This window comes from Osmerus eperlanus, chromosome 5, assembly GCF_963692335.1.
Source record: "Osmerus eperlanus chromosome 5, fOsmEpe2.1, whole genome shotgun sequence".
Classification (NCBI taxonomy): Eukaryota; Metazoa; Chordata; class Actinopteri; order Osmeriformes; family Osmeridae; genus Osmerus; species Osmerus eperlanus.
Window position 1 is genome coordinate 14,736,641 of NC_085022.1, and position 139,860 is coordinate 14,876,500.

The following is a 139,860-nucleotide window of genomic DNA, read 5'->3' on the forward strand; positions in this document are numbered from 1 at the left end:
TACATTGGCAAATCATTAAAAAGATAAAAAAAATAAACATTATTTATCCCAATGTGATCATAGCTATTATTATTACCACTTAGTGCCTCGTCCTACGAGGGTGGAGTAGGGCCATATGGCACAAATGCATAAATGAATACAAATCCGCATAAGTATTAATGTATGAGGGTATTTACATAAGTATATGATGCCTCATTTAGCAGCATGTGGGGGAACAGATGAAGCGATGCAGTAGATTAATCTTTGAAGTCTCCTCCCCACAGTCAACCGGTGGAGGAAAAGATCGAGTGGATTGTGCAGCGGTCTCCACCGTTTATCAAGGATCTTGTTACTAATGAACAGAACAAGGGTATTGAACAAATGCTTGAAAAGTAATTTAGAAAGTTAATTTCAGTTCCAATTTAGCTGTAGACACAAAGCCATTAGTTTGCTGTTAAGAGAGAATCAAGAATTCATTGCATTCCTCGCTCCTTTTCCATCCAAATGAAAGATAAAGTGAAATGTAGTTTGACGTGGCTGCGCTCTTGTCATTGAACGAACACTTCTGTTAACTAGCAGGAGAGTTTTTGTGGTTGCTTCTCACTGCTTCCGTGACTTAGGATAATAATTCCAGAAATAACAAAGGCTACATTTGTTTATCTGTGCCCCAATCCTTTGAATGAGGAGCTGCTTGTGTTTGTGTGCGTGTGCGTCTGCATGCCTCCCTTGTTCCTAGAGTAGCCTAAATGTGAGCATTTAGCCTATAATCTAACATCTTGTCTTTACATGTGCACATTTACAACTTTAACCCTTGTGTTATCTTCGGGTAATTCTGACCCATCAGTCATTGTGACCCACCGTCGTATTGCGACAACTTTACCGCATACAAAAACAAAGTGAAGCATTTTCTTTTAACCGTTGAGCTGTCTCAGACCCCCCACATTGCAAAGGTTAAAAGAAAATGATTTTTATTTGTTTTTGTATTGGGTAAAATTGGGTAAACACAACGATGGTTCGTTATGAACCTTTGGGTCATGTGACCCGAAGGCCGCACAAGGGTTAAAGCAGAGCAAACATTCAGCAAGGCAAGTAATGCAACTGGACTTTTAAATATAAACCAATGTTATATGATTGTTAATTCACACACATTAACATCCACTTCTGGATACTTGACTGACTTCATAAGAGCCCTCTATAGTCACCAAGTAGGAGCCATGACGTACTTATTGTGATTGTTAGGCACAGAACCTTAAATGTCTGTATGAGTTACCAGAGAGGGATCTTTTCTGCTATTAAACCTAGAACTAAGCTTTGAAAGTACATACTACGCCTACTTCAATGATGAACGTGTGATGATCTCTGATTAGAAATAGGTTTGCAAGTAACACCCACAGACCCTCGTCAGAAAGAAGCAAGGACCGTTCTATAGTGAAGCAGAGTGGGAGTTGTGCCAAATGTAGTCTCTCTGTTTGCTAACATGACCTTAGCAAAGAACATACTTCAGTATGTTTACCTTTGATTGAAAACATCCGCCGGCAATTGAATACTCAACGTTTCTGAACAATAATGTGTGTCTCCAAAAAACTGTACTCTAAAATGTAAAAAAAAAAATTATAGCATGACTTGACAAGATATAAGCATGGTTTACTTAAACCATCAACACACATAACAAAAGTACGAAACCATTTACTTTATACAGCCGACTGGCTCTTACCAAGTGAGTCGGGGAGAAAGCTTTTCAGGACTCCTAAAAACCTGTAATCACATAAAACACTAGTCTCACCTGCCAGTTACCGACTGTCATTACAGAGTTGTCATTGTGTTGTCAGAATACTTGTCAGAAGTATGGCTTGCCCTACACCGGGGCCTCCAAAAGCTCAAAATTATTGTCCCTACAGCTCTCTAAAAGGTTCTAGAAACACTGCACACCTAACATGGTGAGCTGGGAACCAATCCAAACAGCCTGGCAACAAAAATGGAGGGAAAAAAAGATTACAAAAGAAACAAATCAATCATCATTACAGATAAGGGAACCGATCAGGACAAAGACAGGGTTAAAATAGAAACCATTTCATGGTATAAGGGATGGATGTGATTGAATAGAATTGGATTTGAGGTGATTAAAATCAGTTTCTGGTGTTATTCCATACCTAATGTGTTTAGGAGGAGGTTGTACCTGCCTGAAGGAAAGCTTCTTAAGCAGATCATTCTGTACTTTGGGATGCTTTGCTTGCTTTGTGATTAGCTCAATAAGGAAGGTTCTAAAGCACCATGACTGGAATGGTTGTGTCTGAAGTTGTTAAAGGTGTTAGGACCATTCTGCTGTCATGACTGGTATGCATGTGAGCATTTGCACTTTTAATGAGTGGAAGAGCTGACAGCAGTGATGTAGTCTTGCCAAATGGAATAGGACCAAATCTATTGTAGAAAGGGAAAATCAAAGATAACATCCATCCAGGTACTCATTACTGAATCAGGCTGATACTATATCATAGACGCGTAACTGTCATCAGAACACAATATAGTCAAGTTACAGTAGGAACACATATGAATGAATTATGAGACACAGTACATGGACAGATAATAAAGCAGTAGCTGATTTACTGACTGTGACTAACATAAGAAAATACAAAATCCCAGATTTCTCCCACACTCGCAATATACAAGTTCATGCAGTTAGTTTCACGACATGGAGGACACACGCAGGTGAGAAATCATGTCTCTGAAATGAAGCACATCTCATTAATTCGGTAACACTTTATAATAAGTCAACGCTTTTTGGCATTTACAAAGTGTTAACTAATAGGTAGTTAACCCTTTATAAAACATTTTGAAACATTAACAATACATTATTATATAGTTAATAAGCTTATTATTAAATGCTATGTTAATCATTAATAAACACTGTTAAACATTATGGATTTGATTCATAATACAATTCATAAGGTGTTTGATAACTGCATTACCATACTTTATAGACAGCTTGTTAATATAGTTGCAAACCAGTAGTTTATAATCTGTTAATGGTACATGAGCTGGTATAGAAAGCATTAGCAAATGGTGAACAAACCATTTACATTACCTTTACAAAGCATGAGTAAATAACTAACAACATATTAACTTATGTCTTTAATTAATGTACGCCAAGTCGAATACATGATGTACACTACTACTTAGCAGATGTCTTAACTACTATTTTATAAACACTTACTAATGATGCAACTTGTGATTAGTAATGCAAGTTATAAAGCATTTACTAACTGTTAGTTAAGGCTTTTGTGTTATTTATTAAGGTATTCTTGTCCATTCTCAAACCTCACATTCACAAAGGTATCTTAACACCTATTTTATAAACACTTACTAATGATGCAACTTGTGATTAGTAATGCAAGTTATAAAGCATTTACTAACTGTTAGTTAAGGCTTTTGCGTGACCTAATCTAAAGTGTGAACTATCTCTGCCTTATTAAACATTTATAAGTTATTTATTAAGGTATTCTTGTCCATTCTCGAACCTCACATTCACAAAGGCTGAACATACGTTTCTCAAAAGGAAACAGACACAACACAATGTGAAACACAAAATTACTATTTTATTGAAGTAATGACAGGCATGTGTCTTACTAACTACTTAGCTCTACTAGCCGAGAGTGACAGCGGTCGATACGTTAAAACCTCAGTTTGATATTTCCCGGCATGACTGAATGGTCGAGGTTAGTAAATTGTTTATTATATGGCATTTTTAGCTCTTTTCATTTAAAACATGTAGTTTTGTTCAGCTCTACTCGTCTTCTCACGGTGTGTTTCAGGTGTTAGCACCTAGCAACCAATCTGAAATCTGAGCAACCAAACCTAGCAATCTGCCTAGCGCTTGTCGTTTATCTCTCTGTGTTCACACTTTTCTGCTCTTTTAGAAAGTTAAGAATTTCCTCGTCGCTGTTGATGTCTTCATTGTCATCTGGATAGTAAAACTCCTCGATCTCGCTCATTTTGAAGATGACATCAGCGGAGGGCAATAAGAATACGTATCAGACCGCAGATGAGGTCAATACGCGCATAGATATAAGCGGCTGGCATGACTACCCATTAGCCAATCAGAACGCTCGTACTGTTGTTGCAATTGAACCAATATGCTGTTCTTATTGGTTCAGAAGACGTTCTCAAAAGAGTTGTTGAAATGTTGCCTTGGAGATGTAGTGACGTCACCAGTACAAGTGCAGCTGATTGCTCTGACAAGATGGCGTCTGCTCCAGATTCGCCGTGTTTGATTTGGGATCTTCCCACGTATTGTTGTAGTATATAAGAAACCAAATGTTTACTCTTCGACAGGTCAGCAAACGCTTTGTCGCCTAAATTTGTTAAAACGATTTGTTTGTAAACCTCGACCTACGATCTCGGTTAACAAACGTTTTAACAAATCTCTGCTTTCAAAGGCGTTTGCAGACCTGTCGAGGAGTAGCTAAACATTTGAAGTTTATTACAGCCATTTTTGGAAAATAAAATACAGCTTCGGGTAACCAACTTTTATACCAATTCTACTGTATTGCTTCTTAATGGAAATAAAATACTATTTTATTACCCAGGTAAATAAATTAACAGCTATTTCTTCTAAAAAACAAAAACACAAAATCTATAGGCCTATAGTCTTTCTATAAATGCTTAATAAGGCATTAAATAGTTCACACTTTAGATTAGGTCACGCAAAAGCCTTAACTAACAGTTAGTAAATGCTTTATAACTTGCATTACTAATCAGAAGTTGCATTATTAGTAAGTCTTTATAAAATAGTTGTTAAGATATCGGCATACATTACATTTACATTTTACATTTAGTCATTTAGCAGACGCTCTTATCCAGAGCGACTTAAAGTAAGTACAGGGACATTCCCCTGAGGCAAGTAGGGTGAAGTGCCTTGCCCAAGGACACAACGTCAGTTGGCATGACCGGGAATCGAACTGGCAACCTTCGGATTACTAGCCCGATTCCCTCACCGCTCAGCCAACAGACTCCCACATTAATTAAAGACATAAGTAAATATGTTATTAGTTATTTACTCATGCTTTATAAAGGTAATGTAAATGGTTTGTTCACCATTTGCTAATGCTTTCTATACCAGCTCATGTACCATTAACACCTTTTAAACTACTGGTTTGCAACTATATTAACAAGCTGTGTATAAAGTATGATAATGCAGTTATCAAACACCTTATGAATTGTATTATGAATAAAATGCATAATTTTTAACAGTGTTTATTAATGATCAACATAGTGTTTAATAATAAGCTTATTAACTATTTAATAATGTATTGTTCATGTTTCAAAATGTTTTATAAAGGATTAACTAACTATTAGTTAACACTTTGTAAATGCCAAAAAGCGTTGACTTATTATAAAGTGTTACCATTAATTCATAAAAAAACATACTTAATATAATGAACCAACTTAAATTACCACACTTTTTTTCAAGAAACCAATATTGGTTTTATAATCTCAAAGAAAATGAAAGAAACCTAGTTATGGGATGTACTCTATCACAGGGGTGAATGCCAGAGTGAACCTCAAACCATATCGCAATCACCTTGACGCCCCAAAGCTCATCGTGATTGGCTAATTGTGGACGTATTTTTCAACATATATTTGATTTCTTATTGCTTACAAGTTAAACAAGAGTTAAAATTACTTTCAATAACCTTTGTATACTGATGCTATGCCATTGTATAGTATGTATTCATATAATAGGCCTAATTAAGTCAAATGTAGAGAAAGAACATTTAATTAAAATTGTATTATTGAATGCACACCCATGTACACAAACATATAGACATTACATTTCAGGTTTTCCAACGTGACCAAAGACACATAGGCTACAGAGCAAAATAATAAAACCATGCAAAAAAATTGAATATGGCTTGGTGTGTGTGTCTGTTTTGGAGGTATGGGGCGTTGGGGAAGAGAACTGATTTTGATTCTGGGTGTTGAAGGCTTGTCAGAAGCAGCAGGCTTTGAATTTTGGTATCAAGCGTGGAGTACCTGTGAGTTGATGATGCTTCGGGTCAGTACATTCCAGTGGAGTAGCAGAAAGTGCGGCTGAAACCATAGTTACCCATGGAGCGAGTCGGCTGTCAGGTGTGGGTAAAGCGGGCCTGATGATGAGGCTGTCAGCGGAGTGTAGTGTGTAACTGAGGGAGTAGGTGTACTCGTGCAGCACGTCGGAGACGTTGACGAGGTTAACGAGCTGTGGAGGGATTGGTAACAGAGCTGGAGTATCTCGAATGTAATCAGAGATTTGACTGGAAGCCAGTGGAGAGCTGAAGCGATGTGCTCCCGGGTTTGGTGAGATAAGACAAGTAGGCTAGAGAGCAATACCATCACAACGCAGATCCCTTCACCGAAATTTTTTTTTTTCTGGGAATATGAGGGCTATTCTGTGATGTAGTCTACATAAAATCGCCGATATAGCCTACCTTACCTGGGTTGTAGCCTGAGACAACTTTACTGGGCCTATATGGAACTATGCAGTCCATAACTACTTTTTTGTTCTCACAGCCAATCATAATAGCCTCAGGGTGAAGGTTGAGTATTCTGCAAATAAGATGGGGTAGGGCTGCGATGTGTGCTTGCGTGCCTACAGTAGGCCTATGTGTTCATCATGGCTCTGTTACATTTACTTATACAGTTTAAAGTCAGGGGGTCAGATGGCTGAGTGGTTAGGGGATCGGGCTATTAATCAGAAGGTTGCCGGTTTGATTCCCGGCAGTTACAAGTTATGTTGTGTCCTTGGGCAAGGCATTTCACCCTACTTGCCTCGGGTGGAATGTCCCTGTACTTACTTTAAGTCGCTCTGGATAAGAGCATCTGCTAATGGCTAAATGTAAAGTATACTAAAAGATACTATAAGTCTCCATTTCCGAGTTTACTTCTATCGTGCATTGTAAAGCTTGACAATAATAAGCCTAAAACTTTAAATCAGCAATGTCCTGGATATCCTATTGCACCACATTTACATTTAAAATGTATTCATTTAACGACACTTTTATCTAAAGCCATGAACAAATAGTGCATGTGTTGTTTGTCAATGCTGTAAACCATTGTTCGCCAGTGTAGTACAGGGACCTTCAGTATTTAATTGCCTGGCATACCATCCAAATAGAGCATTGGGACATAAACACATTAATAATTACAACTCCTCGGCTAAAGAGTTTGGTGGGATGATTTAAGATTTTACGATGTGATATCGCCAGTAGCAGTCCCTGCAGTAGTGATCAAGTGGGCCCAGTTAATAAATGCAAAAAGTCGGCGGGTGTGGGGGTGGGTTAATAGCCATCAAACTAGCGTGATCTCATTCACCATTATAGGTATTGTGAGCAGACCTTCAACATTTCCTTTGTGACTGTGAGATTAATTACGAATAGCAAGTAGCCTGGACCCGTGTGCTGGTGTGTGTGTGTTTGTTTGTATGGGAGGGAGGGGGGTGAATGTGGAGCATCTGACTTCTTGTATGCCGCAAATTGTCTTGCCAAAATGTTGCAGTCCATTTCTCACCTGGCGAAGAGCTGCTGTTGTCTCCCGTAGCAATGTCTGAGGGGCTGTCAGAGTCCACTCCTCCAGATGTGCACTCCTCCTCAACGTCGCTGTCTGTGCTCGTATCACTGACCTTCCATCGCTCGTTCTTCCCTCGTCCTACGTCACCCCCCAGCCCTCCTCAACCTCTGATGGCTAACAGTGGTTCTCATTCCATGTCTGTTGGCCTCGATGCAATTGTTGGTCAAATCTATACCTCGGTTTATGTCTTCTACCTCTAAGTCAAAACTACCAACACTTCCTCACTTTCTTCACCAGTAACGCCCCAAAAATTAAAGATTTCTCTACGTACAACATTATTATTCATTGACCAAGCTCTTTTTACTTCTTAGTTGTTGTGATACCTTTGTGATTTCTCTGAAAGGCAAGAAAACAAAATTGTTCTTCAATTATCAGACTTGCATCCTGCTGTCCTTCTCATTGCTTTTCTCCTCCTGAACCTTATTAAGTCTCTCCTCTCCTTCTCCCATTGACAGTGTCGAGAACGGATTGGCGAGAAATGAGAGAATGAAGAAAACTGATGGAAAGCACAGCTGGCAGCCTGTTGCCATGCACACCTGGTGTAATTGCCCTGCACTGCTGTCACCGTCTTCCAACCCAGCATGCTCCTTTCTCCACTACTAATTAAATTACCATCCCTTTGGAGGTAATTAGGGACTTAGTAATTGCAATCAAAGGAATAATAGTGGAGGTGTAATTTTGCTGACCACAGGTACTGCCCTGAGCGGTTTTACATTGGGTGGGAAGTGTCACCAGCTTTGGTGTGTGCACACAATGATACATTCCAGACTGACAGACTGAATGTTTCCTCAGGATCCTTAGCCCTCCACTTTTGTGGGATTCTAACTATATCGATATTTATCTTGGGTCAGAATGTGTTCATTTCCTCAAGCTTTTTCAATGCACATTTGTATATGTAAGTATGTCATCTTTAAAAGGACAGTTTCTCAAATGTGATGTCACATTCCCTGGTCTACCTACGAGGTTAACTCCTTAACTCAAGATGGCTTTCAGTTTTAAACAGTGCTTTCTAAATGTGACCCTTTGTTCTTGTGACCTGCTGCACTAAAAGCATACATTCTTCGAAGGTTAAAATCTTCTGTCCCATTACTTTCCTGTTCCTGCCTATCCTTTGGTCCAAATGACAGATCTCTTTAACAGTTCACAGCTCAGTTCACCAATTATTCTGCATTAGTGTGTCGTTTTGACTCCTACCCACAGAGATGATGGTGTCAGCCTCTCTCGGTTGAAGGGTACTGAAACGCTTCTACGCCTGCGTCAACCAAGCTTGACGGACATATTAATAACCACCATCTTATCAGACTTAGCTCTCTAATCTGTCCCCTTTGACACCTCTTCCTCTCCTTCTCCTGACTCTTGCCATCTCCTCATTCCCATTTCTCCATTTAAGGCACGTCTTCTCTCTCTTCCTTCCTTCCTTCCCCCCTCCCTCTCTTCCTTTCCTTCTCCTGACTCTTCTCTTTCCCATCTTGATGATTTGTCTTTATAAGGCATGTCTTCTCTCTCTTCCTCCCCCCCTCTTTTTCTCTCTCTCCCTCTCCCTCCCTCTCTCCTCCTCCTTCTCTTTCCCTCCTTCAAATTAGCATTAGGTCCCGGGGGCTTGGTGGGGGCCTTGACTGTCTCAGCACACCCTCACTTACACACCTGACGGACAGCTTAATTAATTCTCCTGTTTCTGCGTTTACTTCTCTACCCCCTGTGCCTCCCAGTAAGAGTTAGACACCATGATCCTGGGCACTGCCGTTTGGCCAGAACGGAGGCGTGTACCAAGGTCAGGACTGCAGAGGTCTTTCTGACAGCAGGGCTCTGCTGACCAGGGTTAACTCCTGTGGCTCTCTTTCCGCCAAGGGCTGGTCTGAGATCAGTTCCCTCATCCCTTCTGGATGAGTCGGTAATGGTACTGTCATACCGGACTTCTGTAGTGCACAACGTGAGCGAATGAGGAGAAGCAAACTGGGAGAAAGGGAATTAGTCATTGGAGTTAATCCCTTTGCTTGTGGCTAAATTGATATTCCACAGTGCTAGTAGGACATCTACAAGGCCAGAGGCTCTCTCAAGCCAGGCCCGCTTTCTGGTGTGGGCACATTTAAAAATGCTGACAGTGATAATGGCATTGCTGATGGTTAGATATTAATGTCTGGGCAAACATACATTAGTAAGACTATTAGGGAGCTTAGTCAGACTTTGCTTGTGGGCCTCTCTAATTAGATGGGGAACGATTGTCTGTGCCTGCTTAAGAAAGAGAGAGAGAGACTGAGGTGAGGATGAGCTTGTGGGTTGTGTAAAACAGAATTACTGTGTGTGTGTGTGTGTGTGTTGGGGACGAGTGTTGTTGGTTTCACTCAGTTCTCTTTCCTTAAAATATGAGCGATATGAGCTGCCTCAGTGATGTGATTGAGGCAGCAATTTTGCAGCATGGTCGTTGAAAATGCAGGGTCTGTGAGTGTCTTTGTTTCTGCTGCCTGCGTCCTACCTGTCATGAGATTATGACTGATATCAATAATTACATGAGGCAGTATTTTCCTCTCAAGCGTGATGTATTCCCAAACAGGATACTTTAATCCTTCTGTTTTCCATATTAGTTAAACAGCCATCCATTCTCTAACGATTACAAATGAATACTTTGTATCATAATTGTCTGCGTTTCTCTTGACTGAATGGCGATTGGTACAGTATAGGTGCTAAACAGCCAACACTTTGCAGGCTAAGGGTTTGGGTTAGGAATACGGTTAGTGTTTGATTTGGGGTGAATTACTTAAAAGGTCAAACGCAAACAACTGCTTTGTGTACCTCAATACAACAAAATGTTGGTTAAGAATGTGTGGTCACCTTGTAGATGCCAACATTTTGTCCAAAACCGTCCATCCATCTATGTGGAAAAAATATATTATTGGCTGATGAATGTAGTCTCTGATATGTGTACATAAGGTAATTCATTTCATACCTTTGTTTATTCCAATACATTGTAATGCATTTCCACGTGCAACACCAGTATTCAGTCCATCCATCCATCCATCCATCATCTTCCGCTTGTCCGGGGGTCGGGTCGCAGGGGCAGCAACCTAGGCAGGGAGGCCCAGACTTTCCTCTCCCCGGCCACTTCCACCAGCTCTTCCTGGGGGACCCCGAGGCGTTCCCAGGCCAGCCGAGAGACATAGTCCCTCCAGCGTGTCCTGGGTCTTCCCCGGGGCCTCTTCCCAGTGGGACGTGCCCAGAACACCTCACCAGGGAGGCGTCCAGTATTCAGTTATAGTTGTTTTTCCTCCATACTTTAGTGGACATTGATCTTTGACAAAATAGCCATTTCATTCACTTCATATTCAAGTCAAATGAGTGGGGCGAAGATCATTCAATTACTCTGTGAAACATGCTCTAATTGAAAGCTTTCCCATTAGACTACATTAGTTAAGTATAAATAGCATGCTATTAGCACTAATGTATTCGAAATATTTTCCTAATTAAATATCGTGTGGTCCCATCATCAGGGTAGAGCTTTCTCTAACACCTCATTTTAGTTGGAATAACTGACTTACCATGATGTCACTTACACACTTACGCAGACTTCCTGCAATGACTATTAAATATTAAGTCAATAATTGCAATTTAAAAGCATCAAAGTTTTGGGTCAACTTCAAAACAAATCTGCCAGATTTCTGTACATTACTTAAAAGAAAAATTTAATTGTCAGTCTCTGTCGCTGACAGATTTATGTCCTCTGACTAACATGCAGTAACTGCAGGACTATGCTGTGAGAGGATGAGGGGTATGGCATTTAAGCTGAGAACAATGATGCTGTAATTTTACCAGGACAATTTAGAACAATTATCGGTATGCGGTATCATATGCCTTGCACTGTGATAATCTAGCGGCTTTATGCCTTCAAATAGCAGAGAGGTTTTACTTCATAAAAGCAAAGGTTTAACAACTACACATCATAAATGCACTAACGAGTGTGCACGTGGTTCAGTGTCCATCCATTTTCTGATGGTTACTCTGGCAACTCGTTGGGGTTAGTTTTGGAAGAATAAAAAGAAGTAGCATCAAAAAACATTTGCACTTAGCTGGTTAAAAATGCACAAACAGGCTAAGCAGGTGCCATGACTTTCATGATGCTCTAGTTGTTGTTCTCCTTGTTCTTGTTGATATTCTGAGGATGTTTTGATATTCTGAGGATTTTGAAAATACTAAATTCTGTTTCTGTCAGTCTGTGGGCATACTTTCTTTTTGTAATATTTTTTCCCCATTCTTTCTTGTACACAGTACAAATCATGTTTTCAAGTTTTGAAATCCCAGTGATTGTGCATCCTACATGGATGTTTCACATATTAAGACTTTGTAAAAGGCTGTCATGGCCATGGCATCTGTCTTAAACAGACAGACACTGTACTGTAGGCAGAGAGAGATGGAGAGGAAGAGAGAGATGCAGGCAGGGAGAGAGGGAGGGAGAAAAAGATAGGAAACAAAGATGGCAAGAGAGAGATGTCGGCAGAAAAAGAGGTAGATAGAGGGGTTGGGGTATCATCCTAAGAGCTTTCATCTCTGCAAGTTTCTCACCCTTCTTCCTGTTGTACTAGTAGTTAACATGTCTGAAGTTACCGCACCTTAGAAAAGCTTGTTCAACTGAAAAACATATCTATTGTCATTTTATACATATATTTATATAGTTATCATGCCCATGGTGATTTATAGATATCATTATTGAATTAAAATCATATCGATGGTGTGTAGAACATAGCCTGATGAATCCGTTCGCACCCGCCAGCACATGATGAGGTTGTCTGGACTGAATGATTATTAAAAGGAGACAGAACGGACTTGACTGGGTCGGCTAAATCCTCCATTCCACCTTTCCACTCCTGGGCAGCAGTCCAGAGATCCCCGTGACGCTTCATCCTCACATTTCCTCCTAGTCTCAAGCCTGCTCATTAGCCCAGGCTGCATTCTATAGGTTCAATGGACTTGCCATCCACAGGGTCTCCTTTACACTGACAGCCTTCTCTTCGCCGTGCTGGCCGGCATTGCTGTTGCCCTTTAGGTTTGTATAATTTGACAAAGGGAGAGAACATCAAAGGGGTCTTTCGTACCATGCCAAAGATGGAGGTCGCACCACGGTGTAAATGGACACCGCTGTTCTGTGCACCTTCTTTCTTTTCTTCTTCACACTTCCCCCTTTCTGCGGAGAGAGAGAGAGAATAAGAGAGACAGCGTGTGGATAATTATGAGACAGGGTGTTTGAGGCAGGATGAGGATTGGAGTCGAATATGCTAACCACAGGTCCTGATAGAAAACAAGCAATTTGACTTAAGAAAGCAATCTACGTTGGCTGCGGAGCATATTTAACAGTAGGTATTCAACAGCAGATTCATTTGATTTACAGCTTCATTTAAATGTGCATTGCAGAACAACCTAAACTTATCCTTTGCCATTTCTGCAGGGTTGTATTTCATCTCAGAGCGAGGCCTCCATCCGTCATCACAATGACCCATTGCAGCTGTGTCCTCTGTGGACCAATAATATCCATGGCACCTTTGATGGACAGGCTTGCTTGGTCCATGTGTCCTTGCAGCAATAGCCATGTTCAGGAGCCAGAATGGATGACAACACCGTTTCATGTGAATGATTGAAGATGGCCCAGAAGAGGGAGGACGTTGACTGTTTGTTAGAAATACATTTAGGTTGGCATTTTGAGACGGCAATCTAGCTTGGCATCTTCAGATCACCTGTCGTCTTCTTGCGTTGCCTGAAAACACTTCACGTTCTTTAAGAACAGAGAACTTAAAGGCCTTTTTTAGTTTTGAGAACAGAGGGTTTGTGAGAGGAAAGTAATTGTTCATGGTTGTCTTCCATGACTGTGGATTGCAAGAACACTGAGGAAAAAGCCTATTATTTAAATAGCTTTTCCTTCTATTCAAGATCCCTCCACTTACTTGCACAAATGCCGATAACAAAGTGCATGGAGCGTGTCTGTTAGACCAGAGTAGACATGTAACGGATTTCCGCACGCACAGCGGCACATGAAAGCACATTGAATGACTGCCTTTGACCCCTGCAGTAATTTGTTGATCTCCCTTGTCATCTTGAAAGATTGCGAGGCAGCCCTTGTCATGGCAGCACAAAGCCTATGTTTAAAAGTCAAGATGAATCATGTTTGGTTTGTATTTGTGGGAATTACTGTATTTAGTTCTGTTAAAACAATAGGTCACTCACGCTGATGACAAGCCTTTGGCTTGGGGCAGCATTGTCCGGCTGTGTCCTTATGACAAGCGTTCAAGTTGTCAACTGAATAAATATGGCATCTGCCATTTTCGGTTTTAAATGCTCTCAGGTTCAGCCCTAAGTCGCGGGCTCTTAAGTCCATTTATTATGCATCTTGCCTCGTTAATGAAGGTAATTAATAATCATCTCCTCTCCTTGCAGAAAACGGGGGCAACTGAATGTTAACTTGAGAACGCTTCTGAGAACGTTTGAAAACAAGCTCCTCCCAGATCTGGCTGCTCTCGACACTCCTAGACTGGTGATGGATGCTTCTAGAGGTATGATTGTACGGGACAGAATGAGGAGACATAACTATTATTTTTGAGTTACGTTACATCTGCTCCGCGCCAAGACTGACTTCCAGCACCAACAAAAGTGTAATAACAATGTAATGCCATGTCATACCAATATATCACATGTTTCTCTGTTCATGGAAACCACAACACACAACCATTAATGATAAACGTGTAGGAAGTAGATAACAAGCTACAACTAATTTAAATGATTTACATATTTCCTGACTTGCATTCAAGAAACTGAACATAACATAATTCACTGTACATTACATATACTTCTTAGGGGGATTTTTCCACTCCTGAATTGGTCAATAATGCCAATTATTATTAGTGGTTGACTACTCACCCTTGTGTGAGATCAAGTCCACTTCTACCTCACTAGTGTACAGCAGGACAAGATGTCCTCATGGGGAGGGGGTCAAACTCTGCATCTCTTGGCAATCAGGACTTAATGATAATAGGGTCTAATTTCACTAATGGTGTGGGATTGGGCCGACAGGAGTGCTTTCTTAAGTAATTACAAACTGTGCTTAATTACCATGGACATTGACAGAAGTAATGGATTGTTCAGCCTACGTGTTTAAAACATACTCCAAGGCACCGTTGTCGAATTAACTGGATGATTTGATTTTGTTCATAAGAGTGTCAAAAGGATGTACTTAAAATAGTATCACTTGTATCATATGTTTAAAGTTGTGTTCGCTGCTTGTTAGGAATGGTGACGTAGATTTAACTTCTTCTCTACACATTCGTCGGCAACTGGATTAATCAAATTAACTTCTGTGTTGATGCAATGTGACATTAACAGGTGCATGTATTTTACAATTTATTTATCATTTTCTTTCAATAATGCTAAAACAAAATTTGTTGTCGCACTTTGAGGAAAGATACTCTTTCTTTTTGCGGAATACTAATGCATACAGTCTCCATAATTAATTCTGAAATCTTTCAGGATCACCAATAGTATATGGAATGATGGGGTCTACGTCTAATGTTCCTGGTTAATGGAGAACCCTTTTAGCAATATTAATGAAAGAACATTACACATTCATTAGCCTTATATGCCTTTACAGACAGTCACTTACAAGTTCTAGATGCATCTATTTACCTGGGGTGGTTGATATTATTAAGTTAAAGTAAACTTTACTTGCACGTGTGTGTCAGTGATTCATAGGCTATTAAGCTAACCCCAGAATCATAATCAGAATCAGAATGGGATTTATTCGCCATGAAAGTTTGCACAGACAAGGAATTTGCTTTGGCAGGAAGGTGCATACAATAAACATATACCTAAAATTTAAATATGTGGACTATCTATACTAAGGGTACATAAACTAGCAGTACTAAGTGGGATTATAATATAATTAAATATACAATAAAATAAAATATAAGTTGCCGTAAATTACAATATAAAAATACAAATATTACAAAAAATACAAATGTACAAGATACCATTTTGTAATGCAGTGCAAAAAGCAGTGTGTTTTAAGCAAGAAGTCATTAGAGTCAGTGTGGTCCCTTGGCCTTGTTGAAGAGGCCAACAGCGGAAGGGAAGAAACTGTTTTTGTGGCGTGAGGTATTGGTCCTGATGGACCGCAGCCTTCTGCCGGAGGGGAGTGACTGAAACAGGGAGTGTCCAGGGTGGGAGGAGTCGGCCACAATCTTCCTCGCTCGCCTCAGGGTCCTCGAGGTGTGCAGGTCCTCGAGGGTAGGCAGATTGCACCTTCTCAGCAGTGCGGATGATACGCTGCAGTCTGCTCTTGTCCTTGGCAGTGGCAGCAGCGTACCAGACGGTGATGGAGGAGGTGAGGATGGACTCAATGATGGCTGTGTAGAAGTGCACCATCATTGTCTTTGGCAGGTTGAACTTCTTCAGCTGCCAAAGGAAGTACATCCTCTGTTGTGCTTTCTTGATGAGGGAGCTGATGTTCAGTTCCCACTTGAGGTCCTGGGAGAGGATAGTGCCCAGGAAGCGGAAGGACTCCCCAGTGTTGACTGGGGAGTCACACAGGGTGTGACACCCTTTATGTATACAATCTGTATATGCACACATACATGCACACACACACACTGCATATACTATTCATATGCGTGTATATATATATGTTGGGTTGGTTGGATTCATTTATATAAAAGGTTGGTTGAGGGAACCCCCAGGGTCAAATGTACAAAGGTGCGTACGCAAAAATGCGCGAAAACATGCGCATGGCTGGGTCTACACTGAGTTTAAGATTTCAAAGGGAAAAAAATTGTTGGCTTGAGATTCTGCATAGTTCTGCACAGTTTAGAAACCATGCATAGGCTACTCTATTTGGTGAGTCAGTGTGACATGGCGACACTGTGGCCGAAACGGACAGAGAGATAGCATGCACACACAACAGTTTAGTACAATTGTGAGTTGTTAATGTAGTGAGCTATGAATGCAAAAATATATTATTACCCAAGTTTACGCCTATTTATTTTTCGAGTGTGAATGAAGGCAACTATGGGATTTGCCTAATATATATATAATATATGACCAATTCATTGAAATTGTACTCATTATCGAAATATCGAATTATACTCATCCAGAAAGTACTCCTTCTTGGTTCTCCTCACAATAATCAGTCATTGGTCAGAACAGGTTTATCCAGAAATTTGTTCGGAAACCAGACTAATGATGGGCGTTTCAACAATCATGGAAGGTCAAATATAGGAGGTGACGGGGTGTGGACAAGGAGCACGGTCACGTGCGCTCAATCACAAGTAGGTTACACTGGGATCCATAAAGACAAACTTGCATACCATTCGCAAACGCAATGTTCATAAGTCTCCAAAAATGTGTATGTAGCTATGGATTTTACACAGAGTTTGAATGCAATTAACACCTTTCAAATTGTTGTGATAGATTTTCCAGTTAGTATCAGTTGTAGTGAGAGACTGACACATCTACTTTCAGACATTTCTTGATTGAAGGGACACATTTCTGAGGGCTCGTGATGTTTAATCTAAGGTCATTACCTACCTCCCCCCCACCCCTACCCCCCTGTTTCTAATTAACCATCAAGCGACGTGCCTGACGTTGTCATGGTTGTTAGTCAAACAACTGTATTGACTGTTGAGAAACCCGTGAGGTTAATGAAAGCCGTTCCCTCCGAGTTGCCAAGATATTGATCAGTCTGTGTTCTCCAGGCACCGGCTCACCCTTCATATTCACTTCCATTTTTCATTAGCTGCTATTTCATTTACTTGAATTTGTTCAATGTGACAAATCAAATCTGATATTCTGGGATGTCAAACTGGCAATTAAACAGTATTATCCATTCAATAGATGGCCGGATTCATGCACACACGAAATGAACATGAACATGAAAATAAAAGGGTATTAGGTAGGTTATAAAACAAGTTCTGTGTATGTGCTTTCTGTTGAGAACCTGCTGGTGTTATTCAACTGTTACAATTGCTGGGTGTCCATGGGTGAAACTGAAGAGGACACAGAGAGAGAACAAAACAACAATGTAAGTATGTGGAGAGATTCCTATCACATGCCTAAAGACATGTTATGCTGTCTGTCGTCTATGTTCTGTCATGAGTGGAGCCACCAGAGAGTTGGCCCCCACTGATTCCCATACTACAGACGAGTTTCCACTTCACTAAATGATCAGCGGTTGGTTCGGCGGGGGGTGGCGTGGGTGGAGTAAGGAGCGACTTGATAGCAGTGCTGATACCAGACAAATCGCTCTCATTTCTCTTCTCTCTCCCCTCTCTTTTTTCCCCCCCTCCTTTGCTTTTTTTCCCCGTTTGATGCAGCACCCACTGCCACTAGCTACACCCTGAGATGGTTGGCGAGCAGATTGAACGTGACATGTTGCGCTAGTTCACGAGTGTGCATGCTAGACTATTCCAAACAGCATCCCTGTCTCCACGTTGTTCTCAATGTCCTAAGCAGTGAGGCGGTAAACGAAACAATTAGATGACAGATTAACAAACCAGCACGGCATGTACTACTGCAGCCGAACATGGCTTTTAGGCAATAACGTGACCCAGTCTATAGGTCTTAATAGCTACCAGTGTAACATTAATGCCCACTGATAGAGATATCAGAGGTCCCTGTAGAACCCTACTCTCGGATCACTTCCGATTGCTATTCATGCATGCACGACAAGATTAAGTAATGAATCGTCCTTGGAGTTAGCATCTTCCTGTTTTCACTTGCATTCCTAATGTGATTTCCTGGCATGATAACATTATCGCTAATACAATCTGTCCTCTAAAGTCTTTGATGACGAGGACTTCACAGATTTGAGGTCTTCCCCCTACAACTCATGATATCTGTTGTCCTTTAAGGGCGAGATTCTTAAGTCCAGATAAGATCTCCCTTAAAGCTTTTGCCATAAAGTCCTAAGGTCCTCACCTGCCCATGAACGTCAAGCTAGAGGATTTTAGAATGCAAAGCAATGCTTTGCTCTTTATGCCTCAGTTGGCTGCAGATTTGGAGATACTGCAGAGGGAGAAGGCGAGAAAGAGACAGAGGCTTTTGGAAATCGATTTCATACTCAGCCTCTTTTAAGTCTCTGTGACCCATCAATGAGGTCTTCCATAGCGCTATGACGTATTGATCAACTGCAGAGTTGGGCTTGGCAGAAATGTGTGCCTTTAAAAAGAGTTCAGAGCGTTTTGCGTGTCTGGGACTCTGCCCTGCATAAAACCAGCATACTTCAGACTAGACGTCCCTAAAGAAACTCATCCAAAAACATTGCTATTGGGGAGAGATCCATTTTGAAGTTGGTCCCAAACATCCCCAACTTCATCTTAAATCCTCTGCAATAGAAACATGAAAGTCCCACCTTGTGGAGTTGGTAAAGTCACAACCAATTGTCGTCAAATGAATAATTTTTTTAAATATATATTTATTTAACTTCATCCAAGCCCTAAGTGCATTAGGGAAGATTGGTTTAGAATAAAAGTGCTTTTTCTGTTTGGGTGTCGAGGATGTCACCAGACATGATAGGAACGGCATTTTCCAATTAACAATGTCACCCTGCGACCCCCACAAGCCCACAAGTTGTCAGCACGCACATGCAAACTCACAGTCCAACACCCTCACACTCACAGTTACTAAATGGGTGACACCAAGACCTGTACTGACACTTATAATTACCCAGATGCATGCCCCATATCCTGCAGTCTCCGAGGTGAGCAGGGGGACAGACACAGAGTCCTGCTGTACCTGACATTTACTCAGCCAATGGTGTGGCAATTACACCATATCTAGGCCTAGAGGCAAAGCCCAAAACTAACCAAGACATCGAGCACCTCTGGCTATTGTAGCCTAGGTGATAACCAACTCTTAATCAGAAAAGGCTTACCTGGGCTGTTCTGTGGAGTGTTGTCACTGTATATATATATCCATCTCACCACACACGCATGGCCATCTTCCACATTCATGGTTCAGGTCAATAACAAGATCCAGCAACAATTATAGTCCATAGTCCTACACAACCTCTAAAATCCTTGAATGTCATCTGGTGATGAGAAGTGCTGCAGTGAACTGTCATCTCCCGGAGTTCACCTCATTAAAGACGGTATTTACACTATAATGCATTAATTCCCCTAAAATCTGAGCTGAGGAAATTTGTGTTGAGTGTCTGACTGTGAGTGGATTAAGTCCTTGTAAAATCCCTGTAATTCTCTGATTATGAGGGGACTCCTGAGGAATCCTGATGAGTCCTGCCGTCCAGCGTGGATATGACTGTGGCAACTGTGCTGTAGTTCTAACGCAGGGTTGGAATAAACCTTGTGTCAACCCTGCAGGGTTAGATAGAGCAGTCATGTCTACTGAGGTAATGTCACAATTTTCTTTCGAACATTTTCATGTTTTGTTCTTTTTATTTTAGTACATTTTCGGAAACAACATTTCTCTGGCTGTGATAAAAGGTCTGGGTTTCTCACGGTGCACAGAACACAGTTTAAGAAACATCTTTCTTTACATATCTCGCCTTTCTTATCCAGACTGGCAATATGACAACCCTGACCGCCCCTGCCATCCAGCTCTTTCAAGGGCGCGAGGCTTCAGCTTGGAGGGCTGTACAACACGTGTCTCCAGCTAGATATGGCAGATGTTCCCTGCTTGTCAATGTGTCTTCGATCGCAGGAGTGTGCGAGACATCCTGACTGCGACAGCACATGTGTCTCTCACCATCCGCTGTGAGTCCCTCTGGGAATAGTTTTATGTGTTGCTTTTTATTTATCTCAGCAACAAAAGTTTCACTTCTCTAAACCAAAACACACCCACACAAATACAGTTTTCTGTGCCTTGTGAAGTTTATTTCAACCGGTTCAAAATGTAGCCACCAGTTAGACCAGTATTGAATTGCTTGTAATATTATAGTTCTGATTCAAAATAATTTGAAATTGACAGTTTGTTTAACAGTATGCATACTGTAAAAAAAAAAAAAACACATAATGTGGTTATGTCAGTGGTGAATATAAGTATTCAGTTGTGATTCATTGTTTTCAAAATTCTCCCTCCGGCTGGATCCAAGCCAGGCGAGGGCAATAATGATGTTTTGATGTGTTTGTGTGGCTTTTACACAAACATGAACACACACACACACCCACACACACACACATGCTACAATACATGCATAGTACACACACAACACACGCACAATACATACAGAAACCTAAACAGGCACAGAATGAGGATAAATCGTCTATGTTGCATAATTGATTCATGGTTTCATGTGTTGGACCCAGTAGGCCCAACACAGATGCACAGGTAGTGTTGTCTTGGTTTGCTGTTACACACTGTGCTGTGTTCAATAAACATAATCTCTGTTCATTGAAACGTATCAGTCCTTAGATTACGGTTGGGTTATATTTCCTACATTGGCCCCAGGCCAAAAAGTGTGCTCAGATATGTTGTTAGGATGAACAGGACATCCTCCTACTCTTTCTACCACAAAATCCCATCACCCCACACAACACACACATACCCACGCTCTGATCTCCTCCCCCTCCCACATAATTCCTCTTCTCTCTCCATCCCTCCCTTTCGGTTTTCCTATATTTTTCCGTCCTCTCTGTTCACCTTTTTTTCTTACTGTACAGCTTTACAGGTCCATGTTGAACACAGCTTTTGGAGATTATGATTACACAAGGCTTTAACCGCCTGGTAGGGTAACCTCCCCAGCACTGTCAGACCTTGTAAGATAGTCATAAATTTCACCATAACAACCATATTAATGTACCCCCCCATAAAAGTGATATGTTTCCTAGTGCTTACTTGCTGGCATGTGTCATAAATAGTAAGCCAATGATTTGTCCATCGTGGTCCTGTCACTATGATCACTTCATTGATGACATTGTTGGTTCCAAATCATAATGGAATCCTACATTTCTAGGCTATGTACTGTAGAGGATTGAAGAAAAATGTTATGTGCATATATTTTAGTCCGAGCAGTACTTTTGAGATGTGGATATGGAATATACTGCATATGGTCATAATTTGTCGTTTGTAACAAGGGACCTGATTGAAAGACATGGTTTTCTTGCATGAAAATATCATTTTGAACAGAATTTCCATGCCTTCCCCTATTGTTTACTTACACTGTAATGTTACAATGTTGGAGAATTCCTTGGCCGTAGTCATGAACATTCAGATTTAATCATCAGTTTTAAACACAAACTTTTCATGAAGATGTGGGACAGGTCAGGCAGTGTGGATGAATTTAAATGAGGCTACAGATTCACATTCCACATTTTATAAAGGTCCTATTTGCAGAAATGGCGAGGCTGTTTCTATGGGGTTTGTCCGTGTAACCCAAGATCTCCAAAGAAGAACAATTCCTCCTAATTTCTCTACCCAAATATGTTTTTATCTTCCATCAATCTTTGTCCCCCGTGTTCTTCCTCTACTTCTCATTCTGCGTTTGTTTCTTTGTTTCTTTGTTGTGTGTGAGAGACTTTGATGCCACAGCCCTACCTGCGTGCATTCTTCGACCCCCTGTTTTTGGCCGTGTGGAGACGGACTCCCTGGGGTACTCCCTCACAAGTCTGAGAGAAAAAGGTCTGGGGTGCCTTGTGTTCATGTGTGGTGCAGCCCAGGGGACAGGACCTGATCTGATTTCCTCATTGTATTCTAGAAAAGAGAAAGAGAGAGAGAAAAAGGGAGATGAAGACAGGACGAAAGAGAGGTGAACTCTGAAGTGGACGGAGACAGGTAATAGCGTTCTGAGAGCTTCTAATTATTAATCTATTTCATCAGTCAGCTTTGCTTTCAGAGAATGATTAAAGATTCACTGGTTGGCTGGGAATGTCCGTTTTACAGTTTTAACTGTGGGATCCGTTGGTTTAAGTGGGCAACCAGCTAGAGCTGGTCATTGGTGAAGGCGATGCAGGCAGCTGCCTAAGGTGCCAAGAAAAAGGGGGCCTTAAATTGCATGTTTAACCAAACAAATTCTGCAAACACCACCAATATGCAGCCCCTTCTAATGAACCTCAGACTGCTGTTGCTTTTGGGCTGGGGGTGAGGGGTTGCCAGGGGTCAAGCTTGCCCTCGAACATCAAATCTGCGAGGCCTGGCATTGCCTACCAGCTGTCGGGAAAGGTAGAAAGGTATGCAGACAGTCACGAACAGTGAAGTAGGCAGCTAGACACACAAATCGAAAACACGTCAACGGGCGTGTTAACGTCTCCAAAGGATGAAACAGAAAACGACAAGAAACGGCAGGAGCCATGCTGTGCCAGCAAACCTCGAACAATTGTTCAGCCCAACCCACACAGACTCGGGGAGAAAAAAATAAATAAATCCCCACTCCCTGACATGCATAGACGGTATCTCTGTTTCAATATTTAATCGACTGACGCTTGTTTAATTCATGCTCTCCAGAGTGGCTCGGGGAGGACGCAGCTGTGCATCCACTGCGCAGAACGGACTAGCGCGTTTTGCGAGGCAACGGGGCCCAGCTCTTGCTGGCTGGCGCAGCCCACCGGGGGAGTGTCAAAGAAATGACGCGTTTGATGTGTGAGACTTGTTTCGAATGTTGTCATGTGTGTGTTTACACATGTTAAGGGAGATGTAATATTCATGATTCACTGATGGGCTTGGTAAATAGGGGGAAAATGCACTTCAGCTCCATGCTCCAGGTACCTCCACTCCCTGCATAGTATGGTAGTGGAGGATTCATAGAGACTGGTGGTTGGCGTGCTCAAGGTTTTGGCAATGTTCCCATTTTGTTTTTTTCAAGGTACACAAAACCAGTATTCACCATTAATAGACAAAGGCTGAGGCTTGAGCTGCCATTGGACGTCTCTAGAAATGTGATTGTCAAGAGGTCTAAAGGAAATATTTCATCCTTTCACCCAGCTTTTACTATTATTATTTTAGATCACAAAACAAAATAAAATGTATAAAATACAAAAGACTTTTCTAGATCATTTCCTTTTCTAGTCGTTCACATTAATTGTCATATTGTCTTCCGTACTCAATGGTGCTTCAGCTGTTCAAACTGCAGCAGCTGCATTAGCTTGCGCGTGTAGTCGACTTGGTAATGAGCACTCCTTGGACTGCCAGTCTTTAAAAGCTCACAATGTTTTTCAGCATCTCTTCTTTGCGATGTTTTGTAGAACAGAGATGAAGTGTTTTTGTCAAACAGAGAGCAATACTCACAATTTGCGTAAAATAAAGGCACTTTGTATTACTGCAACAAGCACTCTATCTCTCAGTACTACAGATTGCAGAACTTTTTGTCTGGCAACCTGTCTGAAAATACAATGAGTGTTAAGTGAACTGGGGGGGGGGGGTAAAATACTTTGAACTTTGACTTTTTAAATAAAGACAGAGAGAGAAGCACCTGGTTGGGTGATGCAAACCAACTTGAATTGGGCAGATTTTTATGAAAGTTACCTACGGTCGGATCAACTCAATGGCAGAGAGACATGGAGAAGCGAAAGCAAGAGAGGTAGAGTCAAATCGAATCTGATTTGGATAGCCCTTTTTACAAGCAGTGTCACGGAGGGCTTCACAAATGCCATAGATCGTCACCTTTAACCAACTTTAAGCCCTCAAGGAAGACAAGGAAAAACTCCCATGAAAACTTGGGGAGGAAGAATGGAAGAGAAAGAGAGAGAGCGAGCCTGTATACAGTCATCACAGGCACACAGATGCCCAGGGATGTTGTCCTTTTAAAGTGATCTGTCCACTGACCCAGTGCTCCTCAAACTGAAAGGTTACTGACGCTGCCCCCAGATAAATTGCTCACAGTGTATGGCCAATGAGATTTCTATGACAGGGTATCAGCTGTAATTTTACTCTGTGATGGTTGAAGACAGGACCTGTTGCTATGGCGCTCTGGTGGGTCACCAGGATTCCGAAATGTCCTTTGGCGTCATCACGGGTGATTTGCCTGGCGTGTTGAACGCTACACGGTTCGACATGGACACGATACACTTTCACATGACATGTTGGGGATCGGAGAGTGACAAACTTGCACATTATGAGTGGTTATGGATTTGAGAAAATGTAAGGTCAGTATTTGTACTTATCAGTACAGTCTTAAACTTCTTGTGTAACCTGAGTGGTCGTTTGGCTTTCTAATTGTTCAATAAAAATGACACACTGTATTGTGTACAATCTCCTCTATGTGTTTAGGTACAACATTTCAACAAGACACAGGTAAGCATTTACAGTTTTTCTCAGTCGCTTTGGTGCATTTCTCACATCACTATTTACATTTGCACAACAGTTAGTTCAACCTCCACAACATTTAGTCATTTGTGCACATCATAGTAGCAGTTTCTCATTCCTTCCAACAAATTGCAAGTGCGTTTGGACATGCATCAATTGCTTTCATACAACTCTCAGCTGTTTTATAACATTATCATTTGCTTATGTCATGTCAGTCAAAATTAACTATACTTGTGAATGCTGAATAGTCATTCCATATAAAACTAATAGTCCTCATTTCATTGAGTCATTATATACAAAAATGTTGAACTAGTTGTCAAAATCTGTCAAGCAAATTTTACAAAGTTTTTTAAAATCTTTTTTTTCCTGAAAATGTCTCCTAAATTGAACCATTTCTCTCAGGTGAATCTCAGCTTTCACTGAAGAGAAGGGGTGTGTGAAGTATCAGTTGCAACCAATGATAAGCCACTTCTCTATAATCACTGTCAGAGCTGAGTCCCATAAACCCCCACTTTACAAGCACATATGAACCAAGCAGGACATAGTGTGTACCATTTCTACAATACTATGACACAGAAATAGAAGGTCAGCCTTGAGGAAGAGGGGTGAGGGTGTGGGGAGGAAGGGGACAAAACAGCATTTTCAGGTAGTGTCACCAAGATCTGACTTTTTTGCATTGGAAAACATTTACAGAGTAAACTGTCATAATGAAAACATGACAAAGTCATTTGACTATCTTGTTCATAAACAATGGTGTCGGGACTTTTCATCTTGATGACACTGACACTTTCATTTTTTTTTTCGTCATCTCATTGCTTTTGAGGAATGAGTTATCAATTTTGAGCAAGTGACACGCTTTTGCAGGTTATCAACTAGGTTTTGCAGTTTGTACTAATTGTTTTGAGAACTGCATTAACTGTTGTGCAAATGTAAATAGTGATGTGAGAAATGCACCAAAGCGACTGAGAAAAACGGTAGTAATGAACATTTACCAATGATCAGTATCAACAAAAATACTGTAACACACTTATTTAAAGGGTGTAAAAATAATTTACTGGAGCCATTTTTATCATCTCTCCAAGTGGTCTTGTCCTCATGCTGCAATACTGACTACATGCTTACATGCAGATGAGCCCCAATAGTTGGTATTTCAACTGACAATGAGCCAGAAAAGATGTCCATTAGTAGTGTTTATTTCATGGCTTCATATCATGTTTTATGAATGATTGCCAAAGAATATTGATTTAATATTGGATGTCAGAGACATAGTCAAACAGAATGTCTGATGTGAGAATTAACAATTTACGTGTATTTCACATCCATCTTGCTCCAACTGTGTCAGACAGACAGACTTGGATGGATGGATATACTATATAGATGGATGGATAGATGGATAGATGGATAGAGGGATAGAGGGATAGATGGATAGATAGATGGATACATACATATATACATACATACATAGTTAGATACATAGATACAAAGACGGATAGATAGATACATAGATAGATACATAGATAGATACATAGATACTAAAAATGCATGCAGAAAGGCTATTTATGTGACTCCAGCTGGATGTTGGGCAAAGTTCTCCAACAATTAAAAGGTATGAAGATGAGTTACACCACCCTCATTGAGGACTTGGGTTCTCTTCCAGTGTAACGAGCGTCGAGCCCCTTGGTGTGATTTCATGGTGCGATTCCGTCTTTGTGCCGGTGGAAGACATGAGGAGCACTTAGCACGACATGGTGGACCACCGCTTGTAGGAATCTTTAGACAGACTTAACCAGGTGTGGGATTTGGATAGCCTTGGCCTGATGGGTGTTGCTGGAGGGAGGTGCACTGCTTGTTAGAGGGAAGAGAAGGAGAGTCAGCGGGGTGAATCGTGACAGGTCTGCTTCCCACCAGGGCCTTTGCCTGAGATTGATATTTTGGCCCAGGTACTGGGGCTGTAGGTGCTCTCTCTCTCTCTCTATCTCTCTTTCTTTCCCTCTGTGTCTTTCTCTCTATCTTTTTCTCTCCATCTCTTTCTCTCTCTTCCCCTCTTTCTCTCTTTCTCTCTTCTACCCTGAGCTGAGTTAAGCCCTGGGAGACAACCCTCTACATCCCTGGTATGAAATGTGACACATGCATAGCCTAACCAATCCTGAAAAACTGCTCTCTGCTATTTGCAGGGATTGTGCATTTGCCTGCTGAATGAGTGTGGAGAGTCTGACTGTTTCTTATTTCTCTCCAGGCTCCGCATAGGCTGATGAGACAAGGAGGGATGGCCGTTGGAGGGGTGATGTCACAGATAATTGGCGTGAATGTACTGACTAAGCTGAACTGGAAGTTGAGAGCTTAGTTAAAAGGTGAGCTAAGGGGTTTACAGTACATTCGGTGAACATACAGTAGAGTAGAATGCAGTGCAGTATTTGAGCTGGCTTGTGGTAATTCTATTTGGAATGGCATTATCCTATACATCCTAGAACCTGCTTCAAACCCAGTGTTAGGATGTTGCAGTCCAGATATATTTGTGGAGGCCTGACCCAAACTTTCGATTCCAGCAAGAATCCCTATGACAAGATTTCAACAACTATTTTTAAATTAATTTCTGAGAATTCTAATCCCATTACACAAAAGGTAAAACCGATCATCTTAAAACTGTAAATGCATAAAATCAAGACTGTAGTTCTTAATACAGAGGCTGAGAACACAAGCAAGCAAGCAAGAAAAAAGGTAAAAGAGTCTGTTCTACTCCATCTCAGTGCAGTGCGGGGAAAAATAAATGTAATAATCCATGTGTCAGAACAAAATGTTGAGGGACAAAAACACCTTTTCCGTTATAAATAATGCCCTCCCTCTGCGAAGAATTTCCTACTTCCTGTTATCCAGCATTTCTTCAGCATCCAGCATCTTTCCTCGAGGCGTGTAATTGAGGATATATTCCTCATAATTTTTGGAGCGTGCCAAAGCAAAGTGCGAGCAGAATGATTCTCTCCTACACTACTGCTGATGGTGGCACATAGCCTTTTCATTATTCTTGGCATCGCCCTGACAACAGAGTATCGCCGGGGCGACGGTGACCTTGCCAACGGGAGCCCTGTACTAACTAAACACTAATGAGAATGACTTTGGGAAATGATTCTCGGTGTGGGACTAACATAGAAGGGGGGGAAGTTGAGGGGGTGGATTTGGGAGTGTGGGTGTGTTGGGGGTGGGCAGATAAAGGCCAGAGAAGGAAGATACAGAAAGAGACAAAAGGAGAGAGACTAAAAGGGGGAGAGAGAAAACGAGAGGGGGGGACTGAGTAAGGGAGAGAAAGAAAGATACAGAGAGACAGAAAGAAAGAGAGAGAGGTTGAGGGAGAGTGCTCGTGTTTCCTGTGTTGCCTGTATAATGTTCCCCACTGTGTTATACACTAATGCAACTACAACAACTCATAATAACCCAGATTTGCTGCTCTGGACACCTGCAAGGAAGCATCCAATTGTTCATGATACCAGCCGTTTGAGCTCGACACCTCATTGCCCTTCATTGCATGACAAAGATCTTTGCGGAACACAGTCTGGCATGTGGACATCCGCTGTGCTAAATCATGCAAAGTGCGTTTTCTGCTTCACATCGTTTTACACTAATGGTTTCCAACAGAAAGGTAGCGAAGTCTTGGACTTGGGAAAATATGATCCTTGCATAGGCTCAGTGGATAGGGCATAGTAGCATGCATTCATAATGCATTAAAGCTGTCTGTTTAATCATTCATATGTGCTTTTAACAACCGGTATAATGACGCAGGTTATGATTTATTTAGATCACAACGGTTGGGACAATGTAACAGCAATAGTTATTGCTGGGTGAGGACATGAACAAGGTGAAACCAAGGTAAAATGTTGATCTTTAAAAAGTTTTTTTTAAATCCTTCTGCATTGCAGATGTTTAGAATGTTCTTGAATAGTCTTAGAGTGTGTAAATTGAGTTGAGGTTTTCAGTAGTGCCATTATTTCTTATGGGATGAGGAAAGGTAATCTTACTGTATTTAAATACATATTCAAAAGTATTGAAACATACTATTGTTGAAGACTCCATCATTTTTAGGTTTAAGTAAATCAAATTTTTGTTAGCGTGTGATTGGAGAATAATGACTATAACTGATTATGTACTTAATTAATATTAAATTGCAAAAAAAAAGAAGCTTTTTATTATATTTCACTGGATAGAACTGTCTACAAAAAAATGGTAAGTCAAGATATTCTGCAGAGGACTATGAGGTGTGTTATGTAAAAGAAGGAAGCCTCCGTACCAATTAGAGCAACTCTGCATGGACACGAACTTCTGACTGTGCTATTGAAAGTGAAGTCCAGCAAATCAATGTCATCAAACACGTTATGTTTTGAGTCAACAGTTTCGTCAAGGTTCTGATAGAAGGCTCTGGTGGAATTCAGACACTGAGAATCTTCACAGATCCCTTCGAGTATGTCAGCGTGAGGAAGGTCACACAGGGCGTTTGGTTCACTGTCGGTATTAAGCCATACTAACCTGTGGGCTTTTCTCCCAGTGTTTTTGGGAAGCGTGGCGGATGGGAGGTCAGGCTGCGGGGGTGCAGGTTGAGGAGGGGTGAGGAGGGGAGGGGGTGCAGGGTGAGGAGGGGTGAGGAGGGGGTGCAGGGTGAGGAGGGGTGAGGAGGGGAGGGGGTGCAGGGTGAGGAGGGGGAGGAAGGGATGGGGTGCAGGGTGAGGAGGGGGAGGAAGGGATGGGGTGCAGGGTGAGGAGGGTGAGGAGGGGAGGGGGTGCAGGGTGAGGAGGGGGAGGAAGGGATGGGGTGCAGGGTGAGGAGGGTGAGGAGGGGAGGGGGTGCAGGGTGAGGAGGGGGAGGAAGGGATGGGGTGCAGGGTGAGGAGGGTGAGGAGGGTGAGGAGGGGAGGGGGTTGACAGTGGAGGTAAGGAGCTCTTCTGGGTCTGGTTTCAGGATGTGTGATATGGGGTGTGGATGTAAAAGGAGGATCATATCCAAGAGCAGTGATGTCCTGAGGATTTCCTTTTGATTCCCAGTGCCGAGAGAAGGTTTTTCTAAGTTCAAAGATACACTTTCTCTTACGAGAGGTTACCTTTAACAATCTCTTCTCAGCACCGTGAACAAGATGATACTGGTTCAGGCAGGAGGACTCAGTAGTAGTGATTACTTGATACTTTATTACACACGATACAATACATGTTTTGGCATATGGTTGTGCTCGCAGCGGCTCCCTGCCGCAACCAACGGAGACACCGTCTCGACACCCGAGCAGAGAGCAGCGAACGCATTCCCCCTATGAAAGGAAACACAGAACCAAGGGTGGAGGCCTGGGAGGCGGAGGCAGCCGATTAAAACAGCGAGCATCCTGTGTCGCACTAGCAATGCAGAGTGCAACGATATCTTTTTTAAATAGCCCGCCCTGCTAAGAGGGTGTGCCCTGACTGCGTGATATGACGAGATGCTAGTGACGCGCTAAGGTCTCGGAGTCTCCTGCATGAACCAACTCCATCTGACTCACTTAAGTGGCAAAACATGCAGAATATGATGAATCCTTGACACTTCTAATGTCCTGTATCAAATATCAAATACGATCAAATCTTATACTGGAAGTGACCCTAAACCTTACCCATTTATTGCACCCAATAAATAAATGAAACTTTTTTAGTATCTAAGTATGGCAGAGCCTCGTATGAAACCATGAATGCACCCCAATCGCCCACCTGCCCTCCACAAGTCCTCTCAGACATCCTTCTCTCCTTTTGTAGTACCCCCATCTAGATCCACTGAGCCGATGCACCGCAAGGGGAGATTGAGAGACAAAACCCAAGACGTCTGGGGCGCAATTCTTTTCCCATGGTCTGCTGCTCCTCGAAGATGGCCTGAAAAAGCAGGCGAGCTGAGGTGACAATTAATTTGCACCATATAATCCACCTCTCCTTCTATTACAGGGCCCTGGTCGTGGGATTCATGCCAAGCCTTGCACATCGGAGCCCGAGGAGGCTGCTTTGGGCAGGAACAATTTCATCAGCCGAAGATGATTGATGAGTTAGGTAATGAATCTCCCGGGCAACAAGGCAGATACAGCTCCGGTCCTCCTCTCCCTCTCCCTCTCCTCCTCTCCCTCTGCTTCTTTCTATCTCCGGGGCCTTAGAGGCCTATCGCTATTTCTACCTCCATCCTTCCCTCCCTCCATCCCTCCCTCCCTGCTCCTTCTGTTTCAATCTCTAAGGTGCAAAAGGGCTGGATTCACAAAGTACATACTAGGTGTTCTTGAAGATCGGATAAGGTGCTTGATCAGGATTAGGTTGGACAAAGTTGATAATGTGTCTCTTTGTGCTAATTTCTGTCACTGTTTTATGTTGTCAATGTTGCTACTACTGGTATGTCTGGATACAATTTGGTTAATCTTTTCACAACTCCAACCAATGCTTTGAATACATTTATTCATGGCAGTGAAAACTTTCATTTGATGATACCACAGATACTACTAGTGTCTCCATGGAACCTCAGAGAAACTTAAAATGTCAACATTACAAGTATTATCAGATGAAAGAAAAAATATAAACAATTAACTTTGAGCAATTAAAACATAGGGCTTCCTATCAATAAGTGAAACTTTTAAATATAGCTTTTTCAGTTTTTAGTTTCAGGTGTAAGCCTACTTTTACATATACTTTAATTGTATTTACCATAACCTGAAATGAAGGGTTCACAATGAATGTGGAGCATGAATCTATTTCAAATAAACGTCTCAGATATATCAATAATACTTTGAAGTATTCTGTGAAATCCTAAATTGAACCTGAAATCTGGTTCTTCAAATCAGTTATTGACTCAATTCTCTCTCTCTCTTCCTCCTTCTCTCTCTCTCTCTTTCAAGCTCTCTTGGTCTTTGCCTTCGTATCCCTCCCCCCCAACACACAGACACATACAGGGCACACACAAATGCAAACACATACACACATCTCCCTCTCACTCGGCCCTATAAATATAACATGCACCTCCGCTACTTTTAATGAACCCTCTCTTTGCCTTTGGAGGATCTGAGGTGAACTTGAGCGTTCCTCTGGCCCCGGTATTCACAGTAGTCCACTGTATCTGCTCCCCCCCTTCTTTCTCTCTCTTTCTCTCTCTTTCTCTCTCTTTCTCTCTCTCTCTCTCTCTCTCTCTCTCTCTCTCTCTCTCTCTCTCTCTCTCTCTCTCTCTCTCTCTCTCTCTCTCTCTCTCTCTCTCTCTCTCTCTCTCTCTTTCTCTCTCTCTCTCTCTCTTCCTCTTGACAGTTCTGGGTACCTTCTGTGCCTCTCCCCCATGGGAGTCTATACCCCAGATGGGACCGCAAGACACTAATTATTGTGTCACCAAAATAAACACATTTATCACGATGTTTCACCCGAAGAAACCAACCTAAATAATAAAAGTCACAGTTAGTGTAATTCACATGAGTTATAGGAACAGGCTGTGCTTGAATTTCACGGCATGTGTTCAATGTGTTGGTCGAATGCTTTGGTACACTGGGAAATGATGGTATATTGTAACTTTGACTTGCCATTAATATTAACATCGCCAGAGAACACGATTGCTAGTGCAGTGCAATATGCAAGCCTCTGATAAGAAAACCTCACAAAATACTTAGAATTTTCAGGTTTTACATTTCATTCATTTAGCAGACGCTAAATGTAATCTAATCATCACAAACACTGATGAAAACAGCAAATATTTTATTTATGTTGTAGTCTCTTTTGGTAAAGATGGTCTGGGCCAAAGGCTGCAGATAACGCCGTCCCTCTACAGATATCTCCTCCACAAATCCCCCCTTGACCTCCGGGCCAACCCAACTCGTCCCCTGTTCCTGCCAACAGTCCGCCCCGGGCCTTCATACCCCCATCACATGGCAGCTGGTGCTGGCTGGCGCTGACTAGCTCTGGCAGCAGAGCAAAGGCTTCATTCTCAGTAGGTTGAGAGGATGTCTGTCCCTAAACCCCGCCACAGTTAGCATGGGCATTGTGAAGCAAAAATCAATAGCATAGAATCCAAAGAAAACGTGGATGTTTTCAAGTATGGTTTTGGTAGGTTGAACAGGTCTCAGAATGAATATTGAATGCAAGGATGAGTCCATTTATTTTCTTTGCTCATCATTTCTGATGAAAACACACAGCAAACTACCTGACTTCCCTTCCTCTCTCTCTCTCTCTCTCTCTCTCTCTCTCTCTCTCTCTCTCTCTCTCTCTCTCTCTCTCTCTCTCTCTCTCTCTCTCTCTCTCTCTCTCTCTCTCTCTCTCTCACTCTCTTTCTCTTTCTTTTTTAATCCATTTACCCCTACGGACACCGTTCATCCTAGAAGAAGAACAAGAACAAAATGGTGCAACACACAATGTTGCAGAAACTTACGGGCAATGTTGCTACAATGCTGGGTGTCAGCTGGGGAGTTAACTTAGCCGGGCATGTCGCATAACCTGCTTTCTGGAATACCCCCCAGGTCTACAGCAGTAGTGTGCATTGTTGCTTATGTCCGAAATCCATGGTGCTCCTACAGGAGCTGCACCGATCCCTACACCAATGTCTAAAAAGAACAGGAAGTGTAAAGTGGCAGGTCTTTTTAGAGTTGTACACAGGGTCGGACTGGCCGTTGGGAGAGTCGCGGCATAATGAAAAAAAAAATATATATATAATAATAATAATAATACACGGTCTTGGGACGGTCTGCGTTTCAAAGTCCGGGGCCGTCAGTCCCAGTCCAGACCTGGTTGTACACCTATGTGCTTTCTAATGCACTGTAACAAGTGAATCATATTTATTTAGTATATTATAAGACATGCTGTAAAAGCCTTAATGCACTTGCCTATCATGATGATGTGCTGTTAGGTATAATTTAGAAGGCACTGTATACTCACCACTATTTTGACAAAATGGTCTGTTTGTCCCAGGCTTTTGTGGTTCAGAGTAGGTTCACTGAGAGTGCATTAAAGTGATTTACTGTGTACTGTGCACCATGTATTCAACCCACTGTGCTCTCCTGCACCTGCGGTCATGTGCGGTAGTGACTGGACATACAGATGGTTCTCCTCATGATCTGGCCTAGGCTAAAATGTCACGCGGGATTATTTCAGCGCCATCCGCTTTAGATTGCAAGCCAGCTTATAACTTCAACAGGATTCACCGTGAGAGCTCCTATTTTGGAACATGGTTTCTGCGGATTGTGTGACAGGTGTGTGTGTACGTGTGTGTGTGTGTGTGTACGTTTGTGCGTGAAAAGAGGACAGTGCAGGTAAAGGCCCCATTCCATGTGCGTCAAGAGAAATGAATGAATGAATGGTTGAGTTGGTGTATGACCGACTCAACTCAGCAAATGCAATAATTGCTAATGAATGTAATTTATACAGGAAGTCATGGCATTTGTGTGCTTCGAGGCCTTGTCTAGCAAACCTGTTTGGTCAAACGCAAAAATACTTGGTCAGACAATACGCCACGCTTAATTTTATACCTGTGGTCCAAATGATACAGCCTTATACAGCCATCACAGTTCAACTGGTAAAGATGCTAATACCACCCCATCTCACATATTTTAACTGATGCTGTGGTAAACCACACATCCAGGAGTTGCCTTGTCCAGGTGTTGAGTGTTTCGGGACAGATAACGATGGCAACAATGCCTCAGGTTACTGGTAAGATATTAAACAAACATCCCATCAAAAATCCAGATGTGTTTGTCATTTCCTTGGACTCGCTCCCCACGAAATAAACGCAACATGACATAAGTAGACAAATGTGTCTTTTGGGTTTGAAAATGAACAGTTGCTACTTTCTGCGTTCATCAAACTGTCATTTATCTACTGTCTGTCAGTAGATAAGTGAGAATAAAATGATTCCTTCTTATGAAAATGAATGTGTCAAATAAATACCTGTATGGATAATGAATGAATGGCTCATTGAAGAGTGAAGGGCTGTCCATGCAAGAGAAGGTTAACGGGAACGTCTAAATATGTGCTTACACTGCTATTACATAAGAGCTAGCAATATCACGGACGTGCCTAGTGATATCTTAAGCTGGAGATAAAACAGCCACTCGATAGAAGAAAGCAGTCTCAAAGCAGCTCATAAAGTACACTTGTCTTTTGAATTCCAACAAATAATTTTTTCATTTTTGTTGGTTTGATTCATTCATTTTAGTTTGGTTGGCTGAATCATTTTTGTAATTCCCAATGGTCTGTAAAAACTGTAAAACAACAAAAAAAGCAAGAGATCTTTAAAATAATTCTTCTCAATAACGCAACAGCCTTGAATACTTAGGCATAAAATGTAAAGCTTTGAAAAACATCTGCCATCTTCACTGCTGGAAACAAATATATCCTTGCATCTGAATAAAGCTGGCAACAAATTGCAGAACAACAATAATCTTTATTTAAATCTAAACCCCACACCTTTGCTAATATCTCAAATATTTAGAACTGCACCTGTTCAGTACCATGTTTAATTATTACCGTCTGTGCACAGTGCAGCGCGTCATAAATGTATATTCCTCATTGAATTGGAAACAGGGCGATTAGCATAACTGTAACAAAATGCAAGTAAATGAGAAATGTTTCAGAGGCCTGTTTTGACCGGTTGTCTTTGAAAGCAGTTCCTTTGAGATAATGTTCCATCTGTTTTTGAGGCATGGCGCTCATTTGCAAAGATATTAAATCTACAGTGAGCCATCATTTCACCATTCCAAGAGAGCCGTGGTTCCTTTGTTGTGGGAATATCCAGGCTGCTGAATGCATCGCTACACTGTCCACACACCCCAGATAGTATTGATTATGTCGACATCTCAGTGAAAAGGAACACCTAATGGAGAAGCTTGACTGAGATGTGGACGCCTCTTCCTCACTCTTCTCCGCCATTGTTGGAGATTGTTCACTTGGATGTGAAGGGTCGGCATTGATGGGCCAAAGGTTATCTCAACCTCGTTTGGCCTTCAATGGACCACGTGTTTCAAAGAGCTTCCAGACGTATAGACTCACAGTCCTCTGTCTCCTCTGGATGGTTGGAGATTGAAAAGGGAGAGCGAATAAACAAAACAGGGAACAGCCATTTGGGAGGAGAAACAGCCTGACAACCAATTACTTATGACAGGATCAGATAGTGTGTGTGGTCCTTTCTTGACAATGGTGCAGTATAGGCCCAAGGACACTATTCTCTGGAGAGCGGAGCAAAAAGAAGACAGGAGGAGGGAGGGAAGGAGGGAGGGAGGGAGGGAGGGAAGGGGGGAGGAGGAGACAGAAGGGGGAGGGGGCAGTGATGGAGCTGGCTGAGCTGTCTCTCTCTTTCTCTAACCCAGCTACTCTTCCCTGCAGTGCTTGGCAGCCAGAGAAAGCGACGAGAGAGAGAGAGAGAGAGAGAGAGAGAGAGAGAGAGAGAGGGAGGGAGGGAGGGAGGGAGGTCTAATCCTGTCATTGACAAGGCCCCTAGGGAATACAGTCGGACCGCTTGTGTCCGACTCCCTTCTCCTTTTCCCTCCATCCGTCCGTCCCCCCCCCTCTACCCCCCCCCCCCCCCACACACACACACACTCTTTTCCCACCCTTGTCTCCCTCCCATGTTTAAGACTCTCTGATCCTCGCAGCAAACATAGCCGGCTATCAAAGGGAGCCTGTGCATGCCTGCCAAGCGTGCAGGCTGGTGGGGTGAAGCTTCACTGGGAGAACACCAAGAGACAGAGACCTCACCTAAAGCGTCTGACGGCACGCGTGACCCAGTGTGACAAAAAAAACAACCCATCCTAGACTCCCTTGTGGCTGGAGACGATCGTTGGCAATGGAAGTGAGCCGGCGGCCATGTTTATTCAATTGAAAATCCGACTGCAATATTGTGTCGGTACCTAAATCAAAAGCCAACCATTGGAATGTAAGTGGTGAGTTTTTGGGCGAGTGAGTTCAGTGGGTATAATTTGTGACGCATTCACACACTGGCACAGAGTGGTCTCTAACTAGGATTCATATGATTACCATAACACTATGTGCTGGTCCTTTGTTTATCTACTGTCTAATAAAACATCCCACTATGCTGTGCCAAACGAAATCATTTTACACACACAAACTAAGCCAACCTAAAATGTTTTTCACATGCTCAAAATCTAAATTAACCAAACATGACAACAGCCCCTGCTGTCTAAACTTGATAAATAAGACCGCCAGAGATGGCCTGCTCTATGTTGGGCTGTTCCTACCTCACTTCCTGTTCATTAGCTTGCCCTGTTCTCACGGTTTCACACCTCGGCCTCCGCGGAGCCCCTGCCATCCTGCTGTTCTGCCGCTCGTCTGGGTCCTCCATGGCAACACACAGCCCTCTCTGGATCGTTTTTACTGGCTAGGAGACGCAGTTTCAGTCTCTCTCTTTCTCTCTCTCTCTCTCTCTCTCTCTCTCTCTCTCTCTCTCTCTCTCTCTCTCTCTCTCTCTCTCTCTCTCTCTCTGTCTTTCTTCATTGCATATTTGTTTTCCTTCAGTCTCTATTTCAGTCTCTCAATCTTTGCTTCGCTCTCTCTTTCTCAACATCTCTATTTCTATTTCTATCAATTTTTTTACCAAACTGAAATTCAATAAATTGTGCGTACTAGTTTATTCAGTTAGAACAATATTTGTAAAGGTGCAAAAAAATTACACTTGACGATTCTGTCCCTCAATAGCTGCTTTCAGAAAATCATTTGCCTAAGGAAAAAAAAGGACAGCTCAAAGATCAAACTGTTTGAATTGGCTTCCACTTAAATCATGAGAGCTTTGATTGGCTTCCAGATGTATATTACCCATGTGATTGCATGGCTGCTTCAATCATTGAAATGATTTAGACCAAAACGGTCCAAGAACAGTGTTGTTGATACGCAGCCCGTACCCTGGGCATGAGACACTAAGAAATGGCAAGTAAGTACGTGTCTTTCTTAAACACAGTTCGCTAATCAGTATCTATTGTGCCACTTCATCTGTCTCGCATTGTTTTGGGGCCTCTTGAAGATGATGGGCCACTTCTCATTCGACACACATCTACTTGAAATAGCAAATGAAACCCTTATGAAATCTCAGCTGAAATAGTTGAGGTCTCTCGAGAAGTTGTCAGAGAGGGAAACAAAATTACCCAGACAAATCTAATTGAATTTGTTGAGGGCAAGGTTTTTTTTCTCATCATGAGTTACAAACAATATATAATCCATTCTTTCTACTGAGGTCAGGAACAAAGGTAGGTAATTTCCCCCAACCGAATCTTGAGAGCCAGGAAATCTAAATTTTAATGAGTTTTGACTCTGTATTCATCGGACACTCTTGTGGCTGATCCTATTGGACGACTATTGTCTGACTGCGATTCCTCCCTGAGTTCCCACTCACTCTCATACGAGACGAAACACCAGCTGCTTTGTTAACGAGGTGAGGAAATAAATGGGTTCCTGGTTTTTAATTACCTGAAGAGGTATTAAGTCGAAGACAGCCCTCGGAGCAACTAGGAAACCTGAAATGTTTTAGAAACCCCCACAGAAACCCAGACTGATACTCAGTTCGTAACGTTAAAAGCCATTCAAAGAAAAGAAGAAGAAAACCACACTCCAATCACCAAAATTGGTGTTTGGAAAAGGGATTTTTTTTCAGTAATGCTCAGTCATGCTCGTTTTTTGGTTCCTGTTTCACTTGAACTGGTAACTCACTTTTAGTTTGAGCAGGACTGGAGTTCGACATTTACAAGCTGACCATCTGGAATAGTGATGGACTGGACCGACTCATCAGGACAAATTCTGCCCATTGGCTCCATTAAATCACTAGCTTTTCTGTAGCATAGTTGGCCAAAGCAGTGTTCATGAAGGCTAATCAGCTACGTGAGTGATCAAAACCTGGAAAGGGAGGAAAGATCCCATTCCTCTCCTAAGGGCAGTAGTGTAGTCTAGTGTGAACTAATGGACATTGTCAATTTAAAAAGACTCGCTTTTGCTGTCCCCACCCACGCATCACTACTCAATGTATAGCATTTATGAAATTGAAATTGGAATACGGTTTACACCTGCATCTGTACACCAAGGAATTCTTCCAAGGCAACCATCTAAAATAGCTGACAATCACAGTATGACAGAAAGGTCCTGGTCACTGTCTCTTGAAATCGGAGTATAGTATACTTCTTGAAGTGAAATTTCTGATACACAGATTATACATCGACCCTCCTCCGTACAAATGTATGGTAATGTATGGCTTTCGAAATGTTTATGCAGCTGCCAGATTTTCTTAGCATTTGTTCTAATTTTTCTCTGTACAAGGGCTAGAAGTAGAATTATCCTTAGCGTAGAGAAGGAGTGTTTGAAGAAAGCAGAAATTGGTTTCTTTTACATCACGCTGTTTTGTGCCCTTCATACTGAACCACATCTTCAGAGGCTCACAGAAAGTGATCCAATCATGAATAAAACATTGCCGATTTTTTTAAGCGAATATCACCATATTCATAACGACCATGGAAATGTGCTATTGATGATCGCACAAAGATAACTGCACAGTTCACTGCTGTTGAAGTGCCTTTTTGCAGAAACAGCAATGATCTCATTGAGAGAAAGGTAAGAAAAAACACTCTTGGGTCAGTAGTATAATGAAATACATGACAGCACTGAGATATTTTCCTGTAAGGCGTAATGATTTTGGTTTATAATTAACCGTTTTTGAAAACATAACAAATTGCTAATGACAGGGTTCACAATTAATCCTCTAGATGACTTGCTATTAATGTAATTGTCTGTTTCAGTCATTATGTGTAACCATTGTTCAAGACAGAAGCATGACTTTATTCCCAGGGCTTGATTTTCAGGGAGTTTTCACGAGGTCACTTGAAAACACGAATGGAATTTTGCAGTGCCAAGGATTTACTGTGCTCCTGGTCCAAAGCATTTAACATTAACATTTAAACACTCACAACACAACGACACAACACATTTTACATCAGTGATAAAACGCATCACAGTCGTCGTTTTCACACAATTGAAATCTCAGCTGGTGTCCGTGCATTGAGGTTACTGGCCTCCGTGAACCGTTAGGATGTGCGTTTCGACACTTTAACGGCATGTTAGGCAGAGTTATGAAATCCCGGCTGGGACTAATCTGTCAGACCTTAGGATGACCTACAAGATGTCAGAGACTTTGAACTCACAGAGACCAAGAGACGATACATGCCAGGAATACAAAAAGGTCATCTTCCAACACAAGATTTTAACAGGATTAGGGATACACTCCATGCCATTGCTTCACTCTTCTCCCTGGTAGGGGAATATGGAATTGCGTCTCTCAGGCTCTGAAACTGACATAAAGCTCTCATTGTAACCCTTGACCTTACTCACTAGGGCACGAATATTTGGTGTTACTGGCCACGCCTGAAGTAAGCTCTGCGGTGTCTGACTGAGAGCTCTCCATTGCTGACTGTAATTGGATCTCTCTCTATCCCTCTCTCCCGCTCTACCCACCCGTCTCTCGTCCTCTCTATCCCTCGCTCTGTCTTGCTCCTAGGGAAGTGTCACAAATGCAATACAAGGTGAGACAGAGAAGCTAGTCTAATAAGCTTACCATCAGTGCCTTCAGCGGGTCATTATTCACTGTAATGACTTTTCTCCTGCACCCTCTTAGCCCACACGCTCGGTTCTCTCCGCTTTACAGAACATGTTATGTATGTAAATTAAGCTTGGATTATAGACCCGGCTATGGGTCAAATGTCATTCGTCAGAGTGTGTGGAGTCACACACAGAGATCTCCGTCTTTGGAATGAACGGCATGTAGTCATATGACAGTGGGTTTGAGATAAGCAATTAAATGTTACTTTAATTGCTTGCAGACTTCACGTTCAACGGCACACATTAGTTGTGTTCTGTTTACGGCATTCAATATTTTGTTTATCCTTGGTATGGCATTAGGCAAAATCCTCCTGTATGCCAAAGATGAAGCTAATTAGTTTAGATTAAGCTAGTTATCGCTCACCTGTTGTCTTTGCTCTCAGCTATGGCTGATTTAGTAATGGACAGCAGCCCACCACATAACAGTGCCATTGTATTAAACATGATTAAATGAATTAATTCAATTTTCATGCTTGCCAGAGCACAAACCCTAAAAGAACACACCCTGGAGATGATAATCAATTGTTACATTGTTGTTTTATCCTCTTAAAAGAAAAATGTGTACCCATCCCCAAGCAGAAATCAACAATTTCCACAGTATATCCTTCAGAATATACAATACATTGCCGTTTAGATTGAACAGCAAAAAAGACGATTGTGATGTTTGTGACATGGAAAGATCATAGTGTTTATGCTAATGTTGAGTACAGTATCAACTTTAAATTTAAGTGGAAAAGGACAGTGTAGTGTGTCATCACAGATAATGCAGACCGGCAGTAATAAGGTACATCCACCAAAAGACCCCCAAGCTCAGGATGGAAAGCAGAAGTTGGCTAGCCTTCAGACAAAGAAGAATTCAAGATGAGTTTGGGGTTCAGTTTCTCTGCGCTCTGGAGCCCAATGCTAATCTCCCAGTCTGACGCATCACCTCTACTTCACAATCTAAACTGTCCCCCAAAAAATTTGAGGAGAGAAAAGATGAGAACGCAAATAACAGCTTTTCTCCAGGCATCCTTTATTTTCCTGTCTTGGTCCAACTGTAATTATGTAAGTGGCACCCTGGTGGCTCCATTCAGTACAACCCCTGGAGATGGAATTCATTTTCACAGTTGGAGTGACGGGAGACCTTGACTTCCCCCTGTGGTCCAATCGATTCCAACGTAGCACAGATCCTGTTTCTGTGTACCCTCTGGTTCTTAACCCTGCTGGTTGGACTTCTATTGATTAATGTCCCCCACACAGACTTATGTCTGAGTCTGTCTTTGGTTACCTACTGACACTTATTCATCTGTTTTGAGAAACACACAGATCCACACACAAACACATGCATAATGTACACACACCTTAAACAACCCACTCCAACAGAGCCACAGTTAGGGGCAGGCTGTATCTCTGCGCAAGATATTTAGACACACACCAACACTCACTCACATACGCACACACACACACACGCTCAAATGCGGACACGCTCACTCCCACACGAGCTCATGTGCACACGTACATGCACCCACCATGGGAGGGTATATCTCTGACAGATATTTCGACACACACAAACACACAGTCACACACTCTCACATACACACATGCTCACATGCAGACACCATGGGAGGGGGTACTTCTGTGACAGATACATCGTGGAGCCTCTAATCCTACTGTAGATGTTCTGCGTGACTGTGTGTTTGTAGCACACAGTCACACACAAGTTTACAAGAATCAGGGATTGTGGGTTAATCAGAGGGCCATTACTGAAGAGAAGTAATTCTGTCAATGTATTGCTTTCTTGAGATTTGGGAAGCCTCTTAGCTACCCTCTAGGATGGTTGGATACTAACTTAGGGTTAGGGTTAGGGTTAACCCTAACCCTTAAGACTGGTATAAATGAAACGGAAGAAAATCTAATCAGTCGCAACAACGTTTAATTTAATTTGACACGGGACAACAACATGATTAATGAATGGAGAATGTTGATTGCACGATAATGAGTTGCGCAATACCTTTTTTGGATTCTGATGTGTCAGACAGTTTACGAGCAGGTGATTCTGGTTTGTCAGCTGACTTACAGGTAGGTGATTCTGGTGTGTCTGTTGGTTACAGGTAGGTGATCCTGGTGTGTGTTGGTTACAGGTAGGTGATCCTGGTGTGTGTTGGTTACAGGTAGGTGATTCTGGTGTGTCAGCCGGTTTACGAGCAGGTGATTCTGGTTTGTCAGCTGACTTACAGGTAGGTGATTCTGGTGTGTCTGTTGGTTACAGGTAGGTGATCCTGGTGTGTGTTGGTTACATGTAGGTGATCCTGGTGTGTGTTGGTTACAGGTAGGTGATCCTGGTGTGTGTTGGTTACAGGTAGGTGATTCTGGTGTGTCTGTTGGTTATAGGTAGTTGCTGTTTTATTAGTCAGCTGTTTTATAGGCTGTCTGAGCAGCAGTAACTAAACATTTGATTCCATCTATAAGAGCCCAAGTATAGAATCATGGCAGGCATACCATGTAGCTGGAGTAGTAGGTGTTCAAACTAAGTAACGTGAAGTTAAACATTGTTAGACTATTGATTGACAGTGATAAGGTATGGAGCCAGACAACACATAACGTATGTGGTAAAACAGATTAGGAAGATGAGTGCTTCTCTAACAGATGAGTTTTTTTTTGTTGATCAACTGCAGTTAGAGAAAAATACGAAAAGAGCTTCCTTTTTGGATCTCTCCTCTACACTTACACACACTTACACACACACACAGACACACACACACACAGACAGACACACGCAGACACACACACACACACAGTAGAATGTAATCTTTTTGCTTTGTGAAAATGAGTAACTCAGAAGAACAATAGCACCATTCAGTTTGTGATGAAGCATGAATTAAGAATGGGTTATTGTTGCCATGAAACCTTGGCCAACCTTTTGTTACTTCAGCAGTGCACTCTCTAAAAGAATCCCTTGTACAGTTATTTTGAAATTTATCTAGACAGAAAGGATTACTCGACTAGACGATATAGAGAGCTGGATGTTCCTTGTTATGCACAATGGTTGCTCTGTACCCCTGCAGTATTTGGGGTCAGGCAAGCCTCAGTGTATGAATGTTCAAAGTGGGTACAGCATTGCCCTCCGTTGCCTTGGGAGGCATTACCCACCACGCACACACGGGATCACATACACACACATGCAGACACAGACACAAACACCCATACACACTCAGACACACACACACATACATAGATGCACACACACTAACACACACACATATTCTTTGTGTGGTTCGAACACACCAATTATCAAACTCCTCTCACTATGTACAAACTTGCATGAACACGCACATGCACACAGACACACATACAGATGCACACACTTCTTCATTCCCTCACTCACTGTGGAGCCCCGTCATCATGATCCACGGGAGAGCGGGAAAACAAGAAGAATGAGAAAATGAAAATGTGTGTTTTTAAGGAGGAGCTTTTCAACTTCCCTGACAGTTTTAGAGCAGCTGTGATTTCCCAGGGGGCCTAGGTCTGAGGCCTGGGGGCGGGATTCAGGGGCGAGGGCCCGGGGTGGAGGGAAGTCTGGCTATGGGCGGACGGGGGTGAGGGTGCCGTGGTCGATAGGCTGGAAGGCCTGTGGGGGTGTTCCAGTCGATAGCGAGAACTGGACAACAATCTCAACCTCTGAATCTCTAAAGCCATAAATTATAAACACACAGACACTGTAGTACGCATGCACGCTCGCCCACACACACACTCGCATACACACACACAACTCAAACAAACCATCGGCCAAAGCTCTGATGCTCACTCTGCCATCGGTCTCGTAGCTTTGATCTATTGATCTCTCGGAGGTTAGACGTAATATGTCATAAATAAAAACATCAAACCCAGCTTCTCTCTGGGCAACAAATACCCTGTTTCCTAACACCCCTTTGGTAAAGAAAGAGAGAAAATGTGTCTGTGTGCTTGAGCATGTGGGTGTGTGAATCCGGGATTGTTTGTGTGTATTTTTGTGCACTGCATGTGTAACATAACACATGCTGTTCAGTATGTGTGTTTGTGTGTGTGTGTGTAAGAAAGAAAGAAAGAAAATATGTATTGTGGCAACCAAAGGGGCGCAGCTAGGACCACACAGCACAGCACAGCACAGCACGGGTTGTGATCTGCCCAAAGCAGGCGTTTATTTTCGGAACCGACCAACACAAATACAAAAAGAAATTAGGTTCTTCCTCAGCCGAGGGCACAGTCAGGACTGGCCTCCTGAGCTGTCTGGATCCCCCACTCCTCACTGCAACGACACACAGAAGCGTTAGGGTCACGGTTAACCAATGTGTGTTGGGGTCCAGCTACTACTCACTTCTAGCCATTTTTTCCTTTCGGCAGGGGTGGCCCGCCTTTTATAGTGGGGCCATCCTCGTTCCTGCTCATGAGCTGCAGCTGTGTAGCTCGTTGTCTCTGGTGGGGGCGGATCCCGGACATATCTTCCCCCGATCACCTGACCCCGGAGTTGCTGCGCCCCTGGGTTGCCACAGTGTGTACATTATTTTACGATGCACATTTGTTCACCAGCCCCCACCCAAAGCAGCCAGTGCATGACCACATACACTCTGTATTGGGGATATAATTGCTTACTTTCTCTTGTGTTTTTTGGCAGCACTGTTTAAAAACACAACAGTGTCCACTGTGCCAGATAAGTTTCTGTCGGTTGCACTTGGATTCAACAATCCTCGGAGTGCTCAATGGAGAAAATGCTCCTGGCTAGGAAGCAGGCAGGTTTCACTTCAGCTTCTCGCACAAAGCAAGTCAATTGTCCTCCATGCACCCTCTGGAGAATAGTGAGTGCTTTTAACCCAGGGTGCTTTGTACTGTTCCTCCCATTACACACTTGCCTAACATAACCAGCAGTGTTATGGACCTTTTCTAACCCTTCAGCAAACAACAACGAACCTGCTGCAGTCCAACCTGACGGACATTGAAAGACAGAAGTTTTCAGGGTAAAAAACATCAGGAAAACCTTGTACCTTGGAGGTCAGTTATCCAACCCTACCATTTCATAGATGTCATGGGGTTGTGGTTTGATCCGATTTCTGCTTTGCTTTACCGCCCTTGATGAGGGTGTACCAAGGGAAGATCAGACAATGTGCAAAATCACCCCACATTCAGGGTCTGTGTGAGCTTTCTGTTTGCAAACAGGCACACCCAGTACAAAAGCGCTGTTTCAATTAGCCTCTGTTAATAAAAGACAACAGTTCCCCCAGGTCACAAAATCAAGAAAACATGTCCAGATAAAGTACACACTCGTTGTCTGTTGCTTGACGCCAACATCCATCAATATCAGCTTGACTCATGCCTGTGAAACTGTGAAATGACCCTTTACATGTTGAAGATTTACTCCGCTCTACTCTACTGGGCCTCTGACACAATTGTTATTAAAGTGAGGGATTTCCATTTATCACTGAGAAGTGGATCTTTATCAGGTTTCGGTATGGAGGTAAATGATAAGTGTTTGACAATCAGTTCAACAGTGTGACGCCAGGTTCATACTGTTGCATGCTTTTACGAACCTGTCTGCAGAGGGCATAACAGGTTATGCTGGTTTACACCCAGGGGGTAATACCTCTGTCATCCTAATGGACCCAACAGTTGAGCTTGATGGAAAGCAATGTATTGACATTGACTATTGATTCATGTACTGTATTGAATTCAAATGTTGATCGGCTGGGCATGCCTGGCAAAATGTGCATATTCGTCTCTCTGTAAATAATAAACATCAAGTATTGAGCCAAGCCGTAGTATGGTTGTGTGACTGCGTGGCAGTAGTTTACATGACAGGTCAGGTCAGGTAAGTAGGCCCTTTAGCAGAATTTTGCTTAGGGCCTCAATCAGGTCAGTAACTGCTCAGGTAGCAGGTGTGAATGAACGGGACATTGAGGCCAGGAGAAGGTCTTACCCTTTCCTTTTCCACACTTCCTTTTTCCTCACACACACACAGCTTTACCTCAGGGACAAAGCGACGATTGAGATGTTTGGCTAAAGTAATCCGACCTCTTCCTTCAACATGTTTTTGAGGCCGTTCGCTCATCTGGGATGTGAAGGGGACTGGATTAACTGTAGGATCATGGGGAGATAAGGGAAGATGATCCCACTGAGTTGCACACAGATATCCTCCTCCAGTAGCTACAACACAACCTCAAAGACCAAGAAAGACCAAGTTGGACTTGTAGGAAGGGAAGATAAACTAAAATTTCAAATGTAATATAATAACACATCATTTATTGTATAATCTTGTATCTGTAATCGGCATCCTTCTTGGTCCCAGTGTAGAACATTATTTTCATTTCTACATTTCAATAGCCACAGAAATACAACCAATGAATCCTGGGGATTTAGTATTTTTTATAAAATTGGCCCGTATCTGGTCCATATTTCCAAAGTATTGAGGTATCATCCTCTGGTGTGTTAAAGGGTTTTCTGGGAATGTTACCTTGAACGATTATGGTTCTTGTGTGTTTTAAGTCCAGCTCTATAATAAATTGTGTCCACAATGCGTGCTCTATGAATAGACGGTCTAGTCATGTTCCTGTATGCCCATCCTGATAAGTTCTTTATTAATGGCTGTAGGAAAATCCACAAAACATTGTTGTCCCAAGGTAGTTCAATTACCTAGCTGTTCGCATTCTATAAATTATGCAACATCATTTCATTTGAGTCCCACTCTCCCCCATAAGGACTCCTATATGTACAGACTCTAATTGTAAATTAAATCCTGCTGATATCACATGCATGTTTTATTGGATTGGTATGCTCCAGGGATGTTACTGCCTCGGGCTCTTGTGTTGCTGGCTGACTGAAGGCGGGATTTTCACATGCTATTCAGTCTGATGTGTTTGGTAAAAGTATTTCATCAATCATTGGAAATACTCTTTATTACTGTTTTGGAGGTCTGAGAGGGCCATGGTTCTCTGTTGATTCCACAGTCTTTGCCGTATCATTCCATGGTGTATTCCATGTATGGTTATTACATTTTGCAATGCATTTGGGCTTTTATTGAAGGTAGTATTATCTATGGGGATGGATAGGACCTGTCCTGGATAGAACCCTTCCTTAATGCACGGCCTATGTTTTGAGTTTTCACGAAAATACACATGCTTATTTGAATAATTAAAACCAGCACATTATGTAAAATTAAATGAATTCGTTGGGCAAGCAAGGGAAATCTTTTTAAATTAATTGGTTATTTATCAGAAAGGTCCTCAAAGGGGATAGTTTGAATGTTTACTGTTTTGATCACTTTGGAAGCCATTTAAACAGCTGGAAGTCTACCAAGGGCACTTGTGAAATCTGTTCATTCTCCCCAGCATGCTTTGCATCTTGCTAAGGGAGTAACCTCCATCTGTGCATCGGGAGTTTGTCGGCAAACATGAGCAGACAGAAGTTGCTTGAGTTTACTGCGAGGGCAAAACTTCTGACCTAAACAGGAAGGACCTGGAATTATTCTACACCTCAGGTCAGTTTTGATATTTTGTTAGGCCTTTTGTATTCTGTAGTTTACTGTAGTCATGACATTGCAACAGTGGAAAGCAATTTCCCTATAACTTTATTCTATCTTGAGATTGGTATGAAGTCTCTTTTATGTCCGGTTTTTTTCTGCCATACTTAATTACATTCCATTTTCGTCATTGACTGAGTTTGCAAGTCTAATACAAAAAAGATGTGCATTATTATGTAAATTAGAATATAACAAGGACTTACATTTGCAATAACTCACTTTTAATAGACAGCTGGGTGTTAATTTAGGCGTATCATCTTGTACACCCACTCAAGCACATTTGCATGTTTGCGATAAACACTGCAAAATATACAGGAAAAAAACAAAGAATGTACATTAATAGTGCATAACTACTTTATTTTCAGCACACAGGTGACATACGGTTTACAAACTTTAACCGGTAGATCATTTTAGTACAGATACACAACACAACTTCAAACACTTGGGCTTCTTTAAAAACAGAAGCAACATCGTCTTCTCAGTATTCAAATCCACCACAAAAAAAACGGTGTACTGCACTGACTAGCCTTGCTTATCCCCCATCTGGAACACTTTCACTAACAATGACTTGTTGGCTAGTAAACCAAACAAAGACAACACCGTCCAAGTTTTTTGCCGCTCTGCGTTTGAGGCGATCACAGCCTCAGATCTGGATAACGTCCAGGGATCAGCCTCTCTCTCCTCATTAGACACCCACCTCCTCCTCAGCGCTGTCCAGAGGCACCGTCTTCCTCTAATGACCCACTGACAGGCTATACCGTCAGACTCCCACGGAAATCAAACTGGCTAATCAAGACCAATTTTATTTTCAAACCCAATTCTCCGGGAGAGCCTGGCTGCAATGGGGCCTGCCCTTTGATCTCCTTCAAGGCCACTTGTATTGAATTAATCATACCGCTAGATGAAACTGGCAAAGCCTAAAGCCACTTTGATAGTCGACTTGATTGCCTGTCGAATAGACAGTAGAAAAGGTGCTCACTTTTCAAGGTGAGACACTGTAGTGTCTGTGATGGGATTCTTTTTTTCATCTCAAAGAACAGAGCTGTACTATATGAAGCTTGGTGCAAGTTCTACCAGGTAGACATGACTCAAGCAGATGTGAGAGTCCTTGTCACTTAGCATAACGTGTCCCTTTGTACACCGGTCACTAACCATTTCATTATCATAAACCAAGCAGCTAACCTTTCCCATGGTGCCTTGTTGAGTCTCTGTTCCAGTCTCACAGCGATCTATCACCACCATCATCTAGCTCTCTGCCTTGACCATCAGTTCTTAACCTGGTTTGAGATGACAGAAACGCAAGGCACATGCAAACATTTTATGTGTTTCAACACAGCATTCAAATGTATTTTCTAATACGTTTATTAGCAGAGGGATGTCATAGCAGTCAATACAATCATGCAACAAAAAAGTCCTCAACTTCTAATGACTCACCTTGTGTTTGGGTTGAGATGCCATAGTGTCAGTGTGTTTTTTCATGAGAATAATTCTGCACAAATATAAGATTTAAGAACAGTTTTTCCTGTTCTCAAAATCAAATCACACATGATCTGAAACTTACGTTTCTAAAACTACATTCAGCCAATCCAAAGTTTATTTGTTTCTTGTGTTGGGCTTGAAGGACTGGAAATACAAATGTTTTGAATTTGTGGGGAAAATAATATTCTGTTTCATCCCCAAAGTGTATCAATAGAGAAATATCTTTGTGTTGCTTACTCCGGTTGCTTTACAAAATTTCCAACAGTATGTAGGTCAAAACCAGTGGGAGCCATTTCAAACATTCTAGGAATGGATTTTCAGTGTCTCTGTACGATACACATGAGCTTGGCAAGTCCGGTCTTGGTTGCAGCGAATATATAAAACCTACTGCTACAGAGAGAAGTAGAGAGATTACTCGTGCCAGGGATCCAGTACATCACTTTCAATATCTCATCCTCAAAGAATGGAGAGTGAAGTAAGAAAGAAAAAAATCCTGTTCTCTAATTACAACTGAGCAACTGATTGTTTGTTTGTCTAAGACACTGGAGTCAGTAAGAGGGGCCCCATTCCGACGAGGCCCACGCCGAGTCACATTTTTCATTTAAATGGGGGTGGAAAATGCTTTGCATGCGAGAGCGCTCAGCTCAGCTTGAGCCGGGAGGCGAAATCCATTTTCCGCGGCCCGCCGCTGAGGGCGTGTAACCAAAACCAGCAGGGAGAGATTAAGAATTGATATTGTGCTTTCTCGTCCATCACTGATAATACACATGAGCTCTGTGGCGCAGCAAAAACGGTGGCTTTGCCAGTCTTTCTATTCTCCACCACCGTTGCACCTTTGGTCTCCCGGCATCACAAGGCCTGCCTTAACCTCTGGAAACCAATCGGTACATGCACCCTGAGTCCTGGTTCCCTTCAGATGTGTAGTAAAAATTTCCTCCACGGTTTGTTTTTCCCTGTTATGTGTGACAAGGTACAGTCCAGACATAGTAGACGAGGATATGTCCAAAAGGTATTTTATGTGGTTCAAGAATGTGTCATGTAGTGGAGTCAGGTGGCTGAGCGGTTAGGGAATTGGGCTAGTAATCTGAAGGTTGCCAGTTCGATTCCCGGCTGTGTCAAATTACGTTGTGTCCTTGGGCAAGGCACTTAACCCTACTTGCCTCGGGGGGAATGTCCCTGTACTTACTGTAAGTCGCTCTGGATAAGAGCGTCTGCTAAATGACTAAATGTAAATGTAATGTATACGTCTCCATTTTGTGAAAGATAAACATTTCAGTGTTTCCTGCATGTACAGTAGTAAACAGTGTGTGAAGGGTACTATTGTCCTTCACTGCAAAGGTCCCCTTAAAGAAGGTCTACAGATGGTCAAAAACGATCCAAAAAGAAATTGTTGACTTTCCTTGACTAGATTCAACTCAATTACATTTCCTTCATTGATCCTGAAGAAAATTCAAGAAGGTGTTTAGTTGACCGTGTGTATAGTGAGTGACTGCAAACTGTTTTGGCGTTTCTTCCCAAAAATGTGCTGGATGCTGTTGTCAGTTATGCACAACCTTCTGCTTGAGGTGGCCTTTATCCTTTTTACAATTAAATGTGCTGCACTTACCTTTATGATGATGTGAAGGTGAGATATCTCCAGGTAACAGGCTATCCCTATAGGCTAAAGCATGTCCCAGCATACAGACGCTCATGCTTATCAGAGAGCTGTTATATTGGAAGCAAGGTTTCGATTTGCATTTGTTTTCCTTTGTTTTCACGCAGACCCAGGGCAATCATATGAGGATTGCTGAGCTTAAATGAACGAGATAGTCCTCCTCCTAATGTGCCGTTGTAGCTCCATGCTAATGAGGTTGCCTGCTACCTCATCATATTAGTGTTGTGCCACTTCTTGACAAAAGAGGATTTAACACACAAAACTATTAGTGTTCCACTGTACACAAAAGATGTACTAACTGACGATAGCTAATAAGTTAACATTGAATAACAGTTATGGTGGCTACAGTATATTATGATAATCCCTAAATCTAGAATATTTGTACATCGATAGTATTTTCGGGTGGCAAGTTCAATAACTACAGGAATAAAATTGATTATTTTTCCAACATGTTTCAAGTGACTAATGTTATCTAGGAGAACAACGATGTTCATCCTGCACAAAAACTAACAGTAAAACATAAGTAGTGACAAAAACATCTAATAAATGGTAATGTTATAAAATGCATATGCTACTGTTAATTCATTTAACACTCATGTGAAGTGTTACTGACAAGTGATACAAAAATGAATGGAGTGATTTGGAAATGAAGGACATCATTAAAATGGCACACTATCAGAAAATAATGTCCTAGAAAAATGTGCCAATTCTATGCAAATTGTCCGGGTATATTAATCTAAAAGCATTCAATGTGCTCAATCCAAAGCCCATGAATGCAATAAATACAACCTGATTCACAAAAATCTTCTGCAGACTCATTTTACCAACTGTTTGAAACGGATTACAGCTTTCCAATGAGAAGCGTTTTAGAAAGGCCGGTACTTGAGGAAACTAAGGCAGAAGTGGCAAAAATATCCCAGACTCCTTGATTCAAGACAGTTGACACCACACATCAAAGAGGATCTATTCGTAGACGGTGCCTCTTTTCCTTTTGTCCAATTGTACAGACCTTCATCCTGTTCCCCCCCATTTGCTATGACACTCTGTTCTATTATGGAACGTCCTCCTTCTCGGCTTGTGTAATTGTGTGAACAACGGGTCAGCATGGTAGTGCTGCCATTGACGTAGTACAGTCCCTGAGTGCTTGCCAGGAGCACTAAGCTGCAGTCAGAGTATTCCCCATTATTAGAGCTTTGACAATGGAAGTTGAAATCCCACCAAAGCCTTCTGACTACGTAACTACGTATGTGTTTGACAATTTGGTGAAGTTAGAAGTTACATTGCCCATGTTCTGTTTCTTTCAGGGAAAATGGTACTCGTGTGTAGTTCAAAGAACTAACCCCATGTGAGATTTCCTTGTACTTATGCGTTTTGCCTCATGCTAAGCAGTCACAAGTCAGCCCCCCCTAGGTAATCTTCTTTCTCGCAACATCAATCCTACAACTGGAATAATATTCCACAGGGAATTTCTTTCATACTTTCATTCAATTTTCTTCCGCCATAATTTTTCTGTTAGATGAGCTGGGTCTTTAACCCAATCCGTATAACAATAATAACGACAATAACACATCAATTTACTATTATTGAATATGTGTACTGCCCTGATACCCCAATTTACTATTATTGACTAGAGCGGTGGGACGACTTGTAACTGGATGTGAAGTTAAAGTTGATCAGCCTGCTGGCATATTAAAACCTTTGTGTGTAGGGTTTTCTCTTTCTTCTCTGCAGGCTGCTGTCCCTGGAAGATGTGACACTGGAAATGCTGGAAGACTCTGCATGCTCGATTGGCCAGAGATTGCTATAAAGAGCCAGCCTCACCATATGCCAGAAAACTATTGCTATCTGTTTGTACAGCCTTGGTTGTTTTACCAGCCTGCAGGATGCATGTATGAACCTGTTATTGATACATGAGAATGTGGAATATTATTACCAATATGGCCGTGGTACTTGGACTGGATACTATTTCATACTTTTCTAGGGCAATGGAATAATTCAATGATGTGGTAAAGATGGTTTCCTAGTCAATCCGGTGTATCATGGGATAAACAGTATCTAAATTTGGGAGATTATGAATGAGCATGAGCATGAATTAGAATGACTTGGAAACAAACAATACCACTTCCACACATCCCACAATGCCGTCTTTGGTCTGGCTGCCATGGGTGGTAGGTAACTGAAGATACTGTATACATGGTGTCAGAGCTCTAGCTGTTCCAGGGAGTGTCAAAAGCTGCTGAAAGTAAACACAAGTGGAAACACACTTAATATTTGGAAACACACTCATGTTTACTCGTACAGAGTAAACATTGATTTACAACTTTTGGGGGGACATTAAGGATTTTGGAAGTAAAAGCTGCAAATAGCTTTGCAATTGGTAGGAAGGCCATTGCACTAATAGTTTACTGTTCCAAATAGCAATGTCTTTCAACTACAGTACAAAAAGATGTGTATAAAATTGAATACCCCTTTTGTGTGTTCTTAATTGGCTTCCTACACTCACTGTCAGCAACTGGTCGTATGAGTCCTGCAGACATGAACGCGCTTAAAATATTGACGTCACATGCGCTGTCCGCATCCTTATGGTGCTGAACCTTGGGCTGCTGTCTCCGTTAGACTGAAGTGTGGCAACGACTTTCTGTGTTAAACATAATTTCTTGACAATCTTAGTGAGTCCCACACGGTAGTAATCTGATGAATAACAATAATTTCTTTAGATTTCACTTTTGAGTGCTATTCTGACTACAAGCTTCACCAAACAACCCACTAACAGGCCTATACAGTGGATGAGGTTGTTTCACTGTCGCACTTGGCCAATCGAGTGGTAGTTTACCTGTCAAAAAATATGATGTCAGGATAATTCTATTTCCCCTTTGCAGCCTTAACCTAAAACACCCCACAGAGCGCTTGCTGTCAAAGTCAGACCTTTGCGTATTATCAGAAAAGCTCAGTTTCGAGCGTCTTATCTTTAGGAGTTTTTTCACGTTTTTGCAGTTAACCATTTCCGTGCTCAGCACCGTCATCCGTGCGGGTAATTCTCGCCTCCCTTAAATCATAGCAGTCATTCACTCGTTGCTGGATTTTCAAGAAGTCTCCTGCACTTTCTGTACTTCTCTTTGCTATTCTCTGAGACGGAGTTTACACGCCGCAGGTGTTTGGCACGCTGGTTGAAGGGACGGTCCCCTGTCCAAAGCTTCTCTTAACATTTTGGATACAAAGATGACGTATGTCGTATGTTACTAAAACTAGTAAATTACGTATTGGAGTCATTTATGTGTTATGCAGTCGGATTTACTGCTAAAGAACATTTGAAATTGTAACTGCACGCGGACGTCCATCGTTGAGCAGTTTGGATAGAATTCCGTTTTTCCTCCCTTGCACTATGGTCGGGCACCGCGGGCTATCTCACTCTAGCGCGGTCTGAAGATGTATTTTTGGGGGATTACTTGTGGCCAGAAGTGCTCTCACCGAGGGCGACACGGATACTGAATTGATCAATTTATTTTTGCTCTGGGGAACTGGAACTCAATGGCATCGTCTCGCAAACTGGGTCGCCGGAGGAATGTCACCGCCTGGCCAAGAATGTCTTCAACTTTCTGGGCTGCTGTGCTACTGACTAGCCTGCTGATCATTTACTGTGGTAGGTAAACTATCTTTAATAGCTACAACTAGCCTACACGTCCGACGGAAATGCTAATTTAAGGATAACAATTACCAGTATTAATTAACATGGCTGATTTGTATTTGTTACCTTTATGTTAAGAGAGGTTGTTCAAAGTACCTGCATCCTGTGCGCGACCTGACACGTAGGCTATTAACACGCACGTCATCGTACACGCACGTATTCAGAGACATTGAGAGAACGGTAGCCTATTTAATTATTGATATTAAGGGTTTACCTAAATACTTCCTGTCCTAGTTACAAAATGAGCAATATTCAGGACGCTTTCAAGACCTGTCAAAAGATCAGATTTCCACTAAATATGTACCTGCATGGCTGTTGTTACTGTTTGGGTTAATCAGCTTTCTACACCGCCTCTCCCAGAATATGTTTCTTCCTCATCACTGGCTCCCTGTTTGCAAGCCAATTTTTTTTGTCCCACAGGACAATATCTCCCCACGCCCTCCAAATCTGACTATCCTTGTCAGAAAAGCGCATTTCACAATTCCCACCTGAAGAGTCTACAGTACGCGTATACGTGTGGTGTTACGGTACAACACACAATAACTATCAGATAACCCGCTGCCTCAAATCCAACGTAGTAAATAATAAACTCTCGCATAAAGGTTGATGTTGCATTTGAAACAATAGACCAACCTTATGGAAGTAAAGGTTTCACGCAGTGCATCCCAGTTCTGTAGTTTTCCACGTGAACATGCATAGGACCTTTTCATCTCTGTTTAGAGCCACAAATGACTCTTTCACACCAGAAGACCAGAAAACGGATCATAGGGAGTTCAACCACTGTTGTGTTTGTACTTTAATGTAATTATATAACTTCAATTTTAAAGTACAGGGTTGTGAAAATAGACCCCATACTAAACTTAAGTATGTGATTGGTAGGTTTTACATTATGTTCATTTACCATGTATACCATGTCAAGAAAATACAAAACACTGCACTAGAAAATATAGGTATTCTTTGTTTAGAAAAGGAGCATCTATCTTTTATCTAACTCTCTCTATGCACTCATTCACTCACACTCACTCACTCTCGCTCACTGTCTCTCCCCCTTTCTCGCACACACACACACACACACACACACACACACACACACACACACAGACAATCGTGTGTTTTGAAATATATCATGTTGTGACGTATGCCTTTGATATCTCTTATCCATTGGGGCTTGATGCAGAATCAATTACAAACACATCAGCTTAGATTTGTCTCAGGAAACACTTAGCATTAAGGTAACATTAACTACCTTGCTAGTAAAGGCAAGTAAATGTTAACTTGTATTTTGTTTTGAAAACACAACATTTAACATCCACATACCCCTTATGTCCACACCTCATACAAAGCCTTTTTACACTTTTGTAAAAATAACAACCCTAACCCTATAATATAATAATATATTATCCTGCTAGGACTTAATATTACTCAAAGGACAAGCTATTTATTTGTATCTATGCTTTTATATTATCATAGCAATGTAGTTCCATGGTAGTTAATGCATCCTTAATATTAAGTATTGTCTTGCACAAAGGAACCATTGAGACAGTCACAATCATGTGAATCTCTTTCATCTGGCATAACAGACAAGCTCAAAATGAAAGCACTCTTTAATTCAGTCTCGAAAAAGGATTGTTTTGTGTGAGACGCAGCACAGAGAGAGGTGGACAGTGATACAGAGAGAGAAAGAGAGACAGAGGGAGAGAAAGAGAGGGATGCGTTTTCTTTTTTTTTTACCTCTTATGCTTTGAGATTTATCCTAGTCTACGCCATATTATTGAGTAGTATTTAGATAGAATATCGATTTCCAAAGATTTTTCCTGACCAATATAGAAATATACCGTATACCGACATATACCCTTCATTACATTTACATTTAGTCATTTAGCAGACGCTCTTATCCAGAGCGACTTACAGTAAGTACAGGGACATTCCCCCGAGGCAAGTAGGGTGAAGTGCCTTGCCCAAGGACACAACGTCAGTTGGCATGAACGGGAATCGAACTGGCAACCTTCGGATTACTAGCCCGATTCCCTCACCGCTCAGCCAACAGACTCCCACACTGGGTGACATTGGTTTTACTCAATATCACCCAGAGGTTGCAAATGTCTAACTAGTAGCATGTACGCTATGCTATATGATACAACCTGACATGAAAACAGCACCATGGTCCTGTTGATTGCTATGTTGTACGGTGTGTTGTAAGGAAAGCCTGCTGAACCATGTTCATAAAACACTCAAAATGGTCGTCCTCTTATCCCGGTGTATCTGTGTGGTTCGGCAAAGACAGGGGAGCGCGATCAGAGCTGTTAGGTTGGCACTTTAAGTTACTTTGAGTCTGGGTCGTCCTAGCGTTGTTTGTGTGGGTAAAGGAGCAGTAATGGACAGGAATGATGGGCACAGTACATACCATTTTCACAGCAGCTTGAAAGCCAAAACACCCCACTAGGACAATTTCAGCCACTGCTCTCAAAATGGCAGAGGTAATTCATCAGTGTGTGTGAGACCTGTAATTACTGAGCAATACTGCATACACAAACACACACACGCACGCACGCACACACACACTAACACTGACATGCGTGCACACGCACACACAGGCTCTCTCCCCTTCTCCATATGAATCTCTCTCCCTATCTTTCGAGTTCCTGTCTATCTCTCTCTCTCTCTCTTTCTCTAAGATACACATGCACACGCACACACACACAGAAAGGCAAATACGCTGAACACAGACACACAATAATATGTGTATCCTATGGTTTTTCATGTTTCCCTGGCTGTTGACTGAGATTACCCAGAGTGCCAGTGGAGGGACTGACAGCTTGTTAGGAAGGAGGACTGCATTGATTTCCCTGAGTCATGCAGAGACTGCCTTCTGACATCAGCTTGCAATGTGTCTCACTATCATGCCTGGTTTAATCACACTCTCCCACTCTGCTTCCTTGCTTGACTCTTCCTGTTGTGTGTGTGTGTGTGTGTTTGGGTATGTTTGTTGTGCACGTGTATGTCCCTGTGTGTGTCAATTAGGATTTGTGTGTGGAATACTCTTGTTTGTCATTGTGCAGATATCTCTCATGAGCACATTAAACTGTACAGAGACACACACTCTCCCTCACTCAGAGGCAGAGCTCGTCCAATGGAGCGGAGTGGGAGAGTGTGTGATTAGAAAGTAGATGAGATTACAAAGTCATTTGCATGAACTGTGTCAGCCTAAGGTCGTAGCTGTCTTCATTAGGGTCTTCAACTGTGATGTGACGATAGGCACATATTAAGAATATGAGATTTTAAACACATTGTTGCCCTTGTTTCTGTGTGCTGGCTCCCTCCCCTGGTTGATGGCTGTCATGCCAGGTAACCTTATCTTAACGTTTTCTCATCAATCACGCCGGTGGCGCTAGAGGTCGTGCTGATGTTCGATTTGAAAACCAATGAAAAACGGATCAGACAATAGCGTCATTCTCTGGGCGGCATTGCCCTGACTGGAGCCCCGAGCAAATGAAATTATGTCAACCTTGTGCTCCGGGGTGTCATTTCCTGTCTTCTTGCATCCTTTCTTCTCCCTTTTGTCCTTATCAGTTTTGCATTAGGTGACAATCTGGGATCCTAGCTTAGTCACAATACTCTCCGCCAGATTCACTTCATCGACTGATTTTACGTAACCAACTCATATTAAAAGAGCAAAACGGATGTTCTAATTTCAGTTTAAAATATACCTTGAGGCTCAGGCCTTTATTGTAAGATTGTGGTTTGATTGCATTCCCGGTTAGTGTGATGACAGCATAAAGCAGAAATGGAGCCTTTCTTCACATACTAAGCCCCAGGGATAACTGCTTATGAGTGTTGCTTAGAATCAGCGCTCTCGCTTTGACATTTGTCATAGGTTGACAGACAAGGACGCTAACCAGCTGATGGATAATGAAGCCATTATTCACACAAGTTTCGAAGTGAGGCTCGTTTTCAAGATTTTCCAACAGAAATCCCAGATGAATACTTGACATGCTGCTCATGTTAAGTTATTTGACCAATCGAATCGTAATAAATTGGCTTGCCTTCCTTCCTACTATTGTTACCTTTGTCCAGTTATGAACCGCCTTGCTCCGACCCTGAGAGCTGATGTCTACCTTTGCATCTCATGCATATGTTAGGAATTGACCAATTCCCAGTTTCCTTTGATTTACTTCTATGAATTTCAATGTGATTTCACTCGATTGTGTCAGAGCTTCTCTTTTTTCCTCATGGTCAGAATAATCGGACTTTTCTGATGAAAGAAAATAGCACAACGACACCTGGTCACACCCCTAAAGGAAAAGGAAATCAGACCCCCAAATCAGATGGGTGTCAGACTGTCTATTTGGCACCCTGTGGAAAATTGGGGGGGGGGGGGGGGGGGGGGGATCAACCTTGAAAATCAAGCCTGGGATATTCAGGAAGGGTGCATTGACACCTGTAAACTGTGCACATATTCTCCTCCAGTTCTTATTATTTGAACTCAGTCAGCCATGGAATGTGACGTCCACTTCAAAGGGCACAGATGTAAATCGCTGACCTCTGGACCTTGTCGAGATTTCCTCACAGACGAGAAAGAGGGACATAATGTTCTTTTTGGCCAAGGTGCAGTCGTGTTATAAATTAATGTTTCATCCTCCTGGAGAACTTTACAGCCAGAGATGTCTCGTACGGAACAAACTGTTCTCACTTGGACTTTTATGTGAGGAGGAGGGAGAGGAGAAGGGGAAGGAGGAAGGAGGAGGAGGAAAGATGTGGGAAATGTCACTGAAAGAAAGGGTGTGATTTCACAAGGCAGATGGGAGTTAATATAACGATCGTGGGGGGGGGGGGGGGGCACAATCACTGGAAATGCATTTGGGGGAATCGATGTCCTTGTGTGCATTTCAGGGCAAGCCAGAACAAGATCGGGGAAAAGGAGAGAAGAAGAAGAGAGAGAGAGCAAGAGCAGATGCAGTAGAGGGAGACATCTTGTAGAGAGAGACAGAGAGAGAAATATATAGTTTGTTAGCAGTTTTATAGGGTGTTTTACCTAATCCCAGTTGCACACGATCCATGTGTTCAGTTCCCACACAGTTTATATCTGAGAAATCGCAATTGCAGTACGCAGCCTTATTTTGCTGTCCACTTTCCGGCAACTGGCGATGTCCGTCTAAAGTGACACCACTATTGAACACTTGTAATTGAGCATGCACTCAACACTATTATTTATGACTCTCGCTACCAGCCAGTAACAAGTAGGCAGGCTACTCTCAGCCACTAACACAGGCGGGTAGTGAATCAAATCATACAGATGTATCACTCAATTAGCACCACCGCCTCACACTCCCTCTCTGCTTTATGTTCCTTTTGTTCACTTGCTTCCCATCTTTTTACGAATGTTATCACAATGAAGTTGAGGAGCACTGCGGGGGGACGTGTTTGATTATCCTGGCTGGCAGACCATCCATCTGTGCGGTAGAGGTAAACAGAAGAGCAATAACGACTCAACTAAGATAAGAAATTGATTCATTCCCGTTTCGTTTTATCACTCAGTTTTACAATTACCTCAAGTCAAGTCATTATATTTTTTTAAGGATGTTGTTGGTCCCTTTGTAAGTCGGAACACTTATCTACCCCACCAACATCGCCCCCCCCACACACACACACACACACACACACACACACACTTCCTCTCAAAGTGCTGACATTCTGTTTGCCATGCTGAGAATACACAAGTGGCAACATACTTTGAGGTTAAGAGCAATTGGGATGTTTGCATCCCCAAGTGTTTCCCCAACGGTAACGGCAGTATGTGAGAACTGTGTTGATTGCAGGACTTAAAAGTGTGGGTGAGTGTATTTGTGTGTGTGTGTGTACTTGTCGAATTCAGAAATCCAATACTTTATGTGCAATAATGCAACATCTTTATTCTTCCTCAACTGTACAACTGTAAGGTCATGGCAACTGTGAAAATAGTGTGATGTCAAGTCCCATAAGCAGCTCCCACACCAAGACACAGCTCAGATTACAGACATCTAACCTAAGATTCTGAGGAGGCTGTCTTGGTCTTCAGGGAAGACAGCAGGAAGCTTGGTCCTTTTCTACTTTCTTCCAGTCTTAGGTTCATTTTGCTCACTGGTCAGCGTTCGTCCATCTCCATGCTATAGACTTTGATGGTCAGTGTTTCCCCTGACCATCAAAGGGGGGGGAGGGGACAGGGGGGGCGACGGCGACCATGTAGAGACAGAAATGACATGCCGTCGTGTAAATAAGATGAATAACATAAGGCCTTTTAGTTTGTTTAATAAAAGAGCAAGCTATACACCTGTTTTATAGGAAAGGTAACCTGAAATGACTTATTTTGTGATCGGGCGCTATATATAAAATGTATTAAAAAACCTTGACCTTCCAGGGGGGGGGGGCGGGGGGTGCCGTTGGGGGGGCGGGCGCCCCCCTAATATAATGGTAGGGGAAACACTGATGGTTTCCCACAAGATGTGACCATGAGCACTTTGTGATACATGCTAAGACATATGTTCTTTCCCCTGGCTTTAACTCATCTGGCTAACACAGTTAGCAACCCAGCTTTGATCTTTGGAGGCTGCTCTCTAGATACCGTAGGCTCCTTTGGTGTGCACTCCCTGTCCACTGTAATCACCGAGATAAACACTGGCAGCATTATGTAACAATTAGGCCAGGGAGCATGACATCAAACAACTTTCTGTAGACCGGCAGTACAGAAGAAGAGGAGGAGGCCGGGAGGTGGAAGCAGTCCAAAAACAACCCTGAACGGGGGAGAAAAGAGGTGGAACCGAGGATGAGCCATGGTAGTACAGTAATCATCTGAAGCCCTCCCTATTCATTGGGGTTTTTGTTCGATCAGGGTCAGGTTCTGTCCACAGGAAGGAGGAGCGGTTCTCCACCAGGTGACTTCACCTCCTGTTTCGGAGTGGTCATCACAACAACGCTGCATTACCTTACACTGTTATTGGCCAAACGCAAGACCTTGTTGGACAGTTTCAGGGGTGGGGGAGGGCTGGGGGGTTTCTGCGGAAAAAAGAAAACCTTTTTAACCCCTTTTGTCATCCTGTTTCGCCCGCGAGACAAAAATGCTGCCTCCCCCTCCCTCAGTTACTACGCACTAAATTCTAACAAATATATTTTTTAGACGCTACACATGTTATACATCATTGGAAAGCTACGATTCTTGTGCTTCCATTGAAATAAACCAATTCAAGATCAAGTCGCAATAGCAAGCAAAGTCAACGTCTTTTTCCGGTGAACATTCCTTCAACAATGCCAAAGAAAAAAGTTTTACTCACCCTAAGTGGTTCAAATAGGTCCAGGTGTGCAAATCATGCCATCAAAACTTGATCTGCTTACAGTCCCAAGGGTTCAAAGTATCTAACCATGTAAAGTAATTCGTCCAAATACAATGTTTTACGTTCATGAATAGCCATTATCCTTTGTTTCATTATGCAAGTTAGCCGACGGAAGAAACAACTTGTTCACATAAAAGTGTTCTTTTCTCCGGTTAGCAACGGAGTATTTACAATATGAAGGCATCAAAATGTCCGTTGAACCCTCCCCTTTTGATTGACACCTTGTTTGACCCAATAGGAGCTTCCATGCCCCGTTGACAGCCCTCTAAAGCCAACTAAGTCTGTGCGTCCTGCCCCCCCACCCACCCCCCCCCCCCCCCCCCACTCGTTCTAAACAAATTTCTCGAACTGGCTTCGACTGGCTCTGAAATTATCTCGTTAGCCTTGTAGCTGACAGCTAGCTGAAAATGCCAATACCTCATTTGTATGCGTCTGTGGAGCCTTCAAAATAACAGTCGATTGCGCAATATGGTTGACAGAATCAGTGTTCTTTGTGCGCCAATCCTTGGAATCAGATAAAGCACTCCAATGTGTTCATGCTTCAGTTTTTGTGTTTCAGTAATACTAATTAGGGATTTAGCTATTATATATGATAGTTCTAAGTACCATCTTTCATTAGAGATAACAATTATGAAAAATAATACCTTTTTATCCTGAGTATTTGACCTTGGTTACAAAGGGTCATTTTGGAGTCTCCAAAAGGCCCTTTTAGAAAATGCCTGGATGTACTCTTATAAAAACATGTGTCAAATATGAATATATTGTGGTATTATGTTTGACTTTTGATTTGAATTGGGTAAGGCTTCAACCTGTGGTCCAATTTAGTCTTCCAGCTAATACCTACCACCTCTAGGCCTCTTCAGGCCTCTGTTTTCAAAACAAAATCTAGGCGGAAATAGAAATTTTCACTTTCCTTGTGTTCAAGCTTCTATTACTCAACACTAGTAGGACTGACAGGGGCCCTGACAACAGGGGACATAACTTCAGAGTGTCAGCTTTCAAAAGAGATCATTTACATGCATGTACTCCAAATGGTTCAAGAACAGCTTCCAATTTACTTTGGGTATGCTGTTTAGGCGTTTTTAGGCACATTTAACAGGAGGCTGTGGTTTTGCTTGGGCGTTGTTGGTGTGTGCAAGGGCATGGATGTGGGTGCGATTTTTGCGGTGTATATCTGTGTCTGTGTGTCCTGTTTGTGTGTGTTGCTTGCTCTGAAGTATATGGACGGTGTGAATTTCTTGCTCTACAGGTGTGTGTATAACAACATCAATGACAAGTTGTTGTGTTAGTCAGAATAAATGGTGGGTCCTGGGCATGTATGCCTCTGGGTGACTCAGCCTGCGGAATCTAACCCATGTTCACCAGCCAGCCATTACACTAATTTAATTACCTCTAAGTTCCATATTTCTTTGCTGTAGGGAAAAAAGCCTGCCTGGAAGCAACTCAATTCTCATTAGGCAAATTAATTCATGGGAGGGTTACAAATGGAAAGAGAGAACTCTGGTCGTAGTTCATTCTCATAGGCTAGAGTGGCGGTTTAGCATGATGAAATGGTAATACACAACTTGTGTGATTTTGTTGAAAACATTCTGACAGATTTCTGGAATGTTCCGTTTCTGCTGATTGATTGGATGTGTTCTGAGGCAGCGTATTGTAGGTTAAGCCTGTCCCACTTTGTAACACAACAATACTGCGGAGTACATCATCAACTGTGCTTCATGGAATAGATGGAAGGATGGATGGATTTGTGACAATACAACAGACAGATGAAATTCGGAATTAAGATCTAAAACCATGGTCACGACGTGTCCATTCCAATACGGTCAGCAATCCTCCTGTACTCCTCTCTTGTACCAAATTCCGCAGCTACATATCGACAGGGAAAGGAATATTAAAAACGCCTGATATTGTGCTTTTACAGCTCTACTGAAACTGGTACTGAAGATGGAGTTACAGCTCTTTGGAGTGGTCTTGGAGTACCTTGGCAAGTGCTGGATTGAGCTGCTGTTGGGTTGTGTAGAAAATATTTAGTGAAACCAGTATGTGGAAGTAAACATGCTAGTGAGTGTTGACCGTACTGAAGCCCAGGATCCCAAAGGCTCAGACAGTACAATGCTCAGCGCAGCATAACAGACCAAATTACTTGTGCATTCTTTGCAAATTTTCCAAGCTCTTGTTCCTGTGAGAGTAAACTTGACTTTTTCTGCGCTAACATTTCAAGTGGTCTGTTAAAAGCTTGTTAAAATGCTTTTGAAAGTGCATCTCCGAGGACTTTGGTTCTGAGGCTATTAAAAAGACCCCACTGCTTGTTTCGTTGTGGGATTCTGTTGTGTCATTTTTAGAAAGCAAGCATTTAAGCTCCTGTGTGACTTTAAAACAACATTATTCTAGTTCTATTTTCACCAGACTGTTTTCAATGTCAGTCAGTTAGTTACTCATTCACTCTCTCTATATTGTATCCTTTTCAAACACAAACACACATTTCTAGTGGATAGAGAAAATAATGAAAAGACTGCAACATACCCGAAGAGATATTCACCTCCACATATTGGCCACATTTACGAATCGACTCCCGCAATATTAGACCAGACGCTTCCTTTGTGCAAAGCCACTGTGCAAATGACATTGGGTATATTCCTGGAGGGCCACATCAATAGGAATGTTCTCTTTTTCTCTCCCTTTTCTCTCTCTATTGTGGAGGGAAAACAACAGAGGAAGGGAGGAATGATGCTGGGAGTAGTGCACAGAGGAAGACAAAACCCAGCCAGTCAGGGGAAATTGTTCCGTCCAGTGATCTAACAGCAAAGGGAACAAACACATTTGATGCGATAAATAAGTAAAGATTGTGGCCCGGTAGGGGGTGTACCTTCAAAGGCTGCTGTGAACATGACGGCAAGAGAAAACCTTGTAAAGTGTTACCCAGAACAAAATCAATTACTTTGAGATTCCATAGCAATTAGTTACCATGAATACTGTTATTTCCAGTGGTTACAGCATACTGTACAAAATACACACAGGCATAATTGGACATCTACAAAACTATATATGGAATTATTGTCCTGAAAATCGGAATATGCCACCAGTGACTGTGCAGTCAGGGCTGTGCACAGTTGCATATTGTTGTCATAAACTTAAATGGGGTGAAACTGGACCTTGGGGATGTATAATATTATAATGTTTATGCGTGTTAAACTTGCACAAACACGCACACACACACATTCACATTTGCAAGTTTCACACGTGCTGTGTACTTGAACAATCATGTTATGTTTACATCAGCGACTTCCAGAATGATTTAAAATTTCACGTCAAAATATTTTGGTCTTATAAAGTCAATTAGTTCCTCTAAACAGGCTCACAGTTCCTTCTTAACAGGTTCCTTCTAAAGTGATTCACAGTTTTTGCTTTTGTTTATGGACAGGTGTAAATTGCTTTCTCCTTGGTGTTAATTTGGGGCCCAGAAAGATGTGCGCTGCAGTCTTGTCTTGGGGAACTGTGCCACAGACTGCATTATCCTCTGCTTTGCGAGTGTATGCACATGCACACACATGCTCACACTTACAGTGCACACTCTTCACTCTTTTCCTGTCGTCCTCTATCTCTTTCTCTCTCACACGCTCCTCCCTTTCTCTTTTTCTTTCTCTGTCTATCACTCACTCACACACACACGCACACATACATCCCTCTCCGTTCTCTCTCTCTCTCTCTCTCTCTCTCTCTCTCTCTCTCTCTCTCTCTGTTACTGTAACAAACACACACACACACACCCTTAGGCTCCTGGGCCTTTATTAGAGTAATTACTGATTATGGCAGGTGCTCCAAGCAATCTCCACGGCCAGTACATGTATATTCAGTGTGATGTTCTGAGCCTTGTGGGGCCTGTTCTCATACTGTGAGTTCCATTGACTGAGACTTAGACCTTGATTGACTTTCTCGACTTCACACAATACCCGACTTTTGTTTGTTTTGGTCCTGTTGGAGCGGAGTGGGTGAAGGCCACATCATGCATATTGATCTTCTGTCACAAACTATTTCAACATTGGGCATGTGTGTGTGCACACGCGTGTACGTGTCTGTGTGGGATGAGTGCGTATGTGTTACTTTGTGTGTGTGTGAGTGTGTTAAGGGTGGGGTTGGGGGGTACTAGCTTACCAAGACAAACTGTATTACCACCGTATTATGTCCATATTGTGACGTTCATGTGTGTCTAGTACTCCTTTACACGTCAAATTGTGTTTGACTCCAGCTTTGCCATTTAAACTTTTTGACCTCTAAGAGGCTTCTAACCTTTCACAGTTTAAACGTTAACGCCTAGGGGCTGTCAGACAAGTCCAGGCTGTCGGTCTCCGAAATGATTTTCTAATTTGATCAAATCCAGTGAATCCAATACTTGATATGCAATAACGTAAAGCAATGTCAAGCCAATTTTATATTTGTTAAACATTTTAAGGGGGATTATTTTTGACAAAGAGGTTTGTGTTTTTGATCTTGGTTATCCCTTCCATTATTCATATAGCAGAGCAACAAGGATCGTTTACACCACATACTGTAATTCGTTTTGATGTCACCAGCATTAATATTTATCCCGACTTAACTCTCCAAGCAAATGTTTTGACATCTGTTGTTCTGAAGTTAACATTCCAAAGTGGGCAGCAGTTCAGATCTTTTGTTTTACCTAATACCCACAACAGAGGTCTAATTACCTCGTCCACTGGTAATTTCCACTGATGTGTTTAAAGATTTAGCACGCCATGGTTTTACAGTGAAAGGTGTGTTTTCAGCAGTATTAGCAGTTTAGCAGTTTAAAAAGGCCAGACGAAAGCAAATCTGTAACTGGGGACTTATGTAGATACAATCACATTTTTGTAACTCATAAACAACCTCTTATCTTGCCTGACGGGGCATTTGACAGCAGTCATATCTGTGATTGTTTTCAGTTGTTTTTATATTCTGTATTTTCATGAAACAATATTGTTCTACGCAGTAAGCACAGGCAAAATGCTATCCATGTTCCTGCCTTGTATGACGGTGTAAGATGTTACTTTAAAAGGAAATCAATACTAAATTTGAAAATGCTAGGTCCATTCCATTAAACGTTTTCCCATTCCAACCTAAAGAGATATATATCTCTCTTTTTTTTTACCTTGACATTAACTAAAAGCAAAGTTGGTGTGGTCATTTGTATTTTCATCTTCATTAGAAAAAAAGCAAAATTTCCCTTGAAATTAATTTGGATTACAGTGGAACCATTAAATTACTGCATTCTGACTACAGCACAAGTTATCAAACCTGTAAATGGGTACTTCTCAGCTTTGATTGACAGCTCCCACCAAACATACAAGAAGAGAACACACTTTTGGATTTAGAAGACGTTTGCTTGTTGCTAGTAATGAAGACCCTTGTTTTTTTCCCATTGAGCTACTGCCATTAACCTATAATGCTCATTTTAAAAGCAAGGATAATATGCTGATAGGAAGCTTGTTTGTTAGTATATTGACCCTTTACAGGAGCTGTTAATGATTTATAATTGTATAGTCAAAGTATAATAAACAGTAAATCCTGATAGTAAGCAAAGTAAGTAAGTACTTGATTGAGAATTGCATGATGGGAAAGTTTTGCAAGGCATGGTGAGGGGTGGATTTTCACTCAAAGGCGGGAAATAATGGAAATTTATCCAAGTTCAAGTGGAAGGTTCCTCAAAAATGACTAAAAGACAGGTCTCAAATACTGTAAGACAAACAAGTTCTATATGAGTCTAACTGCGAGAAAGAACAAACTGGGCACAAAAGAAAGAAATGTAATTAGCGCTTAAGCTCTATCTCCATTCACAGTGACCCATAAAAATGTGTGTATTATAAACACATGGCTGGCTGTTCAGACTGCTTCTTTAATGTAAAACAGAGAAGAAGTCTTTCCGCTTTTAAGTAGTCGGTTCTCTTCACTGCATATGATCTGAGAAAAGAAAATACCTATAGTCTTAATCTTCTCATCCTTTCCCAGTTTCCACAGCTAATCTAATAGGCACATTATTCAGCCTGCATCTATTAAAGTAGAACCCCTAGATTTATTGCTCAGGTTTTAGTCTATGGTAAAGGAACACATTAGGGAGATGATATCGCAGTCTATGGAATGATTATGCACACTTGCAGAAGAGAGGGGGAAGGCTGGCTTAATTAAATGCAAGGCCTTGCTTTATACATCAGTGCCTTCCTCACAAGTAGTGCGGTCCACTTATTCCTGCCCCGGTTTGGTTGCAGGGCGCTGAGCTACATCTTTTTTCTCACCAATTTCAGAGGCTTTGCCTAAATAATAGATATATAAAAAATCCAGCCAAGGGTTTAAATTTAGCATCTGCGAGAGTTTAAGTACCTTAAACTGTAGACATTCTATGCAGAGCTCTAAACTGACTCATCTAAACTGTGCTAGCGTCATGCAAATAACTTTGGTTTGCTACCTTTCATTTTTGGCTTTCCCAATAATTGTGCTTGATGCCTGTGATTACAATCCTCATAATGAGGTTTTTATTGTATGTATAAACTCCATTCTACATGTCAACAGTAGAAAATGTGGTGTGTGTGTGTGTCTAGGGTGTGTGTGTATGCCGTCGGCATAAATTGGGACTGTTGTGTCACGTTGTTTCCACCGCAAAATATTTCATGGAGGAAGCTCCCCAACTGAAAGATAATTCAATCTGAAGCCTGTATTTCCTTCCAGTTTGACCCATGGTATCGTTTTGAGCCTGTAGGCTCTGACAATTTGAGCACTTCTCAACACTGTAACCCTTGTAAATTGTATCCCAGTGAGACGTGGAGAAGATATTGCAGTGAATGTATCAGTGTGATAGTATGAGAATCGTGACATGCAGCAAATGCCTCTTCCCTCCAAAAGGCTGTATATCAAGAAATTGGGATATCTGTGAGGCTTTTTTTTGTACTAGATGGGGCTATCACAGTTACAGACTTGTTTCTCCCAGTCCTTCTGTGATGCATCATCCTGGTGCAGCCAGCCATTGTGGCCTTCTGTTCAGAGCTTTTCTTTTCCTAAACTAAATCAAGTTAAAGTTAAATGTGCCAGGCATGCCGAAGTGGAGTCTTGCGGCCCCTGAATAATGTAAAGAAATTGCTCCTTTGGCTTGTTTGCAGATCTGCTCGAGGTTGAACTAATTTAAAGAATGCTTTCAAAACCGTTACATAAGCGAAATGGCTGTGTGTGTGTGCTTGTGCATGTGTGTATTTTGGTCTGTGTTTGTATGCCTATTTCCCAATGCTCTCCAAACAAATTACCGCATGCAGGGAACCTGACCTTTTACCCATTCATTTATTTATATTTGGGAATGCTTATCTTCTTTTCCGTCCAATTTGCAAGGCCAGATTGCTTTATGTTGTGGTTGTAGCCTATGGCTCCAGCCTGTTGAAGAGGAAAAGGTAAATCGAATACCAAGGTAGGCACATACGCAGCATGAAGCCTGTATTTAAGATCAAGTGCAAGTCCATCTGGCTCTTTTCTCGTCCATTGAGCTCTCCTGACCTCAGGGATTATGTGTGTTTGCATGCGCCAGTGTCCATTATGGGCATCAATCAGCCAGGCACACCAACACAGAGAGAGAGAGAAAGAGAGAGAGAGAGAGAAAGAGAGAGATGAGGGGGGAGGTAAAAAGGAACAAGAGGAAGGAAGAAAAGGAATTAAATAAATAATTGAGAAAGGACGTGGACCGTGGATCTGTCTTTGAATTTGTGTAGGCAGCAACGTGAGGGAAGAAAGCTGAGGAATTAAGGCAGCACGGTAGAACTCCTTGTAGTGACTTAGCTGCTAGAAATAGCTGCTAAAGTTCACAAAAAGGCGACAGTAATGAGTGACTTCATTTCCTGCCGCAAAGACTTTGGAACAAACTTCCTGAAGTGTACTCGTGAATGTGGGGGCTCACAGCACCTGTTGCCACAGCATACAACCCAAGGTAAAAGCACCTAGGGGAGAATTCATTCTGTGGCGAGGGACGTCAACCGTGGGACAAATCGGCACGGGTGAACAGCGAAATCCTGGTGTCACTACCTAATCCGCTTTCCGGCATTCGAAACTACTCACACCCTTTGACATGAATCATACACAATGACAGACAGTCACACGCACACACACACACGCACAGTCGCACTCATGCGCCTGTCGTTGTGTCATTCTCAGGCACAACATCGCAGCCTGCGGCGCCCCTCCACAAGACAGATGCGTCTAGTTGCTCTGTCGAGAGGTGAAGACATCCTGCTTTATTACCAAGTCACAAAATCACCTGCTGTCTAAAGTAAGGTTGCCAGGTTTCATTTCAGTAGACAGGAAATGCACATTGGGTCCAGGGGGATAGAGGGGACGGGGACGGAGAAGGGCTTGTTATGATCTTTCATTTGATGTAAACATCCACCCTGCTCTGTCCTACCACGACTCCTGGTCTTCTCAGAAGAATTTGGTTTGGCCAAGATTGTTTCTCTCCCGCTTCTGAGCTGTACAGAGACAGGTGCTTTATGTGGTGCCTTCTGAATGTCCTTGTGTGCTTTGCATAGCAATGACCGGAAACAGATATAAATTCTGCACTGAATTTGGAATAAATGTATTCCCATTTGACCTTCGGGCAATAAAATTCATAAAGTGTCCTATCTTTTATGGGTACATTAAGATTTTTTTTTTCTCCTATCCGCTTTCCAGACAGTAGCTTATGTGTGGAGCCAGAGTTGTGGCCACTCTCATTGGAATGCTAAAATGTTCTTCCCTTTCTGGCCCAAGCAATCACTTTATATCTGCTATTTCTCAAAAGATATAGCTTTTTAATTTGTTGGTCAGCTATTCTTCAGCCCTATTTTCCTGCACTAAAAAACCTATTGTTCACTTTTATATGCCGTCAGATTTGCTTATTAGTCTTTAAATGCACATTGCACAATTGTCACATTGCAATCTGTTTCTGGATAGTTTTATGGTGGAGTCTATTAAGTTCTCATATTTACCATGCTTGAATCATGTTCTTTAGTCTTGATATATGGAAACCAACTTTATTAAATTGGCTTAACTCTAGACTGTAATATATAATAACGTCATTATCAACCTTGTATGAATATATACAATACACAAGCCTTTACTTGTATATGTCACAAGTCACGTGAATAGCATTTTGAGTTCCATATTTATTCCTCACCCAAGGTTCCAAGGTGATTACACAGGTAATAAACCTCATCACAGGCCTACAGAGTAGCTTGTGTAAAGTTTGTCCCAACACATCTGTTTTCCCAACTCTTTGTCAACATGTTATATTGTGTTCCACTGTGAGGGCATCGTTCAGGATCTTAATGATTGACTGTGTTGTCGACAGTTGTCACTGGTCCTATGATGACAGTGGCCATTTATCACAGTGTGTGTAGATTGGCTCTCTGCCAGTGTTCTCCATGGGAACTGGTTAAAAGTCATGCAGGGCGCTCTTACACATTTTCTTGACGTTATATAGCTATTTAGCTAATATAGTCCTATTAATGTGTGGTTATTGAGCTGGACCAGAGACCCTTTCAGAGAATCAAATGTATATATTTGAAAATATGGGCAACTAAAGTAAGAGTTGAGAACATATTATTTCTGGGCACAGCAGGTATAATTGAAAGCATGCCAGAAATACCATATTTTAGGTCCTGTCATTCATGTGTTCAATTAAAAGGAGAAGGACATCAGGAGACACACATTTCAGCTCACACTGTCCTTAGCTGCAGGCTTTTACAAAAGCACCATCTGTCAAAGGAAGCTTTGGTAGCAATAGATCCATACATTTTGCGCTACATCATTCATAATGATCTGGAATATGAAGAAACAAAACCATTATCTATCTGTCTATCTTTCTGTCTATACGTCCGTCCGTCCATTCATCTACAGTATATATATATTCTACACACATATGTGCAGATATATACTATGACTGATTGCATAATCTTTTAAAGAACACTCAAAAGGTAAAATGTCTCCAGTAGATGGACTAATTTGTGATGATTACGCTGCAGGTAAATGTCAAAGTAATTTCTGGGAGGACAAATGGAATAAGGACGTAAATGTACAGAGCTCTTTGTCTTGTATGGGCAAGGTTTTCAATGTAGCTGTTTGTATTCTGTTTAAATCGATGACCACTTCTGGCCATTTATCTTTAATAATTCTACAGTACGGTACTTCTTAGGCTTGGCAAAGGTTGAGTGTTGACTTTAGCTAGGCAACCATGACTGTTTTGCAGTTCCACTTTACCCCTTCTCTGGGCTATGGAGAATGGAAGACATGATATTGGGGTGTGGATTACAAATACATGTACCAATAGTAGTTGGTACATGTAGTTTAGTCTAGCACACAACCACAGTACAAATGTGTGTGGTTTGAACCATTGTCCCTTTAACAAATTCTTGTCATTTACACGCGTTTCCCATTGTGTTTTAAGTTTGTTTTTTTGTATCTACATGAGACGGTTTCATGTAAACTGACGTGTGTTTGGTTCGGTGGACCTCAAGAACACTAGTGGTCGCCATGGCAGCATGTGACGAGGATCCAAATAAACTGTAAACAAACAATGAACGGCTTTCCCATGTCGGCGTCTGGTCAAAAGGGTCAGTGCCTTCGTCAATATATTAAAATCCACTGTTGTTGACATTTTCATTGGCCCCTTTTGTCCGAGTTTCATTTTCAGCCCAGGCAGTTGCATCTATGGCAACCACTGATCTACTGGTGTTACCCCAACAACAAGCAGTATCTTAACGGTTGTACTTGGATGAGTTTAATCTGGGAAAACCTTGGATAATAAGAAAAGCACTTTCACACCCACGTTGTCAGCTGGATTGAACTGACCAGGCCTTGGCTGTTGACACTAATAACATCCTTTCAGTATTTGGATAGGTGTCAGTTTAGTGCGTTTTCATCCTCATAATGGGCTTGTCTTGTTGAGCCAATACAGTACAAAGGCTCAAAAACGTGGCTTATTTCCCCTATTGCACTGCAAGAGATATGATTCGCTGTTACGAATGCTCTCATTTGACTGATGTGCTGTGTCAAATGCATTGTAAAATTATGATTGGCAAAAAAAATCATAACTAGCAATTGATTTTATGTTTTTTTTGTTACGTTGGCATTCTGTGCCTTGAAAACAACTCAAAAGCACCTTAGTGTGTATTTCTTAATGGATCACATACAAAACATTAAATTTGGTAGCAAAATCCAATACATTCAGGAAAATCAATGCTTTACTCCTACAGAATGAAGTGCAAAAACAAGCTAAACATTACATTTTGACTGTAAAAACTGTAAAATTTTGGGGTCAGATCAATTGTCAAGCAACCCCAGGGACCTTCTAAGACTTGAAAAAAGGAACACAGGGTAGCGAAGCATCCTCAATGCTAACAGAACGCCCATCCCTTCCCCCTGCTAGGAGGACAGCGTGTGGTCACTTTGTTGCCATGGCTGCATGGCTGCCTCTTCGTCCCTCACAGTTTTTCGCCAGCGGGCGGACTTCTATCTCCACGGAGACCCCAAAAGATGACCCAATCAGCTTCCTGTGACTCGTCTGATCCTCTGTTCCCGATTCACCTGGCCCTGTGTTGATAGTGATTGGATGGAGCCACCCAAGGTGTGTTTGGCCAGGCCGTGATAAAGACAGGGCCGTATCGTCCGCTGCGAGACGGATCGAGGGAAAGAGCTGGGAAGAGAGAACGGCAACACAGTTAACACACACCAGGGGTTGGTTCACTATGAGTTCACCATGTTCAGTTGTGTTACACTGAAATGAGGTGTGTGTAATGGAAGAGCACACATCGCAAGAGTCCCTTTATCTTTGTTTTGCTGCCGCCGCATGCAGGATATGTCTCCACTGTCTTTCCTGCATGATTATAGACTTGACCATGATGTCTGGTTTTTGATCAAATGGCCATGAGGAGAAAAAGGACAACATTGCTGAGCAGCCAATATGTTGTACAGTTCCATGTTGATTTATGTTTAATATAAACTGCATAAAACTCTGGGTCTGTACATTTGTCCCATCTGAAAATCCTCAGGCCCTCTTCATCTGCTCCACAGACTTGACTAGCAGTCATTTTATCCTCCTACCTACTGCTACTTCCCCCAAATTAGTCCAGGGAGGAGATTGATCTGCTGGCTTTTTGTGGACAGGGAGTTAAGGGAGCCCCCCTGACTCGAAATCCCTCAACACTTCCGGATCTGTCATGGAAACTCCATCAAAGTCCCTCCAGCCAACCTTTGATTGGGATCTTTTCCATCAGCCCTGGAGTCTCCAGCCCTTGCGGGAGTGATTATTGCTGTGTTTTTTCCCCCCCATCATCGATTACCTTTCTGCCCCGCTGTCTGTCAATGGCTTCTTATTTCATGTGAGCAAAGGGGGAGGGGGTGGAGAGATATCAAACCTCGCTTTCTTAATCGTCATCTGTCGTCTCAAAGTCATAGAGGAAATGAAACTGTCCAATACTGAATGTTTCAATGCCATTTCGTCAGATATGGTTGTGATCACTGTGTATGCCGTGTCCGACTGCTGTCGGGTATTAAATAGTTGAAGTGGGTGATAATAAAATTATATAATATGACATTTCTGCTCCTGCTGATCAAGGTTTCAATCTTTGTCTGACAGGTTTGTCTCCCTTTCCCATGCAGACCACTACCATAATTGTCAATATATAGTAAAGCAGAGCTCTACAATAATAGGTCCAATAGTCTACATAGCTCTGCTTTACATTTACATTTAGTCATTTAGCAGACGCTCTTATCCAGAGCGACTTACAGTAAGTACAGGGACATTCCCCCCGAGGCAAGTAGGGTGAAGTGCCTTGCCCAAGGACACAACGTCATTTGGCAGAGCTGGGAATCGAACCGGTAACCTTCAGATTACTAGCCCGACTCCCTAACCGCTCAGCCACCTGACTCCCTGACTCCTGCTTTAGAAAAGTGCTCAAAGTAGTTTGCATGCAAGCATATTGAAATGCATTTGGTAGTTGAAAAATGAGTCAGGGTACATATGAATGTGCAAGGCAGAAAATACTTGTGACATTTGAAGGAGCCCGCACATTCCAATATGCCAGGAAATTTCCACGGCTACCACATGACTGGCATACCGCAGAGGGATTCGTCCTGCGTCTCGAACTCAATATGAGTAAAGAAAAATCCCCCATACACTTCAATCACCATGAAATGTATGTAAATATGTGAGCATATTTGCACACAATAAATTAGTAAAGGACCGTCTGGCGTAAAACTGGATTTTCTGAAATGAGCCACATGGCACCCTTTCGCTGAAATCATTCCACTAACCCACCAATGGGGAATTTTTGCAGCAGCCTAAGGCAGCTAATACAACACCGAAGATTAGAGTGCGTCTTTCTTTTCTTTCCCGTTTTTCTTTCTCCTCCTTTGTATCCCCAGGCTCTCCGCAATTAATTTAGTGGCGGTGTGAGATTCCCTCTGACTAATGGCGTTTAATTGGCATGTGGTTACCACCAGGAGGTCTCGGAGCAGGCTGAGAGAGCACACCTGCTGTACTGGAGAGAAACATGGCCGATTCCCGTTTCAATGATTCCCCTCCTTGCCATACCTACCCCTGTCTACTCCCTGCAGGCGTGTCAGAGCCTTTCTGGTCCTCCTCTTTCTCTGGGTCTGTAATGCGAGCTGATGGAGAAAACGTATGTGGTGTCACAGGCCGACTGTGACAGCAAGTGAGGTGCTGCTGTGAGTGATAGTCTGAGTGTGCGCGTCTGTTAATGGCAGAGAAGATGAATGAAGGCGAACTTGTGATGTACAGTTTGGTTTCAATGCAGATTGATCATTTTGTGACGTTGGTGTGGGTGCTGCTCGCATGCGGGTAGAATTGCCAGACCTAATTCGAACATAGCCTACTATTTCTGAATTTGGTGATTTACAAGGCTGTCACAGATGCCTCTCAGACTGTCTGTGTTTGTGTTAGTGTGTATGTGTGTGTGTGTGCTTGAGCGTGAGTGTGTATGTGAATGCACCTGTGCATTACATATGAGTCTTCAGCACCTGTCAAAAGCACAATTTACACATCACTGTTTGTTCTCTTTTTGGGACTTTTTTTTCTCTCATAAATAAATTATAGGTTGAACGCCTGCAACAGTAGCGTCCTATTTATGCCTTTGTGTGAGGTAGAAAATAACAAAAAATGCCTCCATACATAAGCATGACTCCCTCTGTCTTTCAAGGCGATTCCAACGTGGTTCCCAAGCACGGCGGTGACCTCCCTTGGCTCAGCAGCGCTTTTTAATAATCATACGTCCACTGGCCAGACCGCTAGCTATGCCCTACGTGGTATGCTTGGCACGCCGCAAAGCTCTTCATCAAATACATCAACCCACACACCCAGCCAGAGTTGGTGTCGATGACATCTCTGTGACATTTGAGTGTTCCTCCGCGTCACAGACCACCCATTAGTGCCCTTGGCGTCCTAAGGCAATGAATACATGAAGCGTGTATGACGATAAGATATGGCGGGGAGGACGAGGCTGAATATGTTAAGACTGGCGCTCGGTGCTGCTGCACCGGGATGGCACCGTGACGTTGACGACCTTGACAGCAGCATGGCGAGGCGATCAGACAAGGGAAGGGGGGAGTTGGTACTGTGCAATCTCCTCTTGTAATTTGCCATGGGAAGACGTGGGATGTTGCGATGACAACGCTACCTGAAGATGCCTGCTCTTCCTCCGTGTGTAACTATTTTTGGGTCAGAACTTGTTGTTTTATGTTTTTCTGATGATAGAACAAATGCATTACATGCTCTGGTAGTCATAGCTTGAGAGGTTTCTGTAATTATATCTTGACAAGGGTGTGTGACCATGTCGGGCAAAGTAGTTTATGCGTCTTTTCACACTGCAAGACATGTATATTAGTCACATATGGCAGCATGGTTTTAAGATGAAATTCTGTAGGATTTATTTTGTTTGTTGAAGTGGCCGGATGAAGTAGAAACAACTGTATTTTTTCTACCTCCTAACCAATGCAACTCCAGTTTAAATCAAGTACGTTCAACTAATATTTTAACGTTGGTCTGTTTTTTCCAACGAACCATAGGTGTCCAAACCTAATGTTCTACTGGAATGCCATAAGTTTGCTATATGTGTTAGGTAACTTCTGGGCTGTGTGTTAGCTCGCCTCGGGACTTCCAGACACTACCTGCCGTCTTAGAGATAAACAAAGGTCAGCCTGCAAGTTAACTTGGTTTGCCCTGTCAGAGATAGACAGACAGAGGACACAAATCAAGGTCCCAAGATGTCAATCAAACCCACTGGGACCACATATCAAGCTGCAGAGGCATGTGTGGAGTGTGATTACCACACTATCAGATCCATTACAGACAAGTGTGTGCATGCCTGTGTATGTGTGAGAAAGAGAGATAGAGTGAGAGAGAGAGAGAGAGAGAGAGAGAGAGAGAGAGAGAGAGAGAGAGAGAGAGAGAGAGAGAGAGAGAGAGAGAGAGAGAGAGAGAGAGAAGGCTCTAATGTGTAGACCCATATGTGTCTGTGTGTATCTGTGTGCTGTGTGCATGCAAATGTAATCACATTTCAGTGTGTGTGTGTGTGTGTATAAATGGAGGACAGTGGATAAACATGACAGGTGAGCTCCCTTGAATGCAAATGAATGATCTGTCCCTGTTTATGGTGACACTTGCAAAATGACAGGGAACTCCTGGAAACAAAAGTGTAGCGTATTTCTTATAGGGCTTGGCATAAGCGAAGCAAATACTGTGGTCTTGACCCTGACTATGACACACATTCCTGGTTTTGCTAATAGGACAACTCCTGTAGATTGATGTGTTCAATGTTTGAAGGGATGGTGTGCACACAAAGCTACAGCAAATACACATCTGAGTCATAACAGGATCAACATACATCATTGTAAAACATTTTCTGAAGTAATTAACGACCATTCTAAAAGCCTATTGGTCTGTGCAATACATGGTCCTGTTTCTATAGAAACACTGAAAAATTTACAGAGTAAATAAAACATTAAGTAATTATGGCATGGGCTATGCGCCCCATACAGTACTCTAGAATATGTCATGTTTCCTTATAAGATGCATTGAAATGCAATTAGATAGGCTCAGCTCTTCATTGCCTTACAGCTCTTTATGCTAGGTAGGCTTTACATTATGTAATAGTGTGGCTGTACAGTATGAATACAGAATTCTGATCAGGGTAGGTCCTTTGAAACTTCCTGATTGAACGTTGAAAGTTGCAGTGTGTATTCACAAAGGCACAAAATATGTGTCGTTCGCTCAATTAGGCAAATGGTTTTGATGTCGTTTCGAGAATAACAGTGGGCTATAGCTCGATCTCTTCTATCAGTCTGAAACTTAAAGGGATCCATGCACTTTGGAAGGCTGGAAAAAACGGTTGTGTATGACCAATAACCAATAGGATGATGCAAGAAATGAAATATTGGGGACATTTAAGGTTAACATTTCCATGGTTTGGATTGTGCAAGAGGTATTCTTAGACTGTAACTATAAAGTGCTGAATGTACCCTCGAGCCATGGACAGCCTGTGGAATAGCCCGTGGATGAGCGTTTTAAATGATGTGACGTCACGCAGCACGCTGAGTGAAAGTCGCTCGTGAGGCTGCGGCTTTTTATAAGAACAGGGGCAAACCCAGGAGGTATTGGTAGGCAAAGTACAGCTCTATGACAGCTCCGTTTTCTCCCCAAGCTCGTCATCAGTCATTTCCGAAGTTGCGAAAACGTTGATGAATTTGATCTAACTTGCAGGCTGCTCTTCGGGACAGTGAGTTCACATTTGATGCAGGTTTTCAACCGCCAATTGAGGGAATGTATGCGGACGTATTGTGACTGCGAAAGAGTCTAATGGATACCAGGGGCAGACAGTTCTAACTTGAGAGCGCAGCGAGGATGGAACTATCGGAAGCCCGCCAGTGCATAGTTGAGATACTTCGTTCGGAAAATATCGAAACAAATGTATTTTCACGGAATTGCAGTAAAGTGGTCCTGTGGCGCAACCGTCTTTTATAGGCATCTTGAACAGTGTGGCTCGCCGAGTCACTGCTGCGCTCCAAGATTTATCTGAGGTAGCCTATTTCTGGTGACAAGCAGGTGAATTTGAAGTGCCCATGAAAGAATTCCACTGTCCAAGTGAGGCGACATTCTTGAACTTCCTACACAATATATTGTTTTAAATTGTCTTCTGCCATTGAAATGATCGTATGAAATACATTTCTAATGGCTTGTGCTTATTTGGTGTTATATTTTACATTGACGCCCGAAAAGTAGCCTAAACGAAAGCAATTTCTATCGTGCTGATCTTTTATTTACTGTAACACTGCTCCATCGGAAACACATGGATTTGTCATTGGACTGCTGCTAAGGACCACGCGCTCCAGCGGGTGTTTTTGGACTTTCCTCGCGACGATGCACCTCCTCCGACTGGCGTGGGCTTTAACGGGAGCGGCAATCTGCTTTTTTGTCATCCTGCTCATTCACTCCCACGTCCTAAAAGAAGGTAATTCTTTAATCAGTGTATGTCTTGGGGAGTCATAACTTTACATGCTCCTCTCCTTATCGTTTGCATCGATAAAACGTTGAACAGTGGGCTATTTCATATTTCGATATTCAGACTAGACAACCTTGAATGAAAACAATCTTTTCGGTGTTTATACCTCCTCTGTCCTCACACAGTAGCCTATGCCGTAATCTGACACAATGATAGCCCAAAATATCCTAAAATATGTGTATCTCAACAGTATTTTATCACTATACAGAAGACTATGGTAGTTCTGGTTCTTTGAGCAGTGTGTGTGTGTGTGTGTGTGTGTGCGCGTGGGTGCATGCGTGCGTGCGTGTGCTCATGTATGTGTATTTTAGCGAGAGAGGCAGAGAGTGTAAGATATTTTTCGGGGGTTGGGGGTGTAATTGTGTCAGGAAAACGAGAATAGACAAAGCAGTCAAATGTTACATTATTTAGTTTCACATTCTTCAATAGATGGCACCAGAGTGTTACTGAAGGGCAATAGGAGGTCAATACTTGCCTTGAGTCTATCCAAAGGTTCTGTTGTACTGATGGGTTGATCCATGAATCGAGGTATATGCTGGGTTTTAATGCTATTTATTCTGTACTCACAGTTGGGATTTCTAATGCTTTTGGTTTGGAGCCCATATTGATGTACTTCACAATATGGAGACAACTTCAAGCTTGATTAAAACACCAGTTACACAATGGAAGATGGAATTCTATGGACAGCAAATCAAAGGAGAACAGTACGTACCAAAGGTACTGATGCATTTCATATCCTCTGCATTGCAAACAAATTGCATCAGCGCAAGACACCTGGTCATCCAGAAAGAAAGAAATTTAACTTGCAGTAACGGGGTCCAAATCTATTTTATATATGTAATCCATTACTGTCTGGTGGGCCAAACATGGAACAGTTTAAGCTTGCCTATGGGTCTTGAGTCCAGAGCATTGTGAGAGACACCTACAACAAAATGGAAGAACGGGTGAGGAAGTCTCGTGTCTATTTTTTCTGGCCTGTAGGGCTTTTTGTGGGTATTTAAGACTCCTGTCATAGTCTAATCCCCTACACTCCAAGTTCTGAAAGCATCTTGGAACCAAACGCAACCCAGAATGACCCATTGTTGAGGGATAATTGCTCCACCATGCCTGCCTTACATTTGGCAGAGATTAAGTTGTAGTGTGTAACTTGTGTCTCAAGATTAGGGGCATTTTCTTTATTTTAGAAGCTTTAGCAGTGTTGTTGATGGAGGTGAATGCATTGGATCTGTGTGTTGGGGGCTGTGTTTCATCAGGCACATGTGTCAGGTTCCCCATTTGACCAAAGCTGCATGTCACTATGTGGGTCATTTTATATTTCACTTGTGCTCTGATGATATGTCTAGTAAACACACACACACACACACACACACACACACAAAGACTGCAATTTATCACCTGCACTCAGTTACTTAACTTGAATTGTTTGAATGAGAGCCTTGTGGAGCTGGAATGCTCACTGCTTCGATCTTACTATGTTGACATCTCTGTCCCCTTCCTCGATTCGAAAAGTCAAATGAAGAGCAGAATTAAATGCCACCTTGAATCAAAAATGGAATCTAAAACAGGGTTATTTTGGACCTTTGAGGCCTTTGTGTATCACACAAATCCCATAAAATAAGGACAAAATTATATTTTGACTGGGCTCTCTTTGGTGTATACCAACCAGGCATATCCACAGGCGAGTTATGCACCTCCAAATACAGTAGCTAAGCATAATTAGCATACAACACTGTACACAATGTATAATTGGGGGTCACTTAACCCCAACAAGAGGAAATGTTCTGTTTATACATATTATCCCAATACTACCACAGACGTGTGGGCTTTACTGGACAGATACATTGACCTGGTTATGCAGCCCTCTGTGACATTGGGGAGGGTTGCAAAAGTCACCCATGCATAACTGTTCTACAGTGTATGTGGTTGCGGGGTTTTTCGGTTTACCTTGTAAATCAAGACTGATATGGGCTTTGTCTATGTTCCATGCTGGCCTCATCAGACAACAAAATTGGGGTACGAAATTGTGTGTGTGCATGCAAACCTTGGTGAGTTGTGTTTCATATGTTTGGCAGAGTGGGAAATAGGTCCTTTACAGTGTTTCAAAGGTGTGATGGTCAACATAACATATCAAAAACTGTATTCTGTATGCATATGCAATTTTACTGGGTGCCAAAAGACATTTTGTGTATTTGTTATCTCTTGAATAGAACCACAGTATTGAACTTCACATAGGGGCATTTGAATGAGGTCATGGAGAAGCCGATATTGGAGGTACGGAGTGTAACATTCAAATGTGACAGAACATGTAATCTCCATACTGCAGGGAGCATGCCGGTTTTAAACTGTATGAGCTCTCAATGCTGAAGTGACATAATGATAACACTTTACTCAAGCTTTGACAAGGCACTTCATCTTGTTGCATTGCAACCAGCCTGTCTTTACAGCAATCAAAAAAAAACTTTTGTCCCACTCTAACAACTCTGGCAACCAAAAGCCAGGAGTCAAGGACTGTACTGTATCAGAGCTTTTGTGGAGATCTGAAATGACCCTTCACGATGGCGTAGGAAAATGATCTTGCAAAAAATTGACAATTTAAGCGGCACCGCTCTCTGGGTTGCTGAAACACAAGTTGCTATCTTGGCATTCCTTTGTGGATGAATTTATTCCAATCCAATTATGCAGCTGCAGCCTTTTTTGTTGTTGCTCAGTTAATTTCTGTTTGTGTTTTCATGCTGTTGATTTTCTATCCCCTCGTCATGGATTTTTATTCAGATGCAGTATGTCTATAATTTCCATGAATATATGCTTGGCTTAATGGAGCATTAAGTATTAAAATGGTATCTTAAGGGGTATTTAGGTAAGCTATGTGTGTTACAGGAGACTGTACTCTGTACGTAAAAGGATGCTTTATCCTAGACAATAACTAATCCCAGACTAAAAGGCGTTTGTGATTATTGAAACTGAGATTGAAACTAGGACCTGTCTTTACAACCTGACTTGACTCTTAAAAATGAATAATTAATGGAACATGGCTGCTTTGTCATCCTACATTGAGAGGAGGAAAAAAACTAAATGTATGTTTATTTTCTTTCCTCTGCTTGCTCATATACGGTATATCAAGCAATTTAACAGATGTGACAAATGTGTCTTTTGATATCAAGAGGGTATACATTGTTCGCCCTTTGAATTGCTCAAAATTATCAGTAACTCAAAAGAAAATGGTCACAATACAAATACAGATGACATCCAACCTTTACTTTGAAACTTATAACAAAATAAAATGCTAATGATATAATATTTGTCTCCTGCCATGCAGTTATATTTTATTGGCATAGACACAGATTCAACTGATTTGCCCCGTAACAGCAGAGTACTGTAATTATGTGCTGGCCAATTGTAATCAAAGTTATATCTGATCTGCCTACTGGACTGTGTGAGACAGAAAAACAACCACCAGACATAATGTTAAGCTGCAGGGTATTTCAGAACACCACGTGATGACATTTGTTGGTATGTAAACTTTATGTTCCCCACATTAGTGTATTTAAGACTGTCTATTGAGATACACAAATTTGGGTATAAGATACAAGTTGAACTAAATAGCATCTGAATGTTTGGCTCCCGCTGTAAGAACATCAATGTTTGGTGGATAAATTCTTACTTTCAAAACCATTGTGGCTTTTACACTTTCACAGATTCTTTAACACATTGAGAGAGAGAGTCCTAGTTTTATATGACATTCTGTGATAATAGAGATTTTAACTATCGTAAGCGGAACAGTGATGATGGGTAATACACAGTGTCAAAATCTATTTAAATCTAATCATTATTTGCTTGTCTCGACTTGAAAGTGAAACGAGGGGACCTTCATTTGAGCCATGCCAATGCTACTCGATTCTTGCGCGATTGTTATTCTTATTTTCAATTTACAGGGAATTAAAAAAAAAAGTCAGTTAATGAATACCCCATATCATCAAATGTCACTTTCTCTTATTCCTCCAACCATGAATAAATTGCATGCCAGTTGCAATTGAACCCCTTCTGAAATGCAATTGGAAAAATATTGCGATTCAGGACATGGAACAACCCAAAAGCAATACAGCCACAGAACGCATTTCCTAATCTCTTGGCATAATTGAATCATATTTGATAATGAGAGGGCTTGGCCATCTGTAGGTTGTCTATTTGCACATTGATAAATAGGCTTTCTATTTGGTTTATGTGTTCTTATTGTGTTCCTACAAATATATGTGTTTCTGTTAGTTTTACTGTTATTTGCCAGGACATCTGCTTCAAAGAGGCAAACATAGAAACTTGTATTTCACAAAGCAATTACTGTGACAATTACTGTACGATTTACAGTGATTCCTATATAACGGATACATCTATTTTTCTATAAATGTGTTATTAGTTGATTTAGAATCTAAATGTTTTCACACAACAATACAAGACAGCACAAGCTCTCAGAGGAAGGACAACATTAGGATTTGTAATTTTTCCTCTTATTAAATTTCACTGCTGTATTGTCAGTGGCCATCCATTTTGAATCATCTCTTACCTTGAATCACCATGTCACTGCCTATGCTTCTCCAGAACAGACAGGTTTCTTCATAAATGTTGTTGAAGTAGATGTTGAGTGAACCAAATGCATAACAATAATAATATGCTAGTCATGGGTAGACAACAGTGACATTAGAAATTAAAGTTTGTGGCAGAGGGATGGCTTAACGTGAGCATTAATCTTGAGTGGTGTTGATATATTGGAATGTTGGCTCGTCGGCGCCATGATCAGGTCCCCTACACGGGGGTAGAAATGGAAAACTGTGGTCGGATAGTACTGTCCAGGGGATATTTGAACCTGCAACCAACAGTGAAATGCTCTAACCACAAAGCTATACCCACCACAAGACAGGTGTAGTCAAAGGAAATGAGCTTTGGATGGTCAGGGTGTGGAGAGCAGGAAGGTCCTTTGCAGAACATGAAACTGAGAGATTACAGTATCTAGAACTCAGTACTCAGGATTTGCGTCTGGGTTTTCAAACATGAGGCATTTGAAAATGAAGTACATGAATGTACACTTTTTCCAACGAGGTTGTACCTTCGGACTAACGCATTCTGTGTTCAAGCAACAAATACTTATGTCTTCTAATTATACTTGTCACACACCACTTAAGGTATATATTTTCTCTCGCTCTCTTTCTCTTTCCCTCCCTCTCTCTGTCTGTTCACTTCTCAGAATGACATTCATCAGAATATCTTGTTGATGACTCTAACGTAAACCAACAGACCACAGACCATGACAAAGGATTCACCTGCTTGGCATTCTATTCAAACAACATTTTACATACCTACAGTCTACAACCACGGGCAGCACCTTTCAGTTATGTTGCCATGGTGACTGGATGGTTTAAAGAAGTGCTGTGTTTCTATGTAACACGTTGATGAGTGTGCACCTGAGACCAGGGCCCTGTATTAGAGAAGAGTTTGTTGGTGCGAGGGGGAGTGGGATAAGCTTGAGTCTCTATTGTTGGGTTCTAAGTTTCTACTTTTTTTCTCCAGTTTTGCCCAAGTATTTAAAAATGGCTACTGTGTAAACATCAGTTTAAATTAAGCAAGCAGGTGCACATAATGAAGCTGCTCAGTGTCTTGATCAGTTGAATTTTCCAGCCTGAACATCTTTACAAGCAGCTTTAAAATGTACAAAGGAAGTTTGAAACTAGAACCATAATGAATGATACGAGTTAAAACACTTGCAGTTATACCTGTAGACAGTGTGTTGGTACTCTTGAGTGAGCAACTAGAATTTAGTTATACAAAACCTACACACAAAATAAATCTTACAAACAAGTTCCAGATAAAAATGTTTTGTAAAAAAATAAAGAATTCATTTTGTATTTTGAGTTCTCGCATTGCTCCGCAGGTGGTCTCAAATTTGGTGTTTGTTGGTTATTTTTTGTCTAGGCATTTTTTGACTGCTTACATCCTCCTATCGAGCTGTGACAATTTTCATGTGTTGTCTATTGAGACTAGAAAACAACAACTCATTTTATTACTGTGGTGCAAACCAGACGAAGGGATGAAGAACGACAAATGAACTGGAGGTAATGAGCAAGAAGCAGCAATGGATCAGTCCATAGAGAACCCACTTTCATTCTTCCCAGTTACCATGGGATACCCATTAGAGATCTTCTTCTTTGGTTCCCTCCACATAATCTAAATGCTGATAGAACGCCAACTACCGCAAATAACTACCTTTCTCTTAGGCTTTGACTAGTGCCATAACAGGTCTTTTCTTTTTCAGGCCCAGTATCCGATACGACAGACTTTAAAAACAGAAAAGCTCCCTTTGTGAAGTTTAGACACACCAAGAGGTTAAAGGGAAATTGGTGTGTATCGCTGGGTTCCCCTACGGGTGATTACCGTATGGGAGATTTCTATTCAGTTGCTGTTGAAGAATGGATTTTCGTGTAATGCCATGTTATTATTTCACCTGCTTTGTCAATGGCGGTGGACTCAGGAGGGGGAAAGTGCCTTAAGAACAAGAGCTGTAGAAGGTACAGTCAGTCCTTCTTGAGTTTTGTGGTTAGACTGGAGAGTGATCCAGGCTTTAGTGTTGAAGTGAAAAAACAAACAAAAACCCGGAAAAGAATTGATTTCCATAGTGTGGATCTGTCTTCTGTTGTTTCCAATGGCAAGTTGCCACACAGAAGAAACAAGGTTATGGTTTCAGGAAACAAGGTTATACTAAGGCACAGATTGTCTGTGGCCTCTGTTCTAACTGCCTGGTCAATGTGAATCTGCAGTGTGAATGTCACAGGTGTCATTGCTTTGCTCGTCAATATCCCTTCCGAACTTTTCTTCTCCGGGGTTCGATCTTGCGTCCTCTGACTCCCGCTCGTATCTGACCCCGTCTCAGATACACCGCTTTAGCTAGCGTGCTGAAGACCTGCCGATTCACGCATGTCTTCTATGGTTTACTGAGCACGTACAGAGTGCACCTTATGTAACTGGACGTGTATACTTTCCACGTTTTAGGTTGGATTAAACGCTGCTGGTATTTGATAAGTTGTTGACAGGCAAGCTTTGGGTTGGTTGACTTCAACCCTTTCTTGATAAATAGTCACTGTGTATTTTGATTCATTGCATTTTTTGTCATTTTAACCTTTAACCAGGCACACTCAAACTGTAGGGATGGGGGGGGGGGAAATCTTACGAGGAACAGTTGGACATTTTTCTGTCCTTGTCACACAGGCTTGTATTTATTCATAGAAAGACGCCTTTTTACCGCTGAAGTATCTGCTCTTGCTGCTATCTCAGCAAGAGCAGGCCACGCTGTAAGAGGAGGATGACAGGAAGGCGTGGAGGGGGCTGGGGAGTGGGGATTGCAGATGATAACCCTTATCAGACTAGCTTTCATTGGCCGTGTAAGCAGCGAGAGCACAAGCAATGAGATATATTAGCTTCCTTGTAGCCCTGGGGCTGCAGGATATCATAATACAGAGAGGGACCAGCACTGATTGGAGTGGTCTACGGTCATATCTTAATATGGGTTGTCAAACGCAATTACGAGCTTGGTTAAGGTTGAGGCAAGACGGACAGGCTTACTGTAGATTCTGATGGAATGACTTTGTCTGAGAGGAATTTATATCAGTGTCCCTTTCTCTCCCAGGGAAATAAAATAGTTTGGGCTGCTTTGGATACGTCTTTTGAAATTAAATTAAAATGTTTTTTGTAGGAAGGGGTTTTAATGTGATGTTTTTGCTTTTTGAATATTTGAAACAGTAAGTTTTGGATTGAGGGAAGCTACACTTTTAGGGTGCCGTCCCAGAAATACAGTGTCCTGTGCACAGGTGTGTTCAGATTACTGGACCCCTCTGTTGATGGGGCATGTTTAACTGTTCTCCAGACAACATAATTGATCTGATATGAAATGTGCAAACCGGCATCCAATGTGTATCTGGAACAGACACACACATGATGTGTTGACTTGGCTGTACTTTGGTAGTAGTAACAAGTAATATAATTTGAGACTACCATCCAGATGGCCTTTTTACAGTCAAGTCTGTGATCTGCCCACCAAAGCCCTGTAGATTTCAATATTTTATTTACTGAGAAAGAAAATGCACATCCACCGAACATCATGAATCAGTGCTCTTGATTTTGTCACAATCTGTTGTTAAGCAATGAATGTTCCCTCACATTGGTCCTGAATCTTCCATCATGATCTTGCCTTATTGATACAATAAGGCAAGATCAAGGCATTTGTATTATATAGTGTTCAGTGTACTGCACATGGTGCTTTTGCTGTACATTATGTCCTTGTGGTCAGCTCCTACAAGCAGACATTATGTGTGGAAATCAATAGCTGAGCTTTTCAATGTAGTGTTTGTATTATGCTGCAATGTTCAGGATTCCACCTAGGCTCAAGACATATTAGAGGGTGAACGTTATTAATCTATAAAAAACGTTATTAATCTATAAAAAACGCTGTTTACTTTCAAACATCGAACAGAATGCACTGTGTGTGTTTGCGTGTGTAGGAGTGTGTCCCTGTCAGTATGCATGCCTGCCCATATAATCCTACAGTCCCATTGACTGAAATGGGCAAAACAGAGAAATGTTGTTTCCTTGTACTGTGCACATTTGTGCAGCATGCTCCTGTGGGAGGTGTATCACTATCAGTGCAGGCTTTTGGCTGAGGTTAGGGGAAGAGGACGTCTGCCAAAATCATCTGGCACGAGGACAGATAACCAACAGACTCTCACCACAGGTCTACACTGCTCTCTCAGGGGTCACCACGGCAACTTCCTCCCTGAAGCCGTCCCCTTGCAATCACCACTGCCAGCGAGGACAGCAGTTTTATACGCTTTAGAGAACTACATTGACATTTATTAAGTGTTTTTTATATCACGGTAGTTCCCCACTTGTTTTTTTATGAATGCGGTTTTACTGTATGTCAGATTGTGTAGGTCATTCTTTATCTTCCTCAAATTTTATATAATCCTGTCTTCTTCCAGTTCTTTGCCTGAAACCTAAGCTAACTTTAGCTCACAAAGCTTTATATGGGTTCCAGGTTTTCACATGACAATTGACCGTAGACAAAACAAAAACTGCCACTTATACGTCACAGTGGAATATGCTCGCCCAGACTCCATTTTACTGTACATGGTGGAGATTTTGCAGCTCTTCTGGAAGGCAAGACTATCCTCCGACAGTTAAGAGGCCTTTTCATGCTGACACTTCTCCGCTGAGCTTTTGAAATTCTTGTCATTGTCAGGGGCAAAAGCCTCTTTGGATGACACAGTTGTCAGTTTGAAGTCCAGAAACATGACATGCTAACTGAAGTCTAGGACATTACCACATGTCACTGGCGAGTTCATTGTCATTTGTGTCTTGGCGAACTTCACTGACGACACATTGTTTGTGTATTCAATGTCATCGCCATTGTCCATCACGACTTTGGGGTACTTAGCACAGTCTCTGTGTTATCACAAAAAGACGTCCATGTGGATTAGTGTCTGTTTGATAAGCTATGTTGCTGAGGATTATTTTCTCTCTCAAAACAATAAGGTCCTTCAGATGTACTTCATTCCACTGAAGAAAAAAAAAAATGGCCAATCGCTAAGAGTCAGCAACTGACAGTTTCTTTTTTAAGTTTTTTAAGTAGAGAACTGTGTTGTATCTTACTTAAAGCTACTATATTAGCTAGAAATAGAGTACACAACATATTATTGCTTTGCTTATCATAATATTTTCACTTTTCACAAGAGTTTCCTGAAAGCCAATACTGTACATGTACAGCAGAATATCAAGTTTACATCTTTCTATGTCAAGAGGGGAGGTAAATCTACTAGTAAGCTATTCCAAAAACTTTATAGTACGGTAAACATGGATATCTTTTGCTTTCTAAAATGCAGCCAGACAAAGGTTTCTTATAAAGTTTATATATATATATATTTATAGTTTATTTTTATTTTTGTAAGGGTCTGTAATAATCTAATTTGACAAGCACTCAGAAATCCTCTCACTACTTTGGTACTGTGGTGATATTTATTCCAACCCAGAGTTATTTTGATAACCGGTACCAGTGCACCTAGAATAGAAACCTTCATGTGGCTTGAAGCGCAGAACGTGATGATAATGAGGGGGTTGGAGTAAGGTAGGAGGAGACCGAATAGTGACAGAAGGCTAAAGGAAGATGGAAGTCAGGGTTTAGAGACTAGGTGAAAATAAAAATATATAAAAAGATGTTGTGAGGAGGGGAAAACATAGAAGTCAATGATGAAGACAATAACTGAGTTAAGGATGACATAAATATGAGGACAGAGAGACAGAGCGAGAAAGAGAGGAGGGAGGGGGTGGAGAGAGAGAGGATGTGTTTTTACCATACAGCTGAGCCAAGACACGCTGGGCTGAATGGAGAGATGAATGAATGAGGGGCGAGAGGAGAGAGATTAAAGCTCAGGGAGTTGGGAAGTCTGCATTCAGTTACTGCAGTGACCGAAGATACCCTCTCGCATGCTGATGAAGTTCCATGAATGGGACTATGCTTTCTTCCCTCTCCGATATCTAGCAGGCCTCTACAATTATGGCCTATACGCACTCAGAACGAGTAGGTTCTTGCTTTGTTTAAGGAGAAGGGTTACCCTGGGTTCAAGGGGGAGGGGGTTGTACTGGTAAATTAAGCCCCATTTTATGGTCACTGCAATGTAAGGCCTTCTAGCCTTTCATTTTAGTTGGATCTGATGCTTAACTGTTGACCAACTCAACTTATCATTGTCTTAATATTGACTTTCGCAGATTCTATGACTTTGTGAATCTGACAGCGTTTTTCCTTTTGCAGCTTTAGCCTCACCAACAAAATGGCGGGGTCAGGCTTTAATCTGATATCAGAAACAACAGAGACACCATCTCAGGTTTCTCAAGAGCTACATAAACAAGTACACAGCTATTTGGGATCCTTAAGTATTCTGCTTTTGAGCTGACACATAAAAGCATAATTTTTCCCATTCAATATGTGCAGTAGCCCAAATAAATTAGGATAACTGTCATAAGAAACCAAAATTAAATACATGAAATGAGCTGCTGCAGTATTAGAAATTATGATCATGCATGTCACTTATCTAATGTCCTGCTGTTTTCACGATCGCGTACTGTAGTTATGGATACTGTATATACAGTAAAAACTGTAAAGAGACTGTTACCAGTTGCTTCTCTCTGAAGGGAAGGAGAAAGGAGAACTCCATAAAATGGAATGCTACTGTGCCATCGTAAAACATTGTGAATATATTTTGATATCATATTTCTTTTGGAAAATCCAAATATGATAAAAAGATAAGTTCATGTAGTTTGAAAAAAAAAACAACAACATTGGTTAAAATTAGAAACAGATTAATGTAATTAGAACCTGAAGAAATAAAGTGAATGCGTGTTCCATTGCCGGCATTCATAAAAAAAGTCTTAATAAGACAGTAGATGCAGGTGTTCAAAGATGCATTGACCGAACACATTGGCAAGGCCATTAAGACTGCAGGACAAAAAACAAGAACAAAAAACTTTTGAGGCTTACATGATAAGAAGTGAGTGAGACGAGAGCGAGAGAATCAAATCACCTCTTGAAAATCTTCCAATAATCACTGAAGCGCTTGAGCAAGTCAGCTGCCTGAAATAGATTGGATTGAAAGTACTTTCAGTTTTATGATGAGAACGGTTGCAACAAGGGGTCGTCTGGAGAATGTTCTAGACTTTCTTTGGTAGTTCTGGCTGAGATGTAATATTTCTTCACCGTTGTAAAATATTGGCTGAAGTATAACGCATCATAAACAGCTCAGATACGGGAAGAGGCAAACTAAGATTGGTATTCTGGATGAGCACCAATGAACACCAACAGGAAGTTTTATCTGTTGGGATTTAGGATTTATTGCTGTATTACTTTGTTTATGACATTATGCAGCACTGTGGGTATAGGTGCAGGAAACAGACTAACTCCCAATAGGCCGGGCTTATCATTGAACCTGTGAAAATTAGACAAAATATGCCCGAATAATACAAACAAACAAAAAACTTCTTACCAACATGCATGTGAAGTGAAGTAGCTGTATGATAAGAACTGAACAACAATTGAAGAGACTTCACAAAAGCCAGACGAGGCTCATCAGAAGCGTCATTTCTTAAGCCCTGGAATTAGAAATTGCACACCACAAAACCTTTAAGGTTCTTGTAAAGAGATGAGGCAGACATGGTTATTCACTCTGCAGAATACAGCGTTGGAACCTTTTCTCTTTGCATGTGCTTAGGGTGCTATTAGCGTATATCTGTTCATTGTGAACTTAATTAAAGTATGTTCTAATCAATGCAGGCTGAACATAAACTATAGGCAACTACTAATAATGATTTCGTCAGCTGTTCATTAATAGTTAACATTTTTCAGCTTTCAGAAATGAAAGCTAAAAACTTGTCTTTCTTACCAATTTGTAACTAACTTAACTCTTGAGTTAGAACCTCGAAATTGGGTCCAGTTATCACGTACCCCAATAGGTCATGCTCATTGGTCAAAATGTGCATTTCTGCAAAAATCCAACTGCTTTCTAAGCAGAGGGAATCCTCTCAGATGCAAGCCTCCTGCGAAACTAATAGATAGAGAGGCTGCTTTGAAACACATTGTTATTTCGTTGCCAAGGGCTCTATTTCGGCAGGCAAAAATAGGAGCCCACGCACCATAACATTTCCACAGACAGGTTACAGCATTTCTGTAGGCTACTGTACTTTTAGGTTTAGGTCTGGGAATCAATCCAAATGAGTGTGAAATTTAAGCAGAGCAGGGAAAGCACATAAACGGAGAAGAAACACTCAACAGAGATGTCAATAATCATATTGATTACTTTAGCACAGTAGCGACCTCTAATCCGTCTCTATCTCAAGCTTTGATGGAACGTTTATTTCGCCCCAACTAAAGCCGTCTCCACATACGTCTCAATCTACTCATCATTAATGTGACATCTCAATTTTACGGTGGCATAATATACATTTATGGTTAGACTCTGGGCTTTTCTGCTAACCCCATATATTACCTATCTGCTACCCCCATATATTACATATAGTACGGGTATACCCGTAGAGCAGCAGAAAGATATGAGGAATGCAAACGTTTACATATGATCGGTCATCTGATTGGCATTAACGCTGTATAACTCAAGACAACTAAGCCTTGTCCATTAATTGTATTTGGCGGGATATATATGTAGGATATAGTTATCCCTTACTTATCAGTGTGGGAAATAGTTGAAATGCATGAGAAATACAAGGTGTTGCGTGAGAAATGACTGGAATGCGTGATACTTCAGAGCCCTGGTCATCAGGGTTTCTTGCTCTTCTGTGTGGACCAACGTCAAAGAACGGAAGATGCTAACGTGCAAACGGTCATGCCTTAGGCATGAATGATGGAGATATGGTCTACTGTTCCTTTCAGGTAGCGAATAATTTAGGCTACGTGTGGATCGCATATCGTGCTGCATGTCTAACATTGCGTAGCAGGGTTGAAATGGATTGTGTAACCTCCTGTCTTTCCCGTGGAGTGCCCTGAGGCATGTAGCCAACGTAGCGCTAACAAACATAGTGGCACATTGGTCTATTGTCAGTCTATTATAATAGCAGTGAAATGTGACAGAGATTCCTTCAAATGTCATTACCTTAAGTTATTATATTTTCAAATGTAATGACATCACAGTGACAGTTTTGTATGGAATAATGGCTTTGGAATAGTCAAGTGTTAAATTGCAGGCTACTTATCAGCTGCTTCTGTTTAACACAAAGTAATTAGCCAACAGCCTTGTTGTAAGGGAGTTGTACCGAACACATCCTTACATTGTAACAAGTTTCGACTGAGCTGCAAACATTAGAATCCTGAACTCAGAAACGCAAGAGTGGCTGGAAGCCAAACCAATTAAAGTCCTTGTTAGTAATTTCAAGAATATGAGATATGTGTCTGTGCATGCAAGTGCGTGTAACCTCCAAAGCAAGGCCAGGAGAGAGATGGTGTTTAGAAGGAGTCGGATGAAAAGTATGTGTAGGATGGAGAAACCTGTTCCACATTCTGTTCCTGCTGCGAGAGATTGCCCATCATATATCTACAGTATGTGAACACAGTCGATATCTCAAAAGATTTGCATTGGAATGTAAGTGGTTTTCTGGAAATGTTATGAGCTTATTGTGTGTGTGTGTTAGGGAGAGAGAGAGAGAGAGATAGAGAGTAAGAGAGAGAGAGAGAGTTTGTGTGTAGGTCTTTCATAGGGTCTTTCTGGGGGACTGAACAAATAGCTTATATACGACAATATCAGGATCAAAACAAGTAGTGTTTCCATATTTGAAGGCAGAAACTGGGAAAATGGCAAATGTGCTGTGTTCGTCACCAGAGCTCCTCTGCTGCACAGTAGCAGGGCCTTTAACATGTTGTATGCAGATTAATTAAAACCCCTAAGGCCGCATCAAAGACTTGAGTCTCCCTTCGGATTTATAGGGGATAAGTCAGTAGGTATTATTTTAATGAGGAGTCTAAGGCTCACACACACACACACACAAACAAACACACACATTTCGTGAGACCTGTTTTCCAAACATAGCACCAGAAACCATGCACCATAAATGCACCAGCACTCACAGAGAAAGCAGATCCACATATATTTCTTTGCAGTCCCTTTGTGAATTCCTAGCATCTTAAAAATGGAAGTACAAGAGTGGCACCAGGGAGAAGACTTGTTGTGTCTCGTGATCCCTGGTCACACTGGGCGGGCACCCTGTGACTAGGGACATGAACACTACTTTATAATCACTGTCCTGACAGAGCACCATTACTTCAGATGTATCCCCGTAGTAAACTTAATTAACTCTCCCAGAACCTCTGCACTGTGACTTGGGGCCAGATTAAATCACTGTGTGTGTGTGTGTGTGAGACAGATATATATATATATATAAAGAGAGAGAGAGAGAGAGAGAGAGAGAGAGAGAGAGAGAGAGAGAGAGGAAGAGGAAAATAGATAAATAAAAGAAAAGGGATGGAATGAGAGTCAAAGAGAGGGATAAAAAGAGAGAAAAATTGTAATAGAGAGGAATGGAAAGAGAATGTGAGAGAGCAAGGGAGAAAGAGAGATGGAGAGAGAGAGTGTGTGTGTGTCACAGATTAAAAACCCTGGCCATGATAGACTACTTCCTCCCTGTGGAGAAGGCCCAGGGCTACTTCACTCACACAGGTTAATCTACAATCAGGTGATGGGTCAAAAGGTTTTGAGGATTTAGATACATCTACAGACTGTCCAGGCCCCAGATACAACAGTGTTCAATCCCAAGCAGTGCCAAAGAAAAATAAGACAAGTTGCACTGTTGTACACACCGTTACACAGTTATGCACTGTAGGTTTCACCAGGGTTTATTTAAAACAAAAAACGTGAAATAATCTGACCTAGATCCGTTGATCATCATCTGCGCAATGTCTAAACGAGCGCCATTTCCCCTCTCTAGTTCCACCTCAGCCAAGTGGCACATCAGCTTCCTTTGCCATCTCCGCCTCGTTATCTCGGTCTGACATCACTGCTCCTTCCTCTTTCCGCCTGTAGGTCAGCTGGCTGCAGGAACGTGCGAGATCGTCACTCTGGACCGCGACAGCAGTCAGCCACGGAGGACCATCGCGCGACAGACGGCGAGGTGTGCCTGCAAGAAAGGCCAGATTGCCGGAACCACGAGAGCCAGACCAGCCTGCGTGGACGGTAAGTGCCAAGATAGCCCACCTCCCCTCTCTGATTTTGGTGGCTGCAAAGGTGTACTAACTGAGAGAGAGAGAGAGAGGCAGATAGAGAGCTTGAGGAAAGGATGGCGGAGAGAGACTCCTAAGCTCTTCCCTCTCTCTCTTCGGGGACACCCGTCTCTGCATCCTCCTGAGCCTGTTCTGATCTCATCCCGATTACTCCCGGTTAGCTCCGTTATGTTGATTAAAGGGATCTCGCGTGGGAACCGAATGTTATGTTGTGTTTCATCACCTGCTCTCTGGGGACCTGCAGAGACCTCTGAGAGCCTGCAACAGGCAGTCAGAACTTTGCTTCGGCATTGTGTTGGATGTTGTTGATTGCCATGACCTGTCTGTCAGAGCTCAGAGGTTCCCAACTTTCACTCAGACACTACTTTCGTTACATTGGCTACCCTGAGACGCAATAACATGACAGGATGGCTTGTAGGTATCGGAACTTGCAGAATGATGCTGTTCCTACATATTGGTGACCTTTACTCAACTAGTGTGTGTCGCATCTTGAAGGCTTGGCATTTATGTCAGGTCATATCTTCGCTAGTATACTCTCCTTCTTTTGTCATTCAGTCCATAAATAAAACACAGCCAGCCTCTGAGCAGTGTTGTAGTGTATCTGGGTGGAATGACAAGTTCAATTTCAATCATTTTGGAATACTCTTCTTCTCGAACTCTTCTAAGGATTCATCTTAAGGTGTTCCTGGTGTTATTGCTGCATTCTTTACCTAACTCAGCTTCCGTTGTCCTCTACGCCGATGTCTTATCTTCCTAGGAGGTCACAAGTGTAGCAGGATAATCCATAGATCCTAAATCCATATATCTATCACAAATAAATCTCCTTGCATTAGCCAAACTGCAACCACAACCAGAAATCAGTCAAACTTTGTGTGTCATCGTCTTTGTCTTGTCGGAGTTTAGATAATGTCCACAAAGACACAATCAAAGTGGGGATTGCGTTTGTGCCTTTGTGGAAATGTTTCTGTGTAAAGACTGCACCTGTGACTTTGATCTCTTTGCAAGACCCTCAAGGCCCGTATTAATCACACAAGGAGCAGCTGTCTTTTGCCATCTCGCATTTTCCTCAAAGAGACAACGGATGGACGGGAAAATAAATCTCACAGCTCCTACATTGTGGAAGAGACTTACACGTAATCAATGAGGAAATTCAGTTTGCAAACATTGTCGTGTCAGATGTTGCTTGATTACAGGCAACTCGTGTCTAGTTTAGGCACCTGGAATGTCTGTCTTTCCCTGATGTGACTACTTCAATTAGAGAATATTTAGAAATGAAGAAGAAAAAAACATGTTTTCTTTTTTTTTGTGAGACCTGTAAGTTCACCACCTGCTAGATCACTGTATTATGAGACAGAACACTGTTTTTTCATAAAACTCTTACTGGAGGACACGAGATTACCATGCTGTGACATTGCTGATGACTCATTCCAAGTGATTGCGGATGTCTCTCAGAGGGCAGAGTGGTTTATGCTAAGATGTAATTTCTACGGTTTTATATCTATCCTCATGGCTGTTTTTATTCCCCAAGAGACCAATATCACTGACAGGACAATATCATTTTTCAGTATACTTGAATAGAATTTTCCAGCCAGTTGTAGAATGTCCCTTATGGAGGTATAGAGGACCATTAACCTGTCTGAAAGCAAAGTCTAAGGATATTCAGACTGGAATCATCTGAAGCCCTTAACAGTAAACCATAAACACTGTTTTTGGTCACTGCCTGCTGTTATACAATATCATTGACAAATACTGTCCTTGGTGTCGTTTATTTAATGTGTGTAGCCAACTGCCATGTTGTATGTTCTAGAGATGCCAGATAAAAAGGGAGAGAGGGAGTCAAAGCGGATGCGATGGGGTTTAGAAATAGCTGTTGCCTAGGATTTGGGGCTAGGTCTCTTGGGTACATGTACATACCTGGGTTCGGATGTAGACTCTTCCAGAAGCCAGGGCTGCGGTCTTAAACTCTCTCCTTGAAGTTGACATAGCAATTAAGTCAGGATATGTCTGCCATGGCAACAGTCAAGTTTTAAATTCTGATCTAACTAACCTTGTCTCCCTGTATCCCTTGATAATCTGCAGAATTGTTTTTGATATTTTCCTGTTCTAAGAATGAATGAACTTTACTGACACAAGGTCAACATTGTAAATTGTAACTTGAAAATAATACAATGTCAGTATCCCCAAAATGACAAAAGTAAATTAAGATTGTGAACGAAAACCTAATGAATAACATATACAAATGTGTGAAATAACTTCCTTAAAATGTACGTACAGAACAACAAAAACACAAAAACCAAACCTGGCTCCTACATATACAAAGTAAGTAATAAATTAAACCCATTTTCTTGCGTGGAAATATAAAGTTATCAACCAAATGCTATGAACCATATGCCTTGCCCATGACAATATTCATCCGCATTAGTTGGTATTATGACAAACGGATAGTCTTTGCTCAATCATCAGTCAACTTTTCATTCATACTGTAGATCGGCCAGACTATCTAAACTTTTCTAAAACTTATAATCTAGATGAGGAGGTTCGGATAAGGAGTAACAAGATTAGGAAAGACTGGAGAAGATGAATACCTGGAGCCTCGAGTAACTGGTGATACTGGGCAGAGTTATTTTGGAGAAAGAATCAATCATCCACCTGACAAGCAGAAATGGAACCTCCCTAGAAGAGGTAGTAGACTGCTGGGGAGCTGAATGGAGACCCTGCAGCTGAACAATTCTTTCTGAAGAAGCATCACTGGTCATTGCAGGGCCTGCAGTAGATGAGTTCCAAATCCAGGAGGTGGTTTTCTCCATCGAGCTGCCTTGCTAGACGAGAAAACGGTCTGTTCTTCCTCGAACCCAGCTTTAGCTATCACGAGTGCTAAATTTCAAAACACCAAAAGTTATTCACTTGATAGGAATAGGAGCGGGGGAATAGAAAAGAGAAAACGGCTCACATTACTGTAGAGTAGTAGGTACTGTACAGTGTTACCCTGTGGCCTGACTCGACCAAAATATATGTATTCATTCTGGGATACCACCATCTGTCATAATATCTTAGTATGCTTTGAATTAGCAGGTACTGGGGTACAGTAGTAACTGTTGAAGGAATTTTCTTTTTGAGGTGGTCCTTGACAAACAAACAAACAAACAAACAAAATCCAATGACACAGGTTCCCCAACTCAGGGATAGGCTTTGATCCTCTTATATATCCTTTTATTGTCAAATTGTCCTTTTCAATTCAGCTTATAAGGTACATCTATAGATCATGTCCATGGGTTCACATCCATTATGGTACAGTAGAAACGCAGCAGCATCTATGGGATTCTAGCTTTGCCACTTGCTTTTGAAATGGTTTCAAGAATGTACTCAGTCGTATCTGCATCCCGCTGTACCTTGTGTAATTTCCCATCTCCATCTCTTCATTCTTCTGGATGCCTCAGGGGAGACACTTTCACACTTGCGCCTCTTTTCCGGTGGAATCCACCACATTGATGAATGATGTGATTACGAAATGGTTTCCTCTTTTAAGGAACCATGTTCTTCAAATGCAGGATGTGTCCTGTGGATTTGTGCACTGCGTCAATTAATCAGAAAACACAGTGATGAAGCATTTGCAGGTGTTCAGATTCTCTTCGTATCGTTGAGATGCAAGATGATTCACATGTTCTGTAACAAATAGACCTGTGTAGTTAATGATGTATACCCCCGGAGAGGGGTTCTACTGCGTTAAAGAGTTGTCACTAAAATATTTTTCTTGTTTGGCATGCCCCCATTCTAGAATAAACATGGTTTTAGCACTGTACCAGTCAGTTTTATTCATCTTTTAATCTCTTCACCAGTGATTACAGATGAATAGCTCATGCCGTCAACATCTGTTAGCAAGCATTTCTTCTGTACTTTTTTTAATAGAAAATATTCCCATCAAATGAATTCCCTCGACTGCAATGCATATTTGCTCAAATATGCATAAATGCACAAATGCACAAAACTGATAGCATATTTAGCTCGCAGACAAACATGTTGCGCTGTTAAGAAATGCAGTCATTTAATGCATTTGTTTTTGATAGTGCAATCAATTCAAAGGTACATTTAAAATCACACTGGGTCTAGAAGGTGAGTGCCTGCAAGACAACAGTATGGCGAGGCAAGCCAATCTCCCAGTTTCTACAGCATCTTTGAAAATTGCTGTTCGAAATGTAATAATGAAGGAATCATAGATGCAGAGTATGATATGGTTCTAGTACTGCAAGCAATCACAGTAGCGCATATAAGAGCTATCACTGTTGGAAAATAGATTGAGATGATAGCAGTAGCAATCAGTAACTGATAAAGGCATTACAAGTGTGAGTATGCCAGTGCATCGGAACGCACTGCATCACTCCCACATGCATACACACAGAAACACACACACACACACGGGAGTATTGCTGTCATTTGTCATAGTGACATGTTTTTTCAGGTCATTTAGCAATCTTTGGCGATAATCTTCAGAAGTGCTTTGAAACGTACAAGGGAGACGAGTGAGTTGTAATGACTCGTTGGAACACCCAGATGAGAGCCAGGGATATGGCCGGACAAGAAGAAGGATTTGATAAGCTTATCCTTTTGTTTAACAAGAGACTGTAGGCCTTGCTCCTTTCACACCATAATTATTAGATTGTACAAAAGACTCCCCCACCACACACATACACACACACACACTCTTTCTCTTATATTCTGAAAATTTTAAGAAATAATTTGGAAGAGTGTGGAAATGGAATGCTAAATTTGAGGCATGACTGTCATGTACAGGATTCTGTCGAGCTCACAGCAATGGTGCCCTTACTGCATCACCTCATTACTATCCAAAATACAGTGAGGAATTAGGTGAAGAGGGACAGACAGGCCGTTGTCCTTGAAAATACTGCAGATAACAGCAGTAAAACATGATGTGTAGCCTTGGTCCACTTAGTGCAGGAGGACATTCATCATTATCCCACACGATACCCATTGTGGGTCTGAGCCGTGTGAAGAAGCAATGGCAAAAAGAAGTGCACATCCTTCCACTTTGTCACTCCGGGCAATTTTCATAAGAGGCTGTTCATGGGATATATTTGGTTGTGTGTGTGTGTGTATAGGTATGAGGGAAGAGAGGGACCAAGGGAGAGAGAGAGAGAGAGAGAGAGAGAGAGAGAGAGAGAGAGAGAGAGAGAGAGAGAGAGAAAGAGAGAGAGAGAGAGAGAGAGAGAGAGAGAGAAAGAGAAAGAGAGAGAGAGAGAGAGAGAGAGAGAGAGAGAGAGAGAGAGAGAGAGAGAGAGAGAGAGAGAGAGAGAGAGAGAATGTGTTTCATTACTGTGGCAACAACAAGCCCATACGGCTAAAAGGAACAAGTGAAGAATGGCAAAAAGGCAAATGATTATTGATGACAACTTGGTGCAGCACTCGGATGAGTGATGTGTGAGTTAATATGTAGTGGGGAGGCACAGAGGATTGTTCTCCCCCTGTGCCATGGATTCCCAGTGAGGGTTCTCAAAGAGAGTCGCTTCATCAACAAGAATCTCATGAGCTAAGAGCTGGGAACAGCCGCCAAAATGCTTCCTCCCCACACCATTATCATTACACTGATGAGCGGCTCTTCTTAGCATGAGTAATCGCCCCGACGGAGGAAACAACAAATATTCAATCAATCATCCCAAATTTCAATTTTTCTCACATTAATAGTTTTTTATCTATTGTAACAAGGATTGTTCATGTTGATTAATGTGAAGTCTTCGTAATTCTTCGGCAGAACAACAATGGGTCAGTTAATGATGGTTGAAAGTTGAGCTGCTCAACTACTTAGTATCTAGATTTGTTGGCAGAGTGATGTGAACAACTTTCAATGATCCTCCTTCAGAGGAACCCGGTTGTCCTGAACTCAGGGAAACTCCACCTAGTTTAAACCTCGGAGACCGGTGAAGTCACGAGATATAAAAAATAAAAAAAGTTGCCCGTCTGAAATAGAGATATTTGTTTGTGCACGCTTGCAGCCGGCGAAGCTTTCAAATTGCTTTAAATTTGTCTTGGGAACAGGGAACCAGAAGAATAATACACCTGCCAGACAAAGTCAGCTTCAGGCTGTGACAGTTTGTGCCATCCATTGTTACCCAAATGCCAATGGGACCTAGTGGCGAGACTTTCCCCACCTCAGTGTAATAAAAGAGAGCACTGAGAAGGATGGTTGTTTTGGCATTCAGAGCAATCAACCTTCAGGTGAGTTGGACCCCCTTCCCTCAGTTGTCTCCACTACAGTGGAAATTGATTGGCTCATTTTGTTTGGTAGAAGAAGGGAGTATTCCCCAAACCTGCTCCCTCCAATGACAAATGGACTATTGATTTGATGTTTACCATGGGCTGAAATGGTATATGAATTAGGAAATGATTACATTTGTACATTTGTTATCTGAAGTCTGTAAGAGTTTCACAACAGCCCCCTGAAGGGGGGAGGAGGTGCAAACAGTAATGCGACTTTTTACACCTGAATCTTATGATCCCTCGATGTTGCATCCGGCAAGATGGACCCTGAGCCAAAGAGCCTAGACCCCCCCCCCCCCCCCCCCAAAAAAAGTCCATGACACACAAGTGTAGTTAACTTCTAAGAGATATGATACATAACAAAAGGCTTTTTTGAGAACCATTCAATACTGCTGGATATATGGTAGGGAACTGAGAGTGTGTTTGAGAAGCTAGTGAGGAAACTCAGGTTTCACTCAGGTTTCTGCAGCTGGTGTACTACCTTTTAGTCTCCAAAGACTATGATGACTCTTAAAAGTCTCTGTGTTCAGTAACGTTTGAAAATGACTGAGAAGGCTGTATAATCTCTGGTCAGTCATTTTTTCATGTGACCCAGCCATGTACCACAGATTATACATGTGTACCACATCTGTCTCCAGAAGCACCAGGGCCATCTCCTTGAGATGTTCGGTAGCTTTGAGTCCAACATTTTTTTCAACTGTTCAGATCCGCAGTTAATATACAGCTTCCCAATAACACAAGTTTATATTCAATCTCAGGCAAAGCGGATCTCAAGATGTCCTTTGAGTATTCTGAGACTGTTGCTAGCAGCTAACGTTGTTTAGAATCGATTGAGCAAGGCCCCCAGATTGAGACAGCACAGTGTTTAGGGGAGGGACAGAGTTCAGCGTCAAGCAGACTTGACTCCATTTAGCTTCTTCAAAGCCAGCAGTGTTACTGCTGTAACCTTTGGTATTGATTGGAACTGATTTGTTTAAAATGTCAAGTACAACACCCGGGCAGTAAGCACCCACATATGTTAGTATTCCCCGAGCTGTGAACTCCACAGTGAAACTGATGGTTAGCCACATTTGCTGATTCTCATGCATTTCGACTTCAGCACAACTGTCATTGTTATACTTATTTAAATGTTTGTATTGTATTTTTTTTTTTTTACTGCAAATGAATGGAAAACTTGTCAAAGTCAAAGGCCATCCCAGGGGGCTGAACAATAATGCAAAATGTGCTCATTTTGACTCTCGGAGACACTCCCAGCGGGCAATAACAATCCCACAAAGTATATTCAGAGACTGAAACATGCCCTGCAAACACCGGTGCAAGGTTGTGTGGCGCTTAGCCAAAGTATTTCAAGGGAGTCAGGTGGCTGAGCGGTGAGGGAATCGGGCTAGTAATCCGAAGGTTGCCAGTTCGATTCCCGGTCATGAAAACTGACGTTGTGTCCTTGGGCAAGGCACTTCACCCTACTTGCCTCGGGGGAATGTCCCTGTACTTACTGTAAGTCGCTCTGGATAAGAGCGTCTGCTAAATGACTAAATGTAAATGTAAGTATTTATCAAAATATATAAATAATTTCTCCACAGCAACGCAAGGCCCACTCTCATTTATCGTCTCAATAAATCCTGTCAGCAGGTCTTGGCTGCGGTCATCAGTCAGTAGCCCGTCTTAACTGGGTCAAGACCATCAAGGCTCAGGAGACTGCCTTTACCTCTCTCTGTCAGTGAAAGTGTTAGAACCGGGGGTTGAACCAGGGGTAGAACCAAAGGGTAGAACCCAGCTGGGATGAGGCCACTCAGTCAAGCAGGCTCATTTTATAGGGACCTGCTGAATACGCAATGATGAAGACGGCTTAGTGTTGTAATACAGTTCATTTTAAGCTGATGCCAACCTGCTGTAAGATTGATTGCATGGTAAGAGTTGCTGTTGCTTTATACAATACAATGTAACCAGTCCAAAAAGGTCCATAATGTAACCCATAATCCATATTTTTTGCATCATAAAAAAAAGAAAAGTTCTGTGCGGTTTGTGTAAAAATAAAAACTGCCTGCTCAGGAAGGAATGTATAGTGTGGGCCTCTGAGTCACCATTCCAGTAGGGATTTACATGTTCCGGGCATGGCACCGTAGCCTCTGGGGGTCAGTTAGGTATTCTTAGATTGTGGGTTAGCTCCACAGCCTTAGTATTGGCTGAACAGCTGTTTAGTGAACATGCTTGCATTGAGAATTAAAACGGTTCTCCCCTACATTTGAGATATTTTATTGGAGACTCAAATAAGTATAGATCCCTCGAGGTTACAGTTAATGGTGTATGCACTTTTTGTGGAGTCAGATATTATTGTATTATTGCGTTGATTCCTGCCATCATATCAAACCGTCCTCCAGTCGGGGAAGAGTGTCCTCAGTCTTACATATTACTTGAATGTTTTTATTGGGTTTCCATCTTGAATGATTTCCTTGGGTTTCCATCTACAGCTATTCTGAAACACCCGTTCATTGGATTTATTAGTTCATGTTTAATTATGTTTTATTTATTTATTTAGAAATATTGTGTAATCCTAATTAGTTAGGCCTTTGTTTTTCACCTGTGATTGTATGAATGGTTGATAGAGGTTGCCAGGTGCTTCTGATTGCAGTTGTATCCCATGAAAAGATCTAACCAATGAATGATTGGTCGGGGCTTACAAAACTTCCTGTGCCCAACTAACAAGAGAAGGGCCTCCTAGATGTGTTCACATTGCTGTTTAGAGAAACACCTCAGCCAGACGGCACACCAGGAATCCCATTGAGAGGAGTGCATCTCGAATCAATAATGCGTGTCTATAAGCAGCGATATGCCGTGAAAGCTGGCGCTTTCAAATGTCGCTGGGTGGCTTCTGATAACACCCAATTCGAAGCACCGGCAAAAAGACACGCGGCTGAATTAATGAAAGTGTTATCAGGGGAAGCGTGTGGCGTCCGCACTTAGGGAAGGTGTCCTGGGATGATGGAGGATAGAGACGTAGCATCAGACGTTCCCGGGGAATTAGATTAAGGGGAGATGCCTCTCCACAAGAGACCACAAAGAAAAATGTCCCGTCCGCTGTCGGATTCAATACACCATCCGCCAGGAAGTAACAAGACAAAACAGGCCCTATGCATTGGACCTGTGATTACATCGCGGGAGGAAGACAGTTGGTGGCTGTGGTCCCTGCTTCCCTATCCCACCAGCCATTTTGTTCTTTGACATGTTTCATTATACCTTTGTCTTTTATAATACGCTCCTCATGCAACCTCTGGAAAAATGTGGAGGCCATGCGGCGACGGCACAAAGGAGTCTTTTGTGTATGTTCCACTGAAATGCATATATATATATATATATATATATATTTCCAATTGGCTCATTATGAAGGGAAATGGATACAAAGGCTGGCTTTATTGCGCTCCCCTGCTGAAAGCTTCAGGTACTCTGGGTTCTAGAGACTCCCTGTGCCGGTTCTCTCCCCCGATTCTTGATGCGTCTCTCTCCTGCTTGTTTGCGGGCTTTTGGCTGGCAGGTCCAGGCGGAGTACAGGCCTTTGATGTATCGATTTGGAGAAACGTGTCACCAGGAACAGCTGCTTTCCTCTCGCGCAGTCTGCGTCGCAGACGAGTGACAGCCTTTCGAAGCCGCCGAGATAGCGGCCGCCTCATTAGAGGTGGGAGTCGCCAAGCCGTCGACTTTGTAGCCATGACAGTTAATAGGAGGGCTTGAAGTTATTCTGTTTTTGTTTCCCTAAAGCCCATTCTCATTTATTTGTTCTCGCTAAGACTCCAAAGAGTACAGCAGACGGCTTAAAAGACAGCGTAGGAATTTCAAATACTTGTCAAAGTGAGTGGATACACCATTAGCCTGGTCATTAAGTTTGATGTCTCACACGGTTGTGAAGTAGCTTAATTCTAACTATACTGTTGAGTCATTTGAGTTGCGTAAAGTCGCTGTTGAGTCGTGGTCTAAAACATTGACTTCTTGGAGTTTATTAGTACTCCTAAGGCTGTAGCATGATTGCCAACTGTATTTTTGTACTGGGAGGCTGGGGAGAGAGATGACATGCATCATGGGTAGGAACGACAACAGTGAGCCCCCGTAGTCAAACATTCAGCATTGAAGGGAGACAGCAACACCTCACTTGGTGGCCATTCATCGCGATTAGACCCACCAGACGAGTGGAATAATCAAATTAAAAACATGTCCGCTTACAACTAATTAGGTAGAAGGGCTTTCTCCACCCTGATCATGTGTCGCATCATGCTGAATGGGTCTTTTCGTTTTCCACAAAAAGCTAAGGGGGAAAGCTAAATGGCTCGCACCAGTGGGTAGATGAAGAGAGCATTGAAGAGAACATTGTTAATTGGGCGAGTGACGGGGCACGGAGGCAGAAAAGCACGGATCCACGTCTACAGTGGCACTTTCCAGGCTCCGTCCCTCAGCAATTTGTTTATTGCGTCAACAAGCTTTCGCATTTCGACCCATCATTTGAAAGCATCCGAAAGGACTGTTGACATGATATCCGTGCAAGAGACAGACCATCAGAGAGATTCTTTACATGTCAACAATACATGCTACGCGACCAGTTTTTTTTTTATGATATGCAATATTGAACAGTCAAGTAATGGCAAACAATTTGACGGGGCACTTTGAACTTATCCAATTGGCACTTAAACAACATCCTTTTCCTCAATGTTGCCACATGTGAGCCATACCGTCCACGCCACACAGGGAAAATACTCGGAAGTATTTAAAGAAAGAGAGCACAAGCTCATCAGTTTCCACTGGCGGTCTAAGTTTTGATCCATGTCACTTAAGTGGGAGTCAGGCCAGGGCTGTTTTAAATATGACCTCAATGACCCGGGGTGACGAGAGGCGTCGACATCCTCCCGAGCAACCCAAGCCGTGGTGTGAAATGCAGAAGCAGTGAATTAGCCTAAAAGGCTCTTTGAGTTGTCATTACTGCGAAGAGCTTAGCGCTGAATGCTAATGGTTTAGACTGAGAAGCCTGAGGCAGTGAATATGTTGCCTGTGTCATCCAGTGCTGCAGTTCCTCCTACACCAAAGATTCTACACACTGAGATGAAAGTAACCTATAGTATGTTAGTGTGCTATAAACACAGCAATATTTGTTTTCAGTGTTGGTCTAGAATAGATTAAAGTTATTATTGCCAGTCCTATTGCCTATTATCTGTAGCACATGTATTCTGAGAAAAAAAAAACACCCAGGGGTTCCTGCATGTCATTTATCTGTCAAACTATGTAATCTATGTTTTTAATGTACATTTATAATTTATAATGTACATTTGCAGCTTACTGGATATACTACACTGTCGTAGTAGGGCCTGAACTGGATTATGGTGTGTGCCGGGTGTGTTTGTGTGTGCACGATGCTTTGCGTGTGAGAATGTGTGTGTTTCTGTGTGTGTGTCTTGTGTATTCCCAGGCCTGTCCTTTCATAGATTAGCAGTGTGAAGACCGTCTATTGCCAGACCCCATGGCTTCACAGTGCGTTAAGAGAAATTTATCACCCGGGCTGGCCAGCTGTTGACACCAACGTGATATGCTATTTCGCAGACATACTGCCCCACCAGCGGATGTAATGATGTTATTTCTGTCTTATCTCCGCAAGATGAACTCTTCGCATGGCGCGCGCGCACACGCATACACACAAACATACCTACGCACACACACACACACACACAGAGTAAACACAAACACACACACAGTGCGCACCCACACAAACTTAGAGCTGTCACAAACACACGCACGCACACGCATCTGGAGGTATGCTCGATGCAGGTCACTCCTGCTCCAGCCCTGTTCTGTTTTATCATTATTATTTCATAACATTGATTTTAGTGGATCCCCAACTGCCCTGCTCCATCTGTTTTCATCTGCAGCCGTCACAGCCAATGGCATTATAATGAAATAGAAAACAATAGCGTGGCATGAGGATTACAACGTTATCTCAAGGTTGTGTGTGTGTGTGAGAGAGAGCGAGAGAGCGAGAGAGAGAGAGAGAGAGAGAGAGAGAGAGAGAGAGAGAGAGAGAGAGAGAGAGAGAGAGAGAGGTACTGGGTATGTATTTAACAATGATGGAGACCCCCCATACCCCCATCTGTCCCCCTTACTTCCTATCTGATAGTAAAGGGAGAGGATTTAATTAAGGACTATTTCTGAGGAGGAGAATGGTGTCCTGGTACACTGCACTGTTCAATAGAGAATTGGATTGATAATTGAGGCTAACAGGCTATCACAATCAAATTGCCAGTTTCCCAAATGCCAAGGGAGAACATATTGCCTTATTACACTGTCCCATAAAGAGTTTCATGTTCTTTATCTTCAACGGGTCTTGCTCTTTATCAAAAGCAGGTCTACCTCTCACATAATGTCATTTATGCATACATTCCTTTGCATACAAGTTACAGTTTATTTTTTTTTACGTTATAAATGGTTGCTTGTCACTCCTTGTGACAGAACCAGATTTGTTGGACAAGTATGTGAACACACACAAGGCATTTGTTATCCACACGTTTCAAATGGGATATTGATTATTGTCAGAGTGGAAACAATACAGTTTCTAGTAAAGTCTGTTCCATTGGTAATGGTTTTCCTGTAAGAGACAACTTCTAGAAATGATGAAAATACTGTATTTGGTATTTCTTCCTACTGTAGGTAAGGGAGGGCAAGAAACAAATGTACACGTTTCAAAATCCTCGTCCTGTTTCTCCTTTCTGTTTCACTCAGATTGTTTCCTGAGTTTTCTATAACATTATTCAAACCATTATGTTTCTGTGTTTGCTGTTGGACCAACAATGCAATGATGTTTTTCCATTGTGGTCCCTCTGTTAAAGGATTTTTTTTAATCTCTTTGTTGCAGCGTGAAACTGTAGCAACTTAATTGAGTTTGTACAATTGATGTGAAGGTAATTGAGTGTTCTTCCTTGACATCACATTCTCAATGGACACAATAACATTGCCCTTGGCTTTCAGAATGTGCAGCGGTGAGCTTCTTCCTATTTCTCCATCCCTCGATGCTGTGAACGTACGTGCTTACCTTGCATAGATATTTCTGTGTTTGTTATTAGCTATTTTCCTCCTCAATTAGAATTTCCCTCTGGACCTAAATGTGCAACTCCAACTCCTCCCCAACTCTCCCTCTCTTTTTTCTCTCTCTCTCTCTTTCTCTCTCTCCCTCCCTCCTCTTTCTGTCTGTCCCTTTATTTCTCTCTTTTCATATTCTCTCCTCTTTTCTCTCTTTTTGCTCTCATCCTCCATCTTTCTCACCTCCCCCATATTCCACCCACCCCCCAGACTCACATACACAACACTCTCTACTTCTCTCTCATTCCCTCTCCTTCTGTCTCTCTAAGGGCCAATTGGGGTGCCACCATATGCAAATTCAAGTGTGTGAATGCCCTATTTCTTTATAAATAGACGTGTGTATGATTAAGTGTATAAACAGGTCTACTTCAAGGGGAGAGAGCTCTTTGCTGCACCAAAACGTTCAGTCTCATAACACAGATTGCGTTATTAGTCTCTGAGAGTCTTTGTGCCATTTTTTGTTGCTTTTGTTAACTGTTGCCCTTGCCGTGTATTGTTTGCAACCCCTTGGCTTGCTAGTTAATAAGTATGGGCTTAAGGGGCCTGTTGATAAGGCCAGAATAAACACTCTTTACCAAGTGGTATTGTGGTGGGAGACTGCAGTCTCCAGTGTTGGGTGGGCGACACACTCACAAGCAAGCACACATGCACATGCTAACATGGACACACACACAGCCTTTCACTCTGAACACACCGGGGCACTCCCAAATCATACAAGCGCACACACAAACATACCTTTCACTTCATTTCATCAAAGGGTAAGATTTGATAAGGTCAGGAGTCTTGCCTATCTTTCTCTCTCTCTCTCTCTCTCTCTCTCTCTCTCTCTCTCTCTCTCTCTCTCTCTCTCTCTCTCTCTCTCTCTCTCTCTCTCTCTCTCTCTCTCTCTCTCTCACACACACACACACACACACACACACACACACACACACAGTCGTCCGTGCGTAACCATGGGTTGATTCCCTCCAGTGGGCTTAGCATTATAAAAAGCTCTGAGCTCATATGGCGGAATATACAGCAGGCTTCGAACGATTCCTAAGCGCTAAAGTGTTGACTGCTGCTTGTCAACCTCAATGATCACAGCCTCTCATGCACAACATGGCTGTCCACGATCTATGCCCTTTTTCAGCTGCTAATCCTGTCAAAACTATCTCGCGATATCTCGTCACCGATGTGATGTTTTTGGGCTGGTCATTGGTGTGAATATTCAGTAGTACACAAAGTTGTCATAATTTGGCAAGAAGCTAACCTTCTGAATGGTTGCATGGCAACAATAAGCTTGGTTACCCAGGAACATCAGGAACATCTTCCCAGTATTGATACCACATTTTATACTGCTAACAGTCGTACACTGGATTTTTGGGAAATCACAGTCTTAAGAGTAGTTTGAAGCTTCTCCCAGTATACCCACAGCTAAGATTGATGTAAAGCACAATACATCCAGTGTTACTTCAAGGGGTAGCCTATAACCCTATCCAATATTTTGTGCTTTTATATATTACAATTTTGTTTAATCTTTTCAAGATTACTACAAAGTTGTACTGTACTGTAGGTTCCTTTGGAAGGAACGTTGAAATAATACAACCTAACCTTTCCCTTCCCTTCCCCTATCCCTTCCCCCCCCTCTCTCTCTCTCTCTCTCTCTCTCTCTCTCTCTCTCTCTCTCTCTCTCTCTCTCTCTCTCTCTAGCTCGCATCGTGAGGAGTAGACAGTGGTGTGAGATGATGCCTTGTTTGGAAGACGAGGGCTGTGACCTGTTGGTGAACCAGTCTGGTTGGACCTGCACACAGCCCGGGGGGCGAGTCAAGACCACCACGGTAAGCCAGAGCAGACCGTGTCAGGCCAGGCAGTCAGTCATCTGACATGAAACCGTGAAAAAGCTGTGAAGCATCAGTCATCTTAATCCAGTTTCTTCTTTTAGTTAAACGCTCCATTTAAAAATCCCCCCTTCCCCTTATTCTTTTGCCTGCATGTCTGGCGTTTCAACTGAGTAAAACGGTTCACGTGCCCACACGATGTGGTCGTTGTAGTCCCTGCTTTGCATAATTTTATAATTATAGACTTCCCGGGTACATCGCAGCATTCCTTTGTTGAGGTCTCTTGAGGCAGTAGGGAAATCAGAGCTTATGTGTCTTGATGAAATAATTGTCAACCATAAACACTTAAAGCAAGTCACTGTCGAGCAGTGCGATGAATATCATCTTAAACACTGATTAAAGCTTGTCTTTTCAATAGACCATCTCATAGTGGTAATTTGCATCAAGATCATTGACAGTCGTTGCTTGCTAACAAAAAAGTTGTTTTTATACCATACAGAGTTGTCCACATAGGACATATTTAGGTTACCCTCAAGGATAGTTTTTGATAACTTTTTGATCAGAGTTTTTCTTTGAAGTGGATCCTCAAAAGGCACTGATTAAATACAAAGACATTTGTCAACAAATCTACCTTCCTACCTAAAACTACCTTCAGTTACAAACATCCCAAAATGAACACAGCTCCAGTGACCAATAGAAGTGCAAGCATTGTCGATCTTTCATGATTGAATAACGTCTTGGTTAACAAGAGTAGAAAATAGCTCCAAGTCTATCTGCGTTCGGCATTACTAAGCATCCAGGTCCTTTGAGAAATCAACACCAAGACTCTGCACGAATGTACCTATTCTCAATTCCTATATTATTTCCACGCAGCCAACAATTCAACAGTTTCCTTTTCTGGAGTGTAGACGAGGCTGACGGGTATAGTCAAGCCTACCGCAGTCCTCAGTGCTACGGTTCGCAGGGGCCGAGACAGGAAGCTTGGTGGGCTGTCAGTCAAGCCTCTGAATAATGAAACCTGCCAACCTAGGAATCACTTTGAACGTCCAGCTATTTTTTAATGCATATAGAAATACCCCTCAGCTGAAGCGCCCCCTCCCTGCAGCAGTCGCTTCAAATAGGGACTTGTTTTGAAGACGGACAGCAGGCCAGGGAGCTGCTAACCTTATACATTCTTAGTCAAAGAGCCTACCTGGCAGCATGTGAAACCCCTTTGCTGCACATCCTCCATTTTGTGGTGCACTGTTTTAAGTTGTAGACATCTGGCACTGAAGCACTACTGAAGCTAAATCTTGAAAGGTAGACTCTGCAGTGTGACAAAAATCCTCTGCAGGATATTCATTGATGTGCTCATGTACACCAATGACACAGCGGCCAGTAAGTACAAGACAATTCTAATGTAAATGACATTTAACTAATAAACAGCAGGTCAAAGTGGTTTTTGAAAATGTAACAACATGCATATTTTTCTTTAGAGAAGGCTTTAGGAGGGATAAATGTTTAGTGACACCAAAACTGTGTACGGAGCCCAAAACATAAGCCCTGCTCTGGCTGACTACACAGAAACTCAAAACCTCACAGGTTGATATTGGAATACATTTGACTGCATAATTCAGGTCCCTTTGCCCTTAAGTACAAAGAACACATTGTTGTGTAAGGATTGTGCAAGACACTGTAACGTCGTGGGAAACATTATTATTCAAAGGTGTTGCCACCCCACAGAGGTGTGATGAGCTCACATTTAATAACTTTATTATCTTGTTTGAAAAAACAAGTCTAGTGTACTTTCAATTATAGGTTCATCTTTGATATGACTAAATGAAACTAAACTAAACATCATGGCCGTTCTGACCGTATTTATTCATATTATTAGTTAACCACAATTCTGCAGCTCATTAAAACGAGTGTCTTAATGTACAGTTGAACTAATTTGTAGAAGAGACAGGCACAGTAGTATAGCAATGACATTTTTATTCTGGTACTGTACATGCTTCTGGCACAGAATGAAGAGGATCATTGATTTCTCATAAGTGAAAATTGTAGAAGTTACAGAAATAAAATGCTTTAAAATAAATTATTACAATAAAGCAAACTAATAGAGATCTTGCTTTGTAAGTAGTGTACAACCTATGAAAGCCAAATATGAGAAGTAGTACTACATCTGTCATAAAAGTTTTACTCTACTTTTATTAGAGCCATAAAAATCCATGTAACAACTGCAGTATATTTTAAAGGCACTCTGACAATGCATAAAGTGCATTTAAGCAGATACTATGTCAATCAAAATATTCTTGATACTCTAAGCTTCACTGAAGCTCAGTGAGTAATGTGTTTTCACATTTCCAAACATTCACTATAGTGAGCTTTACAAGCTCCCATGCACAAACCACAAATTCCATGAATATTTCCTGTATTTCCATGTTTTTCTTGACCTGAGATTTAATGAACATGAGCCTCCTTTCCTTGCAAACACAGATTTGTTGCGTCTCTGTACATCCACTCCTCCCTCTCTCCAGGCTCTCCTCCATCCTATTGAATTTACCTTGCAGCGCTGCAATCATATACCCTGTCATTCATTTGCTGTGTATCATGTCCAGACAGGGCTCCTTCAAACTAAATTCTTACCCCTCGCTGCTCACATGTAAGGTTTTGCCCTGGGCAGCCAGTGAAAAAATATGAAATTGCTTCAAGCATTCTTTTTTTTCTCCTGGCAAATTAAACAATGGGAGTGGCACTCTGCATGCTGTTACCATTTTTAAAGAATAGTTGAAGAGTGATTGGTGAGGGGCAGGGGAGGAATAACAAAGCATGGAAGAGAGAGATGGAAGGAGACAGAGAGGTAGACCAATAACAATCATCTTGGGATGCCTGCTGACATTTCTGATTTCAGTTTGATAGACTAACAATGACAGTGGTTGCTGCATGTAGTGCTGCAACGGTTATGATGCAGCACTCTGCCCAATTCTGACTTGTCTGAAGTTTTTAAGATATTTCTTTGCCCCAGGCTTTGCTGTTGTACACACCGATGAGGAGTAGAGGGGAATCATATCCCATAACACAGCACTCCATAAATTTGAAGATGGAAAGAATAAGAATATATTGGTTTTTTATACATTGTAAAATGAAGAGGAAACCATCTCCAGACTTTTATATATTTGCCAATTTACTATCTGTGGTATTCACTGAAAATATAGCTCATCTAGTTCTGCTCACAAAACAAATTCCTTTATTATTTATCAAAAAGTAATTATGTTCTCACACGGGCAAAACATCTCCTCATGTTTTCCAATTAATTCAAGCACAAGCATTTATTAAAAAATGACAGATAACAACAAACGTTATATTTATACCCCAAGAATCAACCATTGTAGGCTAATCTTACCAGTCACATTCATTCTAGATTTTGACCACGTTTTGACTGAGAGCAGGAATGCAGTGAAGGATGATAATTTTGTGATAAAACTCAACGGCTATTACCTCTCTTTCTCTCTCTGTCCCTGTCTCTCTCTATCTCACTCTCTCCCTCTCTCTCTCTCTCGCTCTCTCTCTGCTATGTATGCCATTTCACACTATAAACATGGTACTTCAAATGCAGTCTTAATTTAATAAACATACTATTTGCCTTGTAATGCCTATTCAATTGACAAAACTGTTTACATGCGTAAACATCATAGCTAAGACTATGCCAGGGTTCCAAGGGGCCTTCAAAATCTTGGAAAGTCTGTGACATCTAGAAAGGTCAAATAAGGCCTGGAAGGTTTTGAAAATGGGACATGAACCTTGAAAGTACTTCATTATATTTACGCATTATATTTGCACATGATATTTACACAGTATTTTATCTAGAAGTTATTGTTTTAAGGTTGTTTTACGGTTTTATAAGCTGAAAGTCATCAAATTAATCTCAAATGCATGAAGCTCCATTGTCAGTGAATGTGTCTACCTTCTACATAGCATCTGATGGGATGTGGTATGAGGCACTTCGCCAGATTACATGCAACAAACCACGACTGCAGTCTTCAAGAAAAAACACCAGAAAAAACACCAAATTGAAATTCATTGAGTTTCTTGCAGTACAGTATGACATTTCCACATGGAGTCTGACTATACCGCTAATTACAAGTTGGTTGTTGTCAGTAAAAAGCCTATCGCTGACAACCATATAGCTGACAGGCTACTCTGCCCTTCAGATAGTAACAGTATATAAAAACCCTCAGGCCCACAAGTGATGTGGCAGACTGTGAATGACTAACATCAGTGGTGGATAGGGAAGAAAGGGGCCGGTTGTAATCAGTCTGATTTGGCAGCAAGCATGGACTCCGGGTAGGTCCACAGCAGAAAGAGCCAAAGAGGTGATCGGTTCATTCAGATGCACTGTCAGGAGCCTAACCATCTCCTGCTCTTTAGCTGACCTTCTCAAACAGGGCACAACGGAGATGGAAATAAGTGTGTGTGTGTGTGTTTGCTTGATGCGTTTTGGGGGAGTACATGATCAATTGTATCATAAACAAATGTAGGCTTGTTTAGTGTATAGCGTATATTTTTTCTATAGAATGCTTTTACAAAATAATGAATTTGCATGTTGCACCCCGTCCTTGTGTTGGCTTATGAGAATGGCTGTGTGTGTTTGGGTCCAGTGAAAGTATCTGTCCACTCAGTTTATTTCTGTCCACTCAGAATGCCTGTGTGTGTGTTTGTTTGTTTGTGTCTAGTCAAGTGTCACTTCCGGTTGAGAATGCACGAGTGGACAGCACAGATGTACATGCTGTGTGACAGGAAGACTTGGCTGCTGCACCATCTCTAATTGATCCCATTGGGTCACGAGGCTCAAACTGAACCAATCAAAATGCAGGTTTAACACCATCGCAATGGTGAAGACAGCTGCTTGTCTAATGCCAACAAAAGTCAGTGTACAATACCCCCCCCCCCCCCCCCCTGTGTTGTAACTTGAGTACAAACGATTATTTTGACAATAATAATAATTTTGTCAATATGTATATTTGAGGCTTAAGTAGTTCAAAACTGGTTGTTTTCATACAAGCATATCCCACTCATTGATTAGCATCTGTCGATGGTTCATTATTCAGCTGTATCTGGTTTGTGTGGGGGATTTGCAATCCGCTACCCCTCACTTCCACAGACTGGAAGGTTGTGGTTTCTTCTCCATAAGATATCTCAGGTAGAAATGTGCTTACTTCATGTGTCAGACCCCACTCCGAGGACTGCTCAGCTCCATCCCCTGGGACCAGGACTGGTTCACAGTCACGAGGCTCAGATCCACTGACATACATGGGTCTGATCAACACTCTGCTTTGCTTAACACCTCTTTTATATACCATGTATTCTCTAAAACCGTACCCTTTGGAATTGGCTGTGTTTATCAGTGTGTGTCATCTGACGGGGTTCAGCTGGTAATATTTGAATCATGACGCAGGGCTGCAGCGTTTCGTCTCCTTGGTCTGTTTGATGAAGGTCTTTTGTATTATTTTGTCATTCCATGTGGCTATGCTTTGTGTGTTTTTGCTAACTATTCTGTATACTTTCAGCTTCACCCCACACTTCTGCTTCACCATTCTTCACCCAAGTGATGTTACTATGCTAAGATATCTGTGCAAATACATGTGTTTTACTGTAGACACATGAAAATATCCTAATATGTACTTGAAACTTTCAATCAAAAATCTAAAGTTGCCAAGGTGTTTTCAGTGCCTACTATATATATTCTTCTTCAGCTACAGAAAACAACTTCCAAATTAATGCACATTTCTATTTTATTTCACTCAGACAAAAAGTCTGATTAATTGAATTCAAATGTTTGTTTCCAGAATGCCAAAAGAAAAGAGAGTTGTTTTTCCTCTCCAAAGTGAATTGGATACCTTGTTTGATTGAGTAAGAGCCAAGATGCAGTTCTTCCCTCTACACGTGTGTCAGAACCAAATGCAAAATACCTTCCCTGTGATTTCAGGCCCTATGACGGCACATACACAAACAAGACAGAAGTCACTCCCAGCCAGACAGACAGCAAAAGTCAACCACTTTTCAAGGACAGACATGTGAAAAACAACAAACTGCAGACCCTGGCAGGCTAGTGCCACACAGCAAGGTACAAATGAATTCTGTTTCCAACCGCAATGTCATATGCATGATTACTCCTTTGTGATGGCAAATTACATCCTTGTTTTCTCATCCATAATGATGTAACACCATCTGATGAAATGAAAGTGTTCAGAAATGGAAGCTGAATTCAAAATTATCAGCCTGGGACTTGACATAGTGATGGGCTTTTTCAATGGGAATGTATGCCTGATAGCTGGAAAGTTGAAACATATAATTGCACTGGATTCATAGTCAAGCATTACGGAAAGTAAAAATGTAAGGAAAACCTGAAGCTTAAATGTTTTATGTTTTCTTCAGAGGAGTGGACCAACTCTATTACCATCCAGGGTGAATTTTCCCTCTCTGACTGTTCCTTCTCCTATACTCTATTCCTAATACACTTGCACCAGACAGATATGAATAATTCAAGGTAAAACCGCCCCAAAGGTGCTCTTGTTCCAAAGTCTTCACCTGGAAGAAATTACAAAAGCCCCTTTAAGGGCCAAAAATATTATTTTCTGCCCATGTTCTCTGTTTTCACGCTGATTTGTTTTCCTACAACCCGAGTGCTGTCCCTTAAGAGCAAATGCAAAGTCAGGGCGATTGCAATACGAGCTAAGCTGACTTTCAGTCTAGCTACAGTGAAAAAGACAGTAGTGTACATGAATACCTAGAAATTATTATTTTAGATATTTTTGGGGAATCCATTCCCTTCCCCTCGAGACAATACCGGTGTCTCAGTGTGATCCAGCATTCTGACAAGAGTTGCTTCCATTTATTTCTTACACTGAACTCCATAAGGGGATTTAGAGAAGACTCATTTCGACAGTAATTTCGCTTTTCCGTCGACATGTTCGACTCGCCAGAGGGCAGCACTGACCCCACAGTTATGCTGGGTTCATTAAGGGCCGTGACAAATTACAGCCAAGAAGCATTCAGAAAGAGATCACATTCCATTAAAAAGATACGGAGGCGATGGTCACACGCTTTAACCTCAGTAATATCAGGTCATCGTAGGACTTCATACGACCACAGCAGAGACGGTATCCAATTGAATTAAGGCTCATTTCAGACACTGCAGTCTGCCTCCCGGCATTGCATTTCTCAATTCATTTACATATTCGCATGTCTAATATGACACTTCAACCTGAGCAACAGCTTGCAGTCATTAGAGAAGGTTCGTTAAGGGAAATGAGCGTCACACCTTCGTAGAGTAAGGAACATACAACTGGTGTGATCCAATTAGGGAAAAAACTGTAAAATTTGCCACGAATGAAGGTACCAAGTTCCCACCTACAAGGTTGTGTTCTTAGTTACTATATTTAAGTTGGTAGGAAAAAGTTTGTGTCAAAACTTCAAAATCTTACATTGCCAGGTCACGTGCAAGGAACAGCTATATATATAACAGATAAAAGACTTTGTATTCTGCTCCAACCGTTCAGTCACCTGACACAGTGTAAGAGCATCACAGATAAAACACAGTAGCCTAAAGTTAGGGGCTCGCCATGCCAACCTTAGGACTGCCTCCCCCATAAAAAGCTGAGGCTCTCACATCTGCAGTAGAATGGAACCTACAGGGGCTGTTATGGATTCGCCTCCAATTCCATTCTCAAACCCCCTAATGTCTGTGTTGTATTTCCTATTGATCCCCTCACTCCCTCTCTCCCTCCTCCGTCTCCTCCTCTCCCTCCCTGTCCTTTCTTCTTCTCCTACCCTCCCCCTCCCCTACTCCTCTCCCCCCTCTTCCTGTCCATCCTCCTCCTCTCCCTCCCCCACTATCATTTCTCCTCCTCTCCCCCCTCCGCCACCCCTTCCCTCTCCTTCATCCTCCTCTTCCTCCTCCCTCTCCTCTCTCCAGGTCTCCTGACGATGGCAGGGGCAGACGCTCCCTGCGGAGTGGTTGGTGTGTGAGCCTCTTCCCATAGCCCCATCGTCCTTCGCTGTGTGGACCATCCGTCATCCAATCATCAGCCATTTGTCTGTTCTTCAAAACTGATGACGGAAGCGAGGGGGGGTGGACGCAACCCTTTTTTGTGCCACGTTGAACCTTTTGTTGATAAGGAGCCTGAACTTCTAACACCTGGAATGTGAGATATTCGTGGAAAGAACACATGGGACTCTGCAATTCTAGGTTCCACTGAACGTAACTTTTTTCCGTTTTGTTGTTGTTGTTTTTTTTGCTGAATTTGGAAATACCGAATGGGGTCATGAGGGAGATTCTTGGAACTAACCTAGACCTGGGACCACCTGGGATGATGCGAAAGACATGGAATGATAAATGCTTTTGGAGTTTATGCTTGACAAACGTTCTATAGTGTTCTTGCAGACCAAAGATAGAAATTGTGACGCTGGCTATATTCTAGAGGAGTTAATGGAGATGGTGAAGAGGGGATAGGGGACTTTTGCAAGTGGACCCAAGTCTTGCATCCCCATGGGCCTCCAATACAGACGCTAATGTACACTTAGGGATGAACAGTAGGACTTGTTGCATTCAATATAAATTGTATACAAACAACAAAAAACAACAAAAAAAACTGTCTTAACAAAGACAAACTTTTCGAATTAAACTTGAGTCCAAGGATAATGTGTAACTCGTTGACGACGTTTCTGTTGGGACAACTAAACTGTACTTGTTTACTCACTGCTAAATTTTGAACATGCATTTAATCCGAGTTACATTTTCAATCGCTATATTTGGACAATTTGCAGTCAGCATGGCTGGTTATAGTGAAACAAGCAAATCATTTCTCACCAAGAAAGAAGAGGAGGGAGTGAGGGGAAAGAAAACCTGTTAGGATTTCATATATGTCATATCTGTTCGGAGGAAACAAACATTAAATGTATTTTCAAAAGCCTAAAGTTATATATTTAACAGTTTTATATGTTGTATCTTTGTAGAGAACCTTATTTAACACTGAAGATGTGGTCACTTTGCCAATCATAAACTGTGGGTACACAGTGAGCTATATCCTTAAGCTGCTTGTCTGTCTTGTTCATTTGAACAAAGTCAAGTGGCTCTGCCTTTTGAAGCTAATCGGTTATTTTTACAACATGAAATTATGTATTATTTAACATGAAATGAAGAGTAAAGTACTAGAGACTAATTAAAGTGATGAAAACATAACAAGATCCCACTATTGACCTAAACTATACCTCTTTCACACCAGTAGCCAGGGTCTTATGCCGAAAATTTGAATTGAGTGTAACCCGTTTCAGACCCATACATGCATAACGATGCGACATGAATAGTTGTCACAGAAAAAAAAGAAGAAGAAAAAAAAACAGTTGATCACATAATTACAGCTGCTGGTTTTTACTCCACTAAATCTGTTGAGAAAATCTGTTGGCTTTGTGATTCTGCCATATCTTCATTTTCACTTTTGCATTTTGTGGCATCTGTGGTAACCATTGAGAAGTTAATGGCACTCGCTTTCATCAACAAAAGTCTCAGAAAGGACATTTCGGCATTGTGTGATGGCTGTTAACATGGCATAAACAAGATACTGAGCCTTGAATGGGTTAAGTCCAGCTTCTGACCCATGTCACCTACACGTATCACTGAAAAGAACTTGAGTTGCCCAGACCAGTGATTCTGCCATGTTTCACTATTGTGATTAGGTTGGTGTGAAAGTGGTATGTAATGTTAGGGGAAACTTGATAGGAAAAAATAAATAAACTGAATCTGCACTGGGACCCCAATAGTGTTTATGATAATATGCAAATGTGATACCTGGAAATTACATTGTATTTCAAACAATGAGTATCCCTATAATCTACCAAAAGAAATGTGCAAGTTGCTTAACAGGTGCAAACATAGTGGAGCTATTATGTCATAGCATCAGAATATTCCTTTTTTGAAGTTACCTGTTTTCAGAATGTGCAGATATTTGGATATCTGTAATATGTGTATAAACAGCACATGTAAGAGATACTAAGAACATGACCACTGTCTGTAGTTTCATGATTTTCTCTTGGAATCTTGAAACGTGTTGTTAGATTAAATCTTTGAAACCTCATGCGCTTATCTATAAATCAGTAGCCATGGTTTTCTAGGATTATGCTTCTCCTACAGTATAATGATTACAGAGGTATGAACTGTAAATATGTTGTGGATGTAACTGCTTTCACAGGATGAGTGCTATAGGATATCTTAAGCCCTGAAAGAAATGCTTCAGTTTGATCACCCAAATATAGCATTCTATACCGTCAGGAATAAATTATACTTTTTCTTCAGTTCTCTTTAAAGTCCATAAAATGATGATTATGCCACACCAAAGGGAGAGGAAAAAAGGCTCAAAGAATATTTTCCATTTGATATTGTGAATACATTACTTTAAGAGATTGATTTGAAATAACTACGAATACAGAGCAGTCAGAATGTAGGACTATGGTCTCGGAGGCTGCAGTTCTCTTGAATGATCCTATTTTATTTATTAACTTTAATCTGTCCTAGTTTTCACACTACATCACTATTAACCCATTTTAGCTGAGAGGGAAATTAAGCATACATATGAACAAAACGAACTATGTTTGCTTTAATGAGAAATGACCGATTAAGATGAAGACAGAAAAAGTGTCCAGAGTGGCAGTTTATTAAAAAGAAAATCTACGTTTCTAATAATAAACCCCCGCTGCTAAAGGGTATATACTGTATATGGCACATGTCTGATACACTGCCACACAACAGCCAGGTGTGTGTGTGTTTACGTGTGTGTGTGTGTCTGTATTTGTTGGAAGGCAGAGCACTGTGAAACAAACAAAAAATACAGATTTTTTCTCCTTACACCCTCCAATCTGCCATTTTACCTTTGTTATTTTACTACACACAATGAGTCTCCTGACAAAAAAGCTTAGTAAACCATTAAATACACAATTGAGTTTGTTCAGATAAAGCTTATCTCCATTGCACAGTGGTTTCCCTTCTTCAGCATTTTACTCTTAATCTGATCCAGGTAAGTTTGATAAATGCAAATTATTTACAACTGATTTTCTCCTTGTGTTAGATTAATTTCAAATGGCTTCCCTTTGCCTGGTGGAGGTCAAAAGCATTACATCTTCAAACTTCAAAGATGTGAGAATGGTTTCCAGTCGTTGGATAGAGTGGACATTCGTTTTCTTTGTCAAATCCCTGTTCAGCTAATGTACTCACTCTTGCATAAATACCGGCTACCAACAATCGATTGCTGAGCTTGTGTTTGCTCGTGAATTTCCTCGGGTCCAGGAAACAGAGAAAGGAGTGTCTCATCTAAGAATTGGTTTACATAACAGGCTCGCTATCAAGGTGCCTGACATATCTAATTCCCCTTGATTGAATTCCAATAATTATCTGGTATCCAGGAGGCAAATGTGTTAGATGTCATGCTTTGACATAATTTATTTTGGGTTCTAAAGAATTATGTGCGGTTTCCTCAAGCTATATAGTTTTCAGGTGGAGATTTGCCAGGATTTAGTTCATCATCACTGATGTTCTGAGGGGATATCAAGTAGGTCAGGTATAAATGGATTAATATTCATGAAATACGGTGCACACGGACTCTCATCATTCATTTATACTATGGATAATGACAGTATATCAATAAATATACTGTATAATCAATATGCAAATAAAGCACTGCTTATAAAGTAGGGCTTCAAATCTAGTAAGCCAATGGGTGTGAGCACATCAAGTCATGGTGTGATTCAGGTTCATCAATATGCATGTCTCCCTTCGACACAACGAACCTGAAACGGCTTGAGAGATGTATCTTCTATGTTTTGGACCACCGCTATCACAACGACCACATGACCAGCCTCGCAAGCTCGATCTCTCCCCTTGTCAGTTTCTCTTCCAACCATACCACTGGGTATGTCTGATAGCCACAGTGTACCGGTTTCTCGCAGGAAACTCCAGAGCCAGACGATCTCTCGTCCTCTGCTCATCCTCTTCGCCTCATCCTTGACGGACTCGGAGGAGATGTGCCTGTGTCAGCCAAGCGTCAGGGTCCATTTAACATCACTAACAGCCTGCATACATTAGTGCCTCCTGTTACACTGCCACTGCAGTGCCACTCCACCTCTGTTGTGCCCTGGGACGTACACTGGGTGTGTGTATGTGTTATTCTTCATGACTGCTAATACAGCTTCCCTCTCGTGAACTGTCATATCCATGAAGGTTCTGTAATTACTAGAATTTTAAACCCAAATAACATTGATGCATGGGGTCATGCATGGGGTCATGCATCACTTGGTTATAATAAAGCAATGATATTTACCTTTATTATAGAATAATATATTATATAGTTTTTGAAAGGTAAATTGTGCCTACTTCAAAAGTGGCACATTTCTATGGCTAGGCTGTCCAATGACACAATCTGAGATGAGCTCAGACAGAAAGGACATTAATATCACACAGTGTGGAAAGGTATGGGAAGTAAAATAATCAGTTTTTGCCTGCTTCTCTTCATTAAAATGCATTGCCAGTGCTGCCTCGCTCCAGGTCTTGAAGGAATGTTGTAACAAAGATCTTGCTGATTGTCTGGGCGCTGGCGAACAAATGAACACCACCTTGTCACCCAGGTTGGGAATGCAAACTGAACTTGGCGAAGGCCGAGTAGTCCATTAAAACCAACCAACTTCATTGACTTGATGCCATTAAAATGTTAGCAAAGTGTTGATCTGACAATTGCCCTCTTTTCCCCCTCTGTTAATCTCCACCAGAACACTTTTAAAATTCCAATGGCATCTGCCCCAGAAAAGAAGCTCTATAAGTCCATGCATACAGAAGCATGGGTAAGGATTCTGCTCCTAAGGATGGCTTCATGGTGGTTTTACATTTGTGTGGCTGTTAGAGGGGGGGGGGGAGTGGGACCAGAGAAGACAAAGACCATGAATTGTCGAGATTCCTTTCCAAAAGTCTTAGTTTTATCTTTGAACAAATTAGGGCACACAGTGGTTCAGTTCAAACAGCCCTGATGTTCCATTTTTCGTCTTCCTCTGTTCCTCACATGACCTCAGATTTGGAAGGAAAGGAGAGGTACAGTATTGAAACCTGGATAGCTCTCATAGGCCTACATACAGCATTGCTAATGTGAAGGAAATAAGATAACATAAGGAATAATATTGTAAAATGAAAAGAAAGCTGGCAAACAGTCAGACTTTCTAATCGTGATTATGGTCAAAGTCACATCTCCAGCATTATAAAATGTACCATGTACTACTGACCCTGAACAAAAGTTAATTCATGGTGTCTCACTGTTATCTCAAAATACCAACACAGACCACCGGTGCACCAGGCATGGAATACATTTCGCCATTTAGCAGACGCTCTTATCCAGAGCGAATACAGATCCTGCCTAGGTACAATGACTATTGAGTGTGTGTGAATATTTGAAGTTTTGCCATGGCTAACTGTGATGAAATTGACAATCTCTTCACACCTCTCTGGTTCCTGTCAATGCGGCACACACAAAGCCAAAACCATAATGAGGACTATGGACAGAAAAAAGGGTTGTTGAAGACCTCCCACCAGTTCCTAATCAGGCCCTGATGTGTTTGGTTTAGCCCTTCTGCATCTTGATGAAGCCAGGCAGCTGGAGGCACGGCCTGCTCATCTGAAGCCTAAATTAGAAAAATCACCACCTTTGCCAGTTCCTTTAAAACCCCATTTCCATCCTGTCAACTCTTATTAAGGACACAGAGAGGTGACAATAGATAGAAATATGCATGAAAGAGAAAGCCTGGCCCCGTCCTATCACAGTAATTCTGACCGCTACTTACCAAACTGCCAGCTCATTTTCTGGTGCAAAGTAGTTTTCTCTTTCGTCCTCCCCTGTGCCCAGAACACTAGACGTTAGCAGCAATTGCCCGAAATCCTCCCTTTTGCAGTTTCCATACAATTATCAGCACCAGTCACAGTATCACTGAAGGATTACGAGTTATAAATGCTGATCCATGAATAAATTAGCTGCTTTTTATGCATAAGCAGGAAAAGAGTAGAAAATAATCAGGCAAGGAGAAAGTGTAGTTTGCTCACTACCTAACCAAGGCTACTTTTAAAAATCTGATTTGGGCTTTCTTAGAAAAAACATGACTTAAAAAGAAAAACGACTTTTTATTATAATTTTCTGAATTGTTCTGTATCTAAATGTACATTTAATTGAGTGTGTGTAACCCCTGCCCACAATACCACTTACTGTATGTAAGCTTGAAATTCCACCCAATGTTCTATATGAGGTGCTTATGGTTGCCTAGGGTTGTGAATATTTTTTTTTATGGGTGTGCAAGATGATCAACTTTATGGTTTATTTATGGTGGCAATTAATGAGTCGCCATCAAGTTCATTAGTTCAGTCGTCCACTGTGCAGAAAATCTTATAAAAAGGTGTAAGGTAGGTGATCTGCAATTCAAATGAATACAATTAGAAGACGCTCAAATGGACAACAATGATTGGTTGTTATTGTCCCACCTGTGAAGTGTCACACTAAATTGCTTGGGTCTCAGCTGCACCTACGAGTGATAAATTCACTTTAATAGTTGAAAGGAGAGATGAACAAATCTTTTTATGGTGCAAATTTATAATTGCAGGGCATTTGGAAAAGATACACACCTTTGTTGGTAATTGCACGTGGGCAATTATGTATTAGCATGATAAAAAAAAGAGAAAAAAAACTCCACACACATGAAAACCATTACGTTTGCACCTGAAATGAACAAAAGTGCATGCAGTGAAACTAAAGGTCAAGGGAGAGATTGAAGAGATGTCACTGCTTGCTTACTTTAGTTACAGAACCAATACATTTCCACAATCAAAACTAACTGATGATTTCCAATGCGCAAGCCTCTGCCTACAGTTTGTTGGTCACAATTAAAGGAGGGCAACTATGACATGACATTAAATCTATCATACGCCTGTTTAATGCTTTTTCCACTCGCCCCTATTTGATAACAATATCTCAATGTGCATGTTCCAAAATCGAGTTACCAATTTTTTTCTGGCTTGTCATAGCATCCTTCAATATAGCATGCTTGCGTTTGGTAGACAATTGAATACAAAGTTTAATCCCCACTTTGCCCGTGAAAGGTCCTGCACTATTGTGCACAGCAATAAGCGTTCTCTGTGCCACATTGAGAGCTAAATGGTGTTTGAAATGTTTTAATCTACTCCTGTCTCTTCATTAGCTGGATAATACTGCATGGGGGGAGCTATCTACCAGTCTCTGATGCTCACACCCCTCCTGAGGGGATAGTTATATTGGTCACTGCATTTAACTGGAGAATTAAAACCATTCATTCTTCCATAGCCCTCTTTTTAATGGCCTGATAAGACAACGTCAAACCTGTTCATATGCCACAGTTAACAAAAACATAATGGCTTGTATTATTATAGCTAGAACATAAAGGTAAAATATGCTTGCAGGAGGTACAACACAGGCATTTTCATTAAGATTCTAAAATTGGTTCTGTTTTTATTATTGTTAGGCAAGCAATCTTGCTTAGAAAATGGCTTTCTTCTTGTTTTATCAATATCCTAGTCAAATTCACTACCAGTATATTGCATAAAAAATGCTTTGCATTTCCATAATTTAGCAGAACAAAACTTCTCAATTTTAAATAGTCCACATACTATATTCGAACAGCATTGAAGTACTTAAGGGGGTCCCCCATGCATAAGACAACCTTTCAGTTAAGCAATTCACAGCAAATTATAGGCTTTTGGCAGTCATTTCTCTCTAAATGTCAAATTTGAAAGGAGGAATTTGTTTCAAACGATTTAATTGTGTCATGTAGAGTTACATTTTCTTTTCTGCAATGGATAACACCACAGGAGGTCGAAATTAGTCTTTCTTCTTAACAACTAAGAGAATTGGATCAGCACTGAAAACCATGTTATACAATCTTTATGATATTTTGAGACTCTTTAATTTATAAAACACAAATGTTTCCTGTCTGGCGATTACATAAGTTAATGGAACTGGTGAAGTGTCATATTGATACACACTTTGGATAAACCTAATTCCTTCATGAACAAAGAGGGAAGTACTCTACAGACATACCCATACTTTGCTCCTATACTGTCACAAGGGAGACAACCAGAGAGCCACTGTCCTGTCTGTCTGTCTGTCTGTCTGCTAATGCCAGGGGAATTATATTGGGACTGTGAGTTGAATACTAACTTGCCCTTCGAGTAGATGTTTTGACCCAGCCATAAATCATCTTCAGGCTGTGCCCCCCGCCCTCTGTGGAATGGTACAGCCCTCCAACCCCCTCCTAAGGAAACCGCCCACTGAGACCTCCGCCATCCCAGCACCTGTCCACATCCTCTCAGGGGCCCTGTCCACTACACGACCCCCAACTTCACAGAAAGTCGCTGTCCTTCAGGGACAGCAGGAGCCTCTCATTCTGTTCTCCTCTTCCCCCTCGTTGGCACTTTAAGGTCAGCACATGGAACTTCCACTCAGAGACATTAACTTACTGCAGCATTCGCATTAACCATGCTCTGGAAGCCTTTGCAACTCGTTCGTCCCCAAACATCCCTGTCCTTTTGGGAAGCACAGTAGGGAACTGTTCCCTCTGTCGTCACCATAGACCGGACTACCATTCACTGGCCTTCCCTGTTACATTCACATTTCCAGAATGCATCACCACATGGGCTCAGAGTAGTGCAGTTTGATAGAATGGTTTCGCTGTCGGAACGCACATTGTGTTTCATCTCCTGGGTCTTGGAGATTTGTTTCCTGTTTCCAGTGTTTCTCAGTTGTCCCTTGGTGCTTCCTGTCTCCCTTTTCAAAAAAATCTATCTCCTTCTGTCTGAAGAAATGCAAAGGAATACCGTAGGAGAGAGGAATGTACTGTAGCACTTTATAAAAGGCCAAGGACACACTAACATGAATCCACAGTCCCACTACTGGACCAAGAGCAGATGGTCCTGAAAACTCTTAAGTTGCAGCACATTTATTCTGTAGCTAACAAAACGCCCTCTGGTTTGGTTTGTGTGTAGTCTCCGCACTGCAGACTCGATTGCTCCCAGCTGGCTTCCTGCTTCAGGTGAGGCAAGGTTAACCATGTTTAGAAAGAAGCTTACATGGAGCTCTATGGGAAGCATGCTTGTCTTCTGACTAGCAACACCCACGAAACGACACACTCGACCCAAGGAACTTACCTCCACCACCTGTCTCCCACCATGTCTAGGAAATGCGTGCGTCAATGTTTATACTCCCACATTAGCTAGGTCTGAAGGAAAGTGGTGAACAAAGTTTTCAAATATGCTTGATTTATTATGTATATTATTCTCACCTCAAAAGGCGGACATGTGCATAGATCTTTGGTGATGTCTGTTGGCCATCTCTGCCAAATGTTAGATAGAATTTTAGGTAGTTATATCCGCTATTTTAGCATCATGCTATGTTAGCATTCGTTTTTATGTGAAATATATATATATATATTGTAGAACACTGTACTGTTCAAAAACATTGGAAACATGCCTGCACACTGCTGCATTAATTGTGATTAAATGATATGATACAATATGTAAATGTTTTATGTATGCAACCCTGTTCACCCACACGCTGCACCTGGGGCATCGAGACTAGGGTGTTATGTAAGTAGCTTGTCAAACAACTACTTTGTGATTTCAACATAATCTGGGCATATGGTCAGCCTGTCATCTTGTGCAACTTATTGAATAAGTTGGTGCATCCCCAATTTAGTGTCCCGAGGGACCATACAGCATCTGCTGGTTTACCAGTCATGCTTTTAATCATTGACAGACTTGCAAGCAGGAATCCAGGTGAGTCTCATCACAGTCTCTGTTCAATTACTTGAATTGGTGAATTCAATAACAAGGAAAAATTGAAACAGGTTCATTGATTTCCCAAAGGCCATGAACTAAATACGACATTGTACAAATAATATGATTCATAGCTTACATATGAATACATCTGTATGCATTATATTATTGTTGAAGGGTATTTTTGGTTATACTTGTGTTTTTGAGTAAGTAAATCTAAAAAATGTATCTTTTAAATATTGTAGAATGTAGTGTGTTATGGTTGTGTTACGGTTGAAAGAAGCGGTCTTCTGTCATTTTTTCTGCTGAGTGTGTGAGTCCTAACATTATATTAGGACATTTGGCTTTGGATAAAAGTGTCTGCTAAATGTATAAATGTAAAATAGTGTTTCAGTAAAAAAAATTAAATCAAAGTTAAGATACAGAGTAACATTTGAAGGCCACACCGCATGAGCTTTGACAGAGTGCAGACACACAAGTATTATATCCCAGCTATGATGATCAGCTATTATGATCCATGTAACTACATCGTTAACCAGAGAAGACCTGCTATAGCATTATAAAATGCAAGTAAATGAAAATTGATTGGAAAAAAAGCACAAGGGCCATAACTTTGATCTGCATAATTGAAGTGGGCCACAAAAGAACATTAGCTTGGATAATGATACTCATAAGAAAGATTTTACGTTTTTACAATGAAGAATGTAACTTCTCATGTCACATCTAAAGAAAGCAACAGCGGCGATAATGACATTATCCAAACGAACCAAAAACAATATCATTTATTTACAATCTACATGAAGCAAATGCATATTGTCATGTGACGTAATGAAACACTGGGATAGAATATGAAAAGAAACAAGACAAAGGACAAACAAACAGCATGTGTTGATGTATTATTCAACATCCTCTAAAATATTTACATAAAGAAACTGTAACCTGTCAGGGTTACAGTTATGTGTAAGGTATTACAGAATTTCTGACTTTAAAAAGGAGTATATATATATATAAGAAATATATAATTTAGTGAATTGTAGTGTGTGGCCAAGGTATCACTGATGTGAACCAAGATAGATCTCACCAATTGACATGGTAATAATTATTATTATTTTAATACTGAGAAAGGCTTATTTTGTTTAACACAGATGATCTTTTTCCTCTTATTGGCTAAATGGATCCTGTGTCCTCAGCTCTCATTCATGAACTGGATGGAATTGCAATCATTCAATTACAGATACTGACCTACCATCTTCACTGGCTGTGTAGAGACCGCTCCCAGGAAGCATGCACTGGAATGGACAGATACGGATCAACAAAAGACACTGGCATGGTCATTTGGTCAATTACAACAACAAAAGTCTGGTGTCCTCTGAGGATTGCACAGCAATAATAGTGAAGGTTTGAAACGAATACCATGATTCTTTTACAGGGTTCCCCTCCCTTGGGGAGAACCAAGGCTATGTGACAAACTGTTCCTGTTAACTCAATTCACACCACAGCTAGCACTAGCCGTGCTAAACAACTAGCACCATGGCAGGCCATCAGACCTCCCTGAGAGGAAGTCTTAAGGTGTTGCTGCTCTGTCACTTCAGAGGGGAATTATTTTAACCCATGGCATGCGGTAATCTCATTCACCGTCTTACTCTGCCAGATAAACACAATAATAATAATAATTTCATATTTTAATCTTTGTTTTCAAGATTAGTGGTCCCCAGTGGTTGACGCAATGGTTGACTCGCAGGGCTGCCTGAAATGATATACTTCATTTGTTACCCAGAGATCAAGAGTGATCCTCCTTTGATTTTCCTGACAGGCAACAAATGGTCTGGATCATGATTATCAGATGGGCGCTGACAGCCCAGAGGACAGTGAAAGTGGGCTTGTGGTCGGGCAGGGGATGGGGCTGGGCTCCACCAATCAAATCATCCTTGACCTTGCGAAGGGCCGAGACGTCCAGGAATAGAACGGGCTTCGATCCACGTCTTTACATGACAATTGACATTTAATACATCTTCTTGCCACAAACGTGCCCATGGTGTGGACACAACATATCTGTCATCTTCGACCAGCAGTTTGCAATCGATGCATTTCAAATAAGATAGATAAAGAGTCTTTACACACCAAGAGAGCAGGCTTAGTCATCGTGTTGCTTTATTGAGTTTTGGATAAAGTAAATTAGCATGGATTAAATATTGATACTTGTCTTATTGACTACTGGAAAACATTCTCTTAATTCCCTCAATGTCAAAATCGGTTTTGATGTGACTCATAGAATTGCGGTCCTAGCAACGTTTCAACAGTATTGACAAATGAGAATTCAGGACATTTTTTTCTCCTCTGTGCGAGGCTCATGCCAGTTTTCATACAATGTAAGTGAATAAGAGTAGAATCCCCCCTAAGGTGATCTGGGCAAAGATAACAGGAGGGTCTCTTCTGGAGAAGCCAGGCGAAAGCAAACGCTAGCCTAGATGTCCTTTCATTCACTCAAAGCAAAGCTGAATGTGAAAAGGTCACTAAAAGATGGGAGAGGCACGCCACAGGGAATGCCAGGTAAATATCAGCCCCTCTCCCTGGTTGTATATGTGTTGAACTGGTCTGAAAAACAACACTAGGTAAAGGAACAGCTTGAGATGTTCTCGTTTTTATTCCCAGTCGGGTTCGTACTCTGTGTCACTTGATCTGATGGTAATAGAATGTTGACCTTGTTTAGTCATGTGAGAAAGAGGTCCCAGGATTGCAAGAGATGAGTATGATGCACACACACACACACACACATTCGAAAGCACGAACACCCCTTCCACAAGTATACACACTCCATAACACATGACACTCCTCCGAACACACACACAGCCCTGGGGTCTATTTTCCATGGCTATTAACATGCCATGATTATGACAGATGTAAAGCCTCAGTGGATTCAAACATCAGGGTGCCACTATAGGGACTCTTTCATGGGCCACAGGCCTGGCGACATGCTGAAATGTCCATCACCGCAACCAAATCTCCCCATCCATTCAAGTTAACCCTGAAGTCACCATGTATGAACTGCATTATACTTCTGACAGCCGTAGACTGAAAGTGTTTTTGTGTTCTATTTCACGGTGTTTATGGTTAGTTATCTTTCGAGAATTCTTCAGCTTTTCATGACCGTTAAAGTTAAAGTTGCCATGGGGGTACAGATACTACTTTTGCCATTTTCAATTATAATACCGTTACTTATGGTTGAAATTAGGTTACTGGCAAAATCTGAAAGCCGGCCGTGCATGTTAATGACACAACCACAGTAGGCTCCGAACATTCCTCTCTCATGCATCATAAAGTGACAACACGTCACCTCAGCCGACGACCTCTGGAGCTCCCTCTCTCTATCACCGTCTGACAGATACACACAATAAAAGCCATGGTTCCAACCCTGAATGCCTCATAATGTACACACGTGCCAGCTCTCCAGACGGGGTTTATCTTGACCTTCCGCTGAGCTACATTAGCCCTGTCCCGCGTCGCTGCGGAGCCCCGCAGGTTAGGAGGGGATGGAGCCGGGGCGGTGTAGTAACTGGATTAGCTAGGCCGAGAGGAAGAGGGCGCTTTGTTGACCAGTGGTTATTCTAGACCGCTGTTACCAAAACGGATTGATTTATGTCGCCGGCGACTCACCAGAGACACCTGAATGTCACCTTTTCAAGCTGTGGAAGTCAGGCTTGAGGCTAGGGTAGAGCTGAGCGCTGACGAGGCCAGGAGAGGGATTGTTCAAGTGGAGGGTGGAGAGGGAAAGAGAGAACGCTGGGTGGATGGAGAAAAGGAAGGTCAGAAAGATAGAGACTGGAAAGAGGGAAGGTAGAATGGGGAGTGAAGAAACAAGATTAGACCAGAACAGGGCAGAGCGGAGCGAAGCCGCGTAGCTAGAGTGAATGTTTGAGAGAATATTACATAGTGAAAGCACGGAAATATATTCACTGGAAAGAAGATTTCACAAATTGATATTTTCTATTGGGTCAGCGCAGACAAAATCTAGGCAACGTCCATGACCACCAGGGCTAGGAAAAGGAATGTCAGATGTTTTAATAATGGTTAGCTTTAACTTTTGTGTAACACTATATTATCCAGGTTTGCGAGATTTTATCACGAAAGGGAGGCAGTTATTACCACTGTCCCTCTTCAGTACAGCCCACATGCAGTGGTTCTCTCCTTGCCTGATCAAATTGAAATCTGCTCGTTCCAGACTGTAAGCAGACCTGTTCATTATGATCTCACGATACATGCGGCGTTCACATCCTTCTCTTGCAAGCTCATTGACATTCTAGCTTCCTGTCGGCTTCCATCAAACTCACACTGCACCCTGAGTGTTTTCTCCCCCCTTGCACAGTCAGTAATTCAAGCATCAGCATTAATCTTGTCGCCATGTCTATTTCTAATACTGTGTACGCTCATGGCTTAGTGTGGCTAATTGTGTCATTTTCAATTGAGGTTTTGAAGAGTGGATTGCAGGCAGATAAGAGGCAAATTCATTGGACAGGAGAGTGTGCAAACACATCCGGGAGAACAGGTGTGGAGTGTGAGGCAGCTGACCTTTTACTGGAGGCGATTTTCTGAAAGGCCGACATACCTTAAAGATTGCAGGCTATTAGATAACTAGTCCACACAGAGACCTGGCGTTCATGATACACTAGTTAAAAGCACAGAATCGTAGATTCTTCATATCAATATCAGACAGCAAAATAACAAAAACCTTGGTCTACAGTGGAATTTATTTTGTATGTGTGTTACTGTAGGCTGTGTGCCATGTAGCCTAGTCGTTAGTTTCCCTCTGTGGAACATACAGTTAGGTCCATAAATATTTGGACATTGACACAATTTATCATTTTGGCTCTGTATACCACCACAATGGATTTGAAATGAAACAATCAAGATGTGCTTTAACCCTTGTGTTATCTTCGGGTCATTCTGACCCATCAGTCATTGTGACCCACCGTCGTATTGCGACAAATTTACCTCCTACAAAAACAAAGTGAAGCATTTTCTTTTAACTGTCGGGCTGTCTCAGACCCCCCACATTGCAATGGTTAAAAGAAAATAATTGTTATTTGTTTTTGTATTGGGTAAAATTGGGTAAACACAACGGTGGTTCGTTATGAACCTTTGGGTCATGTGACCCGAAGGCAGCACAAGGGTTAAGTGCAGACTTTCAGCTTTAATTTCAGGGTATTTACATCCAAATCAGGTGAACGGTGTAGGAATTACAACACATTTTATATGTGCCCCCCCCCCTTTTTAAGGGACCAAAAATAATTGGACAAACTAACATAATCATAAATCTAATTGTCACTTTTAATACTTGGTTGCAAATCCTTTGCAGTCAATGACAGCCTGAAGTCTGGAACCCATAGACATCACCAGACGCTGGGTTTCGTCCCTGGTGATGCTCTGCCAGGCCTCTACTGCAACTGTCTTCAGTTCCTGCTTGTTCTTGGGGCATTTTCCCTTCAGTTTTGTCTTTAGCAAGTGAAATGCATGCTCAATTGGATTTAGGTCAGGTGATTGACTTGGCCATTGCAGAACATTCCACTTCTTAAAAAACTCTTTGGTTGCTTTCGCAGTATGCTTCGGGTCATTGTCCATCTGCACTGTGAAGCGCCGTCCTATGAGTTCTGAAGCATTTGGCTGAATCTGAGCAGATAATATTGCCAGAAACACTTCAGAATTCATCCTACTGCTTTTGTCAGCAGTCACATCATCGATAAATACAAGGGAACCAGTTCCATTGGCAGCCATACATGCCCATGCCATAACACTACCTCCACCATGCTTCACTGATGAGGTGGTATGCTTTGTATCATGAGCAGTTCCTTCCCTTCTCCATACTCTTCTCTTCCCATCATTCTGGTACAAGTTGATCTCGGTCTCATCTGTCCATAGGATGTTGTTCCAGAACTGTACAGGCTCTTTTAGATGTTTTTTGGCAAACTCTAATCTGGTCTTCCTGTTTTTGAGACTCACCAATGGTTTACATCTTGTGGTGAACCCTCTGTATTTACTCTGGTGAAGTCTTTTAATTTTTGACTTTGACACAGATACGCCTATCTCCTGGAGAGTGTTCTTGATCTGGCCAACTGTTGTGAAGGGGTTTTTCTTCACCAGGGAAAGAATTCTTCTGTCATCCACCACAGTTGTTTTCCGTGGTCTTCCGGGTCTTTTGGTGTTGCTGAGCTCACCAGTGCGTTCTTTCTTTTTAAGAATGTACCAAACAGTTGATTTGGCCACACCTAATGTTTTTGCTATCTCTCTGATAGGTTTGTTTTGATTTTTCAGCCTAACGATGGCTTGCTTCACTGATGGTGACAGCTCTTTGGACTTCATATTGAGAGTTGACAGCAACAGATTCCAAACACAAATACCATACTTGAAATGAACTCTAGACCTTTTATCTGCTCCTTGTCAATAAAATAACGAACTCCCATGAGGGAATAACATACACCTGGCCATGGAACAGCTGAGCAGCCAATTGTCCAATTACTTTTGGTCCCTTAAAAAGGGGGGGGCCACATATCAAATGTGTTGTAATTCCTACACCGTTCACCTGATTTGGATGTAAATACCCTGAAATTAAAGCTGAAAGTCTGCACTTAAAGCACATCTTGATTGTTCCATTTCAAATCCATTGTGGTGGTATACAGAGCCAAAATGATGAAAAATGTGTCAATGTCCAAATATTTATGGACCTAACTGTATATTGATACTATCCTTTCTCAATGTAGTATTTTACACTGAGAAGAAAGGTCAGGCTTAAGTATGCTACAATGGCATTAGCCCAATCGATCAAGCTCAAAGGGAAGCAAAAGAGTCCAAAAAAACTCCCAGCACCATGCAAATAAAATGCTTAGCTTTGGCTCTCCGCATGTCTGCATGTTTAGGCTATGTGGGTACACAGCATGGAGATAGCCAGATGTCAGAGAGAAGAATCCGAGTTTCTTTTTCTCATATTAAAGTCTATTTAAAAATGTTTAAGTGCAAGGTGATACTTTAAACCTAGCTATCATCACACAACTCTGTGTGAGTGATGTCCCCTCAGTTGGAAGAATTTCCTGCTGTTACAAACCATTTATCATGATCGTTATGCTCTAGTGGCATTGTTGTGTCATTTCCTGTCCTCTCGCTCCCCTTGGAACATAGCCTCGCATACGTAGCTCACCTCACGGCTCGCTAGCGTTAGCCTGGCGCGCTAGCCCGCGTTATGACAGGTGACTAGCGATGCTAACAATAGCTTGACCGGACAGGCAGCCCGCCGTTAAAGACCGCCGCATGATGAATTACCCTCATCAGCCCTCCTCTCCGACAGACCCTTTAGGTCACAGGGAGAGCGAGACGTGACATTTTTCCTGTACTGTATACATGCAAATACCTGCCAATCAATTAAAAAGTTGGTCTCTCTGCCTCCCCACAGCTGCTGGTTGTGATTGTGAAAATTGATTGGAGAGGCAGAAATCAACATGACACCATGCCAGCAGTCCAGGGTCATTGGGACAGAGTGGAAACAAAACAAGTTTTCTCCTTTTCGATAGACCCACTTGTGTGGCAGTGCCTCCTCTCTTTATATGCTGGCGTGAGCACCAAGGGACTCCATTTTAATGGGTAAAGTGACAGGTATTGGTGACACACACCGGCCTCCCACTGGATCCGTACAAGTGGTCTGCTGGACCTGTTTACGGGCCGGTCTTAAAACTCAGTTGGCCCAGAGGTGTCCAAAGACTGCTTACGTGTGTCACTCAGAGGAGATATCTGAACAATCATACCAACTCCCCAAGGTAGAATAGAGTATATTCTAGTAGAATAGAGTAGAGCAGCACTTTATTAAACCCAGAGGTCAAACCATTCAAACATATCAGCACTATTAATTTGCTATATTCTACAGCATACAATGGTGAAAAACAAATGAGTACCAGAAATTTCTGCATGCTTGGAAAATGTGTCAAAGGTGTACCTGTGCATAAAAGGTGGGAAACACACAGGTGTCAGTTCTGCTGTTTAACCCTTGTGTTATCTTCGGGTCATTCTGACCCATCAGTCATTGTGACCCACCGTCGTATTGCGACAACTTTACCGCATACAAAAACAAAGTGAAGCATTTTCTTTTAACCGCCGGGCTGTCTCAGGCCCCCCACATTTCGAAGGTTAAAAGAAAATGCTATTTATTTGTTTTTGTATTGGGGTAAAATTGGGTAAACACAACGATGGTTCGTTGTGAACCTTTGGGTCATGTGACCCGAAGGCAGCACGAGGGTTAAGTCATGGACATTTACATTGTCCTTTCAGTAGGTTCATATTCTGGTTGCATGTGTACATAGTGATGCTGTAATGCAACAGTATGTTATGTTTATAAAAAACATGGACGGTGCAGAAGCATGTGAAAATTATATAAAGTGGGTTAAGTGGACTGGTGAACCATTCTATGTTCATGAGAAAACATGTGGTCATCCTATATTTATATATGTAACAGTACACAGGTGCATATTGCATTTGAGGGCTATATATTCAATTATTAACACTGCACTCACACCATGAGCATGAGCACCTCAACCTGTCATATAGCTATATTCATGTAATTACATCTGATTCAGGCGGATAGAAAGTAGCCTACATTTCTGTTACTATACTGGCAAGGCTGTGTGTGGTCTTTTACATTGGCGAGCTGCTTATGTTTGATAACTGTGCGTGTGTGTGTGCTTGTCTGAGTAAACATGATAGACCGTTTGTTGTGTTCATGTGTGTTTATGTTCATTTCCGACTCATGCTATAATTGTATATGAGCTGAGAATGTTGGGATATAGAGATCCAAACTGCATGAATTTTTCATACACCAGCAGCCAACTAGAATCTTAGCTAGAGCTCCACTAAAAATCAAGGTTCTTCTTTAAATATTTTTGTTTGCCCCATGTCTAATCCATGAGGTAGCGTACTGTAAACAGCATCTCTCCAGAGCGGCCATTTTGTGTTTAATATGTTGTTGCTATCAGTAACAGGGATTCCCTGACAGGTGAATGCAACTGCCAGCACATTAGATGCACAATGTAGATGTTCAAGATCTGTTGTCAAAGACATGCCTCCTCCTGGAGCGATAAGCATGGGGCTATTACCAACCTCTATCATGATCTGTAGCTGAGCAGACAGCTGAGAGGAAGCCCTTTAAGCTATCAACATGGAATCACTCTAACCCAGCTTTGGAATAGCCTGTTACCTTCAAAGATAATCACTTTTCCGAGTCCAAATAGCAGGAATGGTGAACAACATATTTTAAGAGTGGTATTTTTAAGCAATGCTGGTCTAAGATAAGATACATTTTATTTTTGCAATACTCTTGCTGATGATTTACTGTTTGTGCCTGTGTGAGTGAGTTCGCATTGGGGTGTTATGCCAAGGGCTTGTTTAATGTATACAAATATCATTAAATGGCTGTCATTGCCTATTTTATTCATTGCTAACTACTAAGTTCTAACTCTGAGAAGGAAGTGTCTTTATATGCAGGTAGAGTGTATGCATGTGTGTGTGTTTGTGTGTGTGATTGTGCACAATACAAACATCATTCTGTCTCAAACGACAGTGTCCAGTGTTTGTGTGTGTGCATCCACCCTTTTGTGTGTTCAAATCAGAACACGCTGGCTGGCTCTGTTGATCCCCATAGATGGTGACACACAACAACTGAAGCCAAAGTGCCAATGCAGGACACGGTGTGTATTCCCAGGAACAAAGAGGCTAGTAGATCCCACACCATGCATCTAAGCAAGTCTGTTTGGTCAGGAACAGTAGGGATAAGGACCCCTCTGAGAGCAAAGCCCTAAGGAATGTGCATTGATGAAGTGCCCACGTAGAATCAGAATTGATCCATTTCAATTCACGCTGTGGAGATCTCTGTGCGGCAACCAAGGCGAGAGTTTGGTCTAGAGACACTGTCAAGGCTAAAATGACTGGCAAATCATCAAAATACTAAAATTAATAAAGAAATTGAATCTGAAATCTGATGTGTGGGGTTTTGTAATTGTATCAGAACTTAAGGTTTTATTTTATTTTATAGAATGTACATTTAGGTAGAAAAACAGTCACCATCTAGACATTGGAAATACTATTTAAGTTTGAGTCTATGACTACTCTAGCAAGAAACTTGAAAATAATGTAAAACATGATATACTGGACATAAATAAAACCTTTGTAATAAGCTCATTAATATTTATGTTTAAGCAACCCTCACTCTTGATTTACTGTTGATGATGCAGTAAAATTGGATAAGCTGATTAAAACATGTCAACAATATCATGACGTGAGATCAATTGTGGAATTAAACAGTTTGTCATTTATTATACACTATAACACAGTATCCTACCTTTGTACTAACCTGTGTAGCCTGAAAGTGCTCTATGCTGAATAGCCTTTTTATTGTGCCACCCCAAGATTTTCCACTGGCCCCTTATGGCTTTCCCACTAAATATGTTTTGCAATCGCCACTAGTTTGGTTGTGTGTGTTGTTTTCTTGTAAAAATTTGACTAACTTGCTAAATACAAGTCATTGTGTCGGCTCAGAGTATCAGAAAATCGAGAGATCTTTAAGTCTGCAACTGAAACATATGGATGTTATTATATCAATACCCTGCCAGTTTATTAAGGTGGATTTTCTTTACAATATTTAGCTTTTAAATAAAATATAAATGGCAGTACATTTCTATCACCTCAAAATTTTACTCCCACTTACAATACTTCATGCCCTCCTACTTTGCATTACGCGAGTTTCGACTTCAAATAAATATATATTTTTTTTAAATACAAATTGACAGCAAATTACTGTAAATTTCTCTCTTTGATTTCTGACACTATAGGTTCCTCATAAGGAAAGCCAATTCACCATACATTAACTTCTCCTTCACCGTCTTCATTTTAAAGTTATTTATTAATCTATTATTTTGATTTATTAAATGTAAATGTAACTGACCTGTGAGAGCTGAAATGCCCAAAGGGATACACCTTCAAAAAATAAAGTTAATAAAGTTTGATAGAATGACAAGAAATGACTGACACACGAGAGTGGCAGGGCGTGAAGAAGTAGATGCAATGACACTACACCTAAGAGTGATATTTCAATCATACAGTATGAGTATCTAGCTTTTGTCCAAGGGATTTCAGAGTGATTGGCATGAAAAAGTGAAGTGAGAAAGAAGCTTTGGAATTGCCTTTTGAATCCTTTGATCATACAGAAGAAACCACTCCTCCAGGTTGCTTATTTTGAAAGATAGTACGGAGAGAGAGAGGAGAAAAAGAGTGAGAGAAAATAGTGTGTGTGACAGAA

The 139,860-nt window shown here is 41.7% G+C and overlaps 1 protein-coding gene and 1 long non-coding RNA gene across 4 annotated transcripts; both read left to right on the forward strand.

Annotated features, from left to right (window-relative positions):
• The first annotated feature begins 24,060 nt into the window (after positions 1–24,060).
• On the forward strand, positions 24,061–31,495 carry LOC134020536 (uncharacterized). The gene is made up of 4 exons (XR_009930416.1): positions 24,061–24,641; positions 24,766–24,789; positions 27,038–27,152; positions 30,742–31,495. It is a non-coding gene; the product is annotated as an uncharacterized LOC134020536 (long non-coding RNA).
• Positions 31,496–54,136: 22,641 nt separating this feature from the next.
• Positions 54,137–121,657, forward strand: tafa5a (TAFA chemokine like family member 5a). 3 transcript variants are annotated; one of them, XR_009930481.1, is made up of 5 exons: positions 54,139–54,693; positions 95,284–95,433; positions 110,547–110,674; positions 116,640–116,777; positions 118,629–121,656. XR_009930481.1 is itself a non-coding variant. In XM_062461877.1 (4 exons), the coding sequence occupies exons 1-4, from the start codon at positions 54,582–54,584 to the stop codon at positions 118,635–118,637; spliced, it is 399 nt and encodes a 132-aa protein (XP_062317861.1). In that variant the 5' UTR covers positions 54,137–54,581; the 3' UTR covers positions 118,638–121,657. The 3 variants fall into 3 exon arrangements, 1 of the variants encoding a protein (XP_062317861.1); XR_009930482.1 differs by lacking the exon at positions 54,139–54,693 and adding an exon at positions 78,759–79,624 and having other exon boundaries at positions 118,629–121,657; XM_062461877.1 differs by lacking the exon at positions 116,640–116,777 and having other exon boundaries at positions 54,137–54,693; positions 118,629–121,657.
• Positions 121,658–139,860: the final 18,203 nt, after the last annotated feature.

What these genes read in the sequence shown, in the direction of transcription:
- tafa5a (XM_062461877.1), top strand. Translation starts at nt 54,582, where the DNA reads ATGGCATCGTCTCGCAAACTGGGTCGCCGGAGGAATGTCACCGCCTGG. An exon ending in CCTGCTGATCATTTACTGTG is followed by an intron (nt 54,694 to 95,283) that starts GTAGGTAAACTA and finishes TTCCGCCTGTAG; the next exon opens with GTCAGCTGGCTGCAGGAACG. An exon ending in CAGACCAGCCTGCGTGGACG is followed by an intron (nt 95,434 to 110,546) that starts GTAAGTGCCAAG and finishes CTCTCTCTCTAG; the next exon opens with CTCGCATCGTGAGGAGTAGA.